The 105,985-nt window shown below is 44.6% G+C and overlaps 2 protein-coding genes and 1 long non-coding RNA gene across 21 annotated transcripts; 2 read left to right on the forward strand and 1 right to left on the reverse strand.

Annotated features, from left to right (window-relative positions):
* Nucleotides 1-4,991: 4,991 nt before the first annotated feature.
* On the forward strand, nucleotides 4,992-7,321 carry LOC130486744 (uncharacterized). Its single transcript, XR_008933768.1, has 3 exons — nucleotides 4,992-5,052; nucleotides 5,898-6,041; nucleotides 7,252-7,321. It is a non-coding gene; the product is annotated as an uncharacterized LOC130486744 (long non-coding RNA).
* Nucleotides 7,322-23,168: 15,847 nt separating this feature from the next.
* LRRC26 (leucine rich repeat containing 26) lies at nucleotides 23,169-26,131 on the forward strand. The gene is made up of 2 exons (XM_056860125.1): nucleotides 23,169-23,898; nucleotides 25,842-26,131. Exons 1-2 carry the CDS (start codon nucleotides 23,169-23,171, stop codon nucleotides 26,129-26,131), a joined length of 1,020 nt encoding a protein of 339 aa, XP_056716103.1.
* Nucleotides 26,132-35,370: 9,239 nt separating this feature from the next.
* GRIN1 (glutamate ionotropic receptor NMDA type subunit 1) lies at nucleotides 35,371-92,059 on the reverse strand. Of its 19 annotated transcripts, none has more exons than XR_008933782.1 (23): nucleotides 91,691-92,059; nucleotides 78,430-78,564; nucleotides 76,578-76,754; nucleotides 71,036-71,098; nucleotides 70,081-70,181; nucleotides 68,876-68,997; nucleotides 68,133-68,307; nucleotides 66,661-66,805; nucleotides 65,931-66,014; nucleotides 64,585-64,720; nucleotides 61,476-61,603; nucleotides 59,741-59,905; nucleotides 57,628-57,746; nucleotides 57,004-57,116; nucleotides 54,850-54,998; nucleotides 53,642-53,799; nucleotides 51,279-51,440; nucleotides 50,631-50,740; nucleotides 49,455-49,600; nucleotides 46,860-46,925; nucleotides 46,273-46,383; nucleotides 37,603-37,692; nucleotides 35,371-35,970 (listed from the first exon to the last, which is right to left on the reverse strand). XR_008933782.1 is itself a non-coding variant. In XM_056860983.1 (22 exons), the coding sequence occupies exons 1-22, from the start codon at nucleotides 91,946-91,948 to the stop codon at nucleotides 35,905-35,907; spliced, it is 2,892 nt and encodes a 963-aa protein (XP_056716961.1). In that variant the 5' UTR covers nucleotides 91,949-92,059; the 3' UTR covers nucleotides 35,371-35,904. The 19 variants fall into 19 exon arrangements, 14 of the variants coding, with proteins under 14 accessions (XP_056716961.1, XP_056716963.1, XP_056716965.1 ...); XR_008933781.1 differs by having other exon boundaries at nucleotides 35,371-35,973; XR_008933783.1 differs by lacking the exon at nucleotides 46,860-46,925 and having other exon boundaries at nucleotides 35,371-35,973.
* Between the last annotated feature and the right edge of the window lie 13,926 nt (nucleotides 92,060-105,985).

Here is a 105,985-nt window from a genome sequence, read left to right on the forward strand (position 1 = left end):
GAACTGATCTCTGTCGGCTGGAGACCAGTTGTAATAGTAGGAGATCTCCAGCTAGTATCCAGCAGTTGGCAACCCTAGCTAACTAAAAACTAAACATTTACAATACAACACATTCACAGTTGATGTATATCTATTCAATGAATTTTTTTTAAAAAACCTTTCACTCTTGTTGATGTATACACATCCTGAGAAGCTTGGCATCCTACACAAGGTGTGAGCTGTGGGCCACATTTTAATACACATGGAATAAACATTCCTGCACAAAGCCAAACATAATAAAAGTGTTTTACATATTTTTTTCCCTTGTATTACGTTAATGGTGATGTTAGGATGTGTTTTATATAATAACTTTATGTATGACCACTGAGGAAGGCCTAGATAAGGCCGAAACGCGTCTGGTCTTAGTTTGGTCATTGTATAAATGTACATCAACTGTGAATGTGTTGTATGTAAATGTTTATTGTTTTTAGTTAGCCTACATTGTAGGCCCTTTGTTTTTAACATAATTGTGCACCATGATAATAAAACGGATATATTTGTTAATGATTTTTATCTGTGGGACTTTTTTTTGTTTGTCTCTTTGATATACTTTTAAAAAAATGACTCATTTATTTCACCTAAGCTATGTCTAATCGATTCATGTCTGATTCACTTGTTCCAGTTTGTTTTCTACATTTGATTATAAGACCATTAGTTAGGGGGTGTCTTATGTGTCGTACAGTGCCTATTTTTAAGGTGTTTCACAACTCTCCTTTTTAAAAATTTAAATCCCACCTTCCCTCCTCAGACTCAAGGTAGATAACAAAGCAACAACCAGTTAGAAATAGATAAAACACAACATAACAATAAAATAATAATAAATATGGGTACTTATTCCATGTTTGATGACACCCCCCTCTAGACCACCTCACCACCTGCATATCATTCCATATGCCCTCAAGACTTGGAGTAGCAAAGATACTTTGACAGGGCTGTAAATAGGGGGGAGAGGGCAGCCGCCGCCCCTGTGGCATGCAGAGAGGGCAGCAGAACTGCCTCACCTGTAGGCGCCTCTGTGCCCAGAAGGAGAGGCAGTTCTGCCGCCCTCTCTGCATGCCACATAGGCAGTGGCTACCCTCCTCACCCACCCACCCCCAGTTACTGCCCTGTACTTTGATGGGCTAGCAGTGTGATGTGCCCCAGGCAAGCCAGCACATTTTGACAACCTTAAACTTCCAGACAATGGCAGCTTCTGACTATAGTACCTAAATCTTGCAGTTACCGAATCTTGCAGTTACCATCATGGTGATAGTGCGTAGCTAATGTCTTGACCCTGTTCTCCCAAGGATCATACCTCCTGGTCCTTGTGCCATTTGCATTCAGCTGGGTATCCTCCTCACAGAATGGCTGTCTTTGTCATTGCTTGAGCCTGAGTATTTAAGTCATTAGCTGAACTTTCCTGAAGAATGGATTGATGGTCACTTCTTTTTTTAATTTTAGAAAGCTCAGCAAGACAGACCTGTTTCATGGGACCAAGCGTGACTTGGGCTATACCTTTAGTCTGGTTTTGTACTGAATGTTAATTAGTGTTTTTGGCAGCCCTAATGATGCATTGTATAGTATCTTTTGCTTTAGCACACTGCAAGTAATCTTGAGTTTTAGGATGAAGATGAGATATAAATAATTTTAATGAATACAAATTCTCTTCTGGTAATGGCCGATCCCTTTTCTGCAGCTGTATATACTTCTCTGAAGTGTTTGCCCTTTGGCAGTTGGGTATTTGAGCGTGGGTCTTGCATGTCATTGGAGCGCTATAGCAGTCGAGAAGAAGCTGACTCTATTTGCAAGAGATATCTGGGTGCTGAGGTATGGAAGGCCCAGCATCCCCTGCATGTGGTAAGGAGCCCTGTTAAAGATTTAGGGGAATAACTTGTGGAATGAGGGATGGGCTTTGAGGGCCAGATTCTTAGTTCATCTTATGGGGAACCAATTCCACCTTACTCTTCTGCAACTTCAGTCCCCCATTTGCAATATGGAAATCATTTTACTGCCCAGACTACCATCTGCAATATGGGAAAAATAGAGAGGGGTTGAGAAAGTCAACCACACTTATTTTCCACCCTTTGACTGAATCATCTTCCATACGGAGCAAGGTATCTGAGGCATTATCTCCTTGAACTTGCCCATAGTCTAAAATCAGCGAATGCTGCTCTTGTCTGTATCAGTGCTTTGAATGAGGTGAGGTTGGTAAGGTGCAGAAGAGGGCCTTTTAAGCTGTGGCTCCCTTGGAAGTCTGTGCCGAAGAGGGTCAGTCATCCCCCTCACTGCTGGTCTTCTGAGGGATGGTGCAAACAGTTTGTTTCTACAGGGTCTTTGAAGTGAACCTACTTTGGAGAATTTTAGTGCTGTGTTGTTGCTTTCTCTCTATGCCATGTTTCTGTTTTTAACTGTTTTTTAACGTTGGACAATTTTGCTGTTAATCTGATTTTCATCTGATTAATTTTGGTTGCTGTTTTGCTGAGTTTACATGCAGGTTAAAGTTTTATCATTTTAGTCTGCTGATAATGTTTGTGGTTTTGCAGCAACTTTGTTTTGTCCTTTAATGGGTACTGCAGAAGAACAGTAAAGGGTATAGTAAATAACTAAATAATGCATGTGAAGTGTTTTGAACTACACTGTATTTCCTTATATACAAAGCAAGTCATTGTTGTCTTCTCATCTTCAGGTCCCGATGGGCTTTTCTGAACCTGAAAGAAGAGGCTTTGAGACAGAAGATTTATTTTGGGCTTGCCAGCGGCCTGAAGGTGGGAGCCCCTGTACTTGGAGAATGGGGCTGTTTCCAAAGCTTCATTTCTGTGTCCTCATCTGAAAAGATGCGAGTATCATACTGCGGGTGGGGAAGTAATGGCTGATGTGAGTCTTTGAACAAAAGGCTTTTTAATATAATTGCTTTATAATATGAATGTATCACTGCAGTGGGCAGTATGCTTATCTGCATTACTAAAGCTCCCCTTGCTTTCTTTTTGAAAATAACAATGATCAGTTGGTGAATAGTGAGGAAGAGGTTCCTCTGCAATGGATCCACATGAAGCTATCTACCTGTCCTATTTTCTGTTGAGTGGAGTAGAGGGGCCTGATTTGAACTGAAAATGGAATCACTATGGAGGGAAGCTAAACCATGCCCCCACCTTGACTTACCTCACGGTACTCTGGTGCTTTAAGGGCTTTTATGCAGGGACGTTACCGGTGGTCACCCCACCGACTGCTTCGGGGCTTCCCTTTGATTATGCAGGCGTTTTGTGACTGTCGCCTCTCTCTCCCACCATGTTTTGCCTGCATTTTCCAGATGCTGCTTTAGCCCGAATCTTGAATATGCGGGAAAAATGCAGGGGGGAGAGAGGCAATCGCTGATGGTTGCAAAATACCTGCATAATCAAAGGCAAGCCCTAAAGCAGTTGGTGGGGTAACCGCAAGGTAATGTTCCTCCATAGAAGGCCTAAGTGTTTTTCTCCCTAGCCTGTCTCTGATTCTGGAAATTAACCACCTGGAAGACAAATAACTTATGAAGTCAGGCATGGGACTGGGCAGAGTTTAGCTCCCCTCACCCATGCATTTTGTTTTAGCTAAAAATAGATCTCACTATTATCTGCTTTGCCTATGAATGGAGGATGCATGACTAATCATGGCTAATTTATTTATTCATTCATCCATTTGTAGTTTGCCATTTTCACTTAGACTCAGTGCAGATTACACAATTAAAAGCAATGCAATAAGAGCAGTATAATACATAGAACAAGAAATTGGATGATAAAATTAGAGTACAGTGCAATAGAGTCTAATATTTACGATGAGCAATGAAAACTGCCTAAAATTTCACAGACATTAACTGTACACATATTCCATTCATAAAAATATCCTACTGAACAATTCTGTTTTAGGCAGATTTAGATGTGACATTTGTCACGTGTTCTCTGGGGACTGGCAGCCCTACACCACCTGCTGGATAAACACCCTCTAGAAGTGCTGCGGGACCCAGTTCTGGTTGGAAACACAGCACGGGGGGGTGGGGGGGCAGGAGAAACTTCTGCTGCTTCCCTCACCATTTTCCCAACCTGAAACAGCACTAAAGGTAAAGGTCCCCAGTGCAAGCACCGAGTCATTCCTGACCCATGGGGTGACGTCACATCCCAACGTTTACTAGGCAGACTTTGTTTGTGGGGTGGTTTGCCAGTGCCTTCCCCAGTCATCTTCCCTTTACCCCCAGCCAGCTGGGTCCTCATTTTACCGACCTCGGAAGGATGGAAGGCTGAGTCAACCTTGAGCTGGCTACCTGAAACCAACTTCTGTCGGGATCGAACTCAGGTCGTGAGCAGAGCTGGGATTGCAGTACTGCAGCTTACCACTCTACGCCACGGGTCTCTTTTGAAACAGCACTAGCTGGGTGTTATTTGCACGTTGCCCCTCTACTGATATGGCACTTGCAGCTGTGACAAATTACCCCCCCCCAGTGCCGTTTTGGGTCAGGAAAACCGCATTGAGTGCCCCTGTGCCGCAGTCCTGACCACAATTAGGGCTCTGCAGCACTTCAGATGGCGCTCTCCACAGGGACCAGCAGCTGCCAGTCCCCACAGAGAACATGTGACAAATGTCACGTCTAGTTCAGCCCTGGCAGACAACAACCCTTTGTGCCAATCTGGAGAAGTGAGGGGCCCTGTGATCTAGTAGCGCTCCTAGAACTGGTCTGTTACATCCCTGTGCCCAATTGTGTCTTTGGCCCTCTCTACGATGGAAGGAAGGTTTCTGTTGCTTTGTTTTGGGGTTCCCCCCTCCCTAGCAATTTCACCCCTCCCTTTGCAGATGTGGAGCTGCCATCATTCAAGGAGAAGCTGCTCATTTCCCTCCAGGATGCTCCTTTGCCACAGAGGCGTGCATCGCTGCAGGAAGCCAAAGATGCCTGCTACTTGCAGGAGCACTGCACTGGGGTGCTGAGCTTGCACGGTGCCTATTATATAGTGGCAGGCACAGTGCTGGTTGACAGCCCTGGCTCAGGTGCCATCCTCTATGTAAAGTCAGGTCAGTGATTCTTGGGGTAGATAACCTGTGTGGAAATGGATGACATCATACGTTGTGTATCATTAGATATTAGTACTGAGCTTAATGGGAACTGATGTGGCATTGTTTCTGAAGAATTGATCTGGGAGGTTCTAAGTTCAAATCTCACCTCTGCCATGAACTCACTAGGTAGTCTTAGTTAAGCCATTCACTCCCCCCCCCCATATCTGCAGTATGGAATTATAATACTGGCCTGTTTTACAGATAGGATTGCCAGTTCCAGGTTGGGAAATAACTGGAGATTTTGGGGGTGGAGCCTGAGGAGGGTGGAGTTTGTAAGGGGACAGACTTCAGTGGGGTATAATGCCATTTTCTCCAGGGGAACTGATCTCTGTTGCCTGGAGATCAGTTGTAATAGCGGGAGATCTCCAGCTGCCACCTGGAGACTGGCAACCCCACTTACAGAGCTGTGGTAAGGATTCTAACAGGATAATGTGCACATGAAGAACTTTGAACAATGACAGCTCTATATAAATTATGATTATCAGCTTATGTTTGGATAACATTTCACGTTCTCCAAGACTTCAGCAGTCTGCAGACTGTGGAACCTTTCCTTCATGCCCAGCAATCTTTTCCCCCTTCCCCACCCCCTTTTATCATGTGCATTGTACATAGCATCCTGCCTGAGGAAGCGTTCTGGTGAACTCAGAAGTTTTCTTACAATTTTGTGACATTTTAGCTGGGCCTAATAAAAAGCACTGCACTGTCAATGCACATAACTCTTTACAGAGTAGTGTATATCAAAAGAGACAGCTCCAAGCCTCCAAAGAGCTTGCGGCCTTGCTAATATGTTTCTGTGTCTTCAGCCTGCTCTGTCGGCTTCTGTGGAGACAAATGCCAGAAGCGTTGCCCTCCTACTTGCTTGAGCGGACGCACCTACAACCCCTTGACGGGTCAATGTGACGGCCTTCTGAGTTGCAAACGTCGGTTCAGCCCTTCTTGTCTTCAAGGTAAGGAGCTTGTGCTCTCGGTGGCAATTGTTGGAGCACAAGCAACATAAAATGAAGGCCCCATGAAGCCAACACCAATAAGCATGGGTGCAACTCTGATGGATGCGGGGGGTAGACATAGATTGGGATGGAGAGACAGGAACTAGGCAATGGAAAGATGGGATGAGGGTGTCCCAGAGAAAACTGGGCACCTTTGCTGCTGGGCTCAGCCCAGGATGCCAGCTCAATCCTGACTGAAATATTGCCACATTCATGCAGGTTAGTCCAAAGTTATGTAGTCCAAAGTTATGTAGAATCTTTATGCTTTCAAGATTTAATTGCCCTTTTTCAATGGCTTTGCTGGGCTGTGTGCTAAAGATCCCTTTTTCAGACCAGCTGTGTCCCTGCCCTCTTCAGTCAGTGGACTCCTTGGTACATATCCTTTTGCATTGCCCTTACATATACCAACAAAGGCTAAAATGGATTATACCATGTTTTAACAAATGGTCCACATCTTCTCAAGCGACTTTGGAGCAAAAGGTTCAGTTCCTCTTAGAGGACTCTGACCCTCAGTGTACTTATTTTGTTGCTTGTTTTTGGAGGCTGCAGAGACGAAGAAAGGTGTTTTTAGAGATGGGTCTTATTTAAGTTTTATTGTTCAAGACCTCCGTCTAAGAACAGGGGAAAAGGAAGAAAGATGTTCATGCAGGCTTCGGTGTGAAGTAGTCTTTAGGGGTTGTTTATAGCAAGGATGGTCAATTTATGTAGTCTCAGAGGCAGCACAAAGACTTGACTGGTACAAAGATGTTGTTTGTGGTGACCGAGGAGATACCTGGGGACCCTGTTTGGGTCAGAAGGTGGCATAGAAATGTTTTATATAAACACTTCTGGGGAAAAATCCCCCTGAAAAGCCATTTTCTTTTCAGTATGTATCTCACATAACAACGCGATGACATTTATTATGAAAGAATCACCAAGACTCACTGATTCTTTCCAAGTGGAACTAAGCAAAATGTTTTAGCAAATCCAAATTGAAACTGGGCAGGAACCTTCCTGGAAACTACTTAAAAGGGCTTTGGGAGGGAGCCGGATCCCACCCGTGGGCTGCCAGTTAATTACCCTTGGCCTAGAGATTTTGTGTGAGGGAGGGGCCAGGAGAAAAAAAAGAAGGAACTGTTGGACCTGCAGGACCTGAATCTGTCTCCTCCTTCTTTTTGTATTGTTTTCTCAGGCCTGGTGAGCTCAAGATGTCCTCACAATCCTGGCTGGTGGTTCTGGGATGGACACTGCTATTATGTGGAAGAGCACAGCAGCAAAATCTGGCAAAGAGCCAAAGCAGCTTGTGAAGCGTATGGCAAGGATGTAGGCTTGCTGTGGCTCACCAGTGCCAAGGAAAAGGCATGAAGATGGAGGCGGGTGGTGGCAACTGCTTTGAGCAGTCATTGGATTGTGTACACAGCGGGGGGGAAATCTCTTGGAGAAGACAGACACATAGGGATTTGCCTGTGTCCAACAGGAGAGGCAGCCTGAGTGGAATGGGGTTCAGGAAGGTCCTGTTTCTCAGCCCTGCTTGGATCTAGCAACCACATTCCACTGAGGTTACATCCTTGAGTCTCCGTTAAAATCACTAACATCGAACACCATCATATAACGAGTTTGCCACTAGCAGAATCTACACAGGTGCAGAGGATCAGGCCAGCCTAATTTCCTTGTTTGGCCATTGTGCAGTGGTAGAGCCCAGGCTTTCTATACAGGAGGTCACAGATTAAATCCCTGGCATCCCATTAAAAGCATCTCGGGCAGCAGATGTTGGGAAAGACCATTCTGTACCTGAGAGCCTGGAGAAATGCTGCCAGTCAGAGGGGGTGATACTGAACTAAATGACCCAACAGTTTAAGGCACATCATATGCTTTTCCTGCTCCACTGTTGAACAGTAACTGCAGCTTCCCCTGTCTGGGTTGCAATTATTATAACTCTTTGCATTAATGAGATATTTGGTAAGTGAGCCTGTTTTCTTCCCTGCAGGGCTGGATAATGACCATGGTGCAGAAGGAGAGCTGGACAGGGCTGAATGATGTGGACAAAGATGGGACATGGACATGGGCAGAGGGCCAGGATGCTGATTTCTCCCCTTCCTGGTGAGTATATTTTTGGGATATGTAGCTGCCTTCAGTTATGGATGGACAGCACTGTTGGCATTCAGAGACAAGGGGGACAGGCAGCTGTCTCCTGTGCAGCGGAACCTGTAAGTATTTCCCCAGAGAACATATGGCAGCCTTGCCTGAACCAGAGAACTGGTCCATCTGGCCACCTGGCCGGCAGGGTCTCTCCAGGGTCTCAGGAAGAGCTCTATCCCAGGTCTACTAACCAGGAGTCCTTTCACTGGATTCATTTGAAACCACCTGTGTACAAAACGTATGTTTTTACCACTGAGCTATGGCTCCTCCTGACGCAGTGCCCACACCTTGAGAAGCTTTTTTCCAAGGTATTCCCCCAAAGGAGTTGAACATTTGACCCACTTGAAATTCTTCCTTTGCATCTTCATACAAAGCAGCAACTGCCAGCAAAGATGGTGGGGCCGCAAGTGAATCCAGGTGTCAGTTGGCACACCTTCAGAATCGCATCTCCAGTTTGCAAGACTCAATGCTTCCTGTTGCCCCCTCCCCCCAGTTTGGGATCCCTTGCCGTTCCCTCTATGTCCAGAATTAAAGGTTTGATTCTTTTGGCACCTGCCAAGCAAATATTAACTGCTCAGCTCCTCCTTCTCCCAAACCCATGGGCAACCTTCTTTTGCTTCCCCCATTAGGCTGGCTGATGTGCCGCTTATCTCTGGTGGCTGTCTTGGAATTGGGTCTCACAGGAAGCAAAATTTGGCTGTGTCCTCTTGCTTGAAACGCAAGCCATGGATCTGCAAAGCAGCTGTGGGTGAGTGCTTTTTCCGAGTTTGCAGGGGGAAGAAACATCACGGTCTGAGTCCAGCTGCAACTGGTGAGGTCAACAGGAAGCATTCCTGGCCAGGGAACCTATCAGCAAGAAGATACGAAATGGATCCTTTGGTTCAAGTTTTTTGGATTAGCTCAAGATGGATTTTGGGAATTAGGAAGTAAAAAAGAAAGAAAGAAAGAAAGAAAAAGCTTTCATGGTGTCTCCTCAAATAATTTTTTTCATGTTCTTCCTGTTCAATGAAAATCTTTTTCTATCTGGCTCAGCATCCCAGAGTTCCTGTCCCACAGACCCTGGATGGAGACCCTGGAATGGTAGTTGTTACTTCTGGGATTCTTCCTTGGTCAGCGGGTGGCATGAGGCACTGCAAGTCTGTCAGAGGTTCAAGAAGACAGAACTGCTGTATCTGACTTCGCTTCAGGAGAAGGTATGATCCCAGATTTTGAGAGTCTCTGCGGAATGAAGAGCTGGTCATCGTGGAGTTTCTGGTGACTTCTGACCCGGGGATTTGGTTGTGGGGCAACAGGCAGCTGGCTCCCTAACAGGGAGCCAGTTCCAACCCCACTGGAGCTGTATGCAAGGGAAGAAGGGGGACTAGACCTTCTAGAGGGGATGCTTATTAAATTTGCAGATGATACTAAATTGGGAGGGGTAGCAAATACGGTAGAAGACAGAGCCAAGATGCAGGATGATCTTGACAGGCTGGAGAAATGGGCTAGAACTAATAAAATGCACTTCAACAAAGACAAATGTAAAGTTCTGCATTTAGGTAGGAAAAATCAAATGCATAATTATAGGATGGGGGAGACTTGTTTGAGCAGTAGTGTGTGTGAAAAGGATCTTGGGGTCTTAGTAGACCAAACACTGAACATGAGTCAGCAGTGTGATGCTGTAACTAAAAAGGCAAATGCAGTCTTGGGCTGCATCAACAGAAGTATAGTGTCCAGATCACGTGAAGTGATGGTATCGCATTACTCTGCTCTGGTTAGACCTCAACTAGAGTACTGTGTTCTTTCTTAAATTGTGGTGCCCAGAACTGAATGTAGACAAGCTGGAACGTGTCCAGAGAAGGGCAACAAAGATGGTGAGGGGTCTGGAGACCAAGTCCTTTGAGGAAAGGTTGAAGGAGCTGGGTATGTTTAGCCTGAAGAGGAGAAGACTGAGAGGGGATATGATAACCATGTTCAAGTACTTGAAGGGCTGTCATATAGAGGAGGGTGCCAAGTTGTTTTCTGTTGCTCAAGAAGGTCGGACCAGAACCAGCGGGTTGAAATTAAATCAAAAGAGTTTCCGTCTAGACATTAGGAAGAATTTTCTAACAGAGTGGTTCCTCAGTGGAACAGGCTTCCTCGGGAGGTGGTAAGCTCTCCTTCCCTGGAGGTTTTTAAGAAGAGGTTAGATGGCCATCTGTCAGCAATGCTGATTCTGTGACCTTAGGCAGATGATGAGAGGGAGGGCATCTTGGCCATCTTCTGGTCACTAGGGCTGTGGAGCGGGGAGGTAGCTGTGAATTTCTGCATTGTGCATGGGGTTGGACTTGATGGCCCTGGTGGTCCCTTCCAACTCTATGATTCTATGATTCTAGACCTAGGATATTATATATTAAAACTATCCGTAGAGTGATCAGGGAGAGGAGGGGGTGCTGTAGTGTATCTGCTGCACATTGTGATGGGCAGAGTGATACATCTTCTGTTACCTTATACTGAAGCAACTTCTCTTTGTCTTAGACTAGGAAGGAAGTGGTTCATTAATTCTCACTTGGGCCTACTATTGGCTGCCTCTTATATCTCTTTATACCTCCTCGGCACCTGAGAAGCAACACTGAACCCAACTCAGATTTTGCCCCTTTCACTCCCAGGAGATGCCAACTGGACAATATGAACCCATGAAGCTGCCTTATACAGAGTTAGACTACTGGTCCATTTATCTCAGTATAGTTTACTCTGAGTACCGGTAGCAATAGATCTCTAACATCTTGAGCAAAGAAAGTTCTTTTGCAGCAGCTTCTATACAAGATGCTTTAACTGGCCTGTGTACAAAGCCAGTACTCTGGTACAAAGCAGTCAGCTCTGCTCCAATGGGACTTAATCTGAAGAAGCAACAGCTGGTATTTAGTCAGAGTAGAAGTCCTGAGAGCTTAACAAGGAAAGTGGTAGAAAAGAGCAAGAGTCCAGAATCATCTTAAAGACTAACAAAATTTCTGGCAGGGTATGAGCTTTCATGAGCCACAGCTCACTTCTTTAGATACAGCTGGAATGTGTGTCCATCTATCCTTATCGATCCTTGTCTAAGTCACTCTTCTCTACTTAAGGATAGATGGACTCACATTCTAGCTGTGTCTGAAGAAGTGAGCTGTGGCTCATGAAAGCTCATACCCTGCCAGAAGTTTTGTTAGTCTTTAAGGTGCTACTGGACTCCTACTCTTTTCTACTGCTACAGACAGACTAACATGGCTACCCATCGTGATCTATTTACAAGGAGAGTGGTGGGGGAAAGAGCTGGTGTCCCATTAATGGTTAAAGGCTGCTTTGACGACATACCACACCCCACTTGCATTGGCTGCTTCCCTCCCCCCCCATTTTACTGTAACATCTTCTCCATCCTTGTAGCAAACAGGCCATCCACTTGAGGATAAGCAAAAAGCTATTTGGCCCATATCAACTGTGCACAGTGTGCTTTGTAACAGTCGAGGCTCCAGCTTTTTAGTTTCTGTGGAACACCCTACTGCAAGACACAGGGATGGGGGTCTACTGACTATTCTGCAGAGTTTTTGGGGCACTCCGAGGGTCTTAACTACACAATATTTTTGGTCATGCTTCCAAATCATGACAGGATCAGGACTGCAGCTGGGGTGGGGGAGAGATCTGGGTCCACCCCAGGCCTGTTTCCTGAGCTGAAATGGCTCCAGGGATTGTTCTGTGCCTTATTACAGCACTGCACATACCAGAGCATTGTGTAGTTTGGCCCTCTGAGTCTTGGCCAAATGGAATATGTACACAGGGTGCCTTTATAGTGCTGGTTTTTAATGTTTTAACGTATTTTATTTGTTCACAGTTAATATTTTTAATTGTGCCATTTTATATGGTTTTATTGGATTTTATTTTACTTTTACCAACTTGGGTCCTCCTGAGTGGGTCAGGGGAATGGTGGGCTTATAAATATTTTTAAATAAATGCATTTTCTGTTGTAAACTGTAGCCTTTCCCAAGAAAGGAGACATCAAAGATTGCAACAACTATCGGACCATTGCATTAATTTCTCATGCAAGTAAAGTGATGCTCAAAATCTTACAGCAAAGGCTGTTACCATATATGGAACGAGAAATGCCTGATGTTCAAGCTGGTTTCAGAAAAGGAAGAGGCACTAGAGATCATATTGCAAATATACGCTGGTTACTGGAGCGTACGAGAGAATTTCAGAAGAAAATCAGCCTGTGTTTCATAGATTACAGCAAAGCTTTTGACTGTGTGGATCATGAAAAGCTATGGCTGGTTTTAAAGGGAATGGGTGTGCCACTACATCTGATCGTTTTGATGCGCAACCTGTACTCTGGACAAGAGGCCTCAGTTAGAACAGAATATGGAGAAACGGAATGGTTTCCAATTGGCAAAGGTGTCAGACAATGATGTATTTTATCTCCCTATCTCTTCAATCTATATGCAGAACATATAATTAGGAAAGCTGGATTAGATTTAGATGAAGGTGGAGTGAAAATTGGAGGGAGGAACATTAATAATTTGAGATATGCTGATGACACTACATTATTGGCAGAAAATAGTGAAGATTTGAAACAACTATTGCTGAAAGTTAAAAGAGAAAGTGCCAAAGCAGGACTACAGCTGAACATCAAGAAAACAAAAGTAATGACTACAGGAGAATTACACAACTTTAAGGTTGACAATGAGGAAATTGAAATTGTTCAAGACTTTCTATTCCTTGGCTCCACCATCAACCAAAAGGGAGACTGCAGCCAAGAAATTAGAAGGAGATTGAGACTGGGAAGGGCAGCCATGAAGGAGCTAGAAAAGATTTTGAAGTGTAAGGATGTGACTCTGGCCACCAAGACTAGATTAATTCATGCCATCATATTCCCTATTACTATGTATGGGTGTGAAAGCTGGACAGTGAAGAAAGCTGATAGGAAGAAAATAGATTCCTTTGAAATGTGGTGTTGGAGGAGAGTGTTACGGATTCCGTGGACTGCCAAAAAAACAAATCAGTGGGTTATAGATCAAATCAAGCCTGAACTGACCCTAGAAGCTAAAATGACTAAACTGAGGCTGTCGTATTTTGGTCACGTCATGAGACGACAAGAGTCACTGGAAAAGACCGTCATGATAGGAAAAGTTGAGGGCAGCAGGAAAAGAGGAAGACCCAACAAGAGATGGATAGACTCAATAAAGGAAGCCACAGCCTTCAATTTGCAAGATCTGAGCAAGGCTGTCAAAGATAGGACATTTTGGAGGACTTTCATTCATAGGGTTGCCATGTCGGAAGCGACTTGACGGCACTTAACACACACACACATTTTCTGTTGTAAACTGTAGCCTTTCCTGTTATAGAATACAACCCCAAGGAGGGCTGGCAACATCCTTCCTTTGTGTCTTTCAGAAGATTTGTCTTTCAGAAGATTTGTGCCAGACCCACGTTTTTAAAAAGCTATTTGGAAGTTGCTTTTCCCTGCGGATTTTGGGCCTCCATAGTGCTTGAATTTTTTTTTAATGGCCCTCTTTAGAGTGGTTTTATTTAAACTGGATTTTGATCTGTCGTTGATTTTTAACTTACCTTGAGTTTAGGAGAACTGGAGGTGAAAATAATAGTGAGGATTAAAATTGCCCATGCACAATCCCATGCAAATCTGGAGGTGCCAACCAGGAAGGGCTTCCTCTAGGGATATGAACAACTTTCTGGTCTGTTTGCAACATATACTATCCCTCGTGCATAAATGCACTGGGGACTGCTGTTGCCAACTCTGAATTAGGAAATTCCAGGTGATTTGGGTTGGAGCCTGAGGAGTGCAGAGTTTGGGGAGGGTATCATTAATGCCATAGAGGCCACCCTCCAAGGGAGTAATTTTCACCAGAGGAACTGATATCTGTAGTCTGATCAGATGTAATTCCAGGAGATCGGTAGGCCCCACCTGGAGGTTGGCAAGCCTAAAACGTTACCAGTAAATACAGCCCTGCTTTCTTTTACACCAAGGGTGAAATTCTATTGTTGTTCCTTCCAGGAATGGGTCAGTTCAAACTTTGGAGGGTCTTTCTGGACAGGCTTGAATGATCTGAAGGATGAATCTGTCTTTCGGTGGACGACGCAGGAGCCCCTTAGCCAGCCACTGGCACAGTGAGCACCCATAGGTCTTGTGAGGCATGTGAAACTGCCCAAGAGGAGTATCAGAGGAGCATGCCTATTATTTTGGGTGTGGTGGAACACAGGCAGGATGGTGCTGCTGCACTCGTCTTGTTTGTGGCTTCCTGGAGGCACCTGGTTGGCCACTGTGTGAACAGACTGCTGGACTTGATGGGCCTTGGTCTGATCCAGCAGGGCCTTTCTTATGTTCTTATGTTCTAAGACCTCCCCTCCCAGAAAAACAGGGCCTCTTTCTCCCAGATAGGGTTGCCAGGTCTCTCTTCATCATCGGCGGGAGGGTTTTGGGGTGGAGACTGAGGAGGGCGGGGTTTGGAGAGGGGAGGGTCTTCACCGCCACAGAGTCCAATTTCCAAAGAGGCCATTTTCCCCAGGGGAACTGATCTTTATTGGCTGGAGATCAGTTGTAATAGCAGGAGATCTCTAGCCACCACCTGGAGGTTGGCAGCCCTATTCCCAGAAGGACTGCCAGGTGGGTGAATTGCCAGAAGGCAGAAAGATGGAGCTTTGTAGCATGAACACAAAAACTGTATTCAAATGTCACAAACAAACCGGAGCTTATGAGGAACTCAAGCCTTGGGTTCCAGCACTCTCTCCCTTTCCTGCTTCCCTGATCCCTTTGGGTGGGGAGCTGAGACTGAAGATTGCCTGGTTTAGGAATAACTAACTGTGAAACTCTAGTAACTAACACCAGATTTCATTGCCTTATCCTGACAGAATATGGCAGTTCTGGTATTCTAGAACCAGGCCTGCATTTCATGTTATAAATTTCCTGATTAAGTAGAGTGAACTCTTGAGCAGATGATGATGATTTCTTTGTGTAGCACTCAAAATAATCTAAACATGTCACAAAATTAGAAAAGGACAAGTCCTGACATGCTAGGGTTGCCAGCCCCCCGACCACCGGTGTGGGATGGGAGGCATGGGGTTTCCAGATCCAGGTTGAGAAACTCCTGGGGATTTGGGGATTCATCCTAGGGAGGACAGGGACCTCAGTGGGGTACAATGCCATAGAGTCCACCCTCGAAAGCATCCATTTTCTCTAGGGGAACCCATCTCTGTAGTCTGCAGATGAGCTGTAATTATGGGGGATCCCCAGGTCCCACCTGGAGACGGGCATCTCTATGACATGCAGAGTGTAATAACTTAAAGCAGCCTTTCTTACTCTTTTGATAGTTTTTCTCCCCCTCAATTAAAATTGGAGGATTGCTTTGTTTTTACAGACAAAAATATTATTTGAAAGTATGACAGAGTGAGAATGCCCAGGAACAGAGTCAGAACGAGGGCCAAACAACATGTTTGTGTTTTTAAAGAGTTGCAGCATCTGCAGGAAATGGCTTTTAAAAAATAAAGGAGAGCTCACAACACCACCACAGGGGTGCCTCCCCCCGCAGGTGGTTTTCCCACACTGAAACAGCTTTGGAGGGGAGTCATTTTCCTGTCTTGGCAGCTCCAAATGCACAGAATACGCCATGCAAAACAGTAAAAATGGGGAAATAACTCCTCCCCCCAGCACTGTTTCCATCTGGCAGGAAAGTGCCAGTGTTCTGAGCCTGTTTTGAGATCTCCTTTATTTTTTAAAAACCATTCCTCACAGCTGCTGTGTGGCTGAGGGGAACCTAAGTTGAGTCAGGGAACCCAGATCTAACTCTTTAAAAACACGAATGTGTAGTTTGTCCGTGATTTAGGGGCTGGAACAGTGTGATAATGATATGTGAGTATATTGCAGGCGGGACCCCTGTAGTTTTTGAAGCAGATTTCATTCTAGCACACCAGCATATTGGCTGAGAAGACTTGCAGTGAACTCATTCCACTTAGGGGTGTCGCCACATATATTGTGGCTCTCCTTCCCAGCCTTGAAGTACAAATGTCCCTCCCCTCTTTTTTCCCCTTGTGGTGGAAAAGGTACTTGCACGATGACATGGCAGATGGTGGCCTGAAGGATTGTGTGTGGTTTGACACAGCGACCGGATTTCTAATTGATGCCAGTTGCAAGGAGAAGAAGCCTTTCCTCTGCAAATGTAGTGAAGGTAAGAGCCTCAGCTGTGCATGAATGGATGAGTGGCTTAACCCGCCACCATGCGAGGAACTGTTGCTTTATCCGCAGCCCTGTCCCCTATCAGCTTTTGCATACGCAGTGTCTGTAACAGGGCAGTGAAAAACCAAAGTTCCAAGAAGACATTGCTATTTGACTCTTGGGGTGGGCTCTGACACCATTTTGCTGGCTGTGGGCTAACTGGTGAGTAATAAGCTTTCCATCTGGGAGCCAGATTCGGCCTCGACAGAGTTCCATGCTTGGGTGAAGCTAAGATCCAAGGGAGGTTGTATTGCTTCCTGTACGTGTGACGGTTGCTGGGAGGTCCTAGAACAGCCCCTATAAAAGCTGGTTGTGAAGGTAGTTTAGGCTACCCTTTCCCTTCAATCGTGCAAGGAAGCAGCTAGATAAGTAACAGCCCAGGATGGCTTACACCAGTTTACTAGACTGGGTGTTTCGTTCAGAGGGCAGAAGGCATTGTTTGGACTGTGCAACAATTCCACTGGGTTCAACCCGTCAAAATCTGTGTTTCAGAATGGATGGGAGTACTTTGTGCCTATGCTTGTGAGAAGGAAAATGATTTGAACAGAAAGGGGTGATTCCACCCCCCCCCTTTGTGGCCATGTCAGTAAAACCTCTGGAGGAATCCTCTGAAATCTAGTGAGGAAAATGTCTCTTGGGAAAAACCAGATACCCTTTCTCAGACCCAGGTCGTATCAGTTCAGTTAAAGTACAGCTTGATATTCTGTGCTTGTTATTGTTTTTGCAACTAGCTGCTGCATGGTTAGCTACTTGGGTCCAAGGAGATAAGGCAGAATATAAATGTTTAAAATAAATAATATTATTGTTGTTGTTAGTATTAACTAGAAAAATGCCCCCTTCCTCCAAATGGTGTGGAAGTGTATGGATTAATTGTCCCTGCTGCCGCTTACTTCTGTATGCCTACCTCCACTTTTTACTGTTGCTAGATTTAACATGGTAGCCTTTCCCTCCTCTCCATAAGTGAGTTGGTTGCTAGGCAAGCAAATAGGTCTGAGATGTGGGTAAATGCATTGGCTTTAACTGTTAGTCACCCAGAAATCAGGTTAAAGCCATGTAGCATGAATTGGCTTTTGTGATGCTTTTACACAGTGTTCTGCTGAGAGCTCTGCTATTGTCCTTCCTAGTCACAGACTGGTTTGATAAGCAGTCTGGCCATGGTGCGGCAGGTGACCTGGAGCTACTGTACCCATCCATGGAGAGCCTGGAGCAGGCAAAACAAGAGTGCCTGCTGGAACGCCGCGTGTGTGTTGCAGTCCTCCAGACAGACAAAGGATTGTATTTGATCAGCTCTATGGAGGATATTATCTCCAAACCAGACTCAACTCTCTACACGTGGTCCAGTAAGTAGATCTGAGGGAATGAAGAAGAGACAAACACAATCATAGAAACATAGAGTTGGAAGGGACCACCGGGGTCATCTAGTCCAACCCCCTGCCCAATGCAGGAAACTCAACACTACCTCCCCTCCACACCCCCAGTGACCAGAAGATGGCCAAGATGCCTTTCAAATCTTTTTCCTTGAGTGGGCAAAGCAACCAATGTCAGTTAACCATAATGGTTCAACGCAGCCTACATTTGAAGTGGTGAAATATTTCTGAATAATAGCTGCTGGAGGTAAGCAGGGTGGTAGATGTGAAGGTTGTTGCCTTCATTTGAGAGAAAGGCACCACTGCGGTATAATTTCTATATGACTCAGCCCTGGGATTCATGAAATAGTAATAAAGAGGGCCTGAACATGTTTGGAGTATATTCTTTTCACCCATGAATAACAGTACACTGGTCCCAGACATTTCAAATTAGCCAGGTGCCAGCTCCCATGAGGACTAGAACCAGACTTCTTCAAGTCTGGAACCACAAGTTTGAATCTAGAGGTGCTACCTTTTTAGTGGAACTACTCTTGATTCTGCAGGCTTCCGTAAATTAAGACAACAGAGTTTCCTCCAGCACTACACCAATCCCAGGGGGAAAAAATCATTTACTAGATTTCTGTCTGCCAAATTGTTGCTGAATGCAGAGGAGCCTGTAAAAGAGAAGTTGGCAACACCATCTTATTTAGTTGGCCAATGTAAAAAGACACAGCAAATGCTTGATTTTTGTTGGTTTTCTCTGCTATCTTGTAGGACCCCCTTAAACCTCATTGGCTGCCCTGAACTTTTCCATATGGGCTGGGGAGTAGGGTTGCCAACCTCCAGGTGGTGGCTGGAGATCGCCTGCTATTACAACAGATCTCCAGGCAGCAGAGATGAGTTCACCTGGAGAAAATGGCTACTTTGGCCATTGGACTCTGTGGCATTGAAGTCCCTCCCCTCCCCAAAGCCCGCCCTCCTCAGGCTCCACCCCCAAAATCTCCAGGTATTTCCCAACCCAGAGCTGGCAACACTAGCTAGGAGTCACGTTAGAACAGATCAAGATGCCTGCCACTTGTAAGCATTCTACCAATAGCTACAGCTATGCTAGTTAACTCCAAAAATTGTGGTATGGAATGTAAAAGGATGCTGTTTCTTCTTATGTTGGTGTTTTGTAGGGTTCACAAACTTGCTCTCTTCCCTCATTTTCTTGCAGTTTGTGCAAAGGGCTTTAGTGGCCCAGGCTGCCAAAAGGCCTCGACACACCCACTACGTCCAGCCTGTGACTGCAGTGGAAGATTCCAGACAACAGCCAAGGAAGGCAAGAAGGGGAGAGAGAAAGACAGCAAGCGGATGGAAGGCAGGCTGGTTTGGGGGTGGGGGCACCAGTCTCTTGGGGTGGGCTCTGACACCATTTTGCTGGCTGTGGGCTAACTGGTGAGTAATAGGTTTTCCATCTGGGAGCCAGATTTGGCCTCGACAGAGTTTCATGCTTGGGTGAAGCTAAGACCCAAGGGAGATTGTATTGCGTCCTGGAAGGCAGGCTGGGTTGGGGGTGGGGGCACCAGTGTACACCATAGTAAAGGAGCCTATTTTGGAACCCGTCAGGAACTCAGTAAACTTCCTTTTATGGGGACTGTGTCTGTGTTAACTGTGCCAGATTTTGGGGTGCTTCTGTGACTCTTTCAAGCAGAAACCTTAACTCATAGAATTGTTAACTGTGACTTGGGAAACAGGAGATGCTGAGGCCTTCAGGCTCCAGATAAATGTGTGGTGTTTCTTGATGCAGTTTGTGGCATCCCAGTACAGAGCTGTGTGGATGACTGCCGCCAAATGACAGCCTGGAAAGATTGCTCGCTCTGCTTGCCTGCCTGCACAGGTGAGCAGCTAGCCTCCCCTGAGTGAATTGGATTGAGAGTATGTGGGTGGACTCGTGCTCCCTGCCTTCTCTGTTTGCTCTTTGAGCTGGATTTTCTTGTTCCTTTCACAGCGAGGCTCTTAAAAACCATGTTGCATAATAAACTTTGCAGATCACAATAAAATGTTCTGCTGGGTTGCCACTCCTGTACAATTTGATTAAATAAACTTGGCAAAACCCAAGTTGCCCAGTCAATGCAGAGTTGTTTAAAAGACCGTTGCTTCTTTGCATTTAAAGAGGTAGTTTAAACCTGAGCCACGGAATAGCTCTGATCTGAGATCTTGCAAAGAGACCTTCCAAGAATTTAGGTCCTGAGGGTAGCCAGCTAAACAGGAAATATATCATTGAGTGTTTGTAATTCAACTACTCATTTCAGTATGATCAGAATGGATGCAAATATCCAGTCCAGTGGCTGCCTAGGCTCTTGTGGGGTCAGCCTGGGGAAGGGATTTTATCAGGTGGAGGAGCTGATCAGCCCAATTCCCCAGGTGCTTTCAGAGGGTTGCAACTACATCTACTGTTGCACAGATGAAAACTGAGGAGTATCTTCTTCTATGACAATGGGATTTGGGTGGGGGAACTCTCATGCATATGATGTTTGAGAATTCGGAGCAGAAAACTGTGCAGCAAACCAAACACACATTTCCCCTGCATAAATGACCTATGTGTGCTTATGTAGCTCCGGCCCTTTTCCAGTCAATGTTTTACAGTTGCAGTGCTGAAAGTGAGTCAAGGGGGAGGGGATATATGCAATCCTGATGATTTGGATAGTATAAAGTGCTGAAGCTCTCAAACCAAGAATTCTCATAGCTAGACCCAGATAGCTTGCTGAAGGAGGGAATTGTTGGCCTGCTGCCTACTGCTCTTTAGCATTGCATCACCTCTGCAGATGGCTAGAGGGCGGCATTGCAGTTTCCAGCTCAGCAGGCATAAAGTGACATAAGGTGCCAATAGGGTTCGACCAGATCCTAACACTTCCTTGGGTCTGAGTGAGCAGCTTGTCACTCAAGTACAAGCTAAGGTGCTCTCAGACTTCCCAACACACCTGTTGACCAATGCAACTATATGGGTAGTTCCCTGTTGTGCCCCTGCCACAATACTCTTCTCTGCCCACATGCAGTGTCTTGCCATGTGCTCTTGCAGAGTCTTGATGTGCAGCACATTGTACCCTTGAACCGGCTCTTGTCCTCTCACCTCACAGAGCAGACCATGGTGTACATCCAGCTATCCATGGAGTTTGCAGAGCAAGATGCCCCTTCTGTTGTAGTCTGCTGTGCCTCCCCCATTTATTTCTGGGGGATCTGTAGACCCTCAAGAACAGCATGGGGGTACTCCTCTAGTAGGAGGGGGGATCAGTGGAAACCGGCTCCCTTCCACAAATGGAAATGCCATGAAACATACCTGCAGGTTCAAGCTGATCATCTAAATTTTGAAATTGATAGTTATGCAGCCTGCAAATCATCTCATTGTTTTTCTCTTCCTTGCCACTCAGAGGCCAGCCTGAGCAATCTGGACCCCGAGGAACTTGCTCTCATAACAATGATTCAGTTCAGAGTGTCGCACTCGCTCAACCTCACCGCAGAAGATGAGAGGGACAGAGGAAACTCATCCAAAATCATATATGACCCCAGATACCCATGATAGTTCCCCTCCTGTGAAAGGAACTGAGTGAAATAAAGGATGATAAAACATTCTGGTGTTCCTGTGTATCTTACCTAGGATCACATTTCATGTGTGTTTCTGCTTTGAGTATTCTCCAGTAGGCAAACAGAAAACCAGGGAAGAGACAGACATGACATATGCAAAGCAGTGAGGCTGCTCTGGGCACCCCCTCACTGCATTCACTCCAGATGTGCTTTTTCATGTCCACAGTTGAGCTCTAGGGGGGAAATAATGCTTCAGAAGCTTTGAAGCAGAAGCAACAGTGCAAGGCACTGACTTGCTGGCCACCAACAAACCTCCCCAATTTCTTGAGCAATGAAAAAAAATAAGAAGCCGGGGCTGCTCCTTGTTTAAGGGGGACCCTCTGCAAACTCTCCACTGATTGTCTATCTTCTCTGTACCCTAATGTTGCCAGTGGACCTCTTTGAAATGGTGATTGAGGGTGTGGGCCAAGACACAATCAAATCTACAAGATGCAAGTCAGTGCCAAAATGGTCACATTATCCACACCACACTTACATTGTTCAGCTGGCCACTGGCAGGCCTAGGCAGAACTGGAAATGACCCTGGGATGCCAGTTGCTGACCCTTAATGTAGGCATAAGGACTGTCCAACTGAAAGCCAGCTTGGTATAGTGGTTAAGAGTGGCAGTTAGGAGTGGTGGACTCTTAATCTGGAGAACCGGGTTGGTTTCCCCACTCTTATACATGAAGCCAGCTGGGTGACCTTGGGCTAGTCACAGCTCTCTTAGAGCTCTCAGCCCCACCTATCTCACAGGGTGTCTGTTGTGGGGAGGGAGAGGGAAGGTGATTGTAAGCTGGTTTGATTCTTCCTTAAGTGGTAAAGTCGGCATATTAAAAACCAACTCTTCATCTTCTTCTTCGTCTTCTTCATCTTCTTCTGTTCAATCAGTATTCATCTCATTCACCAGTCTGCTGCCAAAAGCAGCAAACCAGAGGCCTCTGGTGAAGCTCTTGAGCAGTTTGTGGATGACAACTCTCTGCCATCATTTGGCCTTGGCAGCTTGTCCTCAGAGGTTGACTTCCTCTGAACAATGAGGTTCCACTTGACTTATTGCGGCTAATGGCCATTGCTAGGCTTTTCCTCCTCCATGAATTAATCTAATCCTTTTTTGTTTGTTTAAAAAGCCACCTAGTGGCCCTCATCTGCTCTTGAGGTAGCAAATTCTACAAGTAAGTTATACAATGTGTGAAGCCATTTTCTTTTGTTTGTCTTGCTGTGGATAAAGTCTCTTCCTGATCTATCCTACATGCTTGTTATGAGCTTAAACGTCACTCCTGAGCTCCTTGAAGGAAGGAGGGGTGGGAGAAAAAAATATTTTGCATGACCTTTAGTTAATAACAAATAAAACTGATTGGCAGGGGGAGAAAGTAACGGGCAAACAAGTAAGCTGGTTAATTTCCCTGGCATGTGGCCAGCTGAGAGGAATGAGGTGGCTGACACCAGGTGAACCCAGTTGCGTGTACCAAGGGCAGCTTGGCACAGGTCTGTCGCAGGAGAGTGGCTGAGCCCACAAGGAAGTTGTGGCTTTGCCCCTTGGCAGGCGAGGCTGTTCTGTTCTGTTAAAATATTTGCTAAGGAAGAGCAGCAGCTCCACCCAGAATTAACTGCAAACTGAAGAAGAGCAACAGAGCAGCTGGGCTAATAGTTGCGCAGGGCAGAAGCTGGCATTCAGCACTTCACTTGCGGGAGCAAGAGTTGCTGAGAAGAGGTGTCCAGCCTGGGTCTGATCAGAGAAAGACCCATGTTGGACATCCCCTAGCTAGAAAAGGTCAGGCTTTAAGGAGAATCTGGTTCTACGTGTGTGTTGGCTCATGGCTCAGGACAGGTATGAGAATTCTTCTCCAAAGGCCGTATTAATCCCCTTTATGGCTTGGCGTAGTAGGACCCAAACCCTCCTTTTGCCTGCCGAAGGCTCTGGCGTTCCCAGCTGCTCAATACTGCAGGCTGGTTACATCTTCATGGTTGTCCTTCTTGTGCCACTGTCCTCTGCCTCTGGCTGCCCAGTTGTTTGCAGCTGCTCCTCAGGGGAGGTAGACTGCAAGGACCGCCAACTGCTTCTGGTGCCTGACGACCTGCCAGCCAACTCCACCACCGTCCTGCTGGACTACAACAGCATTGCAGTTCTCCATAACCACGTCTTCATGCGCCAGCCTCTGCTGCGACGCCTGAGCCTTCACAGCAACATCATCATGAGTATCCACAGCCAGGCTCTGGTGGGCCTTGGTAAGCTTCAGGAGTTGGACCTGAGTGGGAACTCCCTGAGCATCCTGCTGCCAGAGACATTCTTCCCTGTGCCACATTTGACGGTGCTCAATCTGGGGAACAACAAACTTGTAAGTCTGGACCCTGAGCTTCTGGGGGCCCTCCCCTACCTCCAGACACTGTCCTTGCATGGCAACGCTTTGACCTCGCTCTCTTCGGCCTTCTTTGAGAACCTGCCTGCCTTGCACACTCTCAGGCTTGATGACAATTCCTGGGTGTGCACCTGTGGCATCCAGCCCCTCTCCCAGTGGCTCACTGATAATGCGGATAAAGTCCCAGGTGAGAGGGACACGGGGAAGGTGTTAGAAAGTCCACTTTCAGCTGTTGGCTTCATTTAAGTCCAAAATCCATCCCCAATTAATTCTTATCCTCCTGTCAAAGTTCTAGCAAAAGTAGCCTGTTCTTTTGAGACCAAAATACACAGGACTCTTCTCAGAGCCCAAGTAACTCTGGAAAAGCAAATATCTCCTATCACAAAATTGTTTGCGATAGTTCATATTTTTATATATTCTTTCATTCTATGTTTATGGCATTCCACGCTATATTTCAGTGGTTAAAGGTGGGATGATTGAGGGGTTGTAGCCACGGCATGCACATTCACCCCAATCTCTATTCGGTTCAAAAGAGATTCCAAAACCTGAAAATCCACTGTAGCCAGAGACACTAGCAGAACAAAAGAAAGGGCGTATATTATATCATCTTCAGCTCTTATTTTCAGTGAAAGCCAGTTTCCATCTTAAACATGAAGAATGTATCCTTGGTTCTGGCCTAAAGGGGGTCAATGGAAACTTTAGAGAGAGGCATTTTAGTAGAGTAAAATCTCCAAACCAGATATAATCAAGACAGCTGGAGAATAAGGAAGGCAGGCTCTGGGAGTAAGCCGTGTTCAAGAACCTAGAAAAAGATGAAGATTATTTGCTGTGGGAAAGATCAGTGCTATACCTGTCTTATCCAAATAAGTGTGTTGTGGGAGTAAGGCTGTAATCCTAAGAACACTTTCCTGGGAGTAAGTAAAACTGGATTTACTTCTGAGTAGCAAATGACTTCAGATGCTGTCAAAGGAAAAGGGGATCGTGAGAACAGGAGTTAAACGGAAGCCTCAAAACTGACATGCACATACGAAGCTTCTTCATACTGAGTTGGAACGTTGGCCAATCTAGCTCATATTGCCTGTTCTGGCTAGCATCCACTCTCCAGGGTCTCGAAATGGAGATACCAGCCGTTGAAGCTGGGACTGAACGCAGGCAGAGCCATGGTCTGTCCCTGTTTATCATATTCAAATCCCCCTTTTCTCCATGAAGATCACCATGGCATATGTGGAGATCATCCCCCCGACCAGTTGACAGACGGTTTCTCAGTGAACATCACGGCTGAGCAGTTCTCTCCTCTCTGGACACAATAAAGGAATTGAGTGTACGACAGAATAAGTGAGGCAAAGTTCCTTTTGGCCCAGCTAATCTGCTGAATGGGAACCAAGAAAAGTACATTCAGGAAGATAGGCCCCTGCCCCACAGAGGTAACAACTGAAATTTGTCACCAGAGGAGCCAACAAAGGAAGGGAAGGAGATGATTTTATTGTATTTATTGCATTTTATTGTATCAAATACTATGTTGTTAGCTGCTCTGAGCCTGGCCTTGGCCGATGATTGAGGGCGGAATAAAAATTGAAATAAATAATAATAATAATAATAATAATAATAATAATAATAATAATAAACTTGTTTAGGATTGCTCCCTATAGCAGTCTTTAAATGCCTGTGCACATAGGTCCTGGAAACTTAATGGGCCCTGATTTCCCTGACCCATGTGCATATTTTCTCGCAGCAGACAAAACTAGTGATTCTGAAAATGCTCAGAGGGGGGTACTGCTTGCCAGCAATGGCCAAAGAAATGGAGGCAGGGTCAGGTGAGTCACATTGGGTGGCAAATTTTGAGGTATTAGTAAAAGGCAGATAATTTTTTTTGTTTAACTGCGATGTGGAGGCTTCCTTCTTCAAAGTGTCCTGGGACCCCTCTGCACTGGAGGAGAAGGAGAGGCTGAAGATGTGGGGGAGAGAGAGCAACTTGTGCTTTTGCACCAAGTCCTAGAAGTTTTGGTAGAAGTCATGGCATTTAAACAAAAAGACACTTTCAAATGGGTTTATGTTTGTAGTGTCGAAATCCCATAGTGTAACCAAAGCTACCTTGCCCTAAGTGTGTTTCCACCTCCTTTCTTTCTTTAGATTTGAAATCCATCTCTTGCAAACTCCCAGCTCGCCTTGCCCGATATCCCATAATTGACATTGGAAACAAATCTTTTGCTCACTGCCACGAGCCCTGGTTGCTCCCTCAGGATTATGCCTTTTTCCTGCTCATCGGCCCATCCTGCTTCCTAGGCAGCATCTGCATCTGTTTCCTCGTTGGCTTAATAGCAGCGGCCTGCACAAAGATGTGGATGGGGTCGCACAAGTACCAGGGGCCCCCAACGACACGTGCCGAACGCCAGCGCATTAGTAGACCTGCCTACAGATAACTCACATTGTGCTCAGGTGGTACTTCTAATGTGCAACGTGTGCTCTTCTCTTCAGCCTTGACATCCTTAGCTTCATGTTGACCTTGTGGAGTGGGAGACTGTTGTCCCTATTTTATTTATGGCTGGGGATGTGCTACAATATCAGACAGTTGTAAAGCTGAGGTCAGTTTAAAGCCAGGAGTGTCAGGTGGACGAGGCTGCATAAACTCCTCTCCACCCACTGCTGTGTGCACATCTTAACCACATTTCTCTCTGACACCAGAGGCATGCCTGGCCAAGAGAAATGCTGTTGCAGGGAAGGTGCTTTTAGGGTCAAAAGAAGCAGAATCCCAAACCCTGACCCCCTGCTTTAAATTGCCCCTACTGCTATGTGGCACAACCTGTTTTCTGAGATGTGGGATTATACAGCCTTGCCTTCAGTTAGTGACTTTTTAAGCAGAGGAAATGATTTAGCCAATATTGCAAGTCTATGGTGACGGTAGGATTTGAACACAGCCCTTGTAGGGAAAAAAAGCCATGACTTGATTCTGTGGACTACTGCTCTTGTCGTTTCGATCCACCGCTAGGCTCCTCTGTTGTCTGGCAAGGCCAGGTAAGGTGAGAGTCGAGCCAGCACTTTTAGGGGTCTTTTTATATGGAGTTTCCCCAGCAGTTTAGACATTTGTTGCCTTTCTGTGCTTTCTTCGTCTCTCCACTGAGCTTTCTCAAATCAGATCAAAGGTGGCTTGAAAAAGCACAGAGAAACAAGGAAACCACGGAAAGACAGCACATGGAAAACGATGGTGTTTACCACACAGGGACAGGCTTGCATAGTTTCCCCACAGCTGCTGCGGCTGCCGGTGCAGCACAGTGGCAATTGGTCTTTCACGTGGCAGGATTCCCTATAGTTTCCCTGTCTGAGTTCCTTGAGCCTCCAGGGCTTTTTCTGTTGTTCTTGTTTAATTAGCAATTGAATATTATTGTTGTTATAACTATGTATCAGGTTCTCACAATCCCCAGCTTCCATTAAATAAAAAGGAAGTCTTTAGTCCCTTTTGGTGTGGTGATATGCCTTTCACTTTATATCTCTGCTATGAAAGGGGCCAGAAGCTTACTTTTAAAAGCTGGGAGTGTAGAGAATCTGATATGCATATTGTTATAACAACATTAAATTGCAGATTTAAAACAATTCTCGGTCATGACACGAAAGCTGTCCCCTTCTGTTGCCATCTTCTGCCAGCAGATGAAGACTTTTTTGTTTCATTTGTTATTCCCTCAGTGATCCCTCTTTCTTCAGCAATGTTTTTATGTTTTGTATGTATTGCAACTCTGTTTTGTATCTATTTTATCTCTGTTAATTGTTTAAATGATTTGCATTTGGGATAGGGTTGCCAGGTCCCTTGTCTGCTCCGGCGGGAGGCTGTTGTTTTTAAGTGCACACGTGCTCGCTGACGCACACGTCAGGGCCTTTACCTCTTAGTTTGAGTGGTAAAACGGCCCTTTACCACTCAAACTAAGAGGTATAAGGCCCCTCTCGAGGCAGTTCTAAACAAGAAGGGATGCACGCGGTGTGCATGTGCGTGTGCACGCTTGCCCCCCAACCCTTAGGTGGTTGGTGGGCAGAGGGGTAAATTGCCGGGGGTTTGCCCACCACCAGCAGGCACCTGGCAACCCTAATTTGGGAGGGGGGTTGATTTTTAATGCTTTTAAAATATAATTTTATCATATATGTTTTAAATTGTTAACTGCCTTGGTGGCCCTTGTAAGGATGATAAGGCAGGATACATGTTCTGTAAATAAATAAAATTTTAAAGGGCCACTGGTGGGGGGGCGGGAGGAAATGACTGCCATGACCACAGGGATAGGGAAAATGGCTGCCATTTGGGTGTGAGTAGGAAAATCCAAACTTTTCCACCCACACAGCAGCCATCACGCCTTTGCTGCTGTCTTTTCCAAAGCCTCTCGGAAAGTTCAGAGAAAAGTCAGGGAAACGAAGGCCATTTATGCAGGGCTGTTTCCCCCGTGGTCACACTACCGACTGCTTTGGGGCTTCCTTTTGATTACGCATGCCTTTTCCAACCATCAGAGGTCGCCTTGCTATCCCTGCACGTTTTGCCCATGTTTTCCTGGATGATGCTTTAGCCAGAAGCTGGAAAATGTGGCCGAAACGCACGGGGAGAGTGAGGCGACCTCTGACGGCCGGAAAAGGCATGCATAATCAAAAGGAAGCTCTGAAGCAGTTGGTGGGGGTGGCCTTGGGGAAGCGTCCCTGCATAAAAGCCCAAGAGATGCAGGTATGCGTTATCGTATTGTGGGGAGGCAAGAAACAGTCTTGAACCAAGAGCAAAAAAACCCAACAACAACCCTGTGTAGAAATGGTTGCTGTCAAGAGGAAGCTTGGAGGGGGGAAATGCCACACTTCTGTTTCCAAACTGTAAAAACCTCTATGTGAAAAGCTCCTTATGTAGTTAGACCCTTAGAATGGGATTGGGTTCAATTGGGTTTTAAAGAGAAAAGTCTGCAAATGCCTTCTGTGATTGCTTTGTCTACCTTGAAGCTGGAACACTAGTTCCCCCTGCCGATTGTGTTTGAACATTGCTCCCGGCTGATGCTTCTTACGCAATGGCGTTGGGGACAAACATAACCCCTGTTTACTCTTTCCTCTTCCACTTCATCCCAGACATACCAAATTTCCAGAATTCAGCTGGCTTGACCAGTTTCTTCCTGGCTGTTTGTCACCAGGGGAAAAAAAGATGCAAGGCAAGAAAAATATCTGTGGTTTTGTTATTTCTTTACTTCTTTTCTGGGTTTTGTTTTTGTTGCTGAAATCGCAAAAAGCCAGTACCTGTCAACGGGGGCATTGCCTGAAGACTGGACACTGATTCCTTGTACCACCAAGCTTCCGGGAGTTGAGAGGAGTTCTGAGCTGCCAATTTGTGCAGTATAGGTCGGACGTCTGCTGTGCTCCTTTACTTTGGACAACCCTATCTACACAGAAGCTCACCTTTCTGCCCTTTCAGACTGTTCCCCTGTGATGGCTCATCCTTGTAGCTTTTCCATGCCCATTAGCAGCAAGAATGACATAGGCATCTTGCCTGGGCATCCTCTGCAGCCTCTCTAGCCTTTTCTGCTCTCAGGTACAAAAACAGCTAAAAGGCACTGTGCTTTTAGGGTTTTTAAAAAAAGACTTTGGTTCCTTTGAGAAAGGAAAGGTACTTTGTGCATGCTCAGTTAAATGTTGCCCTTAGGTCCTCTTAAAAAAGACTTAAGAACATAAGAAAGGACGCAGGATCAGACCAAGGTCCATCAAGTTCAGCAGTCTGTTCACACAGTGGCCAACCAGGTGCCTCTAGGAAGTCCACAAACAAGAGGACTGCAGCAGCATTCTCCTGCCTGTGTTCCACAGCACCTAATATAATAGGCATGCTCCTCTGATCCTGGAGAGAATAGGTATGCATCATGACTAGTAGCCATTTTTACTAGTAGCCATGAATACCCCTCTCCTCCATGAACATGTCCACTCCCCTCTTAAAGCCTTCCAATTTGGCAGCCATCACCACATCCTGGGGCAGGGAGCTCCACAATTCAACTATGCATTGTGTGAAGAAAGACTTCCTTTTATCTGTTTTGAATCTCTCACCCTCCAGCTTCAGCAGATGACCTCACGTTCCAGTATTATGAGAGAGGGAGAAAAGCTTCTCCTTGTCTACTGTCTCCATAGCATGCATAATTTTGTCCTCCTTGGAGGAGCACTTAGTATATGCTCAGGTGTTCAGTTCAGGGTATCAGGTGCCTTGATCACAGATGTCAGCTCCTGTAATGCCTTCCCCCAGTATAGCCTGAACCTCATAGCCAGCTGGATCCACACCCTTGCAACCCTGCGTAGAGATGAGTCAGAATGGAAGCGGATGGTGGAGAAGAGGGACTGGCAGGCCATGGTGCATGAAAACACCCTTTGTTTAGGGCATGACATCAACAACAGCTGATTCTGCCTACCACAAAAATTTCTCCCCTCAAGAAGGCACTTGGAAATGCTGCCCCATTATGTCAGCATAAGCAAACATCCCTTGTAAATAGTTGTGTTTGCCCATGCATGCCATACCCATGTATGAAGCGCAAGCAGTCCGTGCGAACAGTGCAATCTTGAGCAGAGTCACACCCTTCTAAATCCACTGAAGTCAATTGACTTGCACAGTAAGTTCAGATGTTGTCGTCTGTGTGTCGAGAGATGAGTCATGTAGAGAACTGCAGGCCAAACAGCTATGGGTGTTCACTGGCAATGGTGAGAGATGGAACAGAGCAAGAATTGCTTTCCAAACAGAAAAGAGAGGAAATGCATTTGATGTTTATCTATTGCCTCCTTTAGCGGTAAGATATTACTCTGATGATGAACCTTGGACAATTCTGCATCAAGATTGCTTAAATTTGGCATCCTCGCTACATTCTTCACGTAAAGCACATGAGCACAATTTTTCTAATTTTGCATGATATGTTTTGCTGCTCATAATTGTTGGGAGGGTCAAAGAGCGTTACAGCGCACTGAGCCCCACTCCTAACCCTTGTAAATGGAAGAGACTGTGGTCAAGTGGTAGAGTATCTGCTTTGCATGCACATGGTCCTAGGTTCAATCCCTAGCCTCTCCCTCCAGTTAAAGGGCCTCAGCTATCAGGTATGGGGAGAAATCTCTGCCCAACTATCCGGAGAGCTATTGTCAGCCAGAGAGATAGAGAGGCCAATGAACCAACTCAGCAAAAGGCAGCTTCATATCAAGAAGAGCATACGGCTCAGGGATAAAACACATGCAGAGAATCCCAGCTTCAGCCTCCAGCATAACCAGTTGAATCTTAGGAAACCGTTGATATTCTGTCATTTGCCTTGAGTCTCATCGAGAGAGGCAGGCTATGGGCAGCCCATTCCTGAAGGGGAGTGTGTGTGGATACGCAGTGGCCGGGAGCAGCGCAGCCGCACCGTCTCCTCTGAGGCTTCCAAGCTACTATGTGGGGGGGGGGGGAGCCCTTTATAAAAGTATAAAATTAAAAAGGGGGGAAATGCCCCATAGCAGACAGTGAGGCTGTGCCACCCAAAAAGGAAATGCTCCAGGGGGTGTTCCTGGGGTGAAAGGGCTGTGGAAGCTTCCTAAAGGCAGCTCCACCCCCAGGAACGCCCCCCCCCAGCTGCCGTGGGCTTTCCCTTCTGGGAAGGCCTTGCCAGCGCGGCTGCGCTGGCGGTGCTCAGATGCCGGTGTGTTTGCCCCTGTGCTGGCATAGGCGCCACCTTATTCCGTGATAAGGTGGCACCTATGCTGGCGTGGGGTCACACTGGTTCCTAAGGAGCCTTCAGGAATGGGCTCTAAGTGAAGTAAAATAATCAAAAGACATTTCACTGCCTGAGACACTGGAGAGTCTCCTGCCAGACCAGACAATACTGAGCTAGGTGAGACATGTTCACAGCAGTCTTGTTCAGACATCTTTATTTATTTATCTTCCTAGTTTTAGTCTCTCTAATTTTAGGTTATTATCATGCACTCTAATTTTATTCATATTTAGTATTCGTTCGGATATTAATTAGCTATGCACTTTGATAATCTTGCCATTTTTAACCATTTCAACTATTTTAACTACTTAATCATTTTAATAGCAAATCTGTTTTTATCCTGTGTATTTTAACCATGTAAATTTCTTTTGTTTGATGGTCTATGACTGCAAATAAACGATTGATTGATTGACGTCTTTCTGGTTTCTGAGGTTTCAGGTGGCCACAAGCCACCTTGCGTCTTGAACAAATGTACTTGATACACAAACTGCAAGACAGATACTTGTTTTTTTTTTTTTTTAAGATAGCTGAGATTTGCAAAAGGCTGGATCTTTCACCCAGTACTCCCTTTTACACATTTTTCATGGAGTTGCAGTATACCCAAAGCCCTGCCCTAAGAAAATCCATTGTACTTAACAGAAGCCAGAGGGCCAACATTGTTAGTGTTTTGTGAGGGGTGAGGGGAAGATGCACCCATGAGCAAGGATGCATTGCCTTTTCCCCTGCATAGACCTGAATCTGGATAACAGAGATGCACCCGCACGCTCCAAGTGCAATCTGAAATTTGTTCTGGAGCAAGTGGTTCTGAGTGGTTACAGAAATACATAACGCAGTTGTAAATAAACATGGTTATTTTTCATAATAATTGGATGCTGATGCTCATTTAAAAATCCCATACATACACGCACACACATCTATTTACAGAAGAACCCATATAATTCTGGGCGCATATACAAGATCACACGCTTTATAAAAAAATTCCTGATTAACTAATTGAGAACAGCTGTCGCCCCTCCCCCACTCTACCCAGGTTCTACATTCAGTTGCAAACCTGAATTACAATCTGGATGTAACAATGACTGGAAAGAGTGCAAAGAAAGAAAACCTTACTGCCCTTCTTTACCATGTAGAAAAACACACTTTATACATGTTCAGGATTGCCCAGTACATGTTCAATGCTCCTGTGCATGTGCTCCAGGTTAATGTTGCTTTACAATGCAAAACCAGTGGAGGGGGGACAGCCTGGATGTTACTCTGGAAGGCAGGAAAGGTTATCTCATATTGACCATAGACTATTGTAATCTCCCTGTGGGGCTGCCTCTGTTGACTGTTTAGAAGCTTTAGCTTACTGTGGAAAGAGGCTAACCTCTAATGGAGGCTAACCTCTAATTAGAGGCTAACCTCTAATGGAGGCAAGTTGGTGGCCTCTGCCAGGTTTTTATTGCTATTTCACGAAGAAGAGGAACAGATTGAAAGAAACGGGTTTCCACAAAGATCTCCCAGCTGCTTTTCTTAGCTTCATGGATGCTCTGAATCCAAGTCTTACAGCACCAAATATAACTAGGAGTACTCTACCTGTACTTTTGGTCCTATGAAGTCCTTGTCCTTTAATCTGGATTAACTATCACATGTAGGGTTGCCAGTTCCCTCTTTTTCACTGGCGGGAGGGTTTGGGGGTGGAGCCTGAGGAGGGCGGGGTTTGGGGGAGGGACTTCAATGCCATAGAGTCCAGTGGGCAAAGTGGCCATTTTCTCCAGGTGAACTGATCTCTATTGGCTGGAGATCCATTGGAATAGCATATCTCCAGCTAGTACCTGGAGGTTGGCAACCCTGATCACATGTGGTTCTACACTCTCAGTCCTCCGAACCGATTAGAATTTCCTGTCATTTACACTTCACATTTGAAGTGTTCAGAGCACTTATACGTTATCTCAGTAATCCTCATAGCATTCCTTTAAGGCAGGCCAGTATTGTTTCCATATGAAGATGAGTGGTTGGGTTGAGGCGCCCTCATTTATGACTCTGTGAGTTCAACATGGTCCTTTAAAAGGATTTTTGGGGATAAAACAGCAATAATGTTTAGAATTTTTCTGTTGTATCAGTGGCATTTTCCCATGATACCTTTTGACCATGGTAGCCATAGAAGTAATCAGCCCTACACACCCTTACCTCTGGTCCTGAAGGCTGCCAAAATTTGTTAACAGGAATGTTTTCCAAAGGTGAAAATGAGCACTGCTATGCTATGATGTCAAGAAGGGAGGAGTTAATTCAAACTCTGTTCTTTGTGGAAAACATATTTTTATGTGGCACAATCATTTCGGCAGTGCACTACTCACTGGCAAGCTAGTATCTGGACAGTTATGCCCACGTGTGCTGTGCACTAATGCAACTCCCCAGTTTCTTCCCTACAGAATTTACTACAGTAAACCTAAAAGTAGCTGCTGTGCCAACGTGGTTTAACACAAGAACATAAGAAAAGCCATGCTGGAACAGACCAGGGCCCATCAAGTCCAGCAGTCTGTTCATACCGTGGCCAACCAGGTGCCTCTAGGAAGCCCACAAACAAGACGACTGCAGCAGCATCCTCTTGCCTGTATTCCAAAGCACCTAATATAATAGGCATGCTCCTCTGATCCTGGAGAGAACTGGTATGCATCATGACTAGTATCCATTTTTACTAGTAGCCATGAATATCCCTCTCCTCCATGAACATGTCAACTCCCCTCTTAAAGCCTTCCAAGTTTGCACATAGAATGTCCCTTTTAAATGGATCTTGGATAGCAAGGCTGGGATTCTGGGAGAGAAATCTGCCTGAGACCTTGGAGAACCTCTTTTAGTCACAGGTGAACAACTCTTGAGCTAGGTGTGACTTGATATAAGGCCACTCCATATAGCTTACCTTTTCAGAAGGTTGAGGGGGGAGGCAAGGCCAGGGAGAGCATAGGCACTGCATAAGAAGGAACAACTTGTTTGTCCCAATTCACCACCTGTTCTTTGCATCAAATGCTAAATTCTGATAAACTGAATAGTGTGAAATTAAATCAGGTGCTCACGTTTAGCTGTTGACTATGTCCACATTAGCAAACTAGAAACAATAAGTTAAGAGGTTTGGGGTGGTAAAAATCACTCCACAGCTTCAGGCAAATTAGGGTGGACAGGACTTTTTGTCCTCTTGATTTTCCACCTGCAGTGACAGAACCCTGAAGCAGGGAGAAGTGAAAGCTCATGCAGTGCAACAAAGAGGGTTAATTTGGATGTGAGATGCTCCAAATTCAAAATGAAAATTAGCCACAAAAGCTCACTGGGAAGACTTGAGTGCAAAGTCACTATCCTTGCAACTCTTTCCCAAGCTGCCTTGGGCATCTTTCTTCCTTCCTTCCTGGAACAGCAGCTTATTTATATAAAATGCATGAATAACCGACCACACAGGGCTATTGTGAAGCTGAATTAAGAGATCCTGCAGCCCACCTTGAGCCCAGCCCTGCGGAGGACAGGAAGGAAATCAGGCTTGTAAAAAGAACTCTTGTCTCCCTGTAGCTGCAATTAAGGACAAACAAATCTTTCCAGAGGGAGCAGGTGATGTGGTTCCCCACCCCTTACGACATGTACAAGGCAAGCTGCTGTTTTGCAGAGCTGTGGGTCAGAAAAGACATCCAGGCTACTCCTGGCAGAATTTTCAGGCCATAAGTTCAACAAATGGAAGCGGAGAACGTCCCTATTGTCCACCTTCACTTTTGTAACATTCCCTTTGTATATTTCTTTACCACTCTGGGAGAGTGGAGAGGGAGTTATCAGAAGTTCCTTTTCAATAAGGAGCGAGAAACTGAAAAACAAGGAGGGGAGCAGATACCCCTAGGCAAATGACAAAGGTAGCATTGTATGTATACAGGGGGCAGGATCATCCCAATCACAATCAGAGAGGACTCTCTCTCCGAGGTGACGGACATTGCGGTATAGATGGGCATGTTCTTTGCATGGTGTGCTATGTACAAGGACCCGTGAGTGCAGGGGGACGCGGATTCCCCTCCATAGTCCTCTTACGTGGTGTGAAAATGGGATAAGGCAGGCGTATGACATTCCATACATGCATGTATGATAAAGAGACTCTCTCCTCACTGCAAAGGATCCAAGCCTGCTTCGATGAGCGCTAATATCCTTGGCATGCTTGCTGTGCTACGTGGAGCCACCTTCTCTGTCTCAGTTGGTGTCAAAAAGAGAAATAAATGGAGGCCACCGGCTATGCAAAGTGGGGTCTGGCCACTCCAAGGCCTCATGTTCTGTAGTTCATCCCAAACTTGGGAAGTCAGCTGGCCAAGGAAGAGAAGGGGATCTACAATGGAGAGAAGAAAGCAATGCATACACCTTGGCTGGATGGCAAAGGCTTTCCTTCGGTGTATCCAGGAAGGACCCGTCAGAGTCTCCATTGGTCTATCCCTTGGTGTGTCTGCCTGGCCACAACCGGCGGTGACAGCGCCCAGATGTCACACCACGGTGCTGACCGAGGGGTCGGAGAGGTTGAGCTGCCCAGTGATGTCAGTGGGCTGATACTGCTGCAAGAGACAAACAGACAGACAAAGAGGGCGAGGGGTTAGGCAGGGCTGGGCCTGGTCACCCAGCTCAGTTGAGATGCATGCCCCTATGGGAGATCACTCAGGGATGATGCAATGGCTGTAGAGGCGACCAAAGCTTCTGCTGCTAGCCAGGAATCTCTGCAGCTCACCTCTGGTGAGGGCACTTTCTGCATCACCTGGTTGCGTTTGTCTCTGTTCCAGGGTGGAACCACAAAAGAAACTGGCTATACAAAGTGTGCAAGCCAGCTCATGGGGTCGCTTATTTTTAGGAGGCCTAGCTGGGGCTAAACAAGGAGGGTCCCCCCCACACACCACCCCATAACTTCCTTCCCTTTGCAGTACGTTTTTTGCCCCCCTCCTAGTTCCAGAGACCTGGAATTTGGATTTAGTGGCAGATGAATAAAGAAATGCACAACTCAGTTTGTTTGGTTTGTGATAAACTGAAAAGACAGTTGTTAAGGTGAAAATGCCGACATATGTCATGTGTTAGAGACAAGGCCTGTGACTGAATCTCTGCTGTCCCTGCTGGAGGGGTTGGTGCTAGCCTCTTGGGAAAGACCAATTGGTTTGCTCCGACTGGAAACAAAACCAGCTTTTAATTTTTTTCATCCTTCTCTCTGCTGAGAAACTCCTTGATGGAGTGACACTCCTCCCCAGTCCCATTCCTTTCCCTAAATGTTTGAAACCCAAGAGAATGGGTCTGTCAATTTTATTCCCCCCCCCCCAAATTCCAATCTATTAGAGTTGAACAAAGTTGCAAACAACTTTGACTCTGCCCCATAGTAACTGTTAAAGGTAAGATTGTTGAGTATTGCTTTCCTCGCCCTGTGGTTAAAGGCAGTTGAGGGTGTGTTTAAATTTGCACATCAAAGAGGGAGCATTGCAGCATTTCTGATCCCCACAGGGCAGACAGCTGGGCAGTATCATTCAACCCTAGCTGACATTCACCAATCTGTATGTCTGTCAAGGACCAGCATGTGAGAGATCACAAGAAGAATGTTCTGCAGGAAATCAATATCTTCCTGGGTGCTAATTTAATTTGCCTTTTCTGCCCTCCTGATGATTTCTTGCTATGTGGCAGAGTTTAAGGTTGTTCCGGTGCCTTTAAGCGCACTGCCAGGAGTTTGGATCTGTTTGCCCTCGGCTTGCACCGTCCCAAGCTTCCTGCCATGACAGCAGAGATATGCATCATCTCTCAGGGATTCCCCGGAGGACAGGGAGGGTTATATGACAGCATCGGCGGCCCTTTTCCACATTGCAGTGGAGAGCCGGACCCCTCCTACGATGCTCCAGTGGCCATCAAAACCAGTGACCAGTGGCAGCCCTGGAGGTACTTCCAAACTCTGTTTGTTTGTTTCCCCTATATATATATATTTGGATATTTAAAAAAAAAGCGTTCAGATCAAATTCTCCCCCACCCACAGACCTCCAGGTCCCCTCCCCACGGTCTCCAGGGCCTGCCATTCTCCCCTTCCCTTCTTCTTTTTTGTTATTTTGTTTGCTGTCCCTGCCTCAGCCCTTTTACTCCCTGCACATTGCAAAAAACCCCATAATACAGGACTTTGGATACAGGACAAAAGCGAATGAACATTCAGGACAAGAGCCCACCCTGTGCTGAGCAGCTCCTGAAGCCGGGGATTCTCTACAGGGCTTATCTGCAGCTCACGGATTCTGGGCGTGGTGACATCGCGGGGCTGTCTGTAGGGAGCAGGCGCATCAAAGGGATTGTCTATTACAGAGGCATCGGCTGCAGTTCCAGAGTTAAAGGCAAAATCGAGTTTTGCAAAGAAAGCAGGAATCTACCCTTGGCGCTGTGCCCAAAAGAACGCCATCCTGCCCGCCCAACAACAAACCTGCGGAATTTGCCCTGGAGAAGACTAAGCAACCCTTTAACATATTATTCCCCCTCCCCGCCCCCCACACACGAACATTTCACTCAGGAGATTAGCCTGCCTAACCTTTCCAGGTCCCAAGATGGCTCTATCAAACCCTCCAATTGGGCCTACTTCATAGATCTGGTGTCTGCTTTCTTGCCAGCTGATTGGGCTGCTGGTCTGTGCTGAATTTTTTGTTGATTGATGCTAACGTATGCCTTGCTAGATCAGACCTGTTTCCAAGAGAGGCCAGCCAGGTGCCATTGGAAACTCACAAGCAGGCTGTGAAGATGAGGAGTATCCCTTGTTGCTTGTCGCCCAATTAGGGATGCCAGCCTCCAGGTGGTCTCCAGACTACAGAGACCAGTTCCCCTGGAGAAAATGGATGCTTTGGAGGGTGGACTCTGTGGCATTGGAGCTCACTGAGGTCCCTGTCCTCCTCAGGCTCTGTCGCCAAATCTCCAGGACTTTCCCAGCCTGGATCTGGCAACCCTACCCCCCCCCCATCCTCACCAATGGCCAGGGGGACTTGGCAACCCTACACTCACTTCTGGTACTTGTAGGTAGGCTGTGTCTCAGCATGAAGGTTTCATTTAGCTATCCTGGCTAATAGCCATTGATAGGCCTCTCTTCCATGATGCACATATAGGGCTTTTAAAAAAATCCAACTAAGGCCCAAAGTTGACTGTGATCATTGCATAGCCAAAAGTGACACTAGTGAAACGAAGTTCCCAAGCACGTTAGGGCCTGGTCTCTTTAACTGGAGATGCCGAGGATTGAACCTGGGACCTTCTGCATGCTAAGCAGATACTCTAGCACTGCGCCACAGCCCCTCCAGACTACTGCCCCTCCAAAAGGCTGATGCCATTCTTCCTCGTCCCTTGCTGCAGTCCCAAGCCAAAATGGGCCATGGCCCTGTGGCACACTTTGGTTCCCTGATGTCACATTTGGCTGTGCAAAGACCACAGCAGAGTAAAGGAAACCCCACCCCAACTTGTGCCAGCTGGGCCTAGGTTTGGGCTAAAGTTAGTGGCTATCAATTAGGTCTTATGGTACCAAAACCTACAAGTTAATTATGCATTTTTTAAAGATACCTGTCCTAAACCTTCCTCAAATCTTCATTGGATGAATTCTAGTTCTTCTAGTATGACAAATGAGGAAGGTTCATAATTGGTTCATGGTTCATAATTGTGATGCATACCACCCAATTTATAGGCTTGGCTGGTATAATATCAGCTCTTCCGCTTTGAAACCAGCCTTTAGAAATTTGCTATGAAAAGTATTTAGGGAAACTAGTTTTGATTGCCACATTGGAAAACATTCATGTATGTAAAAGTATAAAGGAAGGATTTTGAGATTAGCAGAGAAATGGACACTTTTCACCAGCCTGCACAACATGGCCCACCAATCTATGGGATTGAAGCCCCTCCCCTCCCCAAACCCCGCCTTCCTCAGGCTCCACCCCAAAAATCTCCAGGTATTTCCCAACGTGGAGGTGGCAACCCTACGGGCTGTGTTTGGTTTGGCAGGTCATAAATTGTGCAGGCCTTTTTTTTTTTGCATTTATGGTTTCCAATGAGCTGTGTCCGTTGCCTCATGGTACTTGCTTGTTACCCTGTTTTGAATCTTATAATTTTGTAACCATGAATGCATTAATTAGTATATATAGATACTCTTTTGTATTTTATTTTTTTAATTTTTTTAATATATATTATTATTATTGTATTTGTTTGTTTTGTTTTATGTTATAAAAATTAATAAAAAAATCATAGGAAAAAAATTGTGCAGGCCTCTCTTTTGCATTTATGGTTTCCAATGAGCTGTGTCCGTTGCCTCATGGTACTTGCTTGTTACCCTGTTTATACCTTTTGCCTTCAAATACATTCTCTCCTTAGGGTTGCCAGCTCCAGGCTGGGAAATACCTGAAGATTTTTGGGGCGGAGCCTGAGGGGGCAGGTTTTGGGGAGGGGAGGGACTTCAATGCCATAGAGTCCAATTGCCAAAGCGGCCATTTTCTCCAGGGGAACTGATCTCTAGCGACTGGAGATCAGTTGTAATAGCAGGAGATCTCCAGCTAGTACCTGGAGGTTGGCTACCTTATTATCTCCTGCATAATCTCAATAAGTCTGCTAGTTTTTTTTAATCTGGCCAATGCTGGAGGGTGTGGAGATATGCTGTAGTTTGAGGACGGGGTTTCGAACAAAACTCCCACCATCCTCTCATGACTGCCAATCCCAGAGTTCTGTTGGGGAAGCCATGACAGTCAATTAGGTTTGAAACTATTTTAAATGTGAGCAGTTTAATGGGGGTCAGCCGTTTTAAGAACTGATTCTGAGGGGAAAGTTTCCTCTGAAGATTTTCCGTGCCTATTTTTGATACAGCAGGCAAAGCCTCGGGTTAAAAAAAATGTCAAAATGACCATAATATCTTGTTTGATGTTTCTCAGTATAAGTGGTTCTCCCTTTCATGATTTCCCTCATAGGATTTTCTCCCTGTTTGCTTCCAGCAATGTGAGTGTGTGTATCCAAACTCTAAACCTTTGGGATGCAAAACCCGGTGGCGATAGCTTTTTTTTTTTTTTTTATTAAGGGCAGGCTTGGGTTATCCCCTCAGAAAATGTGAAGCAGGGACAGAAATGTTAATAGACAGTTCTAAGGGGACATTTCCCCCCTTCCCTCCCCGCTGATCAGGAAGATGGTCGTTTCTGACAGAGGAACGTAGTTATGGAGAGCAGAAAATGATGTTTAATGACAAAATGAAAAATGCCTTCAGTAATAATGGCTGTTAGAATTAACATCATCTGTCACGGTTCAGTCTGATTTGACACAGGGCTGGTCAGTCAAGATAGCTGATCGCTCTTGTCTGCATTTCATCACTATACCTGAGAGCACTGGTGTTGGTATTTGAAAACATCTCTATGCGGGGGCGGGGGTGTATTAATGGGATGCAGCAGCCATGTTAAGGCATAGTGTCTCATTCGTATATTCACAAAACGGGCGAGAGGCAAATGTCTGAGGACACACTTTCTCTGAGGACTATTTCCATACTAATTTCTGATATACTGAGCATTTACCGTATGTACCACTGTTCCTTAGTAGGAGCCCCGTGGCGCAGAGGGGTAAGCTGCAGTACTGCAGTCCAAGCTCTGCTCACGACCTGAGTTCGATCCCGATGGAAGTGGGTTTCAGGTAGCCGGCTCAAGGTTGACTCAGCTTGCAGGAGGCAAAGTACCCAGCTTGCTGGAGGCAAAGTACCCAGCTTGCTGGAGGCAAAGGGAAGATGACTGGGGAAAGGCACTGGCAAACCACCCGTAAAACAAAGTCTGCCTAGTAAACGCTGGGATGTGATGTCAACCCCACAAGGGGTGTTTGCAGAAGGGACCTTTATCTTTTTTACTCCTTAGTGTTCAGAGAATATCACATATTTTAGCTTGGTAATTGCTTACTATACACTATGAGGTAGCCCAGTAGTCTAATCTCCATACTGCAGATGAAGACCGAGGCTGTGAGAAAATGAGTTTCCGAAGGGCCTGTACGGAGCGATCTTGATGGGGTTTATTCCTTAGTAAGTGTGCTTAGGATCACAGTCCTGATTGAATTTATGACTGAAGAAAACTTTTGATTATACCTTTCCAGAATAAAATTTGAGCCAGGAATTGCTGGCTCGCACTTAGTCACTATAGTTAGGGTTGCTAGGTCCCCCTTCGCCATCAGCGGGATGTTTTTGGGGCGGAGTCTGAGGAGGGTGGGGTATTGGGAGGGGAGGGACTTCAATGCCATAGAGTCCAGTGGCCAAAGCAGCCATTTTCTCCAGGTGAATTGATCTCTATTGGCTGGAGATCAGTTGTAATAGCAGGAGATCTCCAGCTAGTATCTGGAGGTTGGCAACCCTAACTATAGTTCATGTAAGGTTGGCCTGAAAATTGTTCATAAACTTTTTTTATTTCCTCCTGAAATTCTGCCATGGAACTCTAATTGCACTGATTGACATGTGTGGAGGGTTTGACTGATGAAATAGTCAAAAAATAAGGATAGATTTCCATCACTGGCTTCCGACATGAAGAACCTCTATTATGTTTTAAAGGGCTATGGTTCCTTTCAATGGGGAATAAAAATGGCTGCTCCATAGGGGAATTTAGCCAAAAAGTGGAGGTGAGTAGAAGCTATCAAGTGTTGATTTGATACATAACAGAAAAGTAGTAAGGAGGTGGTAAGAACGCTAAGTAGAACACTTTTCCACTCCTAGACATGCCCTCCATGAAGGCATAATACAGCATGAAGATTTTTCACTTCACTGAGGACCAAACTTACATATTTTACTGGAGATACCACAATTTACAATCTTGGCTTTTCAGCCACGGTTCTGTACTTTTAACTCCCATTGGTTTTTGATGGAAGTGAGAGAAGTGCCTATATCTCTCCTACTGAAATCTATGGTACTTAAAAATTCTTTACTTTGACTGGATTGTGACCAAACTGGGAACCAGATCTTATTGGATATTTGAGTTAGACAACTGTTTATCCATTTTGGTCATATGTACTGGATCTGTGCTAGATATTTACTGGCCAGCCCTGCATGCAATTACATTACATTAACATGCACTTACAGCGCATTCCTGAGCTCTAAGGGGCTTTCCGGTGCTGGGTTGGGGGAGGAGCTGCCGTTAGGCGGCCTCCTAAGCCCTTTCGGGCCGGGAATGCCTCTTTTTTATTTTTGCAAGATAAGCCACCTTTTTAGGTGGTGTATCTCCCATGCAACCCTATGAAGGGTTGCACAATTTTTTTACGCCACTGGGAGGTTTTGGCAGGGTCGAAACCTCCTTTGGGGGCAGTGTAGCCACATTGCCTCCAAAGACCGGCGCAGGCATTCCTCTCAGGAATGCACTGTAAGTTTCAAAATTCTGAAAATGGTGGTATTTGGAGTGCCTATATTCCTTGGCAACAAAAACATGCAAATTTTCAAACTTGAAAAAAGTATATTTTTGAAGCTATAATTAAAAACAAAACAAAACACACCTGATAGTGGCATGCTATTATTGATCCTTGTGGAAGCATTTTTTAAATTACTTCAATAGCTGGCTAGAATATTACTAAATTGTTAATTTAAGGAGAAATAAATGCATCTTTATGCCAATAAAGGTCTGATTTGATTTGATTTGAAATAAATGCATCAGTTGCAAAGGCTTATGTTATCATTTGCAGAACCTCATTTTTAAGTAAACAAGGCAGAGGTCTAAGAAACAGAGCTGCGGTTATCTTGTTTATTATAAATTAGTATTTATAATGAGTACTGGTATTTACTTACACTAGCGCTAGCTGACTTGGTTATAGGCAGGGCTGTGTATGTGGCATGGGAGCACAGAAAAAGCATAGGCATGGAATTCAGTTTCCTAAGAATCTCAGCTAAGAAAGGATCTAGCTCTCATGGTTAAGAAAGTATACCCGAATCTGTGGGCAATGCTGCTAAAAGCCAAACAGGTGGCTTAATAAGATACCCAGTTTTCAGGTGTAGAGCCTGAGAGCCATCCTCATAACTTATGCCAGAACCTAAGCCAAATAAGGAAAATTCAGGCAAATGTGCTTAGTTTGTCTTGTAATGAAGAGTATGTATAACCAAGCTGTTGAGGCAAAGGTACTCTTGTCCACTACTTCCGCTCCTTGGTGTGATGAGTTTGTTGTTGTATGGATTGAAAGAAGAGGGAAGATCTCCGGTTGGTGGCTATTGCCCACAGGTGTTGAAAGGCGGAAACAGATGGAGGACCCTAGCCAGGCCTCCTCAAGACTCCTGTCAATCCTAGCACTATACTAAAATACAGTCTAACTGAGATTCCCTTTTATTGAAACCAGCCAAAATGATACAAATGTGTGTAAGCTTTTGAGTTCACCAGAACTCTTCATCAAGCTAAAATAAATTTTAAAAATAATAAAGAGGTGCCAATGAGAAGAGGTCTCTTCTTTTGAAATTTAAATTAATTGCTTTTAGGTAATTTTGGTAGGTCCTAATTAAAGGAATTACATGGATTATGTTTGTATTTTTGTATTTTGCTTTACCAATATGGCGGCAAACAACCTTTTTGACTTAAATAGTCATAGTATCTCTGGGAAACTATAATACTGTTGTGGGAAAGGATAGAAATCTCTACTAGAGAAGTTTTCAACATGTACCAAACAGTGTTTCCCAGGATTATTTGAAAGCAGCTATTAGAGTTAACCAATCATATAAATCTGTAGTGTAGATATGACCTTAGCAATGACCATCAGTCATCTGGTCCTATCGCCTGCTCAAAGGCAGAGCTAGCCTGCCAGCGGCTAGCCTCTGCAACTCTGCGACTAGCCTCTGCAACCCAGAACACAGTTAATGCTATTGGTAGAAAGTGAGTCCTCCATAGAGATCTGTCTGCAGTGCAGTTTTCTTCGGTAGCATGTATGGGTGAGCTAAGCCAAAATGTATGTGGAACAGGGAAAGTATAACAAAACCATGAGCCATTAGCCAATTTGACCTGTGATAAAAGAATTATCATCTGATGAGTGGTTCATTAAAAAGAACAGACACAGCTGCAGATCATCTAAGATGTAGACACCAGTAATAATCTTGTTGACTATTATATTTGATCTGCAGGGACTCAGTTTGAGGAACTCCACTGCTAAATTGTGATAGTCTCTTAGCTTTCGCTAAGAGCTAGTTCAGTGCATGAAGGACACACACCATTAAGGTACATCTAGTCAAAAGACTTGAGATCTGTGATCAGATCCCCACATGTCTTTAATTGTATTGAAAGACAGCTGTTTTGATGATTTGGAATGAGGCTGTGAAGATGGGGGTGGGGTTAACCATGGTTAGACCCCCCCCCACCTGCACTGGCATTAGCCCTAGTATGAAAAAACTCAGAGACTTTAAAGATTCTATGCACAGTATTGATCAACCAAGTGGAAGCCTGTAGGTTAAATCCAGCTTTCTAAAAGATGCAGATTGGTGTGGTGGCTGATTGTGATTACTTGATGAGAGAAATGCTCTGTCTGTGTTCAGAAGTACTCTCTACATTCTTATTTTCATGTTCCATAACTAATCCCCACTGCAGCAGCTAAACTACATATACAGGAAGTGGGGCGCAGTTTGACCCTCCCTTCTGTACCCCTGGGCCGGGGGATGGTGTTCTCTTGCCAACCACACACTTGTGTTTCTAACACTTTCCTGATCCACCCTAATCCAGGGCCAAACAATAGAAAAAAAACCTCCCCCTAAAGAAAATGGAAAAAGTGTAAAAATAAAAAAAAATTAAAGCTCGCAGCAGGAAGCAGTTTTATGAGCCAACTTCTTGTGCTGCATAGCGCAAAACATAAATTATGTTTCCTGCTTTCCAAACGTTTTAACGTGCAAAGGGGCGTCCATCAGAGTTCATGCAAACAGGGAGGCGCCCCAACCTTGATCGAGTTGTGCGTGCAACCCTCCTCCTCTCCATTGGAGGGGGACGTTTGAAAGCAAGAAGCTTGTAGCAAGCGGGAGTTTCGACACCACCTCTCGCCTCGCGGGAGACATTTTGTGCCAACGCGGAATTGTGATTTCGTTTCAAATCGGGTTGGCTTTCTTTTCTTTTTCTTGTTTGGCTTGGCTTCATTTTGTTTTTCGTTTGAAAACATTTTTTGCTTTTCAAAACTCCTCCTCTCCAAATCATCGTTGCCTCACCCTGCACTGCTCTGACTGTAAATATCGTAAGCCGAGACAGACGTCAGTTGCGCATACAGACCAGATTCTGAAGGTTCTGACCTGTCACTTAAACTTTTTCAATCACAAACAAAAATCACAGGTAGAGAATGTGATAAACGTATGACCCAGAGTGAGGTGAGACAGTGCCTGAATTACTGGGGCAAGAATTGGGGGTGGGGGTGGGAGAAAGTGGGGGAAGGGGGGGTCAGTGACTGCTTTAGTCATACAATGACAAACAGGTACAAGAACATTCAAAAACAGGAAAAAATACATCTCTGTTTTTCTTTGTTTTTCTTTTTTTTTAAAAAAAGAAGTCAACACCAGTAAGGTGAGGAAAATGTAAACCATATTTCCAAATAAAACGAAGTTATCCAGTCCAAAAAACAAAACAAAAAAAGAATCAAGAACAAGAAACTCACTGCAGTAATCTCCAAACTCTTCACAGGACACTACAAAGCAACCAAGACCTTCCTTGCCCTCCAGGACTTTGGAATCTTTCGAGGGACACGGGAATGACTGACTGACTGACCGACTGACTGACTGACCGACTCTTGACGGACATGAGGCTATGGTAGGTTACACTGGCAGCTTCGGGATGGGTGTGTGGTTGTTGATGGGATGACAGAAGAGAAAGAGAGAGCAAGAGAGAGAGAAAGAGAGAGAGAAAGAGAGAGGGCATAATTGGTCTTCTTCCTCTTACCGTGTCTTTGGAGGACCTACGTCTCTTGAAGCTGGAGGCCAGGGTAGAGGTGAAGGACCTAAAAGTGGCTTTCTTTTTAGGGTCTGGTTCTGCTCTACCACTTTTTCTATCCTAAAATGAATATGTATATAAGCGATTAGATCTCCAGTGGGTGGTTGGGACCTCTACACCTAGATGAACACTGCCCCACGTCACGATCCTTGGTTTTTCTCTGCTTTTTTTTCCTTTTCTTAAATTGTGGTCAAGCCAATGACTGAGATGTTTTATGGCTGTCAGTCCCAAACATACAGGGCCCTAAAACTTAGTTCTGGTCTTACACAAGGGTTGACATGTTCTCTATGGTCTAAATTGGAATGGCTTTGAGATTTGAAGGAAACAAACCCCTTGAGGGCAGGGAGGGGACAAGCAGCTGAATTTCTGCTGGGTTTAAAGTTGAGGCAGTGGGAGCTAGCTAGCTTGGCTTCCCCATGAGAACCATGCATGATTCCATGGCTCAAACCAATGGCCTCTTTGGTCCCTAAGAGGAAAAACCCCTTTCTGCCAAAGCTGATCTGACTAGAGAGAGAGGTGAGACACTTTTCACCTACCACTAAATAAAAATGCTCGGGGCCTTTTCTGAAGGTGAATCCTACGGCCACAAGAGAGAGAGAGGACTGCATTGAAAGAGAAGGTCATTGTATGTTAAAAAAAAGGTATTCCAAAAATTTCAATGACGCTTGGCGCAAAGCTGAACTGGTTTTTCCAAAGTAAAAACAAAAAAAACAAAAACAATAATTTGAAATTAAAATCTCTTAAACAAGGAAAATAAAGGGAAAAAGCAAAGCGTTAAGGCTTTGGATGATGTTAGAGATGGTAGGAACTCAAAGGAACGGAACTCAAAAGAATATAGCTGTCGGTGGTAAGCCGTCAGACCTGGTCGACACGTAGGGCTTTCTTGTTTTCACGTTGGGGAGGGGAACCCAGCCAATCACAGCAAGACAAGTCTTGGGGGAGGCGTGTCTTGTTTTTAACCTTTTTGTGAGTGGAGAGGGTGTAACCAGGTCTGGCTGCACCAGCACATGGTGGGGGTGACCAAAAATGTATCCCACTGGTGCACGAAGCATGCGCGGGGGATACATTTCCTCCTCCTTTTCAGTTTCCTCAATTTTTTTGCGCGCATGCATAGAAAAGAAAAGAAAAGATAGCAAGAGAATGGGATGGGATGACATTTTTTGGGTGCCTTTCCATGGCATCGCCGAAAATAGCCATGGCAAAACTGTGATTCCCCCAGGAAACAAAAAAACCCCGTTATAGATATATATATATAGATATAGATATATTTGTTTTTTGTTTTTTTTTCTTGAACAAAGAAATCTTTCCACTTGCCTACCTTCTAGCAATGTACCAGATACTAGTGGTCTGAGGGATCCTCCTGTGAAAAAGTCTTACATTGTCAAACGGATCTCTTTAGCGTATTTCTGTTTATATAACCCACGGGGTGGCATGCTTGGCTGACAGCCCCAAAGATTCTTTTCCCCCAATGACCCAGGGCAGGATTTTTTCTAGAAAGTTGGCAAGTGAAAAATGGCAGTGACTAATGTGCTCTGGTTCCCTGTGGACTTAGCCCCTTGACTGCTGCTGACTTGGCCAGAAAAGGGGGGGCAGGGTAAGAGAAAGACAGGGGAGGGAGAATAAGAAATGGCTTGTTGGACATTATAATGGTGTACAGCTTGTGGTTTTCCTAACAGAGAAGCCTATGCCACCTCATCTTTCTTCCTCACTCTCTGCTTCAGTGGCATGATTCTGCTCCCATGGCCCATGGGTGCTGTTATTTTAAAAATTCCCTTGAGAAGGTGTCTGACCCTAACATTTTTGCATCCACTGTATAACGAGCTTTGACATGCTATATAATAAAGGTAATTATTCTTGACTGCTTGGTTTGTGCAAAGCTGTCAGGGGATCTATCTGGCCTGTCCTGGTGATTAAATTATTTTCTTTATTTCATTTTCTTTTTTAAAAAGAAAACGATCCAGGGACTCAGACCTGCCTTGGAATAATTGATCCAGAATCTCTGTGCTATAATCCAGGATGGGGTGGTCCAGATAGGACTGCATTTTCTCATCAGAGTGAGAAAGGCACCCTGCACGTACTCAGAGGTACCCCAAAATCTGAACTATCAGGATTGAAGAGATTCATTTAAGAGATTCATGGATGAGGCTTGGCACTGAAAACAAGTCTGGAGCTAATCTCTGGCTAAAAATTAAGCTCTGTACAGGCCACAGAAAGAGGCTACCTGAAACAATGTCAGCTCTGCTGACCAGCTGTGGTCCCTCAGGATCCCCAAGGATAGGTATGGGGATGGATTAATTACATACAGCTGGTACCCCCTTCTGTGGTCTCAATTCTACAACTGAACTTGCCCAAACTAAACAGCAACTGGTGTCTAACAGGAGCCAGCCATTCACCCAAAATTTAAGCGCTTCTGCTTGCAATCCTTTCTTCCAGCAGCAGGTGGTGCTAAAGGCTGAGCACTTAATGGAGCGGCTACCTTGGGCTCAGCACACTCCAAGTAAATTTCCCAAAGTAATTTCCCATTTAATCTGGGAAACCAGAGAACCTATTAGGATGGCTTCAGCTGGGTGCATAGTGGGGTGGCAGTTGCTATGCTAAAGGTCATTGGAATATTTTATTTTGCCAGATAATCAGAAGGGGAGCTGGAGCAAGGCAGGGTAGCCAAAATTGTTCCTCCTGACAAGTGTAGCCAAATACCAGATTTACAATGTAATGGCTTTCCAAAGGACCAGAAGCTTGAACTGGCCAAAAAAATAAAAGAAAAAAGGAGCCACCTCTGGAAGAGCAGCAGTTGGCCAAGTGCAAGGGGGAGAGGGAGGAAAGGGGGTTGTCTGGCTAAGTGGGGCCTACCTTAGCAGGACAGGGGATTTGAAGATGCACAACTCACCTTCCAAGTGCTGCATGGGGTTGCATGCTAATGCTTAGCGGAGCATCAGGCTCCAGGTCACCTTTCAGTGGTACACCTGCAAGGAGGAGCTGGGGCTGGTCTGGGCTGGGCAGGGGGCGGCAGGGGGAGTCTGTCCCTGTGCTATTCCCACATAGCACTGTAGTCACTGGTTGGGTGAAGTGATGGGAAACACAAAAAACCGCACCTGTTTTGGAGGTTGTGCTCTAAAAACGGTCTGTCCTACCTGCAGGTTTTTCCTCCACACATTAACGGCTGCAAACGCCAGTTGCATCTGCTTCCTCCGGGCGTCTTTATGCCTTTTGTAAGCTATTTCTATGAATATTAAAAATATCCCGGCCACAATACCTCCAGCCACCAGCATGAATACACCTGAAAGAAGTAGGAAAGTTACCCCCAGGAGAGAGGAAGACACAGCACTGTAATACCCTCCCTCCTTCCCCATCTTCCCCTTGATACAGCAACGGTGAAAACCAAAAATGTGGCTTAATTACAAGTGGGGGGCAGTTTTGAAAGCACTCTCTCATTGCAGTCTACCTTTCTGCTATCCTGGTGCAAGCTCTGAAACATTGGTTTTGGTACAGTTTAGTTATGAACCAGGGCAAAACTGGCTGTAGATGGTGCCTATTGGCCAATAACGGTAACCTCACCAATACATCTCCTCCTCCCAAATTCCTGGAGCGGTTTTTAATAACAGCAAGGCCATCTATTGGACCAGTACACGCTTTGTGCTGGTCCCAAAATGAATTGCTTCCCACACTCCAACTTGTATCAGTGCTATTGTTACAGCATAGTGTATGATGGAGCCATTCTTTTTTAAAATCTCCCTGCATATAGAAAATTAGTATGTTAGGGATAGGCTTCTCACTGACGTGCTCATTTTCTGTCTCCCGGTAACTTTTTTCATAAGAGAGTGTTCACACATGCAAGTCTTCCTCGGCAACCTAAAGTGAATTCTCCAGAAATAGTTTTACCGCATGATGACTGGCTCTGAGACTCACATTGCACATTTTGAGTCAATGCATGTGTGCCACCAACAGATAGGTCTTGTGCCTCTCCCCAGTAATATGTAGCTGACAAAACAGCATAATGTGATAGCATGATAATATTTCCTGCCCCTCTAGCAGCAGCCAAAGAAATGGGACAGGAGTTAGGGATACGTGGATTTTTTTTCAACTACATATTACTGCAGAGATGGGGGGGGGCATGGATTTGGAGTGACTGTGCATCTACCCAGAAGGTGTATTTAGATAGGTTCCCATAAGGAGAAGGTGCGGGACGTGGAGGGAGTGAAAAACCCCTTCACAGCTTTCTGTTGCCCCATGGAAACACCCTTTTTGAAAGTTCAGGGAAGGCCAGAGGGAGGTGAAGAGATCAGAGGACTGGTGAGAATGGAACAAACCTGCCATGTTCTCAAAGGTGAGCGTTGCTGGGGCATTGCTTCGGGAATCACACTCCTGATACCTCACCCAAGTCTTGTCAAGCTCTTCCATGAAGCCATTCTCATGGAGGCTGGAGACATAAGAAGAGAGTAAAGCAGTCACTGGGGTAGGTTTCCCAGCAGAGGCAAGAACTGGTGAGGATATAGGAGAGGTATGTATTGATTTGGTATGTACTGTATTGCCTAGTCCAGGTTTCCCAGACTTCTTGTAGTTAAGCAAGGTAAGGCACAATTAGTTTCGAATATAAAATTCAAGGTATGCTTCAAGTTTGCATCGAAAAAGTTTTACCTTTTAGAGTATGGCAGAATAATTACCTGCTCTGAGAGGAGTGTCATCCCCTGACTTTCTGCATAAGTCACTGATCTGGGTATACCTCTCAAATGAAAGGATGTGAGCCTAAAGCAGTGACTCGTGCAGAGACGAAACGGGCAGTCACCTCTAGAAGTAAGTAATTCTGCTACATCTCTTGCCTCTACACCTCTCTTGGCTCTTGGGCTTTTAAAAGATGAAATATAAGAGGAATCCCTCCGTCTCCTTCCTCACAACATATTGATCACCCCATGCAAGCTACGTAGGATTCAGCATTCCCACTTGGAGATGGTACAGACTTGAGGATGGCCAGGGAGACGTTCTGCTTCCAAGGGCTGTCCTTGCGCATCCCGATGCCAAAGCCAGAGCGGAAGAACAGCTCCCCCGTCGTCACCAGGTCACACTTCTGCGAGGCTTCAAATTCTAGCACAGCCGAATCCCAGATGAATGCATGGAGCTTGCTGTGGGAGAAGGCAATTGTCAAGTTCAACTATGCAAGAGATGAGCTTATAAATGCCTTACATGTCTCAATAAGCACCTCTCCTCTAGACACCCTGTGATGCTGATGTGAAGTACAGAACTGTGCCTTACAGCTGGACTACTGTAATGTGCTCTTTGTGGGGCTACCGTTGAAGGTATCTTGGAAATTACTTCTTCTGCAGAATACAGTATCCCATGTTCTAGCTGGCGCTGGACAATATGCACATATAATGTGATTTTACAATAGCTACACAGGTGCTAATTTGTTTTGGGGCTGAATTCAAGGTGCTAGTTTTAACCTTTAAAAACAAGCTTGGGTCTCATATACAGGCATACCTTGTAGATATTGCAGATTCGGTTCCAATAAAGTGAATGTTGCAATAAAGCAAGTCACACATATTTTTTGGTTTCCCAGTGCATATATAAGTTACGTTTACACTGTTCTGTAGTCTATCAACTGTGAAATAGAATTATGTCTAAAAAAACCCAATGTACATACCTTAATTAAAAATACTTTATTGCTAAAAATGTGACACAGAGACATAGGCCAAAAATCCCTTAACCCACTTTATTCCTCATTTCAGCCAGGATCAAATTTACCCCGGCTGGGGGGGAAACTGTACGCATTACCTTGAAAAGCAGGTATGAAACTGTGCCAATCGATCCATGTAAACAGAAAGTGCGAGAGACATGAAGTTCCTGTTTAGTTTGGCACACACCCCATGCAACGGGGAATAAAGTGGGTTAAGGGACCATGCGTTTTTGGCCATAATTGAGTACATGTTGTTGGGAAAAGGATGTTGATAGACTTGATCAACGCAAGGTTGCCACAAACCTTCAATTTGTAAAAAAAAAATGCAATATCTGCAAAGTGCAATATAAAGTGGTATGCCTGTACTTGAAGGAAGTCAGTCTCTCTCTCTCTCACTCTCCTCACTCAGCAACTTTATTCAGCCCTGCAATTGTTACTGGAGGTCCCCGCTATCAGGAGGTTTGGTTTTCTATCAAGAATGGCTTAAAAAAGGAGAGGTATAAAGCTGCTTATTTGATTACACTCTGAAAACTCTTCTGATTACTAAATTTTGTGGCTTGCCACAATACTTTCAGGCGAACAGATTTCTGTATCTGGAGTTTTAGTGTGATATTGCTTTATTGTTTTTTATTGTGGTGGTTAAATGATCATTGGAAGCTGCTTCAAGTGCAGTTAGACACAACACGGAGATTAAAAATAATACATAATTAATTTGCAGAACCTGTAGACACCGGATTGGATGGAGTGACAGCTACTAGCTTAGATGGCTTTAAAAGGAGATTAGACAAATTCATGACGGAGGAGGGTTTAGCACAAGAGCATGTGCTTTGAATGCAGCTCTCCAGTATCTGCAATTAAAAGACCTCAGTAGCATGTGTTGGGAAAGAACATCCGTGGTTTGAGTCACAAAAGAGCTACTGGCAATCAAATTAGACAATGCTGAGCTAGAAGGACTAATGATATTACAACAGGTTCATACCGACACACACACACACATATAGTGCACGTGCATTATGTACAGAAGATCCCAGGTTCATCTTCAGTTAAAGGACATAGCAAGTGTTGGGCCCCCAGAGACCCACTGCCAGTGAAGTGGAGAGAATACTGAGCTAGATGGACCAGTGGAATAACCGTGCATTCCTGAGCCTGGGGGCCGAATCTTGTTAGGAGATTCGTAAGTGCGTCTAATCACGGCACAAGATGCACTTACACTGGTGGCGAGAGCAGTTCCATCAGCGCCTGAGCACCGTAGATCTGCATGTCGCTCCTCCGCCGGCGCAGTCTCCCCGTGGTGCAGATCATGGCGGAGACTTGTGGAGCTGGCATGTGGGGGCGTTCCCAGGGTGGGCCAGGGGGAGGAGCCGCCGGTAGGTGGCTTCCTTTCCCCTTTCGCCCCGTAACGCCGGCGTTGAGAACAGTTCTCTATGGGGCGAAAAGGCTCCATTTAATAAAAAAAAGCCCCGAAAAGGCTTTTTTTGTTTCTCGGTGTAGGTGGAACTGCTTAGGAGGCGGCTCGACTGCATCTTCTCCCCGCCGTTCCCCTACGCCGATTCTCAGGAATGCACGGTAAGACAGCTTCATATGTTTATAAGTAAATAGCCGATCGTTTTTGCTCAACTTGTTCCCCAGATCTCTGGCTCCATTACTTACTTATCCCTGACGGCCTGGATGGCTTCAGCAGCACTCTCATAATTATGTTTCTCCATGTGGCGGTACATGGTGCTCAGCTCGACCTGACGGCGGAAGTAAATGTCCACCGAACTTTGCTTGACTGTAGCATATATGAACTTATCCGAGGGGTTTCGCAGCTGGAAAACAGTAAAATGGGACTTAGAAATTTTGAGGGCTACAGTAAGGAAAGAAGTAAAAACAGAAGGAGTTTCTCTTGAATTGGATCGGATGTTTAAGTTGTCTGTTTTTCGTAGCGTTTTTTTTTTTTTAACCAATTATGGATTCTGTTGCATTTGGGTTATCACCAGAAAACAGCATAAACAGCTTAGGTCTGTGGATTCATATTTAGCACTACTGCTATTAAAATGTTTTAACAAGACTCAAGAACTTGTCTGCTCTACAAACATATATATTTTGAACCAGTTTAGCTGTCATGGCTTCCCCCACCCCATATATTTGGAATTATATTTGGGAGAAGATACTGTGTTTGAGATTATTAGGCAAGCCACACAGAATAATAGTTCAAACGGTTCCTTTGGGTGAAGGAATGGTTATTGAACAGGAACTGTACAGTAGTTACACCCAAAAATATCCCTTCGTTCAAAGTCTAAAACCAGTGTGCAAAAACCTCAGAAATTTGGTTTGTATTTTCCAGTTTTTCTGAGTGGGTAACCATTTTGTTTCAGCTGTTTTGTGTTTTTGAAGAACAGTACAGTTATGAAACAGCTCTGTATGACAGATACTTAGTTTTGGCTAAAGGGATCTAAATTTTGATTCCTCACATTCACTACGTAACTCTTAAACAAAGTTAAATTGAGGTTATACAGGACTGGGGCCCTTCCTGAGGTTATACAGGACTGGGTTATACAGGACTGGGGCCCTTTCTTGTCTAGTGCCTTTCACACACTCATCAGCTCCAACTTTTATATAACAGAAGAGCCCACACTACAAATTTGTTTCTGGTTACATTGATTTATACATTTCATGGCCAAGTCCTGGCATTGACAGGTTCTGAGGCTAAGTTTCAACTGGGACTTTAATGTAAGTGTTCTTGACTGCCATGCAACATGAACACAAGGAGCGGAACAAGATTGCTCCTAGCCCACACCGATAATGTACAGCATGCTGCTTCTTATGCAAAACAACTCCCATATGCCTGCTAAAATCCCAAGCAGTGTCACTATTACCCTGGGATCATTGATGCCTGTGATTCGTTCCTCAGGTCTGTCCAACACCAGGAAGGCAGCCAGGTTGGCAGTATATGAGGCCACAATAATCATAGCAAATCCAGCCCATACCATTCCAAGAATTCGAGCTGAGAAACTCCGGGGAGCACCTGATAGGGAAGGGATAACAGGGAGTCAGGAAGCACAGGAGATCCATAAATAGCAACATTGGGCTTATTTAAAACTTCTGATCAGGTCCATATCTATCGCAGGAGGATAGCGAAGACAGGTCTTGACACATTTTCTTTGGATCTAGAAGCCAGCCTAAAAATTTAGGAGCCAGACTCATTTTTTCAGCCATCAGGGTTTTGTATTTTACTGACCAAATGTCATAATTATTGCTACCTCAAAACCTAACTTCTTCACATTTTCATAATATCATTACAGCTATGACAAAAAATATTGCAGTATATATATAAATATAGGGGTAAATCACTGCAACCAAAAGCTAACCTCTAACCTAACTTCTTAATTGCATCATCTAACTGAATATTGGAACCAGAATAGAAAGCAACCAGTTAAGAAATTAATTAATCCACCACCACTGAATTGCGTAAAATGCAGTTAACATATAAACAAGCAATGAAAAGAATTTCGTGCACATTATTTTTACATCAGACAACAAAACATTCTGCTGGGAAATCATAAATAAGCTTTGGATTGGATTCAGTTAGCTTTTTCACTCAATCCCAGCCAATTTCCCATCTTATCATGGCAGTATATATCAGGCCACAATAATCATAGCAAATCTAGCCCACACCATTCCAAGAATTCGAGCTGAGAAACTCCGGGGAACACCTAATAGGGAAGGGATAAGAGGAAGTCAGGAAGCACAGGAGATCCATAAATAACCACATTGGACTTATTTAAAACTTCCGATCCGTGTGACTTTTGCCCATGCAGGTCCTATAGGGTTGCCAACTCTAGATCGAGAAATTCCTGGGGATTTGGGGCGGAACCTGGAGAGGGCAGGGTTTTGGGTGGGGAGGGAACTTGGCAGGGGATAATGTCATATAGTCCTCCCTGTAAAGCAGCCATTTTCTCCTGGGGAACTGATATCTATAGTTTGGAGACCATTTGCAATCCCGGAACGTTTCCAGGCTCTATCTGGAGATTGGCAACCCTACATGATCCCAAACATAGTCTTTTGTTGTTCGTATGGGACCCCTCTTTCCTTTTTCACCAGTGAAGGCACTGGTTGGATCCAACCCTTTGTACTTGCACAGAGAACTGCAGAGAGAAGGTACAGTAAAATAATAGCTGAAAATACTAGGCATCACTATAAAATTTCTAGGTGTCATGGCAACCTGGTGCCTGGGATTTGTGGAGCCTTAAGTTAAAGGTACAGTGGGGTAGGGGTTGGGTGTTGCATCATGTCAGTGCAAAACAACCCAAATACAAATAGCTTAAAAAGTTAAGATTAAATAAAAAACGGATGAACATTGGTAGCAGTCCATAAACAAATGGGTAATTTAGAATCCCAAAACCTTGGAGAAATTCAGACAGGGAGCATTTAGTACGCATCACCAACGCCTTCACCAGTTCACTGTGCAAAATGCCTGCTGCCTTACAGTAGCCCCTATCAAATAATGGCTCTTGAATACAAGAGGCATTGTGCAACCACCCAGTCAACTCAGAATGTCATCTGAAGAGTAAGCCCTTTCTAGCCCCACTCATCAGACACAGCACGCAGGGAGTTTGCTGCAACGAACAGCTATAGAGCACTTGCCTTCAACTTCCTGAAAAAAAGAGCCCTGCTGTAATTACCGGTTGTCCATGAGACTGCAGAAGTGAGAGGAGGGACACTCTGGCCTCTGCCGCTGGTCAGAGGACCAAGGACCACTGAGAAGTTCCACCTCTTTCCTCCCAAGATGAACACCAGGAAAGAAAGATCAGTTATGCCCTGATATAAATGCTGACACTAATGGGCTGGTCTCCTTCCATTCCCCTTCCACTGTACGCTTTGCCTTTTTAGTTTGTAATCCTAACATTGCGGCCTCGGTTCCCTAGGCAAGGTGAGCCTTTTTGGGAGACCGTTGTCTGCAAAGCAGGATATGAATATCACCAGTCAGCTCTCCTTCTCACAGCCCTCATTCTCACCTACTTTGAGCTTACCTTCTCCGATGCCAGAGTTCAGGAGGACTCCCCAGGAGAACCACATAGCAGAAGAGAGTGTCAGGGCATCCTCTTCTTCTTCCTCGCTGTTCACTTTAAACCGGCCAAACGGGCTGCAAGAGAGAGACACTGGACCAGTTGCCCAATTCTTGCTCTTAGCTCCTTTCTGGAGTAACTGTTAAAAGGACTCTGCATGTGTCCTATGACTCCGCGCAAGCATAAAATCTGGCCTAGGTTGCACAACAGGAATTTGAACTGCGATTTCCTGGATCAAAACCCAACAGTGGCTGCTTTTTAAACTCTTCTTCCTATCCCCCTCCCCATCCAAGACCTACTTATTTCACTGCCCCTTCACTCAGATACTCTCGTATACAAGTTCCCTTGTGCATGCCTTGGAACAATGCAAAGCTTTCCTTACTCCAGTTGCATTCATTTCATTAAGGCTTGGGCAGGGGAACCCCTCAATGAACTATGTAGAACCCAGATCAAACAGTGTTGGTGTGTGCACGTGTATAAAAGGGATGCCTGCTGAAGACATTCATGAAACTACCCGGTGTCTCCAGCTACAGCAACTATTAATGGTTGCCGTCCATACCCCATTCATACACGATAAAGGGTGGTTACCTGAAGCGGTCAAGGAGATACAACATCACTGCTACCACATGCACCGAAAGCCCCACCAAAAGCCACAAAGTGCTCTGGAATGGTTGCATGAATGAGTCCAGTGTGCTGCGGGGAATTTCCTGGAACACAGAGGCAGAGAAGGGAATAACAGTCACAGGGTGGGAGAAGTCTGGGTACAAACACATCTGGAGTGGTCTCTATGGCACGGATTTGTAAGATTTGGAGGCTTTTCTCCCCAAAATGTAAGCACATTTACATGCATATATGAAAAATATCATTCCAGCTCTAGTCCTGATACCAGCCAAGAGACACGGTGTTAGAAGACCACTGAGAACAAAGTTGACACTAAGGGTGGTATGTATCCATCAAGAACAGACTGGAAAGTTAAAATGGCCCAGAAACAAGCCAAGTGGCCACTATGATGCTGGCAGTGTTTCAGGGGCTACTCAGCTCTAACACAGCCAGTGACAATAATAAGTACACTCCTTCTGTCTGGGATGGACATCCTCTTCCACCGAACGAGCAGTTTTGGGAGGGATGCACATGGAGCGGTGAGGGAGGTAGGGGACACCCGCCTAGCCAGCCAGATCAGCCAAATCAACCCTGACAATGAATGGGGTGACAGATATCGCAACCAGATTGCCACTGGGTACCGTATTTTTCGCTCCATAAGACGCACTTTTTTCCTCCTCAAAAGTGAGGGGAAATGTCGGTGCGTCTTATGGAGTGAATGTGCGTCTTATGGACCCTAGCCCAGTCCATAAGACGCACATTCTAGCTTGGAAGGAAGGCGGGCGGGTGCACAGAGTCAGCTGGGCGCCAGAACAACGCGAGCGGGCGTTCCCCGCCCCGACGGCCAGCTGGGAGGCGGGCGGGCCCGCTCTGAGCGCCCCCGCCTCCCAGCTGGCCGTCGGGGCAGGGAATGCTGGCTCGCGTCGTTCTGGTGCGCCCAGCTCTGTGCGCCCCATGTGCCAGAACGACGCGAGTCAGCGTTCCCCACCCTGACGGCCAGCTGGGAGGCGGGCGGGGCGCACAGAGCGGGCCCGGCCGCCTCCCAGCTGGCCTTCAGGGCGGGGAACGCCGGCTCGCGTTGTTCTGGCGCGCCCAGCTCTGTGCGCCCCGCCCACCAGAACGACGCGAGCCGGCGTTCCCCACCCCGACGGCCAGCTGGGAGGCGGGGGGCGCACAGAGCGGCTGGGCGCACCAGAACGACGCGAGCCGGCGCTCCCTGCCCCGATGGCCAGCTGGGAGGCGGGGGGGGGGGGCGCACAGAGCGGCTGGGCGCACCAGAACGACACGAGCCAGCATTCCCTGCCCTGACGGCAAGCTGGGGGGGGCGTCTTATGGTCCGGTGCGTCTAATGGAGCAAAAAATACGGTACTTTTCTGGTTACAAAGAGCCAATCTATCCTTGGTGCATGTCAGCCCAATCAGTGGGCGAAAACGCACGGTCACTTTAGCCTCCTTTATTCCCTGTTTCAGCCAGGATTCAGCCAGGATAGAACACATGTGTTTCGCTGAACGTGCGTTCGATCCTGGCTGAATCCTGGCTGAAACAAGGAATAAAGGAGGCTAAAGCGACCATGCGTTTTTGCCCCGAGACTCTAGCCAGGAGCCTCTTTGCATTACCATCACCAAAATGGACTGAGGACTTGGCTCACTGTTGTAACTCTCTTTCACTTAGTGTCCATAGTTTGTCTTTAGGTTGGCATCTGGGATAGAGGGGAGCAAGTTTCACTTTCAGAGGGGTCAGATTTTGCCTGAGGGCAATGTAGGGTTGCCAACCTCCAGGAAAAAGCTGGAGATCTCCTGCTATTACAACTCCAGCCGATAGAGATCAGTTCACCTGGAGAAAATGGCTGCTTTGGCAAGTGGACTCTATGGCATTGAAGTCCCTCCCCTCCCCAAACCCCGCTCTCCTCAGGCTCCACCCCAAAAACCTCCTGCTGGTGGCGAAGAGGGACCTGGCAACCCTAGGGCAAAGAGGTGTTAACCCTTGGTCAAGGCCCTTCCATGCAGTGCTCCATCCCAGAACTTGCATGTGCTGCTTTTTGTGCCTTGGCTGCTTAAAGTCCAGCGCTGACAGTTTTCCACTAAGTGTGTAAGCATGTTACCTTTTTGACCAAGATGGTGAGTCCCTGGTATTTGAAAGGCTTGGAGAATTCAATGTATTGCGCTCGCTCGTTGTTGATAGTCAGTGGGGCCACAATCATATCCGCTTGACCGCTCAGCAGCTCCCCCATCATCCCATTCCACTCTTTCTTGTTGCTGTTGTTCACCTGCAGGGACACCCCAAGTGCTATTGTGAGTATCTGATCTGCAAGCAAATTCACTCTGAAATCTGCAGCAATCTTCCATTGACAGAGAGGTAGCAATTTAACCTGCTCCCTTTCATATTGTCTCCTGTCGAGAGCATTGGGGACTGAAAGTGAAACCGTTGAATGAACTATTTGCAACTGTCTTTGCTCAGACCTTAAGAGCCCTTTTCAGCTGCCATGAAGACCAGGCCTGAAATAAGTGCTAGGAGCCTAGACTTCTGCTTGGTCCACAGAATGGCATCTTTTACTTTCTGTACTTCAGGATCCCAGGTCACTGACCCCCTTAGTTGAACAGCATCTTCTCTTAGGGTTGCCAACCTCCAGGTAATAGTGCAGGAATCTTAGGCTATAGTTACTACAACACAAATGAGTGAAACATCAAAGTGTAATCAATGCATACAATAGTGGAAAGGGACAAACATACAACTATATACAATGGTATTTCAATAGTCCACAAAGGTATGTATAAATGTGTTTTTTTCAATAGTCCATAAGGGTACATAGATCCAAGAAGATTCCAATAGTTGGTCACAAGACCTCAGCAGATGTGTAAAAGACTATTATGAAAGGAAGACGATCGTTTCATTCTTCATCAGTTCCATTCAATTCATGCAGTTCAAAAGGTATACAAGGTTCAAAAATTCATTTCTTCCCCTTAGGGATAAATCTTATAACTATATCCACAAAGGAACTGTTACATTTGCAATGACTTCTGTTTATTCCAACTATATCCTCTATAGATTTTAAGTCATATGGACTATTACATTTGCCAATGGATATAGTTATAAGATTTATCCCTAAGGGGAAGAAATGAATTTTTGAACCTTGTATACCTTTTGAACTGCATGAATTGAATGGAACTGATGAAGAATGAAACGATCGTCTTCCTTTCATAATAGTCTTTTACACATCTGCTGAGGTCTTGTGACCAACTATTGGAATCTTCTTGGATCTATGTACCCTTATGGACTATTGAAAAAAACACATTTATACATACCTTTGTGGACTATTGAAATACCATTGTATATAGTTGTATGTTTGTCCCTTTCCACTATTATATGCATTGATTACACTTTGATGTTTCACTCATTTGTGTTGTAGTAACTATAGCCTAAGATTCCTGCACTACTTTCCTTATCCTTGATATTAGTGCAGAGGTGTTGATTTTGGTTTGCTCAACCTCCAGGTAATAGCAGAAGATCTCCTGCTATTACAACTGATCTCCTGCCGATAGAGATCAGTTCACCTGGAGAAAATGGCTGCTTTAGCCATTAGACTCTATGGCATTGAAGTCCCTCCCCTCTCCAAACCCCGCCCCCCTCAGGCTCCGCCCCAAAAACCTCCTGCCGATGACGAAGTGGGACCTGGCAACCCTATCTTCTCTGTGTCTGGACTTCCCTGTAGCCCTGAAACCTCTTCCCACTTACTGGAACAGACATCAGAAACTGCTTTTTGACTCCTTGCATGTTTTAGCTGAACTTGCATTTAACAAATGGGAGAGGAAAATTATATTCCAAATATCCACACGTACCCGCTCTTGTGTGCCAAATTTACCATCGCCTACAAGGTGAACTTCATAGGTAAAATTCATTGTCTTAGCAAGCTTGATCAGTAGGTCAATACAGAAGCCATAGCAACACAGCATCACACTGGGGCGTCCTATGGAAGAACAACCAAACAGATTCATAGAAGAATCCCTCAACGGCAGCCATTCAGATGCCACATGCATTCTCCCCCACTACATCTCAAATGAGAAATCCAGTTCAGAGGCAGCTACCTAATTTGGAATAAAATCCACACAAATCCATTATCACATCTGTTTTCCTAGATCTGAGCCAAAGAGAAAATGTGAGCTGTTGAAGAATTCATTTTGTTTCATTTTGATGTTCAGCCTGCATCTTAAGTTGTATGAAACTATCCCCAAAGGGAAAAATGTACAGCAACGCGACCACCAACAATTATTATATAAGATTCCACAGTCAAGCATACATATTGGCTTTTATGCATAAATTATTCAATCACATACAGCATGTAAATATAGTATAGTACAGTTGACAATCAGTGCAGCCGCACGTCCTCCGAAGAGAGAAGAAAAAAAATGGCAACGCCCTAAAAAGTAAAGGAACGAGCACTAAGGTGTGCTTAATTCAAGGTCCTTCAAGGTGGATTCTTGAATTCAAGGTGGATTCTCTGCGCCTGCCGTTTTTGAAAGGAAGAAAAACTTCCCAGCACAAGATTTACTACTCATGGGGAATCACACCACAGTTTGTTGTGGAATTCAGTTACAGTTTGAGCATAAATCATCGTCATTTCGCCTTTAAAGAACGGAACTTTAACCACAGAGGACCTTGAATTAAGCACACCTTAGTGCTCGTTCCTTTACTTTTTAGGGCGTTGCCATTTTTTTTTCTTCCCTCTTCGGAGGACGTGCGGCTGCACTGATTGTCAACTGTACTATACTATATTTACATGCTGTATGTGATTGAATAATTTATGCATAAAAGCCAATATGTATGCTTGACTGTGGAATCTTATATAATAATTGTTAGTGGTCGCATTGCTGTACATTTTTACCTTTGGGGATAGTTTCATGCATCTTAAATTGGGCACTGGATCATGGAATTTTCAGTCTTTGTTGAGTGACATTAAAATGTTGTGCCTGCACTTTTGATCAAACACTGAATCATGGGATTTGCAGACCCCCAAATGAGCATACATTCTTATGCCTGCATTACTGGAAACTACACAGCACCATGCCATGGATAGTTATCCAGATATCTATTTCCTTCTTCCTTCACATTGCTTCCAGCAAAAGAATGGTTCTATTCAGGCCAGTGAACAATACTGTGACTGGCAGCCCATTCCTGAGCAGCGCCGGTATCCCGGGAGGCGTTCCCGGGGTGTAACAGCGCCAGGCTGGGGGTGGGGCTGCCTCCTAAGCCATTTCAGCCCGGGAACACCCCCCCTTTTTTGCCAAGATACACTACCTATGAGGGTTGCACGCATTTTTTGCGCTGGGAGGAGGTTTTGGCGGGGCCGAAACCTCCTTTGGAGGCAGTGCAGCTGCGTTGCCTCCTAAACCTGGCACAGGCATTCCGCTCAGGAATGCACTGTAAATTTACATTCCTAACTCCCATTAGCATAATCTCTACTATGACATGGTTTTACCAATTACTTCAGCAAGAAGACACTAGATTACAGCATTTAGTTTTTCTTGGCACCGTTTAAGTTATCTTGGCAAATAAATGGAAGTGTTTCTTTGAGTACATATGGAACCTGTGGTTCCATGTATGAGTTATAGGTCGAGAAATACATGCATATCTTTCTTCTGAGCATGCTGAGGCAATGCAGCCATTAATAACTCATTTGTTCCCCGGGTTAGCTATGGTTGGGTGATTTTATATGAGCGATCATAAAGACACGGCAGCTTCCTGGGTAACCTTTGTTTGTAAGTTTAAATAAGAGTGGATTTAGATGCCATGCACATGACAAAACACCAGCATGAATGGAGGGGCTCAGGCTTCAACTGGCAATGTCAGTACTTGGATTCAAAACCTCACAAGCTGAACTTGTATCCTTGTTACTGTGTCCAAAAAGGTCAACACCTTAACCTATGCTTCAGTAGAAGGTTATTTTGACATCTGCCCTCTTGTATAGTGGTTTAACCAAAATGTATTTTTTTTATACTGCTGGATGGGTAAGGCAATGCAACTGCAAGAATTTTATGTTTGGTCTAAGGACCGTAATAAATCTACATACAAACATACACCCTCTTCTGTTACAGCCTGGTTCATATTTGCTCCCTGAGAGTCTCTCTCAAAATTCTCCAATGCAAAATTTGCAAAATATTTTATTTTCATTATTTGATAAAGCAAGATATTTGAGTTCAGTTGATAAGTGAACATATGAAGCTGCTACAATGGGTCAGACCATTGGTCCATCTGGCTTAGAATTGTCTACTATGACTGGCAGCGGCTTTTCAGAAAGTCAAGCAGAGAAGGGTCTTTCCCCACCATCTACTATCTTGGTGAGCAGGAGATACTAAAGACTGAAACCAGAAGCTTCTGAATATAAAGCACACACTTTGCCAGTGATGGCCCCTCTCTATATAATCTACTTTATATAAGGTGATTAGTCCATTAGCGTAGAGCCGATTCCTGTTTCAAACTCCATGCATCCCCACATGGACTTTCGACAGATGTGTTCTTGGAATATCCTGCTGGCAACTTAGTTCCCAGGTGCATGCATGGGTCTGATTTGGAGTGGGACTGCAGTATGTGAGGAAAAGGGGTTTAAGCATTCCCTCCTGCATTGTTTTCCTGAAACGGCTACAGGGAGTAGCTATATGCCTGCTAGGGTAACTTACAGGTACCAATAGTGACTCAGGTAGAGAAAGGTCTGGAGATGTCAGAGGCTAAACTTGGGATGCTCTGCTTACAAATTATGTACCCTGTCACCAAGCCACAGTTCTTCCAATGCTGAGGTAAGATGTCATCACAGTCAACATGAGAATCTAATTTTGACTGGCAAAACGGAGACAATTCATTTCAATTGTTTTGTCCATTACTTGTTGCTGACCAATATTCTTTGTTGTTGTTGTTGTTGTTGCCATCTATTTTGCTGTCAATGCAAAGAGTTACCTGGCATAGTCTCATTAGGCCCAGTGCAGAGGACCTGCTGCACCAGCCCCCCAGTACTGTTGAGCAGGGCTTTGCATTTTCCATCTAACATGGTTGGCTTCACGTAGACAAAGGGCTCTTGGTGGATTGTGACGATCTGCCAAAAAGAGGGTAGTTCCTTTCAGAAAAGGTATGTCAAATAACATACAGTGCTTGGACTCTTCATGCACTGCCATGTTTCTTCACACATTGTGTGATTAACTTGTGAAACTCACGGCCATAAGATACAGTAATGGTCACTAGAACAGATGACATCAAAAGGGGACTACACAAATTCACGGAGGATGGGTTGATCGATAGATATTTTCAATTATGGCTAAACAAAACTTCCATGTTCACAGGCAATCTACTTTTGGATACCAATTGCTTGGGGTAGTAATGAGGGAACTCTGTCTTCATCATTCCCTGCTTGTGGGTCTTCCTAGGCGCATCTGGTTGGCTGCGGTGGGAAACAGGATGCTGCACTAGATGGCGTTGGTCTAGTTTGATCCAACAGGGACCTTCTTGCACCCTTAAATGTTGAATCTAATCTACCTGGGAATTACATATTTTGCCCCAAAAGCCCTGCCACCAATCTCAGATAGGAGGGAGGGTCATTAGTGGGAAGGGGAAACATATGTTACAACTGAATAGGAAACTGAAACAACAGAGCACGTTCTACTGCGCTGTCCACTATATCAAGAGGTTCGCTCTAAGTTTATCTAAGTTTATCTCCCCCTGGCTTAGTCTGTACTCCAGCCATACAGGTCAGGAGTACATTAAAATGTTGCTTATAGATGAAAATCCACAGGTAACAGTAGAAATGTCTGTTTTGTGCAGTGGCCTGTAGAATCCGTCAGATGCTGCTAAAAACATCGTTAGGTCAATAATTTTAAAGGGTAATATATATAGTTTGCAGAGTGCAAACAACTTTTTTTTTTACTATTTGTATAAACTTGTGGGTAGAGCTTAATACCAAGGGTTTTAGTGGTAAATTGTGAAGAGCTGTGCTAGTTATGAATGTTTTTAATAAAGATTGATTGATTGGTTACAACTGAATTTATTACTCTTTATCAGTGCCAGCCCGAGGATTCTAGTACATGTCCCTGGTGAACCTATTTTGCTTTTGCAGTTTTCAGGGGATGCCTTGTCTAAAACGTTGCTTGTGAGAGTTGCAAAAATTGCAATCTTTGGCACAATTTACACAAAACAGCAACCCATATTTGCTATTATGGAAACCTTTTATAGGATAATATTAGCCATTTTCTTTCCAAGCATACTTTTGACTAAAAGATTGTCTAACAGGACCCCCTTACTGTGAGCTTTACCTTTAATTTTGTTGACATTTCGTAGCCCTGTGGTGTCTCCGTTTCTCCTCCAGGCCAGATGATCTTGCGGTCATTGGGCAGGAACTGTGGAGACACAGTAGTTGGGAATTACAATGTCCCTCTTGGTTGACCTGGTTGGGTGGGCATGGAATGCAACAACAGGACACTGCAGACATCCATGAAATTCTACAAACTTTGGCCCATCCAGAGGGCTTAAAAGTTTAAAATCCAGCAAGTTCTTAGCCCTTAAGCCTAGGCAAGAAAGGCTTGGTGGAAGCATGTGATGCAATCTTTAAAAACAACAACAACTAGAGCAGTGATGAGCAGGTTTCTTGCCATCAGGATTTAATTATTTTTTCCTCTCCCTGACTTGCAGAAGCAGAGTAAATTATGAAAAACAGGCCTGTGTTTTGCAGGTGTTATTCAGAAATTGCAGAATTTCTTTGAATTTGTGTGTACTGTTTTTTTCCTTTCATAATGCCTCAAAGCGAAATATCCCCATCGTCAAAAATGCTGCACATTTCCTTCCAATGTGAGATCAGGCAAGGAATGCCTACAACCCTCTCCCTTCCTTGGTCTATGGCCCTTTGGCAAAGCTCAGAACCATACATGCCCTCTCAATGGGAGCTGTAAGAGGAGTAACATTCCCATATGATAATACTTAAGAGGTCAGAGTAGTGAAAGATCTTAGCCATTCATCATCCCACATCTCCTCTGGGGACATACGTACGTGGCTACCATTGTAGACTCCAACTTGCACCAATTTATTGTTCTGTAAATTCATGACACTGTAATTGGCATATTTCCGGTCTCCATCTTCGTTGAACTCCACCCGGCCAGTTACACCCTCTGCATACTTGGTCTGCATCAGCACTCTAGAGAAAAGACCATTGTTTAGGTTTCAGAAAGGGTCGTATCAAGCCCATAAATAAAAGGCTGTGTGTGTGTGTGTGTGTGTGTGTGTGCACATGTGTGCATGCTGTTCAGAAATCTGCAAAGGTCATTGTTCATTTTTTTAAATGGTAAGTTATCAATATTGGTGGCCTGGGGGCAGGTGATTAATACCACAGGTGGTTAAGAAAGAAGCAGATTGTCAATCAGGCAGATTATGTAGGCTGTCAAGTAAGCAGATAAACAGCTTGATTTGCAGCTGAGTGACGATTTGCTCTCACTATGGATCCAGGCCAGAGTCAGAGATTAAGATCCTATTGGCTGTTTGTGTTGTGGGATCCCTGCTGGCCTGGAAGTTGTAGTGCCACTCCTAGCCAGCTGAACTCTCTCGTGCAGCTCTCTTTGCTTGCAAGCTGCTACACTGGCTCACACAGTAAGATAACTGAGCCCTGGTTCAGGGGCCCAGCATGTAAAAACAGGTTGCTTTCCCTGAAGGCTATAGGGGTAAGCTTCAAAGTGTATGGATGGCACTTGGAGAAATTGTGTGTGTGGAGGGCATCTCTCCTGTCTATCCATTATCTCTCCCACTCTCTCAGACTCCTCTCTCTGACCTTCTCTTCTCTGGTCAACTCCCGCTTTCAACCATCCTTTCCTATACGCTTCTGCTTCCCTTGAGCAGTTGACTGCTCCTTTGTTAGGCCTTTCTATTGTCTACTATATCCTTCTGTAGGCCTTTCTGCTCGCCCTGCCCCTCTCACTAGGATTGCCAGCTCCGGGTTGGGAAATACCTGGATATTTGTGAGGTTGAGCCTGAGGAGTTCGGGATTTGGGGAGGGGAGGGACTTCAATCCCATAGAGTCCAATTTCCAAAGCTGCCATTTTCTCCAGGTGAACTGATCTCTATCAGCTGGGGATCGGTTGTAATAGCAGAAGATCTCCAGCTAATATCTGGAGGTTGGCAACCCTACCTCTCACATCAGAGCACCTCAACCAGTAGCACACAGGCCCTCTTCCTAATTAACCTCTATAGAATGACACTGACTCTTGTGAGTAGGGTTGCCATGTCCCTCTTTGCCATCGGTGAGAGGTTTTTGGGGCAGAACCTGAGTAGGGTGGGGTTGGGGAGGGGAGGAACTTCAGTGCCACAGAGTCCAATTGGCAAAGCGCCCATTTTCTCCAGGTGAACTGATCTCTATCGGCTGATCAGCTGTAATAGCAGATCTCCAGCTAGTACCTGGAGGTTGCCAACCCTACTTGAGATAATGGAGTCCCTACCAGGCCTGAGGAAAGCAGAACCAGCAAAGCAGCTACCTCTTGAACAGAGGCCCTGTCTTCCAGATGTTAGTGTTTCCCACACAGCCCCTTGGTGGGTCTGTAATGTTCTCCTTCTCAAACAAGTCATGAACAGCCTGGGCCACCACAGCCACTGCGTCCCTGATGTGAGCAGATTCGTTCTTCCCATTCATAAGCTGCAAACCAATAAGCCCTAGAACAAAGAAGACACACTGTTAGCATTGTTTGGCTGGAGCATTGTTTGGCTATGACTCAGTTAGATGCCTCTGGGAGCTCAGAAGCAGAGTGTGAAGGTATTAGCCATTCTCTGCTGTATTTAGAGATATACTGCTGAATATGGAGGTTCTGTTAGCTACCGTGGCTAATGGCCATGGATGGATTTGTCCTCCATTAATTTTTTCTGTTATTATTATTAAAGTTATCTAAGACTACGGAGTCCAGTACAATCGATAGCACTGAATCATATAAGTGGAATTAGACACGGTGTAAAAAAAGTGGGTTTCATGTGCTATGGGGAGAAAAATCTGTGTGTTACCGTTCCCTCCACTTTGAGCACAGCACAGCTCAGATTTGTCTGTACTACCACAAAGCCCCATATGCATGCAAATCCTCCATCAGCATTTCCTGGAGATCTAGGAAAGAGAGGAGGATGGGCCAGGTGGAAAACGGAAGTACTACACGTCGAAAAGGCAGCAAGGAAGAGATGATGTTACTTGAGGATGAGGGCCCCAAAATAACAGTAAGCAAAAGAGGCGCCATACCTTCTGGTGCATGACGCAGGGCATTGCCTGAGATCTCCCTTTCCCCTACCAGCCACACATAGCCTGGGCCAGTCATGTTTTCTTTGGCTGCCGACGTGTACACAGTTGTAGCATCATCCTCACTGAAAAAAGAACAGAGGGATACACTCAAAGGATGATTCTTGCTCCTCCCTAGATGTTCACCCCAGAAGAACTCTCTGCCAGAGGCCCTACCACCTGGAGGAAGATATAGGTCAATATACCAGGAAATGCATTTCCTATAAGTGGCAGGTGGATCGATTTCTTAGACTGAGAGAGACTCCAGAGTGTGAGATAAGGAAAAAGTGGATAGGGAAAAAGACTGCTGTTGAAACTCAAGAGGCACAGCTTCACAGCTGATGCAAATGAACAACTCTGGTATAGGTTATGGATTATTTTTCCAAGGGTCGGACTCCATGCTTGTATGAATTCCATAACATTCCCTGTGTCTGGTTGCCTGGATCTGGTTCAATTCACAAGGTAGGAGTTTAGTGTGGGAGACACCTACCTCCAGTAATGAAACACTGCGATGGAAAACAAGAATGAAGCAATGTTACGAAAGAAACATCCTGCTTTCACAGAATTTTCCTGGTACAGGTACAGATTTTCACAAGTAAAAAAGCAGGTCTCTGCCCCCAATAAGATTACAATGCAGTTGGGCAAAATCAACAACTGCTCATACACATGCTTTCTGCTCTGTGGCCTCCATCTTATGGAGTGGCCTGACTGAGGAGGTCAAGAAGGCTCCCACTTCTCTGGCTTTCCACAAATGAAGCAAAACTGAATTATTGAATGGGGCTTTTCCACACAGGTAATAGGGTTGCACAGTTCCAGGAAGCATAGCCTTGTTTGCTGTCAGTAACATGATTACATAGCCAAATCTGATTGGTTATGTAGTGTCAAGATGTCACCCCACTTATTATGAAATCACACCTTGGCTAGAGACTTGCCCATGTTACCTCCAACAAGATGAAGTAAGAAGAAAAGAAAAGCCAGTGCATCAGCACTTGTGATGGAAACAATAGCAATGAACAAGACTTGAAAAGGTGGACATTTGTGTACTGGAGTTGATGGTTAGGGGAGATATTTTGACAAAAAACACCCCCTCCCAACAACAGTGTTTCTAGGCCAAAAATGGAAAAAGGCAAACACTTTGATAACTCAGACCAGAGCATCTGATAGCTTACCTTGCAGAGAGGATAATAACCCGGGCCTCCAGTTCCTTAGCTTCAAGCAGCAGCGAAGTCACATTTTTTGTTCCAGGTTCAAACTGAAGCACTTTCTCAGCCTGTAAATGGTATGAGCAAAGCAGGTTAGTTTGATAGCCAAGCAGCTTTGAGTGAGAGCCATGCTTTCTAGGAAAGAGAATCAATCATACTCTTTCAAAGCACTGCTAAGTATGGAAAGGAAGGGTAGCTAAGTCGTTTTCATTTCTTTCTCTTTTTTTCTTTCTTTTATTATTATTTTTTGTTTAGGGTTCTTTTTCCCCCTTTTAATTTTTTTTTCTAGATCTGTTTTTAATTTTTTTTTTGCACTGTGCATGCAAACTGAAGTCACTCAAGACCCAAAAGAGAGGCGTGCATTTGTATAGGAAAGAGAAAAAAGGCATATATAGAGATATATATTTATTTATTTTGCAATGCAATTGAAAACTCAAACCAGTGTTGTTTTTCAAAAAATAAAAAAACCACGGGAACTGAAAAATAAAAATAAAGGTCACAAGGTTTGCCTCTGGGAGGGGGGGATATCAACGTGAGCATCTCACACCAAGGAACTGTTTCCTTTCAGGGTGGGAGGGGGGAAGGAAGGGCAGGGAAAGCAGGAAGGGATTGGTTCAATTGTCCAAGAAAGAAAAAAAAACTTGCAAGTTAATTATTGCTTCACATGCATGTCTCCAAAAGAAATATTTCCAGGGTCGGCTTGCTACATTTCCATTCTCAAGATCAAACCAAACTTATATCCCAACATAAAAGAGCGTGCTACCAAAAAACATGGAGCTTGCTTGTTTGCTTGACATATATATATATATAATATTTTTTTGATTTTCTTTTTTTTTTTTACTTTTTTTTTTTGTGCCTGTGGCTATTTTGTCATTTTGCTAGTTAGGTTGGTGGGCGGCGTGCATTGTCCATGCAAATATACCTTGGGTCCTCGCTTGTTGTCAAAGGATAGTTGTTCGAGGTTTTCATAGTTCCTTTTTTTACTCTGATGAACAATGTGCACAGAAAAAATATGTAGACACAGAAGAATATTATAAACAGTTGAAAAAAATGACGTGTAGTAAAGCAATCCAAAATCCAACTCCTCCTCCACTGCTTGGAAAGGGGGACTCAATAACCCTGGAGCACGCAAAGCCCATGATTGGCGGTGAGGGAGAGCTTTCCAGGATGCCGCTGTGCTAGAATGGAGCCATTTTTGGTAATGGTCAGCAACTGGGCCCCTGGGGCTGAATCCAGAAGGAGCCATCTAATCTATCTCCCATTTGCTGATTCATTTGTTATTGCCCTCCTGTTCACCTAAAAGTGATAAGCAACTGTTCACCAACGGGTCTGTTTAGGGTTGCCAGGTCCCTCTTCACCACTGGCAGGAGGTTTTGGGGGTGGAGCCTGAGGAGGGTGGAGTTTTGGGAGGGGAGGGACTCCAATGCCATAGGGCCCAATTGCCAAAGCAGTCATTTTCTCCAGGCGAACTGATCTCTATCGGCTGGAGATCAGTTGTAATAGCAGGAGATCTCCAGCTAGTACCTGGAGGTTGGCTACCCTTGGTCTGTTATCACCATGTAACCACTTGGTAAGTCAGTTTCCTGAACTTGCCAGCTGAGTGCTGAGAAAAATCTGATCCCTGTCCTATCTCTGACCAAAATTAATGGAAGCAATGTGAAATGCTCTTCTCCACCTGGCAGGTTGCAGCTTGCTCACTCAAGCGGTGATACGTTACCACTTGAAAAAGAAATGTCTGTATTCTGTCTCGGAGGGAGTACAGAATAAAGGAATGTTCCAGAGAGAGGATGGGGGCAGCCCTTCTCCTTTTCCTTTCTTCCCTAGTCGCCTCCCGAAGTGAACATGAGGACTGGAGTGCCTCACTGGGTCAGACCAAAGGTTCAAGTAGTCCAGCATTGTGTTTCTGACAATAGCCAACCAGATCCCTGTAAAAAGCTCACAAGCAAGGCTCAAAAACAATAGCACTCCTCTGTTGTTGGTTTCTAGTATCTTGTCTTCACAGCTCTGAACATGGAGGTTCCATTTAACTAGCATGACTAATGGACCATTCCAAACTGTGTGCAGGGCATGATTCTAATATGCTGTTGAGAGAACTGCTAGAGGGCCAGAAGTAATGTACTAATTCATAATTAAATTCCCCAATGAGTACAAAGCACTCATCCACAGAGGTGGCTGCCTGCTGCATCTCTGCATGATTTGCTGCCCTGCTGTGGCCTCCTTCCAATCAGCCTTCCCCAAGGGCGATGGTATGAGTCATTCTGCTCTGTCTTTGCTTCAGGTACGTGTAGATCATTCAACCAATCCTGATGCAGCAGAATTGCTTGCCGTCTGAGGAGTCTTCTGTTGTGCCTCTGCATGAGTCACTGATCTGAGCTTGCCTCCTAGTCATGCAGAAATACATGATAGGGACTCCTCAGAGGGTGGATAATTCTTGCACTCTAAAAATGAAGCTTTTCATTAATAACATATGAACTGTGCCTCCTATTTTAAGAAAAAAAAGGCATATCAGCTATTGGAAGTTTGGGGGGAAAAACCTTTCCAGGCAATGTCACAAACACCTCGTTGGGACTTACTTCTAGATAAGCACGCTCAGGGTAGGATTGTAAAGCGAATTGTAGTAGCTGATACAGAACTTGAGAATATCTTCTTTTAATTAAAAAAAACAAGCAAGTTTCTAGTCCTTATGAATGTGTGAGCTGGTTTCTTCAAAATATATTGTCAAAATAATTAGAGAGGTGGTCTAGATGTCCCTACCAATCATCAGAAGTCGGGATGCTGGTTCAGAATGATGCATGGGCTTTCTCCATAGTCCTAGCCACTCTGTATTTATGTATAGATTGCCTCACACAGTGTTTGATCTGTTTAAAAAGATAGACCCTGGTACTTGATCCTGCCTTGAAATGTTAAGGTTTGCCTGTCGCACAGTCACGTTTGCAGTGGTGGGAAAGAGCTGCCAGGAGCTGATGCAGCATTGTGGTTAAGAGTCCAAGCAATGAGCTTGGCAGGAAGTTCCCGGGTTCAGATCTCAGCTGCTCATGCCTCAGCTCACGGAGTGGCATTTGCAAGCCACTCTCTCAGTCTCAGCCTCCTTTTCTGGAGGGCAAGTTCATTTAAACCCCTCTCAAGCTTTAGTAGATTAATTGTTTGGGGACTAATTTTAAATGGCGGAACTCAGTATGGACCTTCTCCGGACTTGAGATCTGTTGGCGTTGCCTTGTTGCGAGCGCCAGCATTAACAGGCATAAGGTTGGTGGGCATTCATGATAGGATCTTTTCAGCTGTGGCCCCCACGTTGTGGAATTCTCTGACCCTGGATATACAAATAGCCCCATCTCTTCTTGCTTTCTGTTGGAAATTCAAAAGGCTTATTCAGTCAGAAGGGTTTTGAAGACTATGTTCCTGGCATTGAAGCCTTTAGTGCGCTAAGAATAGCTTGCTGCTTTCTTAACTGTTTTTAATTGTTTTGCTGCTTTCACTGTTTTTAACTAGTTTTAGTGATGGCTGTGTTTGCATTATGATTATTGATTTTATGAATTTATATTTCATGGTTTAAATTGATTGCATTGATTTTTATAGTTGTAAAATGCCCTGAGCACAGAAAGACAAGAGTGAAATCTTCTAAATATTATACAGAAACACTTACTGTGACAAGGAATTAAAAATAAACAATTAAAGATTACCTTTCATCTAACAATGGATGGCAGGTTTTAAATTTCATTTACCAATATTACAACTTTGACAATTTATTTAGATGTAAGTGATTATTTCACTAATTTAATCTGTTCAAATGCAAATGTTAATCAACTAATAAAAGTTTTATTTCAGAGGGAAGGGTAAATTGTTTTGGGAGATTTGGTTGCATTGATTTTAAATAGTCAGCCAATTCTTTTGCTGCAGGCGTTGTGGTTTGTTACAGTATCTCACTTGAGCCACACACCCTATGTCAATGTTTTCAGAGTGGCTGCTGCAGGTCTAATGGGATTTGCCTCAGCACTGACCCATTCTGTACTTATAAACAATATAGACAAGCTCATAAAGAGAGGCCAGTCTGCCTCTTAACTGCTCCTATCCTGGTCTAAACTACAAATAAAGGCCATTTATGCATGGGAGGTTTTGCCTTGGATTTGCTGCTTTCTAGATGCACATTTCCCCCATTTGAATTCTCAAAACTCTGCACGGGGGGGTTGTTTTTTAGTTTTGAGAATTCAGATGAGGAAAATGTACATCTACAGAGTGGCAAATCCAAGGCAAAACCTCCCGTGCATAAATGGCCAAAGACTTGCAGGAGACCTTATATTCCTGGGGACCCCTGTGTGTGTGTGTGTGTGTGTGTGTGTGTGTGTGTGTGTGTGTGTGAGAGAGAGAGAGAGAGAGAGAGAGAGAGAGATTTCATATTTGAAAAATCATTAAAAATACCCTCAAAGGTAAAGGTAGTCCCCTGTGCAAGCACCAAGTCATTACTGATCCATGGGGTGATGTCACATCCCACCGTTTACCAGGCAGACTGTGTTTATGGTAGGGAGGCCAGGTCCCTCTCTGCCACTGGCAGGAGGTTTTTGGGGCGGAGCCTAAGGAGGACAGAGTTTGAGGAGGGGAGGGACTTCATTGCCATAGAGTCCAATGGCCAAAGCGGCCATTTTCTCCAGGTGAACTGATCTCTATCTGCTGGAGATCAGTTGTAATAGCAGGAAATCTCCAGCTAGTACCTGGAGGTTGGCAACCCTAGTTTACAGGGTGGTTTGCCTTTGCCTTCCCCAGTCATCTACACTTTACCCCCAGCAAGCTGGGTACTCGTTTCACCGACCTCGGAAGGATGGAAGGCTGAGTCAACCTTGAGCTGGCTACCTGAACCCGACTTCCGTCGGGATCGAACTCAGGTCGTGAGCAGAGCTTTGACTGCAGTACTGCAGCTTACCACATTGCGCCAAGGGGCTCTTCAAAATACCCTTACATGCAGAAAACTAGTGTTTCAGTGAGAAAAGTGTTAGACTCATTTTCTTTTTTTGTGAAGGAGCATGAATAGGATGTCCCATCTGCAGTCTGAATGGTAGTATCCAGCAACAGTTATATGATGCTTTTGCCTATGAACATCGTCTCTTTCTTTCCTACGCAATATGTCTGGAAAAATGTGTTGGATGTATGGAGATGAGGAAGTGGGCATGTTGTTATAAACTGAGAGTGTTGTAGAAATGGGATATCACTTACCCATGCAGTAATTAACCATCTGCACAGTACTGCACAAGCCCCGTTTTGCCTTCTCATGATTCCTACTGCCCGTGGTCAGTCATATGTTACTGGCTTTAGTTTAACTGCTGGTTTTACCTTCCATTTTTATGCTGTTGTTTGATACTTGCTTTTAATCATTTTTAAAAAACATTTTAAGGTATTTTATTCTTGTTGGAAACCACCTTGGGATTTTGTCGTTGAGAGTTAAAGGCACTGATTGTACCAACGTAACAATGTGCCCTTCTACATATTGTAATAGAGAACGAATGCTCTCTTTGTAGATGTTGTCTTTATTGGATTTTTGTCGAATGAATATAGGAGAGGGGTGTCGATGCCAGGGCAAGGACAACCCGGAGCTCAGGGAGGTTGGAAGTGCAAGTTCCATCAGAATGGGACTATTGGCCTACCCAGGACTGAGAAGCAGGCAGAGAGACTGAGAAATAGGTAGGGGAAGCTGGAGACTGCAACTATGTGAAAAGGTCCAGGTAAAGACTATGGCCTGGGCTGTGTGTGTGTGTGTGTAGTAGCCAGGCTAAGCCAGAGCAAACTAATGGGCTTCCTGGATAGGTGGAGCTATGCTGAAACCTGGGAGGCTTAGTAAACTGTTTCCACCATCTCTCTGCAGCCCTGAGTAGCCTGTCACTTGTCAGGGCCCCCCCAGTTGGACTCCTGGTTGTTGCCAAGGGAATAGGGTTGCCAGCTCCAGGTTGGGAAATACCTGGAGATTTTTGGGGCGGAGCCTGAGGAGGGCAGGGTTTGGGGAGGGGAGGGACTTTAATGCCATAGAGTCCAGTTGCCAAAGCAGACATTTTCTCCAGGTGAATGTTGTAATAGCGGGAGCTCTCCAGCTACTACCTGGAGGCTGGCAACCCTATGAGAGGAGGTCTTTTCCTAAACTGGGTGGGCTTCTTTCTTTGTCTCTGAGGGATGGGAATTTGACGAGCTCCAGGTTATGCTTCCCCTCATTTCACAGTTGTTGTTGCTGGTTTTGTTTTGTTTTTAAATGTAGGAGATTTTCGACCATGGCAAAGCAAGTGAAATGAATAAGAGTACAAACTTTTGTCAGGTACTACTCAAGACACTGTTGATGCTTAAAGCATAATGTTAGTCATGTTAACAATGGGAAGAAAGAAGGTGTTTTACATACAGAAATCTACATATATACAACAAGCCTGAGACTTTAAACAGGTTTGCCGTAATGGCAACATTTTACGTGGTGTGATGTACTGGATACTGACCTTGGATTCTTTTTCTTCCAAGAGGGTCTCCAGCTTCTTTTGCGCAGCCCGCCCCTCATGATCGTCGCTGACTATGAGAATGATGTGGTTCCACTTATAATAGCGCATCATTTCAAACCAGACATTGGACTGGTGGGAATAGGGGGGGACAGTGCGCAGGAAGGACAGGTGGATGCTCTAGAAAGAAGATCAAACACAATCTTAAAGATTTTAATTAATTAACAAACACAATCTTAAAGATTTTAATTAATTAAAATATGTATATCCTGCCTTTCCGGTTTATTTCTGTGGCGGCTGATCATCAGGGCTTTGTGAGTTCTACATGAGCATAGAAATGGTGCGAGGGGACAATAGCGTTAACATGCTTAGGGCTTTTCAATTTAGCAAAATATTAATAAGAGGTAACTGGAACATGATTTGACTTTATGTACTTATGTATGTTGGGGAGAGAAGGAAATTACTCCTCCCTTTCTCAGAACTTAAGCCCAGGGAGATTACACAGTAAAAACAGATTAGCCATCAGGACAAACAAAATAAACTAATGTCTTTACACAGTACAGAATGAATATATGGAATTTACTGCTGCATGTTATAGCAAAGACAACTAGCTTGGATGGAAAAAGATTAGAAAAATTCATGGAAGAAGAAGAGTTGGTTTTTATATGCCGACTTTCTCTACCACTTAAGGAAGAATCAAACCGGTTTACAATCACCTTCCCTTCCCGTCCCCACAACAGACACCCTGTGAGGTAGGTGAGGCTGAGAGAGCTCTAAGAGAGCTGTGACTAGCCCAAGGTCACCCAGCTTGTGGGTGGGGGAGTGGGGAAACCAACCCGGTTCACCAGATTAGAGTCCACCGCTCATGTGGAGGAGCGGAGAATCAAACCCGGTTCACCACATTAGAGTCCACTGCTCCTAACCACCGCTCTTAACCACTACACCATGCTGGAAGAGGAGGCGTCTATGTAGTAAAAAATAAATCTCCATATTGTGCTTGTTGGCTTCCTGAAAGGCAACATGGATGACTTGTTTTGGAGTTAAGATGCTATTCTTGATGAATCCTTGGTCTGATCCATCAGGGCTCTAATATGTTTTTAACAAATATTCAGTCATAATCAGCCCAGTCACAGGATCAAACTACATGAGACACTTGGAGTTGCATGTTTGAAGATCCTAAGCATTTGTTGTAAATAGGACCTGATTCGCATCAGGACCATGGTGCTAGTGAAGGTGGGTAGGTTATTGTCAGAGCTGCTATTTGCCCCATTGGGGAAAAATATAGGTAACAAACAGAGGCCAGCTTTAAGGTTTCTTTATGCGCTTCCTTTCTAGAACCCAGATGAGTTTAAAACAAGAGGCCTGCCTTAATTTTCATTGCAGTCATCCATAATTATGTGTCCCTCTGCCAACATTACTATCACCCCAGGTATCTGAATGCCTCCAAGCATTCTTTCTGGCTGCCCTCTATACCTTGCCCTCCTTCCCAGAAAATTTGAAATGCAGAGCTGCCCCTGCCTCTCTCTGCTTGTTTCCAGCCCTCTGCTTTCAAGCCCTCCTCAGAACCAACATTTCTCTGAGCCCTGATTCCTTTGCCCTCTCCCAGTTCTTCCCCTCCATCCGTGGTTTGTCAGCCATGCCTTCCCTTCATCTTGCTCTCTGGTCTCCACATTTCTGTTGATATTGATCCACTGGTTTTATTCTAAAATGTATGTCCTACTTGTTCACTCAGTATAACTGTAGATTCCTGGAAGCAGAAACCTATCCTTTTTTTTTGCTTGTCCTAGAATGTGTCTTCCTTGTACATTGATATCCAAGTAACCATCATCACGATAATAATAATGCATCAGTTTACCTTATCTGAATATATAGACATGCGTGTTGTCAGACCAATAACAGGGATCCTATAGAAACCGGCTGTGTATGACACAGGCGTTGGCGTTAGGTGGTCATTTGGAGCTGGTGGGTGGCTCACTAAGATGGCATAGACCTGTAGGAAATAGGATACCAACATTGATTTACACATGTGGCCCTTATCATAACCCCATAGAGGGGTCCACTGCAGAATCATAGAATCATATAGTTGGAAGGGACCATCTAGTCCAACCCCCTGCACAAGTCAGGAAATTCACAACTACCTCCCCCCCCACACCCCCAGTGACCCCTACTCCATGCCCAGGAGATGGCCAAGATGCCCTCCTTCTCATCATTGTCACTGGTGTATGATAGCTGAAATGGATAATGACTTGAGAGATATTCTGGAGCAGACTGTACTTGATGGATGGATGGCCTGTTAAAGCAGACGTTGCTATGCTTTGCTTCCAGTTTTGCAATTTACATGACTGATGTACTTATTAAGAAACTGAATGACAGTTTGGGTGTCAGCCTTGCCCCAGTCTTCCCATGTAAGATTATTCTTTCATCCCTCACCTTGTTAAAAAAAATTGTAAAGAGTTGCAAAACTGACCCAGAGACAGGTAAGGAAAGGGGAGGAAGGGAGACAGGTTTAAGATATTATGGTCACCAGCTAATCAGAGCCCTCAATAAGCAGATCTTCCCTACTCAAGCTCACAGAACTGTATTTTTAAAATAAGCGTTCATTAGAGCTAGTATGTGGGTTTTGGGGTTTTTTTGGCTGTCAAGTCACAGGTGACTTATGGCGACCCCATAGGGTTTTCAAGGGAAGAGACATTCAGAGGTGGTTTGCCATTGCTTGCCTCTGTGTCACGCCCCTGGTATTCCTTGGAGGTCTCCCATCCCATTCAAATACTTGCCAGGGTCGAGGCTGAGAGTGTGTGACTGGCCCAAAGTCACCCAGCAAGTTTCCATGGCACAGTGGGGATTCAAACCTGGGTTTCCCAGATCCTAGTCCAACACTTTAACCACTACACCAATTGTGTGTACTCACCATGCAAAGTGAATTGTCTCTGAAATCACATTCAACTTTCTTGGGGGTGGGGTGGGGGAACTACTGCCTATCTCCAGTCTAAAAATCTATGGTAATTTACCCTCTGCTTTAAAGGATCAGGAAAGGGACTGAAAATAAACAACCAGTATTTTAATGCCCCTGATACAGATCTATGGCACAGCTGCAAGTGGGACACACTTTGCACAGTTCTGGTAATTCCTTCTCAAAAATTGTATAGTGGCGCTGGAAAAGAGTAACCAAAATGATTAAGGGACTGAAGCATCCTCCCCAGGAGGAAAAATTAAAGAGTCCGAGGAAATGACTAAGGGGGAACATAATAAAGGTTTATAAGATTATGCATGCTATGGGGTAAGGGGAGAAAAGAATTTTTTCTCTCCATTTCATAACGGAATTTGAGGTCATCCAATTAAATTGATGGGCTATAGCTTAATGGCAGACAAAAATATGCTTCTTCACACAACACATAATTAAAAAGGAGACTGGTGAAATTAATAGAGGATAGGATGTTATTTTATGTCATTTTAATGTTATTTTAATGTTTTGTATGATAGATTGTGATGGCCCTGGGCCACAAACAATAAACTTTATCACTATCACTAATAGAGGATAGGCCTATCAATGGCTATTAGCCATGACAGCTAAATGGAACCTCCATTTTCAGAGGCAATGTACTTCTAAATACCAGTTGCTGGGCACAACAGCAGTGGGGACGCTGTTTATGGACTTTGCAGCTGGCTACCATGAAAAACAGAATGCTGGCATTTGGCCTGATCAAGTACGGCTCTTCGTGTCTGTGAGTGTGTGTGTGTGTGTTAAGTGCCATCATGTCGTGTCTGATTTATGGCAACCCTATGAATTAATGACCTCCAGAAAGTCCTATCGTTAACACCCATGCTCAGGTCTTGCAAACTGAGGGCTATGGATTCCTTTATTGAGTCAATCCATCTCATGTTGAGTCTTCCTCTTTTGCTATTGTCTTCAACTTTTCCTAGCATTATTGTCTTTTCCAGTGACTCTGATCTTCTCGTAATGTTACCAAAGTATGATAGCCTCAGTTTAGTCATTTGAGCTTCTTAGGAGAGTTCAGGCTTGATTTGATCAAGAACCCCCTTATTTGTCTTTTTGGCAATCCACGGTATCTGTAAAACTCTCCTTCAACACCACATTTCAAATGAATTAACTCTCTTCCTGTCAGCTTTCTTCGCCCATATATATTAATGGGAAATATTATGACATGAATTATCTTGATCTTGGTCGCCAGTGACACATCCTTACCCTTAAGAATCTTCTAGCTCCTTCATGGCTGCCTTTCCCAGTCTCAATCACCTTGTTGCAGTCTCCTTGTTTTCTTGTTGCAGTCTCCCTTTTGGCTGATGATGGAGCCAAGGAATAGAAAATCTTGAACAATTTCAGTTTCTTCATTGTCAACCTTAAAGTTGTATAATACCCCAGTAGTCATTACTTTTGTCTTTTTGTTCAGCTGTAATCCTGCTTTGGCACTTTCTGCTTTAAACTTCACCAGGAATTGTTTCAAGTCTTCACTATTTTCTGCCAGTAATGTGATGTCATCAGCATATCTTAATTTTTAAATGTTCCGTCCACCAGTTTTCCCTCCACCTTCCTCTAAATCTAAGCTAGCTTTCCTTATGATATGTTCTTCATAGAGATGGGAAAGGGAGATAAAATACATCCTTGTCTGATACCTTTGCCAATTAAAAGCCATTCTGTTACTCCATATTCTATCCTAACAGTAGCCTCTTGTACAGAGTACAGGTTGCGCATCAAAACAATCAGATGTTGTGGCTCATCCATTTCTTTTATAACCAAACATAGCTTTTCATGATCCACACAGTCAAAAGGTTTCTGTAATCTATGAAACACAAGCTGATTTTCTTTTCAAATTCTCTCGTATGCTCCAGTAACCAACATAAATTTACAATATGATCTATGGTGGCTCTTCCTTTTCTGAATCCAGCTTGAACACATGGCATTTCTCATTCTATATATGGTAACTGTCTTTGTTGTAAGATTTTGAGCATCACCTTATTCATGTGTGAAATTATTGCAGTGGTCTGATAGTTGCTGCAGTTTTTGACATATCCATTTTCTGGAATTGGAATGTAAATTTAGTGTTTCTAGTCTTGTTTTGTTTTCCATATTTGTTGGTATATTCTTATTAAGATTTTAATTCACTTTGTTTTAATGGCTTGGAATAGCTCTGTTGATATCCCATCTCTTCTAGGTGATTTGTTTCTCCCAATTGCACCTAGTGCAACTTTCACTTCACTTTCTAAAACTATAGGTTCTTCTTCAAAAGTTTCTTCATTGCAGGAATCTCTCATCCTTCTGTATAGTTCTTCAGTATGTTGGTGCCATTTTTTCTTTATTTTGTCCTGTTCAGTTAATGCATTTCTGTATTGATTTTTCAGCATGCCTAACTATGCTTTAAATTTCCTTCTGATTTCTTGGATCTTGTGGAACAGATTTCTTGTTCTTCCTTTTTTGTTGTTCTCTTCTATTTCTTTACACTTTGTCTCTATGTATAAGTTGCTGGAAAGCTGCATTTAGACTTCTGATTCCATTTCTGTCACCTTTTACTTTTGCTTCTTGTCAGTAGCAATTTGAAGAGTTTCATCAGTCATTTCTTTTGGCTACAGGAATAGTCTTTGCACATTCTTCCTTGATAGTATCTCTGGTTTCAACCCATAGTTCTTCTGGTTCACGTTCACTTGGACTTAGTAATGCATATCTGTTCTTTACATGGTCTTTAAACTCATCAGGAATATATATATTGTATTTTGGCACTATTAATGTTTTGGTGTTTTCTTCAGCTTTATTCTAATTTTTTATGTTAACAATTCATGTTATGTGCCACAATCCTGGTTTTGTTTTAGCAGAGAGAACAGAGCTTCTCCATCTTCTGCTTCCGATTATGTAATCTATCTGATTCCTATATTGGCTATCCAGTGATGTCCATGAATACAATAGTCTGTTTGGTTGTTTGAAACATGTATTTGCAATGAACAGATTGTTGTCTTCACAGAATTCAATGAGTCACTCTCCTGCTTCGTTTCATGCACCTAGCCTAAATCTTCCTGCTTTGTTTCCTACGTTTGCGTTCCAGTCACTTATGATTATCAGCCCATCCTGTTTAAGTGTATGATCAATTTCTTCTTGGACACTTGCACAGAAGCTTCCAATTTCTTCCTCATCAGCATCTGTAGTTGGGAGTAAACTTGAATGATGATAACGTTGATAGGCTTTCCATGAAGTCTGATTAATAGTACTCAGTCAGACTTTCCATTATAGCCTCTAACTGCTTGTGCTACATCTTGCCTATTAGAGCAACTCCATTTCTTCTATGTTTGTTATTTCCAGAGTAAAACACTTTGTAATTTTCTGTTTGAAAATGTCCTAATCCAGCCCGCTTTGGTTCACTCACTCCCAGGACTGCAGTGGTTAAACATTCTATTTCCCATTTTACAATTTTGATCTTACCTTGATTCTTTTCTTCTTACATTCTTGAAAAAATTACGTATATGTAGATTCCTTGGTCATCTTTCTCCCTGTCTCTAACTCTCTCTTCCTATCTATGTACATTTTCCACAGCTGTATTTTTCTTCCCGCCCTGACCTGGATGGCCCAGGCTAGTCTGATCCCATCAGATCTCAGAAGCTAAGCAGGGTCAGCCCTGGTTAATATTTGGATGGGAGGCCACCAAGGAATACCAGGGTTGCTATGCAGAGGAAGGCACTGGCAAACCACCTCTGTTAGTCTCTTGCCATGAAAACCCCAAAAAGGGGTCGCCATAAGTCGACTGCGACTTGACAGCACTTCACACACATTTTTCTTCCCATGCCTATACAACATAGCCATAAGCTGCTTTGTTCATTCTTTAAAAGACCATTAATATATCTTTACACATGGGCATGGCTGTGTGTATTCCATAACACTGCATAAAATGCAGAAAGCACTAGAAAGAAATACTGGATGTGGAACACAGCATCCCGATACTCTTAGCTTTCATTTGTAAAAAAGCAAGTTTCTAGGCCTTATGGAGGTAAATATTTAATAAGCTAGTAATGCATTAGGACCTCCTCAGTGCCCAGTATTGCCTCAGAATACAGTACATAAAATAAGAGGCATGCTGCAAGCTTGCTCAATTTCTATAAATTATATAGGCTGCAGAATCCAGCAGTTCTTAGGCAGAATTTGGAATTTGTGGGCACAGAATTTTAAATTGTTAGAAGTGTGAAACATTTACTTCTTACATCTTACTTCTGAATTTCAAAAAATTAGCAATACAGAAGTAAAAAAATTACATATAAACCAATTATGTAGCATATAAACTAGTAAAAACCAGTTATAAACCACAGAAATCAAATTAATGTAAAGTTGCAACTGATATAAATCTCACAGGGAGAGAACCATGAAACCAGATCAGAAAGGCATTAAAGAAGGTTCCAAGTCGTCCTGAACAGGTCTTTACTGTTCATCTAAAAATGAGAGTAGTGATAGGGATGACCAGATTTCCCCAGATGTGATAGGGATGGCCAGATTTCCCCAGATGTGCCGTACACATTACATTTATTGCATGTCACAACTCACTGCATCTCAGATGGTGAAGAAATCCACAGCAGCGCCTCAGATGTCAATCTAAAAGTTGAGCATGTATATATGGCAGGAGACATCCTTTGAGGTAATCTGTTTCTAGGCTGTTTAGGGCTTTCAGAGTCAACACTGACACTTTGATTTTGGCCTGGAAATTAACAGGCAACCAGTGATCATAAAATAATATTGGAGGAATATGCTCCATTCTGCAGGCTCCAGTTAATATCTCAGTGTTATATTTTGAACCACTTGCTGTCTCCAGACAGTCCTCAAAGGAAACCCCATGTAGAGTGTATTACAAAAGTCTTATCTGGATGTTAGTGGGTCATGAGTAACTAGGCTCTGGTGCAGACTCTGCACAGCTCATAGGAAGAGAATCGGTCTGCTGCGGATTTCTGTTGCCCTTAGCTGAGCCAAGTTCGTTTCTTGAATGCATTTGCAGGGTAAGCAGAAATCTCCACTGAACAGGCAGGCTAGATAATGTGATTTATTTAACCACACATTTAATACGCAAGTGTAATTTTCCTCAGAGGACTATTCAAGACTAAACGGTTGTCTGAGACTCTGGGCAAGGGTAGAAAGAAAAATGTTCAGGTCTACACAAGCGCTCTTGCCTCTTCGGAAGTAAATGCCAGTATACATGGAAAGGCTTTGCTTTACTCAAGGCAATGATCGTATGAAAAGAATGGACCGGCAAAGGAATGTTAGTCATATTCCACTCTGATAAGGATGGATGAATATGTCCTTTTCTTTTTCTGTATGTTGTTGTAATTGTGAATGGTTTCAGTTTACTCATTTTCATTGCTAGCATTATTTGTTGAAGAAGGAGGAGGAGGAGGAGGAGGAGGAATTGGTTTTTATATGCCGACTTTCTCTACCACTTAAGGCAGAATCAAACTGGCTTACCATCACCTTCCCTTCCCCTCCCCACAACAGACACCCTGTGAAGTAGGTGGGGCTGAGAGAGTGTGACTAACCCAGCTGGCTTCATGTGTAGGAGTGGGGAAACCAACCAGGTTCACCAGATTAGAGTCGGCCGCTCATGTGGAGGAGTGGGGAATCAAACACGGTTCTCCAGATTAGAGTCCACCACTCCAAACCACCACTCTTAACCACTACACATTGTTTTATGCAATGTATATGGCATTTACATGTATGTAATTTATACATACCCTGACCTGGATGGCCCAGGCTAGCCTGATCTCGTCAGATCTCAGAAGCTAAACAGGGTCAGCCCTGGTTAGTATTTTGATGAGAGACCACCAAGGTATACCAGGGTTGGTGTGCAGAGGAAGGCACTGGCAAACCACCTCTGTTAGTCTCTTGCCATGAAACCCCCCAAAAAGGGGTCGCCATAAGTCGGCTGCAACTTGACGGCACTTCACACACACAATTTATACATACATTATACTATAATGTACAATGCCGTTTTATTGGACAAGGAAAAATGCATATGTTTTCCTGGGGGGGGAATGGTGCAGAGAAACAGTGCAGAGGAATGGTGCAGAGGAAATGACCCCCAAAATAAAGTCTCACCAATTTGATTTGCACAAGGGAGAAGCAAAATCAATGTGGCAATATTTGAATTGAACCAGCAAGCTAGTGAAATCCAATGGCATCCCTAGCTGAAATCAATGGAACTTAAGTGGGTCAAGGCTAACGTATCAACAGCATTCAGGCATGTGGGGTCATAATTTGCAGAACTGGCAAATATATATACATATTTATTTACATGATTTATGTGAGTCACTGAACTCTGGTTACTTTCTTTGCAGAGAGTATAGGAATTACTCTTTATTTAACATGATTCATAAATAATTATTAGATAAATATTAGAATTTTATCCTGCCCTTTCCCTGCCAAAATGGGGCTCAGGGTGGCTCACAACATACAACCATATAATATAACAATATAACAGTATGAAATATAATCAAATATAAAATTTAGCTAAAATATATACAGACGAATACCATAAAATGTATCTAATAATGGCACCATTTTAATTTCTCCTTGTAATATTAAGTTAAGAATATAATCATATCTCAATAATCAGGGGAAGAAACAGAACCCGGTCAGACTAATAATAATGGGACGACTGATGGGAGACCAGAAGGAAGGAAGAAATAACAATAAGATGGATTTAGGATCAGCCAGCTGTTGTATACCACTGTTGCTGTCCTCAGCCATAAGCCTGCCAGAACATCTCCATCTTACAAGCCCTGCGAAACTGAGCCAGGTCTCTTACAGTGCATTCCTGAAAGGAATGCCCGCGGCTGGCTTAGAAGGCAAACTGGCGGCGTTGCCTCCTAAAGAGGTTTTGGCAGAGCCAAAACCTCTGCCCGGCACCAAAAACCCGTGCAACCCCATAGGGTTTCAAGGGAGACATGCCAGCTAAAAGCTGCCGTATCTTTGCAAAAATAAAAAGGGGCGTTCCTGAGCTGAAAGTGCTCGGAAGGCCGACTAACGTTGGTCCCGCCCCATGGCCGGCACCATTACGCCCCGGGAATGCCTCCCGGGGTGCCAGAACGCCTCCTGGCTCACTGCTGTGGCCTGTGCCGGTGGCCAGAGGCTGGCGGTGGCGGTCGGGGAGCGGCACCCAACCCTGCACGCCAGTGCTGGGGCCACTAACGCCGGCGTGCGCCTTCTGGGCGCCGGTGGTGTGGGGCCCTGAGCCGGCAGAGGCCGTAGTTGGCCTCCTAAGGGCTTTGGGCCCAATTTTCAGGAATGGGCCCTTTGGACTCCAGACGCTTTAGACAGAGAGTTGCACCAGCAGGGGCCACTGCCGAAAAGGCTCTGGCCCTGGTTGAGGACAGCCAGATAATCTTCAGGCCAGGGATCACCAGGAGATTGTCTCCCAAAGACTGTAAGACTCTCTGAGGGGTCTATCAAGAGAGGCGGTCTATCAAAAGACCATTTAGGGCTCAAGATTTGGAACCACCCATTACCATAGGAAGCTACCTCCAACTAAATCCAACACTTGGTCTATCCTTCTTCATACTGACTATGCTGACTATCAGCGACTCTCCATGGCCTTGGTTAGAGAAAAATTTTCCCAACACCTGCTCCTGTAGATGCTTTAATTGGGGGTCAGTTCTGGGACCTTCTGCATACAGTCATATCCTCTACCACTGAGTCAAAACCACTCCCTACTATCAAGATGTCTTATTGGCCTCCTAGGTGCTGCAGTATTGACGCCCCCAAATGGTCATTCCCAATACCTGCTATTTGTGTGTGTGTGTGTGTGTGTGTGTGTGTGTGTGTGTGTAAAGTGCCATTATGGCAACCCCAGCAAGGGGCTTTCAAGGCAAGTGATAAGCAGGAGTGGTTTGCCATTGCCTTCCTCTGCAGAGTCTTCCTTGGTGTTGTCCCTTTCAAGTACCTCCCCTGCTTAGTTTCCGAGTTCTGATGAGATTGGGTCATACCATGCCGCTTCCTTCTCACCTGATACTTGAGATCCTTTAAAATGTTGATGCCAAAGACTGACCTTCTACATGCAAGCAAGATGCTCTTCCTCTAAATTCTGGATTCTCATTAAAAGAAATCATTGTCTGACTGCTGAATTAGATATTATTGGTTATGAACATATTCCAGTACTTCAGCAATTATTTGAGAGGTGGAGAGACAAATACCAGTTTTATGACATGCAGATTGTAGAGACAACCAATAGTTTCTTAAGAAAATCAAAGGTGGAATAGTTAGGTGAATGTGGTAGGCACGTTCAAATATTTTGTTGTATCTGGTCAAACAGGTCTGTGAAGCACCACTAAAACATGAAGAATCATTTGACCAGTTTGTGTATGAAGAATCATTTGACCAGTGTTGGCTCTGATGTTATGGGAACCTTTGTTTATTTGTGAGAAAAAATTGTAAAACCAGCAGCAGTGTAATACCTTGTATATTAGGGGTCACGCTTTGGGTTGGATCCAACCAGTTTTTCTGCTGGTGAAAAAGGAAGGAGAGGGTCCATCTAATCTCCTTCTACAGTCCATTTTAACATGTATACAAGCTGCAGACCTGAAACCATTTCCATTTAATCCTGAAACCATTTTTTTCTTTCCCCGTGCTCTTGTTCCTACAATATCCATCATCATCATAATTATCATCATCATAGCGACCATGTAAATCAGACCTAAGGCAACTAATGAAGAACTGTTGCTGCAATCATAATTAGCAAAAAAAAATCCATTTCTGGTTCAGACACCATGTGACTTTCCTTTTGGCACACTATAATCGCACAGAACATTGCCTTCTCTATCTACCCACTCCCTTTCTAGATTTCCTCTTTGCTTCATATGCTGTATGCTTCTCTTTCTTGACCTTTAGTAAGGAAAGCCAAATAGAACCACAATGTACAGGGACAGTATATTTCTGAGTACCAAATCCGGGGCTGGGGGTGGGGGGACAACCAGGGATAACCAATACCTTCACACTGAAAGCATCTCTGAGATATCTGGCTGGCCTCTCTTGGACACTCATATGCTGCCTGTTATTGATTACATTCTAATACTGTATATCATTGAATGTTGACTATCAGGTACATTGTTTAAATAGGTTGATACTTGCACACAACTTATGTGGGAGACATATACAGCCTAGCATAAAAACCTAAGACAACCCTACCAGATGTTGGTGTAATTGGTAATATATACAACCTATTACATGCCTGGTCTGTTGTATATTGCCTGTATATGTAAATATATATTTGTAATGTGTGTGCATGTTTTATATATGATTTAAATACACCACTGAGGAAGTCCATATAGGCCGAAACGCGTTTGGCTTGTGGTGACAGACATCAACCATTGTGGTTGATGCCATTGTGCTATTTTAACGGTTTTTAAATAATTTTAATTCTTATATAGCACTTCTAATAAATTATATATTTATTAGATTTATTTTCATTAGATATATTTATTAGATTTAATGATATTTATTAAATATTATTATAGTTTCATTGTATATATATTTCATCCCACCCAACCTTGGGTACCCAACTTCCATTTTCTAGGTTAGGTTCCATTCCTCTCTTTTTTCTTTGAGTATCAGGTACTATCAGATATCAAAAAGCAGATATCAAATGCTGGGAAAAGCTATGAGCTGACATTGTAACCATGAATCAGTAATACAGGAAATAATCAGATATTCAGGCAGCGGAATTAAGAATAGGGGCCCAGAGTTCAGTTTGTAAAAACAGAGTTCCTGGGGCTCTACGAGCTTTAGCATCAGCCCCGCAAAGGCTGGGGAGAGGAGCCTTCTCGAATCCATTCCGATTCCTTTATTATCGACTTCCCTTATAGTTTGCCTGCCTTCCAGGTGTGAGGGTCTGAAAAGCATTCTTTCTGTCTCTGTGTTTTATATTTCTCTTCCCCCCCCCCCTGCATGTTTTTCACAGGCAAGCTGTATTCTGTTATGTAAAAACCCTGCAATGCGGCTGAAGGAAAATGGAGGGGAGGGGTGAGAAGGAAAGGGAGGGGAGTGTGAAGGTTTGGGGAGGGGGCAGCAGGAAGAAGGACAATGTGGAACAAGAGAAAGGTGCCGGGGTTTAAGACCACCTGGAATCTACACCCATTCCCTACAAGTCTTGCCCCCTTCTTAATACGAAATTTGCAGACTATTGTTGCAAACAGAACTCTGTATATGCTCAGAGGAAACACATGCTAATCTTAACTGGCCATGGTTCCTGCCACTGAGGATAACCCCTTCTGATCCTAAGCTCAGCAACAAAACATTCTAGGCATTGCCATCATGGGCATCTACCATTTATTGAACCCCTAAATGGCTCCATTTTGCAGTGGGTGGGGGAGGATCTGCCATGCTTTGCACAGGCAGGAAAGGAGAGAATTTTCTCCGCACTCCAAAATCTATTGAACTCTACTGGTTCTGTGGACTCACCTACGACTGCAAGTTCTCCGGATAACTGATGGCATATTGCATTGCTTTGTTTTAAAACCAGAAATATGTTTCTACCCCCTACTGTTACAGAAAGAAAAATGTAACATTCTTAAAATGGGGGGGGGGTAGAACAGATGCAGCTACAGATGTGGCTTTGTAGCCCCCTATTCAGCCACGCTTCCCCTCCCAATCGAATGCTCCAATAAAATTACATATTCAGGTTGACTGATCCCCCCCCCCCCATTAAACCGCTTGACTTTGCAACGCGTGCATGTGAAAGCAGTGCTCGTGCCTGTGCTCGTGCCTCTGCTGGCACCTTCGTGTATGAGTTTGGGAGGAGGCGTGCATTTTGCTTGGGACTGCGGGATGCGCGGGGGCGCTACTGCTGGGGCTCATGTAAACGCAGCTAGGTAGAAATCAGGACGAACCAATTGTATTGCTTTGGGAACGGGCATTTGCCTCCGGAGTCTTGCTCCCCACAACAGGATTTGGAGAGATTACAAAGGGAACGATCCCCAGTATCCGGGTTGCTTGCAATATAAACACCCACTAGGCAGAAAGCAGGGTTTTCTGTTTCCCTCCACCCCTTAGGAGCTCATGTTCCTCTCCTGCACAAAGACACGGAAGATGCCACCTGCAGTGCTCCTTCGAGGCGCCTATTCACACACGGGCGCCAGCGCGTGCCATGGTGTATAAATTAATCCAGATTAACTACTGCGCCCTGGTTTCTGCGCTCACCATCCCAGCCGCTATTACTGTTTAGAACTGCCTTCATAACCACCAGAGCACTGAAGGGGAGGATAGGAAACACAGCCTGGAGAGAGAGATCCTACTCCAGTAAGGGTGTTCAGAGATCCTTAAAGCTCATTCTGTGCAAACACCAGAAGAAGACTGCAACCGCCTTATCCGATATATGCTTACACATTATTCACAGATCAGGTAGAACGGCGTAGAAACTGGCTAAACAGAAATGCAGCAACGCAGCCCCCCCCCCCCCAACTCCGATTCAGGTCCAATAGAGGTACACATCTCAATCAGGGAAGGGAAGAACTATTTAGTGATATCCTGGAGATCCAGTGTCACTGCTCCCCGACCCCACCCTGTGTCTCCTTGGCCTTTTCCCCACTTGACCCGATCAAGATATTAACAAGGGAAGTAGAGGAGGGGTGCCGAGATGGAAATGGACGGGTGGCTAAATGGAGGTTCACGCTACGGTCTCCCTCGTGCTCTGCTTGGGAGCTTCCCAGGGGTCTTTGGCTGGCACTGCTGCAAACTAGACTGGGTGGACCGTTTTGGCGTTGATCCAGCAAGGCAATTTCTTGAGGACAGTTGGACAAGTCAGTGGTGATGGGCACATTTGGAAGGATGGAGGGAGCAATGCCCGGACAGATGGGGGCACCAGCAGGGCAGAAAGGAGCTCTGTTGAAGAAGCAATGGAGGGCAGACGGCAGGCTGGGGCAATGGATATCAACCATGCTTGATAGTGGAGTGGAGAGACAAAGTAGAAAGAGGAAGGATTATGAATGGGTGGCAAGACTACTCAATGGAAGGACGGCTCCATGTGGGTGGATGTACCCACCAGTGCCGCATGGCCAAGCCAACCTGGCCAGGCACAGATGCATGAATAAGCGCAAAGGGATGGGTGTGGGGGGGGGAGCTGGCCAGCGGGAGCTGGGGCTGGTACCTGGCTGGAGATAAGATCCTCGCAAACGGACAGGGCCATCTGGATGGCGTTGGGCTTGTGCGTGACGGAGGTGGCGTTGAGCTGGATCTTCCAGGTGCCATGGCGCTTGTTCGCCTGGTTGATGGCCTCGCGGAAGACCTGCTCGTGTTTCTTGGTGCTCAGCACCGCGCCGATATTGACGATCTTGGGCTCGCAGCCGGCGCGGGCGAACGAGAAGGAGACGAGCACGGCGAGGAGCAAGAGGCGCATCGCGCTCATGGACCACCGGCCCGCTCAGCCGCCCATCGCCCACGCCGGGACCCACGCCGGTGCTGTCCGTGGTGCTGAAGCCCGGCCGCGCTGTCCGTGGTGCTGAACTCGCCCGCCGCCTGCTCCTGTCCCCGCCGCGGCTTCCTGGGCTGAGAGACCCCCCAGCAGCCCCCTGCAAGACAGAGAGACGAGCAGCGCGCGCACCGCCAACCAGCTCAGCCTGCCAATGCGGCAGCGCTTCGTCTTGTGGCGGGGGCGGCAGCGGAGCTTGGGGTGAGGGAGGAGGAGAGGGGCTGAGGATAAGGACCCTGGAGTAGGGGGTGGGCAAAGGAGGGGCAGGTGAAAGCCAACCCTGTCTAAACCTTCCAGATCAAGTGAGGATTCTCCCCCCCCCCAACACCCCCTCCTCCGACCCCGGCGCCCGGAATTTATTTCCCTAACTAGAAACCAGGGAATGAGAACCAGGGAGATGGGGACAGGGGAGAAAAAGCTAGTCGCCAAGCAACCCTTTTGAAACCTGGAGGCTGGAGAAAATCAGCCCCCCAATGTAGTCCTCCTCTCCCTCCAAAGAGGAGAGTCTGGCGGTTCCCCAGATCGGATTGAAGAGGCTTGCTCCCTTCTTTACACCCTTCTCTTTGGATTCGCCACAGAAAGGATGTATCTCCAGTTCGCCTTCGCCAGCTCACCCAGCAGCAATACCGGCAGGTGGTTTGGGCAGAGATGCGGCAGCTATGTTGGGACGGAGACTCAGCCAAAAGGATGGATGGAAGGGGATGAGGAAATAATGCAGGAGGGTGGGGGAGATGAATGAACAGAGAGTAGACCAGGCAGGCAAAAGACGATGGCAAGCTAGGATGAAAAGGAAGAATGGAGGGACTACCAGACAAAGGCTAGATGATGCCAGGATAAGGTACAAGATGAGGCTGAAGAAGAAAGGACCAAAAAGCAAGACGGGAGGGTGAAGAATTTAAATGATGCCCCTGTGGTACAGTGGACAGCACAAGGGAACCATTTAGGGAGGGAGGAGAGGAAGAGACGGGGGTGGACTTGGATGGCTAGGTCCGGATTTCATGCCTTCTGGATGTTTTTCTAGTTGGTGACTCCATAAAGACATGAGTGGGTGCCAAGCTGCCTTCAGCATCATAAGTTGGAATGTCCATCATTAAGTCTGCATTTCTAAGGACATTTATTATGGAGACCCAGTAAAATCAGTGGGTCTAATTTTGTAGGGAACATGTTTTGGATCATCCTGCATGGATAGTTGAACTCTTCAGCATTTAGGTGATCATCACACGGATTGATTATATGTGGCACCTTAAAGATTTATGACAGGCTTACCATAATAAATATGTTAGCCTTTTAGGTGCCACTAGTCTCTTCTGTTTTGTTGTAACAGACTAATACCATGGAATTGGGAATATGGTTATATATTAATGAAAAATAATGGGTTGTCTGTCTATCAAGACACCTGGACAACATACCACAACAAAAAAGTAGGAACAATAATAAACCCAAAACAAGATTAAATACACACAGAGAAGCACCACCAAGATTTTGCACACATAAAACAATAATGAGGAGAAGTGTGTGTGTGTGTGTGAGTGTGTGTGTGTGTTTGTGTTTGAAAAGCGCTGTCAAGTCATAGCCAATTTATGGCAACAACCCAGTAGGGGTTTCAAGGCAAGAGACCAACAGAGGTGGTTTGCCATTGCCTTCCTCTGCATAATGACCCTGGTATTCCAGGCTAGCCTGATCTCGTCAGATCTCAGAAGCTAAGCAGGGTCAGCCCCGGTTAGTATTTGGATGGGAGATCACCAAGGAAATCCAGGGTTGCTGTGCAGAGGAAGGCACTGGCAAACCACCTCTGTTAGTCTCTTGCCATGAAAACCCCAAAAGGGGTCGCCATAAGTCGGCTGTGACTTGAAGGCACTTTACACACAGTGGTCTCTCATCCAAGTACTGAGCAGGGCCGACCCTGCTTAGCTTCTGTGATCTGATTAAAATTATATACATTTAAGCAAAGACAGCAATTAATATATATTTTTCAAATAAATATATCCCCCCCCCCCCGATTTAAAATCAAAGAAGTTTCCACATTCTTTAAAGAAATCCATTTGCAAAGCAGGGAAATGTTTGTCCACTTCTGTATAGGGATATTTCTGATGTGACAATTAGTCATGATTTTCCATTTAACAGACAGACAATAGTTTTCCAGACTGTTCAAGGGTGTTTGACAGAGGAATCACTGCTCATAGTGTTTATGCTTATCCCATTTTTGCCTCTGGTCAACAGGATTGGCAGGCTTTTATACTACTATATACTTTTGCATCATTTAATGTGTCATATTAATATGCTTTGCTTCAGTTCTGTTTTTAGACTACTGTATGGTTCTACAACCCTAATTCCTATTGCATGGTTCACTGAATGTCCCATCCTGTCAATTATATTGACTCACTCTGTGTAATCCGCCTTAAGTCCAAGTGTGAAAGGTGGACTATAGATAACATACTTAAAGTAAATACATATAATAACTACTCCAGAACCTTGGAAAACCATATTTGATTGGAAATTATGGAGGGATAAAATAAATGTGTGTATGCCATGGGAAGTGATGCCTGAGAAGGTCTATGGGTTTTCAATGAGGAATCTCATGGCATGAAATGCAGAGGCCTCAGGTGGTACAAAAACTTTGGATTGGCCCGGCCTTGTATAAATGCCAGCAGCCTTAGTTCTAGTCCTTTCCTGGTGAACAGAGTAGGGCATTGTGCCAATTGTATTTCTAGTCCTGGCCCAAGCCTTCCAGCTCAAGCACCCAGCCCCAATTCTTGACCAAAGAAACCCTGAAATGGAGAAGACACACTGCAGGTCTGGATTCTGGTATAACCACCCATGCCCCCAGCCTCAACTTGACTCTGTAAGTTGAGTTTACTCTTTGCCATTGGTTCACATGTTTTGAAGTGGCTTTGCAAATAACGAGGTTGCAGCTTGATTCAATGATATGAAGACATAAGACTGCCTCATACTGAATCAAGGTTTTATGCAGAGGAGGAGAGAGCCAGTGTGTTATAGAGGTTAAGAGTGTTGGACCAGTATCTGGAAGACCCAGGTTTGAATCTCCACTCATGCCATGGAAGCTTGCTGGATGAGCTTGGGCCAGTCACACTCTCTTAGCCTAACCTACTTCACAAGTTTGTTGTGAGGATAAAATGGAGGAGTGTAGAATTACATAACCCACTTTGGAGCCCCACCAGGGAGAAAGGCAGGGTATAAATTAATTAAATCAATAAATGTCCAGCACTTTAAAATGAGCTTGCTATAGCTGAAGATGCCAAGGATTTAACCTTGAGCTCGGGACTTTTTGTGTGCAAAGTAAGATCTCTACTGCTAAGCCACCGTTCCTCCATCCCATGGGAATAAAGCTGAAGAAAGAATATACACAGACTCCCTTGACAGGTTAGAGGTTAACAGTTGACCAAGAAGGCAGTCTGAGATCACTAGAATGTTATCTTACTGAAGCCCATTTAATTTCATATTGATCTGTGGTTCTTTCCTATGAAGAATTATCAACTGAAGTTGTAGCAATGGCTATACTATATCAGCGTCTTAAGGGACGTTCAATCAAAAGCAAGAAAAGGTTCACAAGACTGAGCTCTAGAATACATTTCCAATGCTCATCCATGGAATATGAAGTAGCAATAAATAGAGTGAATATGACAAGATGTAGAATGCCATTCTATCATCCATACTCTTTCATCCAAAGGTAGAGAGAGTGGTGAACCCAAACAGAGCTGAAACAAAGTTGCATTCCTAAATTTTTCCACCATGAATTTTGATACCAAATTTGACAGGATGTTCTTCGAGTGCTTGAATTTTTGCTGAATACTTACTAATATTTGATATCAGTCTTTAACATATAATCGTTGATTTCAGTATTTGATAGTTGATTTTTGACATTGTGTTTCAACCAGTTGATACGGTCCTGTACTAATTAACTATAATTTTTGATACAGATGCTTGATATTTTACTTTGGTGGCTTATTCAGTTAAATTGATATGTGACATTGATATTTGATGTAGATATTTGATATTTGACTGCATTTGGTAACCGGAACATGATGGTATTCAGTATCTGAGGGGACTTGGCAGAATATTTGATATAATGAGAATCTTAACTGAATTGTTGACATTATATATAAGTAAAAATGGATTTTTAAAATCATACAAAGATAATTCAATAGCTAGATTCACAGATGGAAATTTGGGGGACCAAATTAAATTCTGCTCTACTGTCTGCTTTCCTTTTCAGAGGAGTTTGTTTTTTCTGTCCATTGCTTGTAAGCAATGATTCAAGCTGCGCATTCCAGAGCATTCCTCTTGGCAGCTTTCATCACCCAGAGTAAATTAAAAGGTTTTGTAGATGAAGTGCAGAAACAAAGGTTCTCTCATCTGGCATGACAAACGCCGTTCAGTGTCTGGTGGGTGTACTTCTATGTATATCTTTTCTCCTTGCCGTTCCCAAATGTTGACACAGCTCACACCTTCTCTCTTGTTCGATATAAAAGAGCTGAAAGAGATTATTTCTTCCCCCTTCCCTCGATGCAAATGTGTTCTGCTGACGTCTTTAAATAGTGTGTGTTGCCATGGCAACGGTTCCGTGTCCCACATTCTCCAAATGTGCTGCAAGAATTTAAAAAAAAAGAAGAAGAAGAAGAAGAGGGGATTCTGCGGCAAAATAGGGGAGGGGGTGTCACATGCTCAGCAGCAAGCCAGGATTCTCAGGACTACTGAAAGGTCTTGAAAACTGAAGTCAGGAAAAAAACAGAAAAAAGGCAGCTATTCCTCCTTCCCTCTTCATGGCTGTGATGACATTTGCTAGTTCAGTCAGTCATTTATTAATGCGGCACGCAGCCAGACATATACAAAAGAAAAGAATAGTTAACAGTTGTCTAAAATCCCATCAATATTAAAACCAGAAATTTGCTAGTTATGAAATCAAACTTGCTCCATTCAACCAGAGAGATGCTCCACAGCACATATGTGGATAAACCCCAGTGGGCAACATCTGCAGGGTGCATTTAGAACAAAGCAATGTGTCGGAAGCCCCCCTACAGCTCATAGTATGTTTCATCTCCTCCCCTCCCTGGCACCAAACTGCTGTTCCTTGCAAAGAACGTTAACTGGTCTTCATTATGAATTTTCTCCAGTCTGTCCTAATTGTAAATTGATTTATTATTTACATACTAAGCCTAGATTGCCAATCTGGCCCTACACGTGTTGATTACAAATCCTCTACTGCTGGTGACTGGTTGGCACTCCTTCCGTATGTCCCTGTGAGCCAACTTTGGTCGCCAGTCAGCCATCTGTTGGCCATCCCACCAGTTAGGGTGGCCCGTCTGGCAGTGACCAGAGCCCTGGCCTTTTCCATTGTGCTTCCGGCCCTCTCTGGAGATCTTCAGGAGCCACTGCAAGGCCCGCCTGTTTGCCAGGGCTTATGAGGGGGTTTAAATGGCAGGCATCTTTTCAAGGGGGAGGGAGAGGGATTTGGGGCTTGCTATTTTAGCATTGGTTTGATGTTATTATTGTAACACACCTTGAACCAAGAGTAAAAGAGGGATACAAATGTTTTACTAAAAAAAAAGTAAATAAAAGGGGAGGATGCCCCAGAGGACAAATCATAATATCATTGCAAAGCATTTGTATACCATCTCTTCATATTCCCCCAAGCAATGCTTACATACAGCCTCCTGTGCTTCCAAACTGGCAAGTGCTTCTTCCATAACAAAGTGAGAGGGTACTGCAGATCTGGAGTCCGTTTATCTTGCTTTGGGAAGATGCCAGGTCCTCCAGCCTGGGTGACTGAACCATTTCTGGCCAAGCTGCTCACTCTATAATGACATCATCATCATCACCAGGAGCCTTAGCTCCACCTATCAGCTTTGCTGGGGAGAGTCCGCCTCTCAGGCTGGAGAATCTACTGAAAACCTGAGCATTTATTTTGAATTTGTACTTCATTTTCAGCTATAGCTCAAACTAGGTTGCGATACTGTCCCTCTCCTCTTGCCTGACTTTGAATCGTGGGAAAACGGGGAAGATCCTAATATTTCCCAGTCATTGCCTATGGATCTGGCTGGCTTCCTCCTGGTGCTGTGTTGCACCCTGATGGTACAGAATTCTGGAACCTCACCTTCCTGCCTCCTTAACTGTGCTGTGACCTGAAACTGATCCAGCAAAGAACACTGTGTGATCAAGACATAATTCTTTTATAAGGATTAACTCACTTTTGCAATGCTGGAAGCAAGATTTTTGAGTAAAAGGAAGGGAGGGAAGAAAGGAAGAGGGAAAGAAAAAAAGGAAAGAGAACAAATTAAAATGGGCTGCATTGGTAACGTTCACCATTCTATTATTTATGTTGCTACGCTACATAAGTTTGTTAGCAAAGAAGGAGAGTGTCAATAAATATATGTTTCAATTGTGTTGTATTGCTAGGGTGATAGTACCTACCCTTGTTTACTTCAGAACAAAGAAGCAGAAAACAATTTTGTTGACACTGACTGAAAAGTGGAACCGCAAAATGAGGCTATTTGCAGTCTGTAGCTAGAACATCTCCTTTGCATCTCCTCTTCTTGGCCTCCAGAACTAGGTGTGGGTAGTGGGTTTCAGAAGCCTCTTGCTCAAGAGTTATTGCTTGTGCATGCTGTTAAAATAACTTGCATGGGTGCAGCTTAGACTGCATAGATAATTACCCCAAAATGTAAGTGAAACTGGACTGCAGCAACATCTGCACACATTGTCTGTGGGAACTCCATGCCACAGATTCCTTTGGTATTCCGGTTTGAATTAGAATTAGAGTTTGAATCTAGTTTGAATTGAGAACCAACGTGGTGTAGCGGTTAAGAACGGTGGTTTGGAGCAGTGGACTCTGATCTGGAGAACCAGGTTTGATTCCCCGCTCCTCCACATGAGCGGCAGACGCTAATCTGGTGAACTGGATTTGTTTCCCCGCTCCTACACATGAAGTCAGCTGGGTGACCTTGGGTTAGTCACAGTTCTATTAAGAGCTCTCTCAACCCCACCTACTTCACAGGGTGTCTGTTGTGGGGAGGGGAAGGTGATTGTAAACTGGTTTGAGTCTTCCTTAAGAGGTAGAGAAAGTTGGCATATAAAAACCAACTCTTCTTCTTCTTCTTCTAGAAATCTGCCAGACACAGCCAAGAGCTGAAGTTATGTGGCTCTGAAACCCAGGGGACATGATGAGGGGGCGGGGATGAGTGGTACCACAGAAAGTAGATTTCTGTTTGTGTTCTGAAAATGAAGCCCCCTTAACTTTATAACCCACCTATGTGGGAAAGTAGCATGCAGCTTGGAAGGGCCATAGCTGAAAGATTCATGGCATTGGAGTTGGGTAAGAGTGTTAACTGGAAAGCTTCTGATTCAAATTCCCCATAATTCTTAAATTTGATATAAGGTATGTGCTGCTATTGGAGGGAAGGCGGCAAGTTATAGTCCGATCTCATCAGATCTTGGAAGCTAAGCAAAATAAGTACTTGGAAGGGAGACCGCCAAGAAAGGCTCTGCAGAGGAAGGCAATGGCAAACGACCTCTGCTTCTCACTTGCCTTGAAAGCCCCTTGCTGGGGTTGCCATAAGTCGGCTGCAACTTGATGGCACTTTACACATACACATGTGGTGCTATACAAAATGCCACAAACAAAAAGACAGGTTTCTGCCTTGAGGGTCTTACAGAATAAGTCATGAATTCATTAAGCAGTTTTAGGAGAGCTACTATCCACCTGCATTGTGAAGATAATAGCACTAGCTTTATTTTCCAGGACTATTGTAAGGATTCCTGAGAAGATGGATGCAAAGTCCTTTGAACAAAATATTTTTGTTAACATCTGCTAAAAAATTTTTTAATATCCAGCGAAAAGATTTTAAGTAACCTTTCCTTCCTTTCCTTTTATCCCTTAGAAGCTCCTTGATCAATTGATCTTGAGCAGCATATATCTAGTGTTGGAGGGATATAAGGACTGAAACAAATCTTGCCACTGACAATGTAGCCTTGGGGTCCCTGTCGCTTAGTAAAAAAGGCATTATGTCAGTCACAGAGGCATTGGATTTGTATATTAAAAGGGGGGAAATATAGTGTGATCGAAGTTCCTCGTAAAAGCGGCATTCCAAAAGGGCATGGGCTAATGTGTCAATAGAGCCAGAAGAGCAAGGGCAGATCCTGTCTGAGTATGGTATATTCAGAATTCTGCCCTGCATTACCATAGAAGGGTTAGCATTCAATCTAGCCAAGCAAAAAGCTCTACAGAGACGAGGAGTTGTCAGATAATATGTATAGGCAGGCAGACCACGTGGAGGGGGTATTCCGAAGAACTGGGATGAACAGACGCGACGAGCACGAAAAGTAGTGCTGTTATAATCGAGCTCTTTAATGCGCTTTTTAATTTTGGCAAAAGCTTCAGTTTTCCCAAGATCTGATAACATATCCTGCGAGAAGCCCAGCAATGCCAGTTTCTCATCTAAGATTTTTTGCCATGAGGATTTGAAAGGGTCATGCTTCAGAGAAGGTAGGAACCCCTCAGTGCTAAAGCACAGTTTAAGGTGGAGTTTAAAGGCGGCCAACCACGCCCTAGCTTCAAGTGACATTTGGCCAAACTCGGAACGAAGAGTAACGCCAGCAACACATCGAGGGGCATTTAGGAGTTTTCGTAAGAACTGAAGCAGTGGACGACCTATAGATTCATTGATGACTGTAATCCAGATGGCAACACCAAAGAGGATAATTGGGGTAATTTTCAGGTTAAATACCTGAATAGCCCCTGGAATATATTTGCCACCTTTGGTGTGAAAAAAATTGACAATAGCACCAACCCCAGGTTTAATTTTGTTGGACACTGCTTTTTGATGGGCATTCCAATTTAGGTTATGGGAAAACAGAATGCCAAGGTAAACAAACTCCTTGACTTGGTCATCCTCAAAGCCATCTATTACCCAGCGAAAAAGAGGCATTTTTCTCCTCTTAGTGAAGATCATGATCTTAGATTTATGATGGTTTATTTTAAGACCTTCCCTAGAGCAGTACTCAGAAAATGTTTGCAAAGATCTTTTCAAACCAATTCTTGTGCGGGACAGGAGAACTGCATCGTCAGCATAGAGTAGAATTGGGGTGGAATGGCTTGCAAGCTTTGTGGGGTGGCAAGACTCTGATAAATTGGTTGCCATATCATTCAGGTATAGATTAAATAAGAGAGGAGCAAGGAGGCAACCTTGTCTAACTCCCTTGGCCAGTTCAAAAGGCTCAGTTAGTTCTCCTTGGTTGCCACAGCGAACCTGAGCTGTGAGGTCAGTATGAAATTGCTGAATAAGCCATAGTAACCTCCTATCCATAGTAGAATGTGATAGTTTCAACCATAGCCTCTCCCTCGGGAGGGTATCAAAAGCTCCCTTAAGATCCATAAAACCCACATAGAGGGTGCCATTTTGGGGGGAGGAATATTTCTCGGCTAGATGGGAGAGCACTAAACAGTGGTCCATGACAGACCATCCCCTTCTGAAGCCAATCTGTTCCCAGCCAAGGATGTCATTACTCTCAACCCAGTCCAACAGCCTCTTTAATAAGTAGGAGGAATACAATTTGCCTAAGCAAGACAAAAGGCTGATTGGACGATAACAGCTTGGGTCAGAGCGCTGACCTTTTTTAAAGATTGGGACGATAATGGTATGTCTCCAAGATTTTGGAATAGCTCCTGATGCATTAATTTGTATGAATACAGGAGCAAGAATGTTGGCCCACCATTCGCTGTTGACTTTAAAAAGTTTGTAGGGAATTAGATCAGGACCTGGGGCTTTGCCTGAGCGTAGGCGATCAATGAGCGGTTTAATGTCCTTAGGAGACACATCTGGCCAGGAATTCAGCAAAATAGAAGGTGCTACAGGTATAAGACCCTGGTTTTCCACAGAGTAGGAGAAGAGGCTCTTGAAGTAAGCTACCCAGACCGAAGACGGGATACATGCGGGGACTCTGACATAGCCATTACTTAAAGAATTCACAGTCCGCCAGAAGGTTGAATTATCATTGTTGTTTATAGCTGTAATCAAGCTCCTCCAATTTTTATATAGGGCCTCTTTTTTCCTCCAGTTTACCAAGTCCTTGTAGTTCTTTTTAATAGTTAACAATTCCTTCAATACTGAAATAGTGTTGTTCCTTCTGAATTCTCTATGTTTCCTGGTTATTGCTCGTTTGAGTAGTCTACACTCGCGGTTTTAAGTAACAGGAGAGATCTCTGTTTGAGGTCCTGGAGAGCAGCTGCCTATCAGGTGGGTTGTACTTAGAGATATGAAGGCCTGGAGAGAGACAAAAACTAGAAAAATTGATGGGGGTTCCCTAAGGACTTCTTCAATTTTCCCAATGGAAAATCTGGGGAAATGCTGGCGGGGGGGGGGAAATCCTGTTTTGGAATGAGTGAAATGCTTTTTAAGACAAGGTTTTTAAGACAAGGTTTTGCAGACTCAAAATGTGTAGCACAAAAATATTTATTAAGACAACCTAAAGTATTTGGTAATGATAATTGCTATGTATATTGTAAACATGTATCTCGTATTTTGAATGATATGTTTATTGTTTAAAAGTGGATAATTTGGTAAAAATTTATGTATTTGATAATAAATATATTATTAAAGACTTCGATGTTTTCAAAGTTATAAAGCTTAACTTGATAGCCAAAACGTGCTGGAAGTTTTATTGTGACTATACAAGCACATTTCTGACCAAATCATAAACTTGCTTTTTTAATTTTAATTTTTTCCCTCTCAGATACTAAGGTAACATAGAGTGCGGCAGTAAGCATTCTCCCCCTCGAGTATTGGGTATATTTCCATTTTTGCTTGTAGAAAACCTAGGCAGTTACACTTCCAAATTCCATGTGTGTGTGTGTAAAGTGCCGTCAAGTCGCAGCCGACTTATAGTGACCCCTTTTGGGGTTTTCATGGCAAGAGACTAACAGAGGTGGTTTGCCAGTGCCTTCCTCTGCACAGCAACCCTGGACTTCCTTGGTGGTCTCCCATCCAAATACTAACCAGGGCTGACCCTGCTTAGCTTCTGAGATCTGACGAGATCAGGCTAGCCTGGGCCATCCAGGTCAGGGCTCCAAATTCCATACATATGCCAAATAGTATATAAATGATGCATTTAATATTATTAAACAGTAAAATAAGTTTAGACTTGATGAGAAAGCAAGTATTGCATGCATTTAAGTTTTCCCCCAAATATCAGTTCCCCCCACCCCAACAACAACAAAAACTGGGGGGAAAGCCCAGTCCCTCCCTGGCTTCAAAATTTCCAGAAAGTTTGCATCTCTAGCTGTAACTGACTAAATGAAACTCTAGCTGTAACTGACTAAATGAAACTCTAGCTGTAACTGACTAAATGACTCCTCATGGAACTGAGGATGGTGAAAAGCTAGCGATGATGGTGAAATGGAACTTCTATGTATGGGCTTGAATGTCTTCATAACCAAAGACTTTAAAAAAATTGAAATATAAGAACATAAGAAAGGCCCTGCTGGATCAGACCAAGGCCCATCAAGTCCAGCAGTTTGTTCACACAGTGGCCAACCAGGTGCCTCTAGGAAGCCACAAACAAGACGAGTGCAGCAGCACCATCCTGCCTGTGTTCCACCACACCCAAAATAATAGGCATGCTCCTCTGATACTAGAGAGAATACGTATGCAGCATGACTAGTATCCATTCTAACTAATAGCCATGAATACCCCTCTCCTCCATGAATATGTCCACTCCCCTCTTAAAGCCCTCCAAGCTGGCAGCCATCACCACATCCTGGGGCAGGGAGTTCCACAATTTAGCTATGCGTTGTGTGAAAAAATACTTCCTTTTATCTGTTTTGAATCTCTCACCCTCCAGCTTTAGCAGATGACCCCGTGTTCTAGTATTATGGGAAATCAGTTCTCTCTCACACACCCCATTTTTAGCAGCATTCAGGGGTGGATACGGTTGCCAGCTCCAGGTTGGGAAATTCCTGGAGACTTTGGGGGTGGAGCCTGAGGAGGGTAGGGTTTGGGGAGGTGAGGGACTTCAGTGTGGTATAATGCCATTGAATCCACCTTCCAAAGCAGCCATTTTCTCCAGGTGAACTGATCTCTGTTGCCTGGAGGTCAGTTGTAATAGCGGGAGATGTCCAGCCACCACCTGGAGGCTAAGTAATCAAAGATTAACACCTGCTACTCATTGTATCCTATTTGGGAACGTTGTAAATTATTGAACTTGTCTATGCAACCATGTACTGGAGAATGAATATCCTTGTTTGGAAATCATAAGATATGAGATATTAATTCTACATGGTATGCTTCTTTTCTTCATCCCTATGGAGATTATTACCACTGGCTTTGAAAGCTTGCATTGAAACAAGTGTACTTGTTAAGACGCAAATTAAACGGGACTGAGGAAGACTTGAAACGATCGTATCACTGTTTACCTTCTCTTCTTTTGAAGACATCCAAGCTGGATTGACTGTGACTGCTACTCTTTTGTAGACACTCACCTTTGGATTGATTGTTACTCTCTTGTAGACACTTACCTTGGATTGATAGTTACTGTATAATATGTGATGCTTGCTTATGCTTATTACACTTTTTGAGCATTTGGCTGTAGTGATTTGTTCTGTACCACCTGGAGGCTGGCAACCCTACAAAGGAGGCAATGGGTAAACATATGCTGGTTGCTGCTGCTGCTGTCTGGGTCTGAGATGACCAGCCTTGTGAGGCAGCCGCCACCATTGGGGCCCATCTCACTTTGCTCCTGCACCATGTTAATGTTCTAATCTGCCCCAGCAGCCCCAAGAAGTAATGTGGCCGTTGGGCTGAATTTGGCTAGCTGGGTCCCAAGAGACACTAGCCTGAGGAGGTGACCCAAACCTGGAAGCCTAATTCCTTCTCTCCGGTCCCTTCGTTCTACCAGAGCTTTGCCTCCAGCTCAGCCAAGCTTCTCAAGCATCAGAGAGAAGCAAGAGAACAAACACCCAGAGCAAGGGAGCGACAAGAAATGAAGCAAGCCTTCCCAGCACCACTCATGGAACACTGTGTGCCTGACACTGTTTGTTCACAAGAGCTTACCACATCATGTGTGGGAAGCCCTCCCAGTGTGAGATTTGTTTCAAACCACATCCACAAGAAGCTTTTCTTCCTCAGGTATTTTTAATAAATGTCTGGGGGTTGACTGGAGCCAGGGCTCCTATGGGAATGCCATTCTTAGGATCATGTGAAACCACAACAAAGAGTGCCTCTGATCATCTGCAGAGTCCCTGTCCTTTGCCACCAAGGAACCACACCCAAAACATGCTCATATACACACGTGGGATTGGGGTCACACCAGAGCCCCAGCACCTCTCTTTTTTCTGTTATCAATAGGTTGATGGCAGATGCCCCCTGATTCTACACGGTAACCTGGAACACCAATGAATGGTAACACTGCATCTTTTCATGGCTGGCTTACTGAATAGTTAGGAGAATACAATGGCATAATAATATCATTAATATAGTATTTTCAGAATTCAGATCAATTCATAGTTATCTTGTAATCATTACAATATCCCTGTAAGGAAGAAGAAGAGTTGGTTTTTATACGCCGATTTTCTCTACCTTAAGGAGTCTCAAAGTGGCTTACAATTGCCTTCCCTTCCCCACAACAGGCACCTTGTGAGGTAGGTGGGGCTGAGAGAGTTCAGAGAGAACTGTGACTAGCCCAAAGTCACCCAGCAGGCTTCATGTGGAGGAGTGAGGAATCAAACCCAGCTCTCCAGATTAGAGTCTGCCGCTCTTAACCTCTACACCGAGCTGGAAGGCCAGTATTTTTACCCCCAACTTGCAGATGGGAGACTGAGACTGGGGGAGGTGGAGAAGCACTTTGCCTAAGGCTCCCTACTGAGTTTGGGGCTGAGGTGAGATGGGAAGTAGGTTCAGGGCCTCCTCCTGGGTGAACCCTCCCTGTGAGCTCTCTGATCAGCCACAGTATGGCCCCGTGGTTGTT

The sequence above is a fragment of the Euleptes europaea genome, chromosome 14, assembly GCF_029931775.1.
Source record: "Euleptes europaea isolate rEulEur1 chromosome 14, rEulEur1.hap1, whole genome shotgun sequence".
Classification (NCBI taxonomy): Eukaryota; Metazoa; Chordata; class Lepidosauria; order Squamata; family Sphaerodactylidae; genus Euleptes; species Euleptes europaea.

Bases quoted from the DNA above. Each gene is read 5' to 3' on its own strand.
- LRRC26 (XM_056860125.1), top strand. From the start codon at position 23,169: ATGGCTCAGGACAGGTATGAGAATTCTTCTCCAAAGGCCGTATTAATC. The intron at 23,899-25,841 runs GTGAGAGGGACA...TTCTTTCTTTAG, and splicing joins TAATGCGGATAAAGTCCCAG to ATTTGAAATCCATCTCTTGC.
- GRIN1 (XM_056860983.1), bottom strand. From the start codon at position 91,948: ATGAGCGCGATGCGCCTCTTGCTCCTCGCCGTGCTCGTCTCCTTCTCG. The intron at 70,182-71,035 runs GTATATTTGCAT...TACCATTTACAG, and splicing joins ACAACAAGCGAGGACCCAAG to GCTGAGAAAGTGCTTCAGTT. The intron at 66,015-66,660 runs GTACGTATGTCC...GTGTCTCCACAG, and splicing joins GAGTCTACAATGGTAGCCAC to TTCCTGCCCAATGACCGCAA.